Source organism: Salvia splendens, chromosome 1, assembly GCF_004379255.2.
Source record: "Salvia splendens isolate huo1 chromosome 1, SspV2, whole genome shotgun sequence".
NCBI lineage: Eukaryota > Viridiplantae > Streptophyta > Magnoliopsida > Lamiales > Lamiaceae > Salvia > Salvia splendens.
In genome coordinates, this window is record NC_056032.1 from 35,169,828 (window position 1) to 35,314,006 (window position 144,179).

Consider the following 144,179-nt stretch of genomic DNA (forward strand, 5'->3'; position numbering starts at 1 on the left):
AAACTGGATTGAATTTCCTCATTTTTTTGCATGATTCTTAATGTTAAAAATGTTATAGCTAGTCTTCTTGAATGAAGGTTGTAGTGATTGTATGAGTATCATCGTTTTTCCCAAAAATTTTGGATTATTTTTTCTTCCTCGATATGAGAAAATTGATCTTTATATATGAGCATATTTATCGTTTTAGTAAGCTTCATCCAAAAATGGGTCAAATCATATACTGCACTCACAAATATACATATTTCACCAATTCAACTTATACTTGTGTTAATTTTAAAATATTGTATAGCATGTGTTTTGTCAAATAACACTTCTAATGATTACGTGGAAGCTTAAAGAAGGTCAAAATGAGATCCGAATAAAATGAAACATTAAATGGTTGATTGACTCAAATAGTAGGATATGGGTAACATGGATGGTTTCTGAATTCTGAAAAGAGGTAAGGGGTAAAAATCGAATGAGGAGTATGTATATACCAAATATTTTGTATTCAATTTTTATATTGGATGGTTTGCATCAGCGAATGGGAAATTCTGTTTTCTGCTGAATGCATGCATATATGAGTATAATGTACCAGCAAAGAGATAATGGATAAAGACATTGGTAGTAAAATTGTAGTATTAAACTATAAAACCATGTACTGTACAAATTATAAAAAACTCAAGTCAATTCAAAGATATTTTCAGTCCAAACCACACAGAGCGGACGAGCCAATAATACACTTGTTGAATTAAAAGAATTGCATGTCTTAAAGTTTCATAAAGTCAAATTCGAATTAAATAAAGATGTTACAATAAGAAAGGAGTAAACTGAGTAATAATCAGGGGAAAGAGAAAAAGAATGAACAACCATAAACTCATTTTTTCTTGATCATATAGTTGTAATTATTAAGCCATAAAATAAATAATCTAAATCTTTATACAATAACATTATTATTATTATTATTATTATTACTATTATTATTATTACTATTACTATTATTATTATTATTATTATTATTATTATCATCATTATTATTATTATTTTATTATTATTAGTATTATTATTATTATAATATGGTACTCCCTTCACTCTACTAATTGGATTCAACCTGGAATTTAATTTTATAGCATCCTTACTCAAAATTCAATTATGTGTGGACAATAAACAATCAAACTTCTAAACATAGGAAAGAGAAAATATCGTGCGATAGAGAGAAGAATGTGTGGATATTTTCTAGATATTTAATCAACATATAATAGTAATAAATAATAAACTATGTGATAAATAAATTTATTTTCATAAATGTGTGGATATTAGATTTTACAACACAAGCAACGTAAAACATGTTCTTCCTTATATAGCCTATCCGTATGTATGCCATTTTTCATTTTTTCAGTTATGGAAAGTCTAAAATTTTGCCATTTATATTCGTAACTTAATTTCACCCATTCTAATACTCTCATTACATAATTAGCTTTTTATTATTCGAATTCTCTCATTACAAAATTAAAATTATAATGCTTACGCATGATTTGGATTCTCTCATTATATAATTATAGTAGTTTATTAGGAGTACATTATTCAGTTAGTGATACTCAAACTGATATTGCTTTCTTAAAATTATTTCATTTCCTTTTTCTTTCTCTTATCAAATAAATCGATATCTATTTTAACTCAAACACTGTCATCTCTGTCAGCAAACGCTAACGACATCGAAGAAAGGTAACAACCAGTGTCAATATCGCCGAAATTAAAAAATATGGGATGATTGTGAAGCTTTCAAACTTGATGATTTCGTGTTCCGTTTTGAAAATATAAGATTCAGAATTTGACTAAACTTAGTGATTTATTTGGTAATTTACTCTTATTTTGTGTAGTACAAAATACGCATCACTACAAAAAAAACTTATAATCGGGACACAATTACTTGCGTTGAATTTTGTTTCTCAAAAATAACACCAAATTTAGGACGCAAAAGAAAGCGTTCATATATTAAGGACAAATTAACTTAATCTTTTAATTTTTAAGACGCTTCCATTAGCGTCCTCTAATTTTAGTTGGGACACCAACAATAAGATATTTTTTAAAACATTAATAATATTTAGAAAGACAAATAACATCATTAATTATATTAAAAATACTATTCTTTTTAAAGTGTGTATAGCAGGGCATTAAGTTTATTCACTCTATCTAAAAAATATTTGAAATGTGCAAAAGTTCAAGTTTGACAAAATCAATTAAATGTAGATGGAGCATAGATACCAGCTAGATAATTGAAATGGGAGGGCAGGAATGGGGATGAAACGACAAAGGATATATATGCGACGACGACTGAATTGAATTAAATGTCAAATTAAATTATTTAATTTAGTGTAATACGACGTCATCTTGCAGCCTAAAGCGTGACTTTGTTTTGTATGACATCTGATAGCGCCGCGTAGGTAAGTCATCATTCATCTAGTTATGCAGCAACGAAATCTTATTACTTTCAAAATTAGGGCAAATCAATAGTTTGTTTGTAAAATTAGAAAAAATCAATATTTCAGTAGTTACAATAAGATTTTAAAACTAGTGTGCAAACTAGAATCCGACAAAATTTCAGAAATTTGTAGTTGTTCGGAACCATTAAACCATTTCAAGTAAGGAAAAATATCTTCAAATATGTTTTTCAATTCGTTTGAAATATAAGTAAAACTCAACTTTTTTTAAAAAAGAGAATCATATGATTCTCAATCTAAAATCCCATCTCATGTCATGATGAGTTGACTTATTATTAGATTAGATGTAAATTGTCTTAATAGATGAGCTCCACTTCAACTAAGTAAAACTCAAATTGAAGACCAACACGGGCGTCGATTTCCTTTTATGGTAAGTATGTTTTTATTTATTTTTGTTTCTAAATAATAATAATTCTACCAACATAGAGTTGGGAAGGGCCGCGTTGACAAGTTGGGGCCCACAATCATATGGCCCGGCCCGGCCCAAATACTCTTTATTAGTACAGGTGTACAAACTATAAAGGCCACCCAATATTAATGGGAAGCAAACGCAATAGTTTGAAAAAAAAAACAGACATTTAATTTGGCAATGCATACAAACAAATTAATAAATGGTGGGTGAGGATCACAATCTTATAAGTCGATATTCTGTCACATCAATAAATATTTGCTGACATTGTATGGTTTCATTTGAATTAAAGTAAGTTACCGAAAGTGGAGTTTATATGTGAAGTGGCCTTTTCACGCAGGCATGCAGGGAACCAATCCACACTCGATATACACTTAATTAATTAATTAATCATTGGGTGATTTTCTCCCGTTTTAGTTTAATTTAGTTCGTTTCACTGAAAATTTCGTCACTTAATTTTTTACTGCAATGAAGTAGGATATAATTATAAATTATAAGAAAATGAAATCAAATTCTTGGAATTAGAAACCCATCTTAATCATATCAGTTAATTTGTAGAAAATTTTAAGCAATGTCGTAGTATTAGAGCATCTCCAGTGGGCGGATGTCCCACTCGGACATCCACTAGGACATCTCAAAAACACCTCCTGCCACGTCACTAGGACTTCCATCCCACTGCCACGTCACTAGGACATCCCCTGCACAATCCGCCCTTCCCACTAGAGTTAAAAAAAAAAATAATTACCGGACGTCCGACCCACTCTACAATGGCGGACGTCCGCCCGCCCGTCGCCCGCACGTCCGAGGACACCCGACGTCCTCACGGGACGTCCGTATCCGACCTTTGACGCCACAATGGCGGACGTCCCGGTCGCCCGTCGCGGACGTCCGACCGGACGTCCGGAGATGCTCTTAGCTTGGATTTATGTTTTCAAACGTGTACTTTCTTTCTCTTTCAATCATATCAAGATAATTTGATTTAAATTTGTTGCAATTTTGTTGCATTAAATTGGATTGTGTACTTTGTGTGTGTTTTCATATGCACGTGCATGTATCTTCACAGAAAATATCATACTAACAGTACTCCTATTTACTAAATTTGAAATTAGAATATTTTCTTTCGTGGTGATTCAAATTTCCAACCATATAGCGTCTTACTTATTGAATTGTGCTTCATTATTAAAGTTAGATATTTTTAGAAGTAATTTATGTTAGGCAAAATTTATGTTGTAGTAGTATAAATTTTATATAGCAAACGAGAGAAACCATAAGCAAACAAAAAAGTCATGCAAGTTGCATTTCATAGTATATAGTACTCTGTACTCCCTCCGTCTCATGTTATTTGCACTGTTGCTTTTCGGTTCGTCAGAAACTCCTTACACTATTTATAGTTTAAGTTAGAATTAATGCATTTAATTAATATGTTAGTTTAAGTTAAGAGCTCATTTATTAAGTGATGTCTCATTACACTTAAATTCTAATTTAATTACACTAAAAAATCAATCCCAAATTTACGGCCTAAAATGAAAAGTGCGAGTAACATGGGACGGAGGGAGTATATGTCATAAAAAGAAAAGAATTGAAAAAATCCAAAACCAAAAAGGCCTAGAACAATAACTCAATAATTAATTTAGCTTGAACTATGAGACAACTTAGCACAATATTTCAAAAATATGTTCCTCAAAGACCAAAATCATGGAAGATGAATTTAATATCACCACCAAATCCCAATTAATAAATTGATCGACAAAAAACATACTAATAATTACAAGAAGGATCTAAACTATGTGGTGGATCCATACATAAGCATTGTTCAATCAATTCCTCAAAGATTGCTAGCTCCAGTTCAGCCGCCGTCTCCTCCACCTCCACCTCCACCTCCGCCTCCGTCCTGAACTCGACCTCCATCATCATATCTAAGGTGTCTCGCCACAAATGGCCCATAAATACCTTGCTTTTGTCGCCGCCTATTGCCCTCTTCATGCGACTCTCTTTCAGACTGGATGATGGACGTTGTTTTCTGCGCACTAACAACTGCTCGAATTCTATGTTGTGTTCTTCGTCAGAAGCTTCTAGTAACTTTTGCTCGAGGTCCACTTGGTCAAGTGCGACAAGTTTTTCGAAGCTTTCAAGTCTCTCTAGAAGTTGTTTTCTAACTCCTGCACAATAAAAGTCACAAAATTCAATTTAGTAACACCATGCATTTAAATTAATACTAACATATATTTATATTGAATTATTTTAGAATGAATATAAATGGTAATGATGAGTTCCAATTAATGATTTCAGGAAAATGAGAGTGATAGAAAGCAAATACTGCAAAGATAAGTCTTCCACCTAATATTGGGCAATGAATTAAAAACCTTATCTTTAAAAGGAGAAACTTGTTCACAATAATTGTGTTTTGTGTGTAAAATTTGTACTAACGTTCGATATTCGCATAGGCGGGCTCGAGATCATCGTACTCGTCTTCATCATCTCCAACTAGATTGCGATGCTCCTCGTCTTCGTACGGAGCATCTAACACACACACCGGACTACATTGCTCCTCCTCCTCCTCTCCCACAATGCCCTCCTGTCAAATTCGACGAATAAAAAATAATGGGAAAAAGTTTAGTTTAATCGACAACATATTCTAAAATGGTGGTTAGAATAAACACAATTAATGTTGCAATCCAAGAAAGAAATAGAATAATTAATCAAGATTTGTCCTTTTGGAATGGAATTATATGAGGAGACAAAAGTTAGAAGAAGAGAGAATTTTGGTGGAGGAATTGATCTATGTAGATATGCTGATGCAAATAAAAAAAACAAAAAGGATATGATTAATTAACCCCAAAATTATTGATTCTAGATTATTTTAACAAAAGCTTGAGGGTATAATCGACATTTAAACTCGACAACCTGAACACCAACTCATTGCACACGCCGACAGTAGAAGCAAAGTACAAACAACCCCTCAAAATGATTCTAAATGTTTAAATAATTATACTAACCTTTTTTAATAACTCATTAATCAACCTCAATAATAATTAATCACGAACTCAGACTTAAGATTTACTTAAGATCTATTGTTACGTACCAAACAAGAGAATTCGTTCAAAAAGAGTATACAAACCATATATTGAAAAGGTGAATGATGGAGTACGCACTAAACAAGCCCAACAGCAGTAAAGCCCATCAGCCTAAAGCCCAAGAAAGAGTATCAGTTCGGCATGACTAAAGAGTATCAGTCCGGCATGACTAAAGAGTTCGGCCCCAGCCTACAGCTCGGAAAAAGCCAACTAATCAAATTCTGCTCTCAGGTCGGCATCAAGCTCTACTCTCAGATCGGCAAAAGCTGCTCGGCAATAATTCAGCAGTTCGGTCTCAGTATTCGACCGAACTGGGAGATAGTGGACTCATGCAGAACCTCCACGACCTCCACTACACCCACGATCTATTTAGTGGTGTCAAGCAGTCATTAACTCATGCAGGATAGTGGACCCATGCAAGATCGCCACGATCTCCACGACATCCACTACCTAGTAAATAGCTGCATGCCACGATCTTGGTCCTTTGTATAAATAGAACCTAGATCAGATAGATAGGGTTAGACTCTCTCGCTCTCTAGAGATAAAATATAAAATAGCAAGTCTGTATTGTAAGCTGTAGAAAACAGATCAAGCAATACAACTCTGCCCCTCTTTTCTTCCCGTGGACGTAGATTTACCTCAGTAAATCGAACCACGTAAATTCATTGTGTCGTGATCTTTATTCTCTACCAGCATTCCATCACCATCAAAAATTCGCGGATTCATCACTGGCGCCGTCTTGTGGGAAACAGAGAACCAAATTGTGATAAAGCGAATTTTTGACCCTTTTTCCACCCCAAAAAAAAAAAATGCATACCAGATCACATACTACCCCGTAATACCGTTCGTGATAACCGTGAGGAAGCTAGTCCAGCTCGCAGGTCTGAAAAACGGCCTCGGGAGACATCTACCTCCGGTTCTCACGAAGAAGGAACAAGCCACTCCAGGAGTCATCGCACCGAGTCTTCCCAGCAGCCCGATTTAAATGAAGCTGTCAAGCTGTTCTTGGCCGAGAAGCAGGAGGAGTTCTTAACCTTCCTGCAGAAGAGCCAACAGCCGGAGAAGACACGGCGGATTCTCCCTCCTCATCCAGACATGAAAGTCACTACCCGCAGTAGTGACGTGTCTTCCAGGAGAAAGAATCCTCAACCCCGACATGTTCCTGTTCCTCCTCGGTACCGGAACCACAGGAGAACTCCATCTCCTCCGTACCGAAGAAATATCGGGTTCGCCATGTACGGAGCATTAAAGACTCCGTTCTCGGACGATATCACCCGGACTCCTTTGCCGCGGAACTACCGGACACCGTCAATGACTTATGACGGGCTAGTGGATCCTCATGACTTCTTGGGACGCTATCAGTATAATATGGCGAACCAGGGTCTCAATGAGGTCCATATGTGCAAGCTGTTCCCCGAGCTGCTTATCGGGAACGCGAGAAGGTGGTTCGACAGCCTTCCTCAAGGCAGCATTAGATCCTACCGAGATCTAATGGATGCTTTCCACAGGAGGTTCTTTCAGAAAGCGGAAGCCCGGATCACTTCGGCTCAGCTGCTTTCTATACGTCAAGGTCGCGACGAAAAGATCAGCGACTTCATGACGAGATTCCACAAGGAATGCTTACAAGTAGATGATCTCAACGATCTACTTGTCATTTCGGCATTCCAAAATGGAATCCTGCCCGGAGCTCTCTACAGAAAGCTCGTGGAGTGCGGTCCGCAAACAGCTCAAGAAATGTGGGACATTGCGGACCAGTTTTCCCGTGCGGATGAGGCAGACCGTCGAAAACGGTCTTTAGACAGCTCATCCCGAGAAGAGAAAGAAGCCCGATCAAAGCGGCCAGGTGCTTCCTCGCCGAACTCCTTTTGAAAGAATTCAAAGGGCAACCGGTACAAGGCAGATTGGGGCCATCGTCTCAATCCTGAGAAGCCGCCCGCTCAGTTCGTACCATTAAACAAGTCAAGAGCGGAAATTTTCGAACTACATTCCGATATGTTCGAAAAACCAAAGCGGATGACGAAATCAGCCGCGCGGCGACCTCAGGATCAATATTGCTCCTTCCATCAAGCCCACGGTCACGATACCGAGGAGTGCCGAGATTTGGCTGCAGGTATTGATGTTCTTGTGAAAACAGGAACGTTAAAAAAATACCAAAGCAAGCAGCCGAAAAAGAACAAAAGGCAGAGAGGTGCGAACTGCAATCCTCAGGATCCGAAAAGGCATGAGGATCCCGAAGACGACGACGAGCCGCAATATGATGGAGTAATCCAGACTATTGATGCTCTCCCTGCCGGGAAGACTAAGTCGTCCCTAAAAGCAGAACGCAGAGGTTCCAATCAAGAGGAGCCAACACATAAAAGGCTGAAGAAAGACGAAGTGATTACATTTTCAGATGCCGATCCCGTCCCAGCCATCTCTCCTCACCAAGACGCTATTGTCATTCAAGCCGGAGTGGCAAACAAACTGATCCACAGAGTATTTGTGGATACAGGAGCGTCAGTCAGCATTCTTTTTAAAGAATGTTTCGATAAAATGGAAGTGGATCCAGCTCGGCTCAGTCCGGCTCCACTTCCTCTGAAAAGTTTCGCCCAGGAGGACACCCGCCCTGAAGGTATTATCAGCCTTCCGATCACGGTGGGAAAAGCGCCTACAAGCTCCAATACGATGATCGAGTTCTTTGTGGTGAAAGCTCGGTCCCCCGTACAACATCATCCTGGGGAGAGACTGGCTCAACACAGTTCGGGCCGTTTGCTCTACTTATCACCTCACCATCAAGATCCCCACTAAAGGTGGGATAGCGGTCATCCGAGGTGATCAAAAGAGAGCAAAAGAATGTCTGCAGATTGCGCTTAAAAGTGCCGAGGCAATCAGTTTCGGCACCATCAAGCATAGCAATCACAGCAACCGGAGTCAGAGGCAAGCGAGATGATCAAAGTCACTTCAGAGCCGAACTCAATGACCGTTCAGTTATACGAAGATGATCCATCCAGAACGGTCAAGATCGGCTTTCGCAGGAACGCCTCTACTCCGGGAAAAGACCATTCAGCTCCTCAAGGAGTACAAAGATGTCTTTGCATGGTCTCCGTTGGACATGACCGGAGTGCCCCCCGAGGTAATCACTCATCGGTTAAATATTGATCCTTCAATCCGGCCAGTAAAACAGAAGCAAAGACTCTTTGCGGCAGAAAGAAGCCAAGTCATCCATGATGAAGTCCGCCAATTACTAAAAGCGGATGTACTATTCGAGGTGAAATATCCTTCTTGGGTGGCCAATCCTGTGATGATCAAGAAAAAAGAAGGAGGATGGCGGATGTGCATAGATTTTACCGATCTAAACAAGCACTGTCCTAAAGATTGCTATCCCCTTCCGAATATAGATAAAAAAGTAGAAGCTTTGATCGGCTTCGAAATTTTCTGTTTTCTTGATTTATACAAAGGATATCACCAAGTGTTGATGGATGAGAGTGACGCTCCGAAAACAGCTTTCATTACCGATTTCGGCATTTTCGCTTATAAAAAGATGCCATTCGGTTTAAAGAATGCCGGAGCCACTTATCAAAGGATGGTAGACAAGCTTTTTCGGCACCTAATCGGAAAACAGGTTGAAGTGTATGTCGACGACATAGTTGTCAAAAGCAAAAGCACTTCGGAGTACGAAGACAACCTCAAATCCACTCTCGACGTGCTCCGAAAAGCTAACCTCAAACTCAACCCCCAAAAATGTACCTTTTTGGTAGATTCGGGAAAATTTCTGGGTTGTTGGGTTTCAAAGGACGGACTCAAGGCAAATCCCTCAAAAGTTCAAGTTATTCAGAACATGGCGATGCCGAAGTCCATACACGATGTGCAAAGACTAACTGGATGTCTAGCCGCATTGAATAGATTCCTTTCCCAAGCAGCCGAAAAGCAACTGCCGTTCTTCAAAGTGTTAAAAAAGGCACCAAAGTTTGAGTGGGGAGCCGAGCAGAAAAAGGCCTTTGACGAGCTCAAAAGTTATCTAGCCGAGCTTCCTATTCTCTCTGCTCCAACCGAAGCCGAAGTAATATTCTTATACTTAGCGGCATCGGATCAAACCATCAGCGCGGTGCTTGTACGAGAAGAAGGCCTAAAGCAGCTTCCCATCTACTTTACAAGCCGAGCATTAAGAGGTCCAGAAACAAGGTATCAACCTCTGGAAAAAATTGCTCTGGCGTTAGTAAATGCAGCAAGGAGACTGCGGCCATACTTTTATGCTCACAAGGTATGCGTCTTAACCGATCTGCCTCTTCGGCAAGTTTTGACCAAGCCAGAAGCATCAGGCAGAATCGCCAAATGGGCCATAGAGCTGGGAGAACACTCAATCAAGTACCTACCTCGGAAAGCCATCAAGGGACAAGCCTTGGCAGATTTTCTTGCAGAGGCCAAGGTCGATCAAGCAATCCCTGTCATTGCCGAACAGAAAAATTCTGCCAATGCCGAACTAGCACAGCCCTTGGAATCCGAAGAAGAGCCGCCGGACTGCTGGAGCGGATTCGTAGATGGAGCTTCAAACAAGATGGGAAGTGGAGCTGGTATTTTACTTGTCGCTCCCGACGGACACGAGGTAACCTACTCACTTCGGTTCCTATTCCCCACTACTAATAATGAAGCCGAGTACGAAGCCCTCCTGGCCGGACTCCAGTTAGCGCAAAGTCTGCTCGTCAAATCTCTCAAAGTCCATTGTGATTCACAAGTCATAGTAAATCACATGTTGGGTACAAGTGAAGCTCGTGACGAGAGAATGAAGAAGTATTTGGACAAAGCGCAAAGCATCAGCCGAAGTTTCTCCTATTTTCGGATAATCCGCATTCCCAGAGCGGAAAATAGCCGAGCAGATACCTTAAGTAAGTTGGCCTCAGATCCGAGCTCAAAGGCGGAAGAATTAATGCATCGAAGCATTGATGAAGCCGAGGTACATTCAGTATCCAGCTCGCCGAACTGGATGACGCCGATCTTGCAGTATCTGGATCAAGGACAATTGCCCGAGGATAAGAGAGAAGCTCGGAAGATCACGTGCCGAGCACTTCGGTACGAACTTCATGAAGGAGTCCTCTTTAGAAAGTCTTACCTCCAGCCGTTATTGCGGTGCGTAGGACCAGAAGAGACGGACTACATCCTCAGAGAAGTTCATGAAGGATCGTGCGGCAGCCACATCGGAGCCAGAGCTTTAGCTAAAAAAGTTCTGAGATGGGGATATTATTGGCCAACCATGGTACAAGAGGCAGTGCAGCTCGTCAAGAAGTGTACGAAGTGCCAAATTCATGCAAATGTCCCAAGGATGCCGCAGACCGATCTATACACTATGCAAAGCCCTTGGCCTTTCATGCAATGGGGCATAGACATAGTGGGACCACTTCCTCAAGCTCCTCGGCAAATGAAATTCCTTATCGTTGCCGTGGACTACTTCACGAAGTGGGTGGAGGCTGAACCATTAGCTACGATAACGAGCTCAAAGGCATTGGACTTCGTCTGGAAGAACATAGTGTGCCGATTTGGCATACCCCACATCCTCATCTCGGATAACGGGACTCAGTTCACCGACAAGACGTTCAAGAATTGGTGCCAAGGGCTGAATATTCAACAGCGGTTCACTTCGGTCTCTCATCCACAAGCAAACGGACAAACGGAGGTAACAAATCGTATCCTGGTGAAAGGGTTAAAAGCTCGGTTAGAACAAGCCAAAGGACAATGGGTAGAAAATCTCCCTCAAGTCCTATGGTCCTACCGAACTACACCCACAACCTCCAACGGTGAAACTCCGTACAGTCTTGTGTACGGCACTGAAGCCGTGATTCCGGTGGAGATCGGCATACCCAGTCCCCGAACTCTAAATTTCTCAGCAGAAATGAATGACGACGGACTGAAAGCCGAGCTAGATCTTGCCGAAGAAAGAAGAGAATTGGCATGCATAAAAGCAGCCAAGTACAAGGAGCAAGTAGCCCGGTATTACAACCAAAGGGTGAAGAAGCTGCAATTTCAAGTGGGAGATCTCGTCTTGAGAAACAACGAAGTAAGCCGAGCAGAAAAGCTGGGCAAGCTCGAACCCACATGGGAAGGTCCGTATCGGGTGTCAGAAGTCCTCGGCAAAGGGTCTTACAAATTGGCTCACATGTCAGGAGAACAGGTACCCCGAACATGGCACATTTCCAACCTCAAGAAGTTCCATTTGTAAGAGACAGTCCGGTCAGTCAGTCTTGAGTCCTGTTCGGTCAATGTGCTTTATTTGGTTTGCTTGGTCTTTGCTTGTCTCTGTGCGTTTTGTCTATGTGTGTTTTGTCTGTCTCTGTGCGTGTCGTCTCTTACAAATGTTACTGAGGTATCTTGTTCTTCGAAGGCTGATCCCCTTCTTAGAACATATACAAGCCAACGATTGTGAGTCAAAGCTTCTAAAGAGGATACAAGACCACAATTCAGCTTAAACAAGCAGTTCGTCTAAAACGAGCTGCAATAAGCCAACGATTGTGAGTCAAAGCTTCTAAAAAGGATACAAGACCACAATTCCGCTTAAGAAACAAGCACTTCGTCTGAAACGAACTGCAATAAGCCAACGATTGTGAAGTCCAAGCTTCTAAAGAGGATACAAGACCACAATTCAGCTTAAGAATCAAGCACTTCGTCTGAAACGAACTGCAACAAAAGTCCGATTCACGCGATAAAACTTGCCTGAATTAGGACAAGGGAAAGTCCGATCCACGCGATAAAACTCGCCGAATTAGGACAAGGGAAAGTCCGATCCCCAAATTAGGACAACGGAAAGTCCGATCCGAGCGATAAAACTCGCCAAATTAGGACACAAACCAAGTCCGGTCAAAGAGGAGTTCACTTCATCAGACCGAGGACAAACATCAACTTACCCCGTACCTTTATCCAGAATGCCGAAGTGATTCACTTCGCTTTCCGGGGGGGGTAGTGATGGAGTACGTACTAAACAAGCCCAACAGCAGTAAAGCCCATCAGCCTAAAGCCCAAGAAAGAGTATCAGTCCGGCATGACTAAAGAGTTCAGTTCGGCACAACCAAAGAGTTCGGCCCCAGCCTACAGCTCGGTAAAAGCCAACCAATCAAGCTCTACTCTCAGATCGGCAAAAGCTGCTCGGCAATAATTCAGCAGTTCGGTCTCAGTATTCGACCGAACTAGGAGATAGTAGACTCATGCAGGATTTCCACCTCCACTACACCCACGATCTATTTAGTGGTGTCAAGCAGTCATTAACTCATGCAGGATAGTGGACCCATGCAAGATCGCCACGATCTCCACGACATCCACTACCTAGTAAATGGTGCTGCATGCCACGATCTTGGTCCTTTGTATAAATAGAACCTAGATCAGATAGATAGGGTTAGACTCTCTCGCTCTCTAGAGATCAAATATAAAATAGCAAGTCTGTATTGTAAGCTGTAGAAAACAGATCAAGCAATACAACTCTGCCCTCTTTTCTTCCCGTGGACGTAGATTTACCTCAGTAAATCGAACCACGTAAATTCATTGTGTCGTGATCTTTATTCTCTACCAGCATTCATCACCATCAAAAATTCGCGGATTCATCATACACATTGATTATGTAAATCTACTTATGAATATAATAAACCTAATGATTTGAAACATACCTAAATACACTAAGACTGGAAATCTAAAAAGTCAAAATGAAGTCTTCCAAACTAAATCACATATTCCCTAACAATTATCGGTATGTGAAGGATCGCTACAGAAAGTATTATCATGCTTAATACAAATTGAGGATACAAAACAGGTAATCCCTATTTGACATTACATTAAACTAGCCTTATTGTAATGAAACTAATTAGTTCCCACTAAAATCAATCCTTTCTAAAGTTAAAGTCAAGTTCTCGACAATAAAACCCTACCACTCTTGAGTAGAGTTGATTTTCATAGTTGATTTATGAAATCTGGGTAGTTGAGCCCAAAATTGTAAATGTGATCAAGAGATGCTACATTCTTTCCAATTGCAAATACAATTTAGATACACAAAGAAATTACACATGCAAAGTGAAATTATTACTTTCTAAGCAAACATCTCGCGTACGAGCTACGATAGACCTGTAATCGGCAACTCAGAGGTGAAAGTTCAATCTATCAAATTAAAGATTGCATGCAACTTCTTGGATAAGCTGAAAATCCATAGCAAAAATTACGGTCCAGTTCGAATGAATGCAATAATCTGCGCTACTTAATTCGTCGGAACAATTTGATACGTGATATATGAAATGAATAAGCGCGGGAGATGGCAACCTAAATAACGGGGTGCTTGGATACATGCAACACGAGGGAAGAGAGGAGCAAATCAGCCATGTGCGCGGAGCGTGAGGAGAATATAGTTAGTTAGATTGTTGTGATGTTGTTACTTTCATACTTGCAGCGTGTATATAAGCTGCCTTCCCATTTTGTAAGTTTCATTATTGAATTAATGCAAAATAACTCTTCCCCTTCTTCCTCTCATAGTGCATTGCGTATTGGTACTCTCTCGGTAGCCGTTCCGATCACCGGTGGCCCTGACTTCGTACCAAGTGGTATCAGTCCACGAGGTCCAGTTTCCGCGATGGTGGAGACACGCGCCAGCGACGACCGTCGTTTGGAGGAGATGCTGGCTACTGCTATGGCCGAGCTGACGGCCAAATTGTCTGACGCCGATCGGCGTCGTGAGGATCTCGATCGGCATCGCGATCTCCACTTCAAGGAGCTCCGCGATGAATTTCTAGCACTTCAAACTCAACAGAATGAATTGATGACCCGATTTCTAGCTGCGGGCGGTGTTGCTGGTGGAGGAGGTGGTGTTGCCGGCGCAGGTTTCGGCGGTGGTATTGGTGGCATGGCTGGAGGAGGTCAGCACCGTGCACCTTACTTCTCTACACGTCAGTCTAAGGTTGGATTTCCGATCTTCTCGGGTGAGGATTTGGCTGGGTGGATTTTTGTCACGACCGCACTTCCTAGGGATAGAAAGCACGGGAAATCGTGACTCGTGGGGGATTTAAGAAGCGGGGAAGAAGGGGGAAAACATACAATTCAAGGCAATACGACTTAACAAACAAGGATGAAGTTTCATTTAAACCGGTCAACGTTTCAACAAAAACCCAAGTCTCAAAGTAAACGATAGCAGAGTTCGGCAATAACGAAAATAACAGAGTTTCTTAGACATTTGATAGCGGAAGCAATTTGAGAGTATAGTTACTACTACGTATGAAGACATAATAATAACCGGACCAGTTCTTGAAATCATCACTCAACATTCTCCGCCTCCCGACCTCGCTCAACCTGCACATAGGGAAAACATATGCAGGGGCTGAGTACTTGGTGCACCCAGTGAACTCACGCCCGAAAAATATTCATCGTTAAGATATGTCAAGCCATCATCGCGTGAATCCCGGGTTTTACTTTAAGAAGAACCGGGAAGCACAAAAATATTCAATTCCATAAAAAGTGTCTGCGCGGACTAACATCATCCCCCATCATATACCATATCTGAACCATCATGTGAAACGAGACTGTGGCCACAATCTCGATCACTGGACCGGCCGACCTAGGGGACGGCTCACGATCCCCATCAGTGCACTAGTCTAAGTAGGGCGTAGCCCTAGTTAGACCCGAATTCGTTAACCATCAAAGTCTAGTAGAGTATTATTCTAGTAGACAATCAGACAGGCAGTTTCAAAGCATAAACACGGCATGACATACTTTATAGAAACATCCTTATAACACCATAAACATATCAATTCAAGAATAAACATTTAAGAATAAAGCCCACCTCAAAAGCTTAAGATTTCCGTAAAAATTCCTCGTTCCGACTTTTAGCGTGCGTGCGAACCACCTTTTCGGAAAACACATAAAATCATATCAATTCCCGATAACAACTATAATTAGAATGCATGCACTCTAATTAAATTCTTTTAAAATTCTTTTTCTCGATTTCCGCGTACTTTCGGTTATTCGGCGGCCGCCAAGGCGTCGCGTGCGACGCCGGTCGGCCGCTTACGCTCGTTCTATCCTTCGTTGGCTCCTCGCATTTTCCATAACGTCGAAAATAATTTCTAAAAATTGTTTAAGCGCTTACTTAGATTTTCCGTAATTATTTACCCTTAAAAAGAATGATCTCGAACCTCGGTAAAATATTCACTCGATAAAAAGAACTTACGGAAAATTAATTAAATAATTTCTCCCGATTAAATTTTAATTAACGGCCCAAGCGAATTAATTTCTTAGCCACTTTATTCCTCAAGATAATTAATTAGGAAGCCCATCGCTTAAAAGAAGAGTCCACGATAAAAAAAAGTCTTCCAATTTAATTATAAGGCCCTACTAAAAGATTTAAATCAAGGCCCAAATTAAAAAAAAAACACATGGCCCAAAAAGCATGGCCCAACTTTCATCATCTTCTCCAACACACTCTCTCTCTCTCTTCTTTCTCTCTCACCGTCGCCCTCTCTTTCTCTCGGCAAACACACACAGCCGACCACCACCACTGTCGTCGCCGTCGTTCTCCCTCCGGCTCGCCACCGTCGCGGCTGGAGCCGCCTGCCGCCACAGCTGGAGCAGCCGAGGAAGCCGCTGCCTTCGCTGCTCGCCGGCGGAAGCTGCTGCCGCGGAGGACACTCCACGTCGCCGCTGCCGTGCGGCTGGGGCTGCTGCCTCGCCGTCGCGTCACCAGCCGTGGTTGTCTACCGTCGCAAATGGAGATGCCAGCCGTCGGGGAGACGTCGAGCGGCTGTCCGCCGCTGCCCGTCGCCGGCGGTGGCCTCTCCTCCTCCGAAACCACCCCGAAACGTCCCGCAACACACGTTATGGTTATAAAGTTTCGTTCTTTCCTAGATTCGATTATGCGCGGCGATCGTTCGATTATTTCTACGTCGGTTTCTACTTAGTTGATTATGGAAGAAGGTCAAGCTATATGCATACAAAGCTAATAATAACTCATGCATTGAGATGGAGATGGATTATACCTCCTAAAAGAAAAGGTTGGACTTGATGGTGAATGAACAAAGATGTGAAATTTCCTCCTCTTGCTTCCTCTCTCGGCTTCTCTCTCTCGCCACTTTTCCTTCTCTCTTCTTCTTCTCCCTTTTTTTCTTTGCAAAGTGAAAGTGAGAGGGTGGCTTAGAGGGTGGATATTGATGGGGAAGTGGGGAAAACCGATCGATCATGGGGAAAAATGAAAACCGTCGGCCATGAAGCAAGAAGGAAGAAGAAAAGAAAGAAAAAGGAAAAGAAAAGGAAAAAGACTTGGGCTTGGTCCAATAAAAAAAAAATACTTGGGCTTCCACAATTAAATTCCAATTGGGCTAAAGAAATAGAATACGAGCCTAAATTAGTGAAACCACTACTTGGTGGATTTAAAGAGTATTTAGACTCCAAGATTAATTTATTTTTTTAATTGGACTTCGAATTTATTTTGAAAAGTCCAAAATAAATTCATACATTATAATTTTATATTTTTCCTTCGTTCATTAAAAATTCACGGGTCTTCATTATATTAGATTTTGCTATCTCGTTCCCCATAAATACCAATTAAAGTACGAGAAATCGTACAAAATTTATATTTGGTGTTGTTCCAAATATAATATCCATTCATCCGTTCCTCGCTTACGCGCGTCGTTGCCCATACATTTCCTTCCATTTAATACATTCGTCTTGCTAATGAATAGCAATTTCATCATCGATCTTTCAACGAGACCTTAAACGAGTCTCCATCGTTCATACTTAAAATAACATAAACACATTCTTTTTCCACGTTAAACACATAAACCATATTCTTTTCATATCACACCTATCGAGAGGCATAACATTTTGAAATAATTTTATCCATTATTTCATTACATAAGATAAATTTCTAACTTAAGGTACGGGTGTTACAATTTTGCGATGCGATCACTTTTTCACGGTGGATCTGACACCGGAGGAATCTAAGGTGAGGCTCGCGGTGATCAATTTTGAAGGTCGAGCTCTTCAGTGGTTCCAAAACTGGTCCAAATACCAGGACCTTGCGATGGCGACCCCTTGGCCTCTGTTTTTGCAAGCTTTGGAGGGGCGCTTTGGCGATCACTTACTTGGTGATCCGATGACTGAACTGCTCTCCTTGAAGCACACAGGTTCGTTTTCCGATTATCATGATCGATTTGAACTTCTTTTGGGTCGTGTTTCTATTCCGGAGTCATATGCCATAAGTCACTTCATTAATGGCCTACGGCCCTACGTTCAAAAGGCTGTGAGACTATTTATGCCACAGACCTTGGTTCATGCTTATGCCCTTGCTAGACTTCAGGAGATGTCTAGTCCGACGAGGGAGGGATCTTCTTCATATCCTAAGAAGTTTGGGGGGAATGACTCTAGAATCTCTGTTGCTGGGAGTAGTAACCTTCCTCTGTTACCCACACCTACTATGCCCAATTTTAAAAATAGGAGACTCCTCACTGTAGAGGAAATGGCTGAAAAAAGGGCAAAGGGGTTGTGCTATGGCTGTGATGAGATGTTCGAGAGAGGCCATAGGTGTGCAAGGAAGTTGTTATATCTGTTAGAAGTAGATGATGGTATTCAGGGGGAGGGGCCTCACATGGTGGAGGATGATGTGCCAGAAGAATCTGAGGAGGATGATAACCCCTTAATCTCCATTCATGCTATGAGTGGAGCTAACTCTAGAGCGTTCAGGACTATGAGAGTGACTGGGAAGATAAGCAAAAGAGTTGTACACATCCTGATAGATTCTGGGAGCACACACAATTTTCTGGACCTTCAACTGGCTAAGAAGTTGGGTTTACATCTTACTCCAGTCAGACCAGTTACGGTGGATGTGGCAGATGGGAACAGGCTTGAGTGTGATTCAATGTGTAAAGGGCTGAAATGGGTGCTGAGAGACACCACATTTACTACTGATGTATTGCTGTTACCTCTGGGTAACTGTGACATGGTGCTCGGTGTACAATGGCTGGAAACCTTTGGCATGATTCAATGGGATTTCAAGCATCTAATTATGGATTTTAAACTCCAGGGGAAAAGATATGTGCTACGAGGTGCACAAGCCCCAACCAAGGTTCAAACCGTATCTGAAAAGGAAATGAATAAAATCATCACTAATTGCCCTAGGGTCCAGCTTTGTTGTATCAGAGTTACTGAGAGCACTCCACCCGAGCTCCTAGCAGTGGAGGAAGTAGCGAATGAGCAGCTGCACTCTGTGGAGCTACAAGCTTTCTTGGAGAGTCAGGAGGGAGTATTTGCTGAACCCACTGACCTTCCTCCCATGAGAAACCACAACCACCAGATTGTTTTGACAAATGGTGCTTCCCCAGTCAGTGCTAGACCTTATAGACACACTGCATTCCAGAAAAATATCATTGAAAAGATGGTGGCTGACTTGTTGAAGCAAGGATTTATTCAGCCAAGCTGCAGTCCATTCTCATCCCCTGTGGTTTTAGTAAAGAAAAAGGACGGGTCATGGCGAATGTGCATTGACTATAGGAGGCTAAACAAGATTATAGTGAAGGATAAATATCCCATCCCTTTGATTGAGGAATTGTTGGAAGAGCTTCATGGAGCTGCTGTTTTTTCTAAAATCGATTTGAGGGCAGGCTATCATCAAATTCGGATGAGGACTGAGGATATACATAAAACTGCCTTCAAGACACATGATGGCCATTATGAGTTCACTGTGATGCCCTTTGGTCTCACCAATGCTCCAGCTACATTTCAGAGTTTAATGAATGATATATTCAGGCCATACTTAAGGAAATTTGTTCTTGTCTTCTTTGATGACATATTGGTGTATAGCAAGGATGAGGTTTCACATCTGGACCATTTGAGGTTGGTATTTAGCAAGCTCAAGGTGAATTCTCTATTTGCCAAGAAAAGCAAGTGTGACTTTGCTAGGGATCAGATTGAATATCTGGGACACATCATATCCAAGGCAGGAGTAGCCACAGATCCTAAGAAACTGCAGGCTATGCAAGATTGTCCAGTGCCCTCTTATGTTTCCAAACTGAGGGAATTTTGGGACTTACTGGCTATTACAGGAGGTTTATCAGAAACTATGGAATTATTTGTAGACCTCTTACTGACTTATTGAAAAAGGATGCCTTCAAGTGGAGTGAGGAAGCAGAGGCAGCTTTTCTGGAGCTCAAGAGGGTGATGATGAGCCCTCCAGTCTTGGCCTTGCCTGACTTCTCATTTCCTTTTGTTGTAGAAACTGATGCCTCCAGCTATGGCATTGGGGCTGTTTTGATGCAGAATGGGCATCCACTCGCCTTCATTAGCAAGACCTTGTCTCCAAAACACAAACAGATGTTTGTTTATGACAAGGAGCTGCTTGCTGTGGTTTTTGTTGTAACCTACTGGAGCCATTATTTGGGTAATCAACCCTTTGAAGTTTGTACAGATCACAAAACACTAGCTCATTTGATGAAACAGAAGCTCACCACCCCGGGGCAGCTGCATTGGTTATCTAAGCTGATGGCATTTGATTTTGTTATAACTTACAGGAAGGGAGTTGAGAATGTGGTAGCGGATGCCCTCTCCAGGGTCCACTCTTCTGATATATTATGCATGGCTATCACCGCGGTCTCGACTGATATCTACCCTCTGATTCAAGCTACATGGCACTCTGACCCTCAACTTAGTGCTTTGATTCTAGAGCTCCAACAGAATCCTCAAAAGAACTCTAAGTTTTCTTGGATGGGTGGTCAATTGCGAAGGAAGGGGAGGCTGGTTGTGGGGAATGATGAAGGTTTAAGGCGGCAAATCATCTATCTCTTTCATAACTCTAGCTCTGGGGGACACTCTGGTATTTTGGCTACTTATAAGAGACTCTCCTCTTTATTTTTCTGGCCTAACATGGAGAAGCAAATCAGAAACTACATCAGAGAATGCGATATCTGCCAACGTTTTAAGTATGACAACTCTGCTCTTCCTGGGTTGCTCCAGCCTCTGCCTATTCCTGATGAAGCTTGGTCTCAAGTCAGCTTGGATTTTATTGAAGGTCTTCCTCTATCTGGTGGCAAGTCAACCATTCTGGTTGTAGTGGATCGCCTCACTAAATATGCTCACTTCATGAGCTTAGGCCACCCTTACACGGCCTTGACTGTGGCTCAGGTTTTTTTAGACCATGTGTTCAAGCTTCATGGTCTTCCCACAATCTTGATTAATGATCGTGATAAGGTGTTTTTGAGCAACTTCTGGTCCGATTTCTTCAAGCTCCAAGGGGTTGAACTACACATGTCCACAGCATACCACCCTCAATCGGATGGGCAGACCGAGGTTGTTAACCGTTGCCTTGAAACTTATCTCCGGTGTATGTGTGGTGACCAGCCGACCACTTGGAGTCAGTGGCTGAGCCTTGCTGAGTTTTGGTATAACACATCTTACCACTCGGCTATTGAGACTACACCTTTTGAGGCTCTATACGGTTACCCACCGCCCCTACACATTCCTTACTTCAAGGGTGATTCCTTGGTTCATGATGTAGATGAGAGCTTGGTTGCACGTGAGGCTATGATTGAGGTTCTCAAGCATCATTTGGGGCGTGCTCAGCTGTGGATGAAATCTCAACATGACAAGCATCGTTCTGAGAGGAAGTTTGCCTTGGGAGATTGGGTTTACTTGAAGCTCCAACCGTATAGGCAAAACACTCTTCGTGATAGGCAGTTTCAGAAGCTGAGCCCTCGTTACTTTGGTCCTTTTAAGGTTGTTGATAAGTTTGGGGAGGTTGCCTACAAGCTTCAACTCCCTCCGGATAGTAAAATTCACCCGGTGTTTCATGTTTCTCAACTTAAAAGGAAGATGGGCCCTCTGGTCCAGCTTCACGGTTCTCTGCCGGCTGTGGGCAACTCCACCTTTCTGGAGCCGATACAATACTTGGAGCGTCGCCTAGTCAAGCGGGGTAACATGCCAGCTACTCAAGTTTTGGTGCATTGGGCTAACTCCTTCCCGGAGGATGCTACTTGGGAATTTCTTCACGACATGGAAGAACGTTTCCCGCATTTCAAACCTTGAGGTCAAGGTTTATCTAAAGGGGGGAGATTTGATACGTGATATATGAAATGAATAAGCGCGGGAGATGGCAACCTAAATAACAGGGTGCTTGGATACATGCAACACGAGGGAAGAGAGGAGCAAATCAGCCATGTGCGCGGAGCGTGAGGAGAATATAGTTAGTTAGATTGTTGTGATGTTGTTACTTTCATACTTGCAGCGTGTATATAAGCTGCCTTCCCATTTTGTAAGTTTCATTATTGAATTAATGCAAAATAACTCTTCCCATTCTTCCTCTCATAGTGCATTGCGTATTGGTACTCTCTCGGTCGCCGTTCCGGTCACCGGTGGCCCTGACTTCGTACCACAATTGTAGTCTTGAATGTATTTATTGATTCACAACCTTATCTCTAGTTTAGTGATTTAAATTCGATATACCCCACTCTAACCCAATAACCCTACTTTGAAACACTGCACATCTTTGCAGAATTAGACAAATACCATTATCATCTACCGATACACAACCCCACCGGCCGAACAGAAAAGGAATCTCGTGAACTAGACATTGGAATGGTAACCCAAAAAAAGTTGCAGAAATTTTTTTAAAAAAAGAAAGAAAAAAGAAACGCATTGACACGAGGGAATAATGAAGAGAAAAGCAAACTTGTTGGAAAATATCTAACCTAACTCTGTGAGTGAGTGCGTTGAGAGAGTGTAGGAAAGAGAAGGAATGTTGCATTTATTTGGCGGAATCCAAAAGGATTTCACAAAGTTGAAATGGAATATGTTGCTTAGCGTCCGTTGTGGCGACGCGCAGTTTTGTTTAGTGTGACAATGACACCTTGTTTTGCTAAACAAAATTTATTTGCTTTTGTTGAACATCAAGATTAGTGTCTATGTCAACTGGAATTTTTTTTATTTAGAGTGTTCACGCGGTTCCACGTCACAAAAATTTGTCCATAACCACAAAAATTTGTCCAACCCAATAAGAGTTATGCCACAACCACAAATCACATTATTTTATCCATTGTTGGTATATTTTATTTAGACTAGAATAAAAATAAACTATCGCGGCCTTGCATATTGAGTAAATAAATCTAGAGAGATGAAAATCTGGTTGTGGAATTGTAGTTTGGATGTGGATGGGTGAAGTAAAAATTGAGAGAAATAGGTTGTATTTATAGAAAAAAATTAAGAAAATAAAAAAAAACATTTAAAAATCCACCGGCGCCGCGGCAGCGGTCGGCGGTCAATAGGCCGCCGCCGATGCGCCCCGACCACCACCGCCATCACCCCGTCCATGCCGCATACGCGGCGCTCTCCCCCCGCTACGGCTGTCTCCCGGTCAGCAATAGCCGCCGCCGCAGCATTATTGTGGACAGTCTAATATCTACTCTATTCATCCAATAGTTACTTAAATGGTAAAAGTAAAAGAAAGAAGAAGAAAAATAGTTGGATAGTGAGGCCATGATAAAATACTCTATATCGAAGAAAATGTCCATATAAATAAATATAGACTATTTCTATATACGAGACTCAATCTATTTATATAGGACAGGAGATAGTACAACTTAGTTTCACTTTACTAGCATAGTCCATTTGTTAAAAATTAGCTAAGCTTATTGTTAGTTGTAAGTAATTAGATTTTTTTTATCATAATATAAGTGAGTGGTATTTGATTTAAGAAATTCGGTTTCAATTAATTGCGATATTCTAGGGTTTTTTTCATTAAATATTTTCTACTTTTTGTTTTTCATCTCATGTTTAAGTGCATTTCAATTTATTTATTTTTCTATATTTTCTCTACTTTCATAGTAGTATTTGCTTCATGATATCAGGACTACCTATCAAGGATTTAATTTTATTGCTTTAAGAAGATTAATATGGAAGCAGTGCCTCTGCAGAATTATAATTATTGAAAATTATGTGTGGAAACTCGAAGAATTTTGAACCGCTCTTGATTGTTCCCAGTAAATTTCACTACGGAGGAGTATTGAAAATTACTGAAAGTTGTTTCCTTTGATTCAGAATTTTATTTTTATCTTAATAAGTTAATGGTATTTTAATTAAGAAATTCAATTTTAGTTAATTGAAAGATTGTAGGATTCTCTTTCTTTAAATACCTTGTGTATTATTTATTGTTTATTCTCTCAACTTTTCTCTTCATATTTGTGGCAACATTGTCTAACTCTTCTCATAACATGCTGAGTTTATGGTAAAGAAGCCAACGTCTGGAATTGTCGAGTGTATAGACCTTATTAATTCAATTAATGCGTTATCATTTTTTTAAATCGTAAATTTCACAGCTAATGTACATATTCGTTGCAATGGTAACTCTTTGTGCAACACGTGTATATGAAGCATATATCCTCTACTTTCAGTTGCAGCGCCTAATTTATATTCAAATGCTTACTTACATTTACAAAAGAAAATATGAATCCAACTACCATACAATACAATTAATGATTTGGTGTAGTACATCAGTACATGCATGTATATTAATTTGACGTTATGTTAATACAAAAAAATACATAACGTATACGATGAAATGAATAACCTACACTTTCTGCTTCATTTTCACTGGTCTACCCTTGCTAATTAGAATATGGGGAAAATGAATAGAATGCTCATAAAAAAATTGTGACAGAAGAAGCCAAAACTCAAGGCATTGAAAAGTTAGTCATATGATACAACTAATCTTTATAAACTAAACTAGTGGACAACTTATTTCTTTCCCAACTTAAGCAAACTATAGTAAGCCATGACCCTAAAACCTATACCACTGATGATAAGGTTAAGTAGACAAATCAACCAGCGATGAACATCATACCCTAAATCGTTTAACGAGGCACATCGGGTTATCAGCCAAACTCCAGAGAATCTGCATATACAACACAACAATATTGATCACAAGATCCATGCAGTTATACAGAAGCTTGTTTAGTTTTAAGTTGAGCTACTGACCTTTGAGCATTTGCTATCAGGAAGGCTTCTAAAGCCCACGTCGGATAGCAGTACTGACGTAGTATCCTTCCAACTTTGTCACCTTTATCTTGATTCGCAATGAGAGTAAGAACAACGGGAAGAAGCACGCACCACTGTGAATGAAAACTGAATTGTCAGCCCAAGAAAGAACACCAGATGAGATAGAAGAAAAATATGTGAATTAGCTACCAGTTGGGCTTGAGCGGGCTGCAGCGCAATAGCAAACACGTATCCTATCCCAGTCACACAGTACATAAGGCAGAGCACAATAATATAGTTTTCTGGGAATGTTGACCTTGGATTGCTGAAGGAATAGAACATTGAAAGGAAAACCAAAGGCTTGATAAGGATATTGAAAAGATCGATTGTATCCTTGGACAGAAAATAAGCTAGGGTGCTCATGCCAGCGTCACACTCTCTCTTGAAGTGTAATTTGTCCATTGAGAATGATCTTATGGCAGATATCTTACACAAGAGTGCTGCAAAATAGAGACTAAAATAATAAATAATGATGAAAAAAGGTGCATAATTTTGCATAATATCAAGTGCTCAAAGATCTTCCAGAGGCAAGCGTCTACGACAAAAGATTATCAATATCTAAAAATAGAGTTAATATCATATCCAAAATAAATAACCAAGAAGAAGAAAAAATTCGGCAACTTGAAGTAAAAAAGCAAGTGGAAGTCCACACAAAAAATTCACATGGGATAACAGATGAAAAATCTACTTACAGACTGCAATCACCGAGTACATATAGCCGTAATAGCCAAATGTGTCACCCTTCGTTTTTGAAAGACATCCTAAGCATGCTCCGGCCAGCAAGAGGATAAAAAAATCAGCTGCTTGTAACTGAGCTTCTCGCAGCCGCTGCTTGCAAATTCTGAAGAAATTGAAAGTGATTCAAGGATGAGCTGAAACGAAAACATTGTATACTAGTATATCACCAGGACAACAATTGCATAACATTTCTCAAGTTTTATGCAATCTACTAATGAAGGTTGTAGCATTTTGGTCCCAATAAATGCAAGAGTGAATGAGTGATATGGTGAATAAATTCTCAGAGGTATGGGCCTCTTGGACGTCGGCTGAATTAATGAAGATGCAAAAAGGAATAATAACAGGAACATTTTTACTCAAAATTGGAAGAAAAGAAGTAACCCCACTATAGTAGTATTAGATTTTCACAGAAACAGAAAAGAAACATTGACCAATTAACTGCTAATATCACATAAATATATTGTTTCAAGGTAACAGAACAAACAACAGGTATGGGGGTGAGTTGTTAAGTACCCCAATCAGAAACAAAATTGTCAACCCTCATGCCACTTCTTTAAAAACTTATGCTCCCTTTGTCCCATTAAAAATGAAACCTTTTCCTTTTTTGGTTGTCCCATTAAAATTGAAACGTTTCCTAAAATGGAAACAACTCTATCTCTACTTTTTCATCTCTCTTACTTTTCTCTCTCTTTATTAACTCACAAAACAACACTACATAAATCTCGTGTCGATTCCCAAATGTTTCATTTTAAGTGGGACTGAGGGAGTACATTGTAGATCAGAACACCTCCGTACTTGGTTACCTCGAAGGATTGGCAATTCTATCCTAGGATTCAGTATCAAAAAATGATGAAATGGAAACCTGCAAGAGGAGAAAGCTTACATACCTGCCAAGAAAATATTTATACTGCCGCATGAAACCAGGTGTTTGGCGATTAGATAAATCATGTATTTTAAGGAATTTAATCGAGGGCTCCTGTTCTTCCTCCTTCCATTCACTTCCCGGAGTAGATGGCTCTGGGGTTTCTTGAGCACCAATACTACTTCCACCTTTAGAGGCTGATGCAATTTCATCACAGTAATGTAGCATATCTGGAGGAACAGAGTAGCCGTTGTGAAGCATCCACCGGACAGGTAGCTGTTCAGCAGTCACACCAGCACATGGTTTTACGATACCCTCAAGTATATCAATGAAATGATCTGGAGGATTGACACGATCAGGTACATGGATTCCAAAGCTTCCAAAGTATTCTTCTACTTTCTTCACCGATCCATGATATACAGTAAGACCACCTTTGGCCAAAAGTACTAAATCATCGAACATTTGGTACAATGTGTAGCTGAAGCAGGAAAAGAAAGTTATCTTACTTTACTCTCTCTTTACTTTAACTATTTATTATCATTTTTTCAAAACGAGTGCTCAAAACGAAACGCCTCTACTACAGTGGGACGGAGGGAGTAACACTTAATAGCATAAATATGCTGAACACAAAATGCGTGTGAGAGCTCCAAGGATTTTAAATATTTAACCATAAGAGATTCTTCACTTGGTGTGCATGCATTATGTCATAATGAGATTTCAGGTTGAAATGTGGGTGAACTCAATGAATTTGGAATCCCAGGTTTCATATTTAGCTCATCTTGCACTCTTGTCAATTGATGGTATAATTTATGTCTTTTCAAACCGCATTTTCTAATGACTCTCTAGTAAAATTTCCCAGATTCTTGTTAGCCTTTCTAATTTAGTGTCTTTCTCTCATAGCCTTCGAACAATTTTAAAAACTCGAGTTACCCCAAGTTTACCCACGACAAAGACAGCACCTAGTGCAGTTGAAAGATGATAGGGCATTGGCAATCATGTATCTATAAACTAAGAAACACGCAGACATTAAAAATAATTCAATGATATGATACTTCACTATAGATAAGTTAAATTAGTGTATTTGGTCCATATATTTTGCAACACATCAGACTTGAGCTAGTTGCCATTTAGTCAAAAGATACTGAAATTTAATGCAGTTAGGATTCTATCACCAAGGTAAAACTTGCATGATATATAACTTTTTTGTTGTAATGCATCCAGGGAGGGAAGCAGTAAATAACCATTAGGAGTTACCTGGGCTGGTGAAGAACCATGCAGATGTTTACTCCTTCAGTAGCCTCGCGTTTAAGGGCTCTAATGAGTAAGTTGGAAGACGAACTGTCTAAACCAGATGTCGGCTCATCCAAGATTAGCAGAGAAGGTTCCATGACCATTTCTAGACCTACATTTACTCGTTTTCTCTGTCCTCCAGATATACCTCGCTTCTCAACAGTTCCAACTAGAGAATCTCTTATTGCCTGTAGTCCAAGGGCCTCGATCACTCTCTCAATAACAAGAACCTTATCAGGCTTCGGCATGTGCGCAGAAAGCCTTCATTGTGTTCAAATCCAGCAATGAGTTCAATAACATCAATGCACCAGAAATGGCATTAAAAGAATGTTAAGAGCCCCAAAGCAGAAACAATTTGCATAACAAGTCAACTAGGACTTAAAATAAATAAAATTTTACTTATTTGAATACAATTAGCATAAGTTATTAGTTACAGTCTGGAAAAATTCAAGAACCAGAGCATGTTAAATACTTAAAAAAATTATTTTATACATAGTCCATCGATAACCAACTACGGACTACATACAGTTAGCATGAATTCATTCATGTGTAGTTTCCTGCCATAAGATGAGAAAGACAACGAAAAATAGAATGCAAATAAAGGACTTTAGATATCCAACTCAATTCATGATGAGCAACACATACAGTTTACAATCGTATCCCTAGAGCATCACAAGACAAAATCATAGCCAAATTAGACCGTCTTAACAATCACCTTGAAAAGCTTACGACATAAATAGACCGAAAAACAAATTATAGGAGTCAGCTCAGTGAGAAATCTTGAATTTGTGAAGAAAATTTCTTTAATCTCATATATTAGGCTATGGAATGATGGTAATTGCTCCACGTGAATTATAACTAACAAACCTGCACCGAGCACTGAACCCGAGATTTTCTTCTACTGTCAAATTCCCATGAACAATGTCATCTTGTGGGACAAAGCCCACAATTTTCTTGTAGCAATGAATGGAATCAGGCTTTCCATTTATGAGAATCGAACCAGAAATATGGCATCCCCTTATTTTTCCTGCCACAGCAGAAAGAAATGTTGTTTTCCCTGCTCCTGATGGACCCATAACAGCAGATATTCGTCCTGGTAAAATTTTTCCAGTCACACGCCTCATCAGATGTTTGTGCTTGTTTCTCAGAGTTATAGTAAGATCTTTAAAAGCAAGCTCAATGGTAGGCCTCGTCTTCATATCTGTCTCAGTTGCCATTGAAATCACACCAGAGAAGGTTAAGTTTTGTTGCATTTGTTCCATAGCTTTCTCCTTTTCAAGCTGACCATATGCATACTTAAATATTTGGCTCTTAGTGTGAAACTGTTTGGCCTTTGGCTCTTGCTTCTTAATGTTCCTATCTCCGATAGCCATGTCAAAGCCAGAGTTAGAATCTAGATCGCTATCAATTGACTGTACCATCTTAGTGAGATTGCCTGCTTCCTTTTTTGCATTATGAACACCAGTTGTTGGTTTATTTGAGCTAGCTGGAACTGGTGCATCGTCTTTATTGCGTGAAAATGTACGTGACAGCTGTTTCTGCAAGCCTATAGCTCCCTTTCTTGCCACATCTTTTGCAACTTGCCACTTTTCTCTTGCATGTGCAGTTTCCCGGGCACTTTTAATTGCTCTCTCTCTGGATTTGGCCATTCTTTCATAACGAGTTGTAAGGATTTGATCGGAGCAATTGTAGAACACTATTAACACCAAGCTCAATGCACCCTGAATGTGGATATCAGATAAAACTTTAGCAAGGAAATTAGATCGATTGTCATCTCCTTTTAATGATTTTTCTAGGAAGGGGCAGGGACACAAACATAAATATGAGTGGTCAATCAAGATCTAATGCTAAATAATCCACTTACAATTAGCATAAATCCATAGGCATGCAAGTTCTGTGTGTTAGAATTCGGGTTGCAGGTACTCAACTTGAAGCAAACTGCAAATAATTAAGACAATATTAGAGGGAGGAACAAATTCAGCTACAGACTATATGAGCCAGCATTAATGGTACAAAGGAGAAATGTCAATCTGGACAAACCTAATAATATGAAATTCTAGTAAGCCTAAAAATTACCCTAAGTGGAAACTGTACATCTTGTCAAAGTATAATCTCAATCATCTAAGAGTCAGCAATTTATCCAGGGAGAGGATTACATGCAAATGAACAAACTATCCATTTTTATGATGAGTTAGTTACTCAGTACAAGCACCACATGCCATATATGAAAGAGGGTGGATGTGGTAATGCCTGAGGTCAAACTAGATAATAACAATCTATTAACATAATAATCTGGACACTAAGATAGATATGAACAAATTAAATATTTAGCTATTCTAAAAATATCTACACTTTTAAATATAAAAGATCGAGGTCAGTTCTTCTAGGAAACCACTAATGAGTGTTTGAAGATTACCTGTTTCTTCAGTAGAGCCTTGCATGCAGTAATGTCTGGAGTTTAAAAAAAAATGAATGTTACTACAGTGATGCGTATTTTCAAGTATAACGAATAACTGCCTGCTAAAAGGTGCAAGAAAACTTCTTCTTGATGGTGCACATACCCTCTGCTACAATGGATCACTTGGATTGTACTTGGACAATAAGATCCTGCTGAACAAAATATGTCATCACTACCTCCTACACCTGCCCATACATCAGCTCCACCGCATGAATGAGTTGTGCTACCAGGAGGTAACTGATATGTATATCTGCAATTGCTTACCACCTAAAATGTCAAGACTGATTATAGAAATAACAACATTGATGGTGAGATCAAAATGAACTTACGGTTCACATACACCAGTTGATTGGTTGAGCTGCGCACGCGGGCAATATGAGCCTAGTGGACAAGCTTCAATATGAGGAAAGCAAAGTAAAATATGAGTTAGTTGCAAGAACTTCACTCATTGAACAACTTTATATGACTCATTAATCAAAGAAACTCGAGGACTCTTTATCAGGGTACAACATATATTACCCACAAAAGCTTTCGCAGCATACTATAACCAAAATCTATAAAGAACTGAACTTGAATTAGTACTTGAAGTGCATCAGAGTGGAGAAAAATGAAAAGTCCTCTTCAAAAGTACTAATTCAACCAGTTTTAAGCCCTACAAACTCTACCATACAATAAAAATGGTTAATATGAGGATAAGAGCTCCATTGGGTGCAATGTATAACAATCTGTAATAGTATGCCAATCACAGTTACTATTAGTAAGGTGAAAGAAATCTGATAAATCGTTTCTTCTCTCATTACTGAAACATAAACTTATAATATGCATTTCACCTTTGTCCCCAGCTCATCACTGGAGTTGTACCACAACCACACTACTCTTGAACTAGTTAAACTATTGTGTCCATCTGTATTTACCATATGGGTCATATGCTTCTTTTTTTATTTTGTCTGCAAAAGAGCCAACCTTCTAAGGTTGATTTGGTGTAAGTTCAAGGTCCCAACATGCAAATCCAACAATCTATCATTGGAAAAATCATATAGAAAATCAATAAAAAAGGCAAGAGCAACTTTAACTTCAAATACACTGCTTAAACTTTTATTATGCGGTGAAGACCTTGCATTCTATTCATAAGCCAAAAATTGAGTCAGATGTGGTCTTATAATTTGAAGAGGCACTTACGAATCATGCAGGTGAGACCTCTGGGACAGAAGAAACCCGCACAACAAGGTTGACTATCAAACACCCTATCTGGAATTTCTATGTTTTTCAGGTCAGCCTGTTCGGTCTCTGGAACAGAACAAGCCCAACCGGGCTCACATCCAGGAACCCACGAGTTTAGATTACAGTTCCTATTGAGTTTTAAGACTTGTGCATCTGCATCTGCATCAGTTTTCGTAAAACTGGAGAAGTAGAACTTTATTTCTGCTGCTGTACAGATCCTCTTGGTCACATCTGTTGAATTGGGCAATTCAATGCCAGAAAATAATTACAGTACTACATATATTAGTGAAGTATTCAAGTACTATGCATCATTTTATAGATTATGCAGTAAGAATAGGTCATACTAACATCATAGAAAACCTCATTTTCTTACAATCAACTTCTATGACAATTGTAATATATAACAATCGATTTGCATAAGCCTTCCGTTCACATACACATTACAATATTAGAGCATTAAATTATGGATACCTTTGGTCTCTTTAACACAATTACTAAGAAAGTCCAAATTGTTCTCGAACTCAAACGCCCCATCCAGATCATGATCTCTGGGATAACAAAAACACCATGAGGCAATAACCACATTAACAATGACGTAAACAAAACAGGTTGTCGAAATTGAACTCACACGTCCCGCGTGCAAAATCCTAATGTGGAAGTAATCTCCTTGTTGAATATCTTGGTGAGGTCGCGAATTTGGTTGTAGATCATATACTCGTCCTCACCCTGGCACCACACGCCCCGCAGAGAAGAAGCTGCGATTAGAACCGAAATCCACACCAGCAGCGATGCAACTCGAGAGGAATTTCCCCTAATTCCACTCATTTCAATCGTGTGAATCTTTAAAGCACTGGCACATAAGGATAATCATCAAAATGATTGCGTAGAAATTTCCGAATTTTGTTTGTAGATTTTTCCAGCGTAATGGCCCTCGGTTAAGGTCGTAGCTGCGAGACTGTACATTTTAGAGCACGGGCTCCAACAATTGATGGATGAAGAAATGAACGAGTGTTTTTCCAAATTGTTTGGGAGGAAATTGGGGATAGAGAAAAAGCTTTTCTGGTTGATTTTTTTTGGTTGAAGTTGAGGTTCGAGAACGATGCTTCCATGGAGATAGGAGGAAGAGTTGGCGGGGAGAGATTGATGGCGCTAATTTTGGACTCAAGCAAAGCGGAAGATTCCTATTTTTAGTCAACATAGGATAGGATAGCATATGATGGGATAGCATACGATGGGATTTTTAATTATACGTAAATATGTAAAATATAGTACTTGTCTCACTTTTCTTTTTAGTTTGTCCCACTAAAAAGGTCATATTTTCATTTTTAGAAAAAATTTCTTCTTACAACAATAGAAATATTATATTTTCTCTTTCCACCTAACACACAAAATAAATCCTCCTAAAATCCCGTGTCATCCCATAAGTGTGACATTTTTTGTGCGACGGAGGTAGCAGTACTTAATTTCCTTTCATGGAGTTTGTATTTCTATGTTTCTAGGATAGGCGAATGTATCATAGAAATATTCCATCCATCCTTTATTATTGGAATGACTCTTAAAAGATATAAAGTGAAATAAATATGAATTTGTTTACTAAAAATAACAAAAAACAAGCCAAGATTTCTACATATCCCTAGAAAAAAAATTCATGGTCAATTTCTGGTATTTACATTATTTAGGTTTGAGGGATTTTAGGATGAAAACGCCCCTGAGCCCATAAAGGGAAGTTTGTGGCATTCATATCATATTTGCAAACTTGTCGTCTTGACACCATACATACTTGCATTAATTTGATATATATAAAGCACATATGTTTGGTATTTCTTTCATGTGTGATTTCATTCTGATGATTACTTACATGTGATTTTCAAATGTGATAGTATTAGTTTTGCTGTGTACAGTGTATCATTGATGTGTGGTCATTAATGTCAATAATCATCTTCCAATCATAACAACTAAACGGTCATCTTCCCAACTACCTCCCTTTATATAGACAATGTATTGCTCACGTATTTTCATCTTCTTCTTCAACTATTTACTACAAATGTTATAGATGGGATGTTTTGAAAATATCCAACTTTGATTGTTCACACAGTTTGTTGGAGTTGTCAAAATCGTGAGCTCGCTGACAGTCTTCCTTTCCTATGGCTAGGAAACTATTTAGAAATGGATGGTGCGTCCAAACGAGATATTAAAGAGTGTTCAGATTCCATGTTTTTAGTTCCAAATGAGAAATTCAAAGTATTTATGCAATAATAAAGCGACCAAACGAGAAGCCCAAAACATTCGCACTCATTTTGAGGTGACTAACAACAAAGACACATCAGCTTGCATTGCAATACAAGCATGAAAGAAAGCAACATGGACTCAACCAACACAAAAATGGTCGTTGAAAATTGTGACACACAGCAGAGGAATGAATAGAATAAGAGGTAGAAGATCCATTCTTCTAAATTCAGAGTTGCAACTCTTTATCAGATTTTAAAATCGAATTTTTTTTCTAAATTGTTGAAATGAAAAAAAAATCGAACTACCTCAAGTACTTTCATTACAACCTTCTACTTTCCCGCATCATATATGATGATGGTGGAATAAAATGCAGGTAGTATAGTAGGGTGAAATTCTTGCTAACGGAAAAAGTTGTGGGAGTTTGGAGCGAAGGAGAACAAAAATCGGCGCCTCTCGTGTAAAAATAATCTCGTTGAGCTATCATTAGTTTTCTTGTTTACAATAGGTCCAACTGTCGATTTATTTTATACTCCATATACCTAGATCCAAAACAATCTAATTCAGCTCTCAAGTCCAAATGTATTTTAAATTCCTCATGCTTTTGTATTTAACATTTGTATTCTTTAATACTCCCTCCATTCCATAGTAGTGGGGGCATTTCTTTTCGGCACGGTGATTAAGAAAGTAGAGAGATGAAGAGAGAATAAAGTAAGAGAGAGTAAAGTAAGTGAGAAGAAATGTGTTAACTTTTACTAAAAAAGGGAAATGACTCCACTACTATGGAATGTACCAAAATGACAAAATGACTCCACTACTATGGAACGGAGGGAGTATTTAATAGTCGGTGTTATTCCAAGTACTAACATAACATCGAAATTCTTCTTGATCGACGTCCACATCCAATACTCCTTTAATCATAAAAAAACAAACGCAAAAGTTGGGGCGTTACAAATATATATAACAAAACATGCTCTCATGTGATATACTACTATCAGAAGTTATATTAAAAGTTTCACACTATCACGTGTTTTAATGAATAATTCAAATTTGTTTTTGCTCTAACTCCCCTTTTAATTAATTTATATTGGGCTAGTTCAACATATTAAACCCGTACTGGCATTGTTAATTTTCCATGCCCCCTTAATTGATTTTGGGCCAGCCCAGCATTGGCTTACTATTTTATTTTGATTTTTCCCCATTAATCCTCCTATAGTCTTTGTCATTTCTTTCACCCCTTTTATCCAATTTCATTCCACATAAATCAAATTTCTCATTCTTTCCTCTTATTCTTCACTATGTCTTATACAACAACACCACCTACGTATATAATTCTGCATAAATCTTACAATATCTAACACCAATTATGAATTTTAATACTCCATTTGTCCCATTAAAAATGAAACGTTTTTCTTTTTGGATTGTTCCATTAAAAATAAAACGTTTCCTAAAATGGAAATAATTCTATCTGTACTATTCCATCTCTTTTACTTTACTCTCTCTTCATTAACTTACAAAACAACAATACATAAAATCTCATGCCGATTCCCAAATATTTCATATTTAATGAGATAGAGGGAGTACGTTCTAGTAATAATAATTCTTTATCTGACAAACATATTTAGTTAAACAACTCTAACGCATGCTTTATTAATTCATAATATAAGATTAAATATTTTTTGAATTTCCAATTTTTTCATAACATTCTCACCTCAAATATTCATTTAACTGAATTTCCAATTATACTTTATTCTTAAATTTCACAAATTCCGCTTATTTCTAATTTTAATTTTCCAGGGTGTTGCATCTTGCTTGAATTAAACACAAGTAATTAACAATAATATATTAAGTAGTATATAGTACTAGCACCCATTAGTTACTAAAAAATAATATTAAAAATTTTAATAGCAACACAATCTTGAGTCTTGCATAGGAATTAATAAAAGTCAATTCAAATATTGTGCTACATGCCTTTTAATTTAAGTAAGCCATTATACAGCAGTGGGTTTACATGCATGATGCAATACGTATAAAGAATGGCTGAACTGATAAATATTAACACTCTAGTTTTTTAAAAACATAAATATTAGTATATAAATAAAAAATCGCAGTCAAGACAAAGACAACTGTTATTGATAAGCGTTTAGAAAACCATAGGAACTCAAAAGGAAATAAAACAAGAAATAAAAAATAAACCTGAATTTTTTTCGTCCTTTCACCTCCTAAACGACGTCAGATGGCCAAAATCCACCGTCCATCATCGCGACAATGTCGCAAATACCGTGCGAATTTCAAGTCATTCTGACACAGAACATTTTATAGAAAAAGCTTTCTCCAGACGCTAGTGTAAGAATTTCCACTGAAAATTCTGGAGTGATTTCTTAGTTATTAAAGACATTTATAGAAAAAGCGTTTTTCAGTTTAGCCATGAATCTATTCTAAAATAATTTCTTGTATGAAACATGCCCTTATATGTTTATATGCGTGCATGTCTAGATGGCATTCCCTTTCATTTATCGACGGCGACGAGAAATCATGCCCATGCCTTAATCAGGTTTCGTATACTCTGGTTGATCTGTTGGAGTTTCACCTTTGACATGATGACGATGCTCCGCAAACCCCTGAATAAGACATGGAACAGAAGCTGAACTTCTTGAGAGAGATAGCCGCGAAGTCCAAGTCCATGATAGACGCGAGAGTCAACAAAGACCTCCGCAACATGCTTTGTGGGCGTGTTGCAGTGGTTGCTAGTAGAGCCTTGACGGGCATACACGCCCACCAAGCCAACATCGGCCTCATGTCATCCGACTCCGTGGGATGCTTGATTTTGTAAAAAATCAAGATCCGATGACATCTTAGGAGAGCTCAAGAGAGAGAAGAAGCTTCTATTCTATTCGAGGTGGGAATTTTATTTATTTGCATCCGCGATCTTAGGTGTTTACGTACCTAATGATCTTGATTCGATGCTTCCTACATATGAATATTTGGGAAACGTTTTGACAAAAGTCCTATGGAAAGTTGTACCCTTCATTAGTATGGTAATGTGGGGGGAGTGCGGAAGGAAAAAAAGGAAAAGTTGGACAATATTGAAAAAACGACGACATGGATTAAGAAGGCGGCAAACCTAGTGTACAAAATCCTAGATGAAGACGGGCTGAAACGTTTTGTGTCAGGATGACTTGAAATTCGCACCGTGCTTGCAACATCGTCGCGATGATGGAAGATGGATTTTAGCCATCTGACATCGTTTAAGGAGCGAAAAAAGATAATTTACTATTTTTCAGATTTATTTTTAATTTCCTGGTTTTTGTTTTATTTCCTTTTAAGTTACTAGAGTTTTCTGAACGATTACAAATAATGGTTGTCTTTGTTTTGACTATGTTTATTTATTTATAATAATATTTCATATTCAAGAAACTCTAACCCTTAAGGTTGGGGTTTCGGGCTAACTCAACATGATAATCGAGCTTTTACCGGTAAACTTAACAAGTGGATAGTACAATACATATTGATAATAGTTAGTCATATCTAGAGGAAGTAAAATATTTAATTATGATAATTTTGAGATATTGTTTATACTTATCTCAAACATGATTGAACACCAATTAAATATTTGTATAAATAAGATAAGTGAAACATAAACATATTTCAAGAAATTTTAAATCATATTTTAAAAATTAAAATATTTCTGATAATGAATTCAATTTTATAAGTTATTAATCTAATTATATTAATAAAACATCGAATTATATGTCAAATATACGGAACAAAAAGACAATAGTTACTTTACACCTAGGTCCAACCCACTGGGTAGCCCCACTTTTGGCTTGTTTCCTCATTTTTTATACAATAATGCTCATTATGATGTAGCAACCTATTTTTTTAAAAGGTGGCTAAAAAATGAGATGACCATGAATAGTAGAGTCTTGGCTTCCAAAATTTAAATTTTGATTTGCTGTTACTTGCTTATATAATATAGTCAAGATGTAATAGGCAGTTTGAAAATGATAATCCCCCGGTTTCATAAAAATAAGGATAATTTTTCATTTTGGGTCATCCATAAAAATAATCACTTTCTATTTTTAGTAACTTATTTTTCTTTAATAATGTAGATTTCATTCTCCACTAATAATATTCCCTCCGTCCCAAGGAAGATGACCCCTTCCTTGGGCGGCACGAGATTTTATGCAATTTTATTTTGAGGGAACATCTTTTATGGTGTACGAGCTTTGTCAAACTATCATTTTAGGTCCGTAAACTTTGAAAATATCATTTGAGGTCTGTCAACTATGAGTTAATATCAATCGAAGTACTTTTTTACTATTTTCAAGTTTTTTCGGATGAAAATACTCTCAATACCTTGAAGGATAAATATTTTTAATATACTTATCACATACTCATATTTTTTAGTATAAATATTTTTACTATATATTTTTGACTAATTTTCTAAATATAATATGATATTCAATATTATCACTTAAATTTGTTACATGCAAGAGAAGTTCCTTCTTTAACTTTTTATAATTAAAGAATTTTAAAATATTTTTTAGGTATGGATACTCGTAAAAATTAATGTCACGGTCAATAGACGATACTTGAATATTGATATATTGTCAAAATTATACGATGAAAATATATAGTAAAATATTTATCAATATTCAATTATCGTCTATTGACTATGACATTAATTTTTATGAGTGTCCATACCTAAAAAATATTTTAAAATTCTTTAATTATAAAAAGTTGAAGAAGGAACTTCTCTTGCATGTCACAAATTTAAGTGATAATATTTAATGTCAAATTATATTTAGAAAATTTGTGAAAAATATATAGTAAAGATATTTATACAAAAAAATATGAGTATGTGATAAGTATATTAAAAATATCTACCCTTCAAGGTATTGAGGGTATTTTCGTCCGAAAAAAACTTAGAAATAGTACAAAAGTACTTCGATTGATATTAACTCATAGTTGACGGACCTCAAATGATATTTTCAAAGTTCACGGACCTAAAATGATAGTTTGACAAAGTTCATGAACCCAAAAAGATGTTCCCTCTTTTATTTTGTGTGTCAAGTGGAGAAAATAAAGTAAGAGAAAGAGTAAAGTAGAGATAAAGGAGTTTCTACTTTTAGGAATGAGTCGTTTTGGGTGGGACACACTAAAAAGGAAAGATAAATTTAATTTTGATTGTGATTCGATTTTTTTATCTTAAAAAAATAGAATTAATTAAAAATTAAAAATTTAGGATTAATTTTTAAAAAATTAATTTTTAATATTAAAAAACTAATAAAATCACGATCAAAATTAAATTTAGCTACAATTATTTTGATATATAAATTTATAATTTTATATTTTATAATTAATATATTTAAGAATTTCATAATATTTTTTATTTTTATTTTTTACTTAATAACAGTTTAAGAGAAAGAGAATTTGACTTAAAGTGGTTGGAAAAAAGTGAAAAATATCATTTCAGATATTTAAATTATAAGAAAATATCATATCCAGTACAACTAGAGAGGGATTGAGAAAATATCATCATTAGTATCAAGATATGAAATTCAAAAATGTCTTCCATGCTTATGGAGTATCTTGTAGTACAAAAGTTGTAATGAATAGTAAAAGTACTCCTTGCATGCAAAACGCAAAAGAAATATTTGGGTAGTTAACTCTAGTTTCTAATCTTTCTTTGAAAGGTAATAATAGTCCCATTAGCAATCCAATTTCATTTCGTTGACCTTAGGCAGATATTCTCATTCTCATGGTTTACTGATACACTATAGCGTATCAGAATGGATGACCGGCGGCGGAGAGCTCGGCGATCGGTGGTTTCTTCACGCGAGAGAGGTTCTCGTCGGACAGTTTAAGGCAGTTATGTAAAACTTTTTGCAAGAGACGTGGGATTGGGAAATAAACTTATCACTCATTAAAGCATATGTTGACAAGTCTCCCTTTCTATATAAGGGCGAAGTAAACTAACATGAAAAAAGTTGTGGATGCGACTACCTTCCTGCAGCTTAAGACGGTAAGCCACTGGCCCAATTCCCTCGAGAACATCAAAAGGACCGTAATATCTACGAGACAACTTTGCCGACTGTGGTTTTGCAACGGAATGTTGGCGATACTGTTGAAGTTCAAGAAGCACTCTATCACCAACACCAAACTCCACATGACGCATGTGACGATTTGCATTGTCACGCATTCTTTGTTGCGCCTTTTCCAGATTTTTGCACAAATCGACCAACAATAGACCCCGTTGACGAATTAGAGCTGCTACCGCCGCATGAGTGCGGGAAGATGGTTCAGCTGCCACCAAAGATGGTGGCTCACGTCCATATAGGGTCTGAAATGGCAATACACCTAGAGCTTCATGATGGAAACAATTTAAAGCCAAATTGGCACATGGCAAAAAAATTGGACCATTTTGACGGACGATCTGCAGTGGAGGCCCGAAGATATTGCTCCAACCCCCTGTTCCGGACCTCCGTCCGTCCATCTGATTGAGGATGATAAGCAGTAGAAAAGTGCAATTTTGTACCGCTCAAACCCATCAACTCTTCCCACACAGCATTTATTTAAGAATATAGAATCCCTATCTGATACCAAGGTTTACGGAAAACCATGGTGTTTGACAACATTATTCACAAACAAATGGGCAACACGTAGAGCATCAAATCTGGTAGGGAGCGGAGCAAAGTGGGCATACTTCAGAAGACGATCTACCACAACCATAATGGTGGTGTAGCCTCGAGAAGGTGGAAGGCCTGTAATAAAATCCATGGAAACGTCCTCCCAAACTTGGGACGGAATATTTTGTCGTTTGACAAATCAAACAAGCAGCAACGAACTTCTTGACGTCGGTACGCATGTGTGGCCAATAGAAAGTTAAAGCAAGACGCCGATATGTACAATCGACACCCGGATGACCCACAGAGGGGGTATTATGGTGTTCATGTAATAACACTGTCTTTCAAGGGGACTGGGCAGGTACATAAATACGATGCTTGAAATATACACGCTCCCCATCAAACGTGTAGGTAGAGGATGCAACACCGGCTGAAATCTGGTGGATCAGCTCCTGAAGCTCGGGAGAAGAAGTTGTTTCAGCCTTCAAGTAAGTGAGTACAGTAGGAACCGGTTGGGTCATGGCTGTAAGTAAGTTGGCATCGGCATTAGCTGAACTGTCCGAAGGGTCATCCCGTCTAGACAAAGCATCTGCTACTTTCTTACTGCTGACCTTTTTGTATTCAATGACAAATTTAAAACCCATCACTTTGCGGATATAAAGTTGTTGATCCGGAGTTTGTACTACTTGTTGCAACAATTCCTTCAAACTTTTCTGATCCGTACGGATGATAAATTCCCGGTCCAATAGGTATTATCTCCAGTTTTGGACGGCCTCCACAATAGCATACAACTCTTTGTGATAAGTAGAAGTTGTTCGGCGACGAGTGGGGGTGAGCAAAAAAATTGAAAACTGAATATCCGAACTGAACCAAATCAAAAATTTAAAATTCAATTCGGTTTTTTCAGTTTTTCAGTTCGGTTTGGTTTTGAAATTTTGAAATTTTTGGTTTTTCGGTTCGGTTCGGAGGGAAAAAACCGAAAAACCAAATATATTATATCATATATATATATATATAGGAGAGTGTTATTCTCCTATTCATCCCTTAGATCCTTTATTCTTCGAAATATGGGTCGTTGGATCTGATTCATCAACGGTCAAGATGGATGCTTGTTTTTATAACCCCCATTGCATTATAAGGCTGATTTTGTGCATTATGAGGGTAATTTAGACAAAAAATGAAAATTGGAACCGCCAGAATACGGAAGGTCCGAATTTTAAGCAACCTGATGAATTCAACCGTTCCATCGACTAATTCTCTCTCATTCAACACTCTCTAACTTCCTCCCCACTCTTTCCCCTTTCCCTCTCCCCATCTTCCATTAATCACCAAACCCTAGCCGCCGCCGTTTTCTGAGACGAAAGCCGACGAAAAATTTGTCATCACTCTCCTAGATCCCGTCACCCACCGTCCACCAATGCAAACATCGAACCCAAACCGGCAACACCAAGTCAACAAGGTATGTGTGAAAAAGGCCGACTAGAATCCGAATTCATGATTTTTTAGACACGAAAAGTATAGATTTGAACATCCACTAGGTTGCGACTTTCGAAATTCATAATTTAGTAGTTGGTTTGGTCAGGGTTTTCTCTGTATCCGAAGCGCATACATTGTTGTGGGTTCAGAATGATGGATTCGGGTATCTTATTTTGTTTTGTTATGACAGATTCACAATGACTAAACGAGGTCGTCCGTCGCGCTCTCAACCTTCACAAGCTGCAGGTATAACTGGGTGTATAATTGCGTCAGTTGATTGAGTGTATAAAGTGAGTGTATAATTGCTTCACAAGCTGCAGGTATATCTTATTTATGTTCTGGGATGCATTATTTGACAAGTATTTTGCATTATGTGTCTGCTTCCTGACGGTTGTGAGAAAATTGGTGAATGGAATATAAATATGTGCATTATTTACCCGAGTCTGTGCATTATGTATCAAGTAGTTGTCATTGTTTGCAATCTAGTAGGCATTATGAGAATTATTATGTACATGGGTGAATTGCTGCTTACCACAACTCTAAAGTTTGCTTGTACATTATTTGTTTGAAACTGTACATTATTTATGTGGTACTGTACATTAATTGTCATTTATTATGCAATATTTGACTGACTCTGTACATTTTGTTTGTTGTAGTAAATATTATTTACCTGGTATTATGCATTATAAGATTTCATGTGTACATGGTTGAAAGGGTATTAACGAGAGTTCAAAAAAATGTTTAGTATTACTCATTTGTACATTATTTTAAAGAATCTGTGCATTCTGTAACCAGTGGTATGCATTATATAGCATATATTATGCATTATTGTGTTTTGTAATAATAAAAGTCTGATGTTTTATTTTGATGATTCCATATCTACGACTGGAAATCGACAAAGCAGTCGATGATGTTATTCCAGTAGCCCTAGCACAAAAATTTAGGGAACGATTGGCCGAGGCAGGCCAAAGCACGGCTCCAGAACAGGGTGATCAGAAGAAATCCAGGGGGAGAAAGGTCAACCATCTCTATTGTCGACGAACCCCGTCTGAGTTTCTAAACTGTAGTATATTATTATTGTACATTCCATTGAGTGCGTGTGCATAATAATGAATACCTTCAAGGCTAACAATGTACATTATCAGTTTCGTAATGCAATGTATAATGTACCTAATCTGTCTAATAATGAACTGTAATGGAATAACCTTGTAGAGTGAGTGAAGTGTTAATATCCAATAATGTAAAACTTCATTAACGATAATGAATGAGAGCTGATTACTAATGCAAAAATATTATGTACACTCCATTAAGTGCGTTTGGATAATAATGGTAAACTTCAAGGCCAACAATGTACATTATCAGTTTCGTAATGCTATATATAATGTACATACTGTGTCCAATAATGAAATGTAATGGAACAACTATGTAGAGTAAGTGAAGTGCTAGTATCCAATAATGTACAACTTCATTAACGATAATGAACGAAAACAGATTAATAATTCAATAATAATATGTATTAAATATTGACAGTGGGAATACTATTAATACTAATATAACCAAGTGAAGCACAAGACTAATCCGAAAACAAAACCAATAATGATGTGTGGAACAAAATACATCAAGCTGGCCCCTTGCCCCTCCGCGTCTCTTTCTCCATCGCCATCTCTTTAAGCATTTCTAGAGTCGTGATGGCCCATCTTATCGCACGCCTTACACCGTCTAAGAGGCCTAGTAGCATGGCCAAACTTAAATTAAACTTATCAGTAAACATTTACATTACAGATCACAATTCGTGCATTATAGAAGCTAAAATAACCATTACAGAATATTATATGTACATTATGTGTATCAGTTAAAAACTACTACCTAGCCGATATGATTTGTAAACCATAGCTGAATGACTGAAACTCGTGTACTTTGACGATGATATTATTACTTACTACATACTACACCCTAGCCCCAAGGATTGCTAAACCCTTTGGGAAAACAAGAAACGTGCGCTGAACAATCAAACACGGCCAAACTTAAATTAAACTAGTCAGTAAAAATGTACATTACAGGTCACAAATCATGCATTATAGAACCTAAAACAACCATTATATAATGTAATATGTACATTATGTGTGTCAGTTAAAAACTACTACCTAGTCGATATGATTTCTAAACCCTTGATGAATGAGTGAAACTCATGTACTTTGACGACGGTTTGAAGACTTACTACATACTACACCCCACCCCCAAGGATTATTAAACCCCTGGGGAAAACAAGAAACGTACACCGATCTATCAAAAACGGCCAAATTTAAATTAAACTGATCAGTAAAAATGTACATTACAGGTCACAAATCATGCACTATAGAACCTACAACAACCATTATACAATGTAATATGTACATGATGTGTGTCAATTAAAAACTATTACCTAGCCGATAAGCTTTCTAAACCATAGTTGAATGACTGAAACGTGTGGACTCTGGTAATGATTTTGATACTTCGTACATACTACACCCTAGCCCCAAGGATTGCTAAACCTTTTGGGAAACAAGAAACGTGCGCCGAACAATCAAACACGGCCAAACTTAAATTAAACTGGTCAGTAAAAATGTACATTACAGATCACAAATCATGCGTTATAGAACCTAAAACAACCATTATATGATATAATATATACATTATGTGTATCAGTAAAAAACTACAACCTAGCCGATATGATTTCTAAACCCTAGATGAATGACTGAAACTCGTGTACTTTGACGACGGCTTGAAGACTTAGTACATACTACACCCTACCCCCAAGGATTGTTAAACCCTTAGGAAAAACAAGAAACGTATGCCGATCTATCAAACACGGCCAAATTTAAATTAAACTGGTCAGTAAAAATGTACATTACAGGTCACAAATCATGCATTACAGAACCTAAAACAACCATTATATAATATAATATGTACATTATACAGTACATACACCAAGAAGATCTAATGTATTAAGACCCTTTGATCACTCTCACAAATTCAAATAGTAATATAGTGTGTCACAAATAATGGGGCAGAGGGAGTACATCTTAATCGAGGTAGATCCTCATCGAATCAGCAATACAATCACCATTCAGTTTTTCAACAATATGAAGATTGAAGAACGTGATGATTCGCACTAGACAACTCCTTGTCATTCTAATTTCATCAGAAACAGGACCGCATGAACATGTTAACAATTAAACAAACAGTTAGAGGGAAAATGAACCCCCAATGTGAAAATGAGAAATCGAAATAATTAAGAGGAAAAGAGCGTACTGAATCCCTTTTCGACGTGGTAATTGAAGCTACGGCCATCGCGGTTGTAAGTGAATTTGTTACTGGAAGAGGGGAGCCTCTGCAGACACTGGGAAGCGACGGTGGTAAAATTCCATTGAATTCAGTGTACTCAGCCAAAATGGTGGTGCCTCTAGCGACGAAGCTGTAGATCAATTGCTGCTGGCCCATGATTGATTAGGTCTGTAGATTGAAACGCGGAAGCGCAAACAATGATGAGAAAACGGGGAAATTGAGATGAGAGAAAGGGGGAGGAATGGTGAGGTGGCCATGAATTGAGATGAGAAACGTTGGGAGAGGTTGCGGAGACATGGAATTTTTCAAATGTTGAAAATCAAATTATCACGGAAGGATTTGTGCAAGAGGGGAGGAGGAATAGTGTTGAGACGGCGTTGGAGAGTTGAGCAGAAAAATAGAGCGTAAAATATGGGAAGGGAATAACTGGCGTGAAATTGATCTTCCATTCTTGCCCTTTTCAGTTTTTTTAATAATTAAACTAATTACAAGTGGCATCAAAATCAACCATCGGGTCTTGAAATTGAATGGCCGAGATTAAGAAGAACAATAGAACAAAAGATGCAAAAAGGAAATGAATACATCCATATATATATATATATATATATATATATGGATATATAAATACTTAAAATTCTAACCCTAATAGAATGAAATCCCTTCCGCCTCCATCTATATCTTCACACTCTAACCCTAAAACTCTCCACCTCCAAAGTCCAAATCGAAGGCTATCTCTTTACCAGTCCAGGTCGTCGCCTCTAGCCTGTCGTCTCTGCCCTACAGCTGTGCTCCAGCCCGTCGCCTCCAGTCTCCACACCGTCGCCCCTCCACCCGACCACCCGTCATCTCCAGCCATCCAACAGTTGCCTCAGCCCTTCAGCCATCCACACCGCTTCCAAGAAGGTACAAATTCAAACTCATATATGTGATTCCTATTCAATATGTTATAGTTTTTTATATTAAGTGTTGTAATTCAGAATTTTGTTTAGGCATTAATGTGTAAGATGTCCATGCCTAGATTTAAAACTTTTTTGATATTGAGCGTTTGCAAGTATATTTTTAGATGGTGAAATTGACTAATTGAGTGTTGTAATTTTCAATAATTGAGGGTAATTTTCTCCAATATACTGAATTCATATGGACATATGATGGAATTGAGAATTTTCCCTGACTACTTTTCATTAGCATTTTTAGTAATTTACAATTCAATGTTCTAATTTTCTTAATCTTTCTTCTTGTAGTTGTTGAATAATATGAAAGTGAAATAGTTGGAGATGTCCTTGGTACTTGGAAATTTGAGCAAGATGAAGCTTAAGTTTGATGAAGGGGAGTGTTTTCAACACTTTTCCATCTAGAAAGGAACTTGCCCAACAAAATATGATGAAAAGATAGAACAATGTATTTGAGACTTGAAGATATTGAAGAGTGAACATTTGTGGTGAAATCTGAAATCTCTATTAGTTGATCATGTCGTGGCCTAATTATGTACTCGTATGAAACTTTATTTTGGTCGATATTGATGTTGTAGAATAAATATTGATTTTTGTTGGTTGATGGATGTTAATCATGTTATGGTTTTATGATTTCTTTTTTTTTTCCAGTTTTTTAGTTTTTCAGTTTTAGGGTTTTTAGTTTTTTGAAATTTTATATAATTTCGGTTTTTTGGTTTGATTCGGTTTTAATAGTTTGGTTTTTGAATTTTCAGTTTTTCAGTTCGGTTTCAATTATCACCTAAATTCGATTTTTCGGGTTCAGTTCGGTTTGGGTAAAAAATCAAACTGAAACCCGAATGCTCACCTCTAGCGACGAGGGCCTAGTTTTTTGCTTAAAAAAACTAAGGGACGATTATCCTGCAGCAAAACTGCGCCCACTCCAAAGTCACAAGCATCGGTCTCCATACAAAATTGGCGAGAGAAATCCGGTAGATGGAGGATTGAAGCTGATGTCATGGCACTTTTGAGATCTGTGAAACTTCTCCGAGGAAGAAGACCAACTAAACGAATCTTTCTTAAGTAAATTCGTTAGAGGCGCCGCAATAATGGCATAATTGGCGATTAAACACCGATAATAACCCGTGAAGCCCAAGAAACCCCTAATCTGCTTAATTGTCGAGGGTACAGGCCACATAACCATGATATCAATTTTGCAAGAATCCGCTTTAAGCTGACCATCGGTAATGATGAGACCCAAATATTCCAACGTATAACTACAAAATGAACACTTCGAAAGCTTAACAAAAAATTGATTATCATCCAAGATAGAAAGTACCTCCGCAAGGTGAGTAGCGTGAAGTGCCAAGGTAGAGTTGTAAATCAATATGTCATCGAAAATACAATGACCGACTTTCGAAGCAATGGTTGAAAAATTGTGTTCATGGCTGCCTGGAATGTGGATGGAGCGTTCGTCAAGCCAAAAGGCATGACTAAAAACTCAAAGTGGCCATCGTGAGTCTAAAATGCTATCTTAAACACATCCTCCTCATGCATTCGAATTTGATGATAGCCCAAACGCAAATCTTGCTTTGTGAAATATTTGGCAGACCCTAGCTCATCAAAAAGTTCATCTGTCGTGGGGAACGGAAAATGATCAGGGACCGTAGTTGTGTTAAGAGTGCGATAATCAATGCAAAACCGAAACGACCCATTTTTTTGCGAATGAGAAGCACCGGAGAAGAGAACGGGCTCTGACTGCGCTGAATGATGCCCTGATCAAGCATTTTGCGGACTTTCCTTTCAATTTCATTTTTTTGGAAATAAGGATACCGATAAGGTCTGACATTCGCTGGACGAGAATGTGGAAGCAAGTGGATCTTGTGATCAAATGGACGATGCGGGGGCATTTCGAAAGGCATAGAACAGACCTGTATTTGTTGCTTCAACGGTGCATGATGATATCAAGCAAGTCTACCGGTAGAGACATAGGTTGTCCATCAGGCAGAATCTGGCCCGTGGGTTCGACGACGATCAGCTCGTAAAGGTCGTGTTCTGTAGTACGGGCTAACATAACTGAAAGCATACAAACAGAAATCTGACGTGGATTCGGAGTAATACCTTGTAATAAAACAGGACTGTCATCTTTAATGAATTCCATCGTTCGCTCAGGGTAATCATGTGTGACCTTACCCAGCGATTCTAACCATTCCATCCCCAATATTATATCCGGACCATAAGCTGCAAGAACATGTAAATCCAAGACGAAAGTAGTGTTTTGCATCACCAAAGTTATCCGTTTAGAAACATGTGTGCATAATAAATATTCGCCGCTTCCAACATACACACAAAACGGTTTAATAGGGGATAGAGGTAATTGCAATTTTTCGGGGATTCGTGGATGAAAGAAGTCGTGGGAAGCCCTTGTATCAATCAAGACACTGACTTCCATAGAACCAATTGTGCCGATGATGCTCAAGGATTTAGCACGCTTCCTTCCATCACGTGATTGCAAATGAGATAAATCTGTGGTGACTAGATCCTCATCATGTTCCACCTCCGGCTCCTCATCTTCGTCGATACCCATAAAAGCAAGAAAGTTCTGTTTACACACATGACCCAGTGCCCACTTCTCGTTCCAATACCAGCGTTGGCCTCGTTTAGAGTGCTCAGCCTTTTCTGTGTTGGACACACACACTACATGCAACTTAGAGAAATCCCGAGGTCTTATAGAAGAAGTGTGTTCTATCATATTTGTTGAAGCTGACTGTTTGTCCGGATTGACCGATGGTCAGGGAAGATGCGATTGACCCCGCGAGTCCCTAGAGTGCCACGTACGTTTGTGAAAACCAGAAGTAGGTGGGATAGACTCCACGTGACTAGCTGCTAGTTCCTGCGATAAAGCAAAAGCTGATGCCAATGTCGTCGGTCTATGGAGCTTCACCTATCGCTGAATTGGTTGTTTCAAACCCGTAATATAAATAGACAAGAGTGTGGATTCCGGAACTCTTGATATTTTGTTCATCATCTTCTCAAAGGCCAATTGATAGTCTGATACGGATCCTGTTTGACATAATTTGGAAATAAGACCAATGTAATTTTCATAGCATTGCAGATCAAACCTGTGCTGAACATCCTCCAAGAAATTCGTCCAAGTCACAAATTGTGTGTTAGCACGATAACTGAAGATCCAATCATCGACTGGGGGATCGAAAAGCATGACTGTGTAGTACAATCGGTGCTCCTCAGGCTTCATAATATGATCGAAATAATATTGCACTCGCGAAATCCAATTGGATACGTCAGACCCATCAAAGTGCGGTGGGTCCATCTTGACCCTCGGTGAGTAATCAGAGTGTGAAAATCCGTTCTAATGTCTGCTCATAGGAGGATTCCAACATGAATGCGGTTGGGGCTGAGAAGTTTCCCACGTACAGGACTGTGGATAGCGGTTATTAGGCGGTTCCCACACTGATCGTGTGCGAAATTGATCTGCCGATGAATCTGGTAACTGACCCACATGATTGTAATGTGAACGCGACTGTCTCTATTACCGGAAACGAGTGCTGGAGCAGTAACCAGGGTCGTGCGGAGGGCGGGGCAATGGATTTTCTGAAAAACGAGTGGGATACCCTGATCGATGATTACGATAGGGATCGCCGTGCAAGTAGGAGTGTACGACCCATTGTGAGGATACGACCCATTGCGAGGGTGGTGATCGAAATCACCCTCATCATACTTAACATCATAATGGGGATTCTCCCCGTTCAGAGAGATTTCGGAATAAGGGGTTAATTCGCTGACCTTTCGAAATTTAGGATTAATTTTGCTGACCTTTCGTAATTTGGGATCGTGGCATGCGTATTTTTCAGAATACGAGATTTCTGATTTTTTCTCTTTTTTCTATTCTTTTTAATATTATTTCCCTCCAACCATTTATCAATTACCTAAATCACCACCCTCAAACATTTTACCTAATTTCTACAAAATCAGCGCCGTCTCTACAACGATTTGTCCAGCATTTTTTTATCTTTCTCCTATATAATAATATTTATAATATTTTAAAATTGATTACTTACATATGTCTGTACATGGAGTACATCTCTGTACGTGAACTTTAGTCCCTTTGAATAATAATTTTATTCAAGACAATTAGCAATCACCATATACCATCCTTATAGAATCACGACTGTTTTGAGTTGGAGAGACGGAGGCGGAGGCGCCGTGAAGGAGGGTGGAGACAGGTCTGGAGTAGGGAAAAGAGGCAAAGAAGGCGGTAAAGAGCAGAGGCGCCGTGGAGGGGAGAGGAGAAGCAGGCTTGGAAAATGTGATTTAGGCAATTGATAAATGGTTGGAGGAAAATAATATTAAAAAAGAATAGAAAAGGAGAAAAAATCAGAAATCCCTTATTCTGAAAAATATGCATGCTACTATCCCAAATTACGAAAGGTCAGCAAAATGAATCCTAAATTTCGAAATGTCAGCGAAATTAACCACTTATTCCTAAATCTCTCAGGTTCAGGTTTTTGCGGTTGATTCAAATTGGAGATACGTCTTTCAGTAGCGTCAAGACGAGAATCCAAATGAGAGAAACCGCATAACAACCTGTCCAGTTTTGCATTGACGGGATCCATAGTTTGGACGTTGCGAAGTTCTGGTGACTCATTACCATCGGGTATATCATGAATGCGAGAAGGACCTGCAGTCTCCTTGCGACCCACTCCCTGTTGGAATAAGGAAATCAATTAATTGGAGAACAAGAAGGAAATCAATTAAAGATTATGGAAAATCAAATACAAAGGATATTATTATAATTAGAATATATTTTCCATGTATACCTAGAATTAGAGCCTATAAAAGGTTGTGTAACCATTGAGATAATCAATTCAAGTCATTCACAATGTAGTCTTTGAAGTTCTCCCGTATTTTACTTTCTGCAATAGTCTTTTATTTTCCGCATTGTATTTTCTAACATGGTATCAGAGCAGCTAACGATCCGTCGTTAGTTTGTTAAAAAAAAAGGAACGGTTCAATCGGATTCTTGTACCCAAAAAATCCCAAAAAAGAAAAAGGGTTGCACCAAATATCAATAGGCTATTCTGCTTTGTGAAGGAATTAATGTTACATTCCCATAATTTACAAAGTTCTCCGCCCCATATTTTTGTTCAAGAAACACTTGAAGAGGTGCTTCGAGACATAGGAAAGAGACTACTGATCTGCAAAACAAGGAAGTTGCAATGAAAAAGGCGGCTGCTAAAGGTAGCAAGGCTGAGCAAAAAACTAAGAAGAAACAAGTTGATGAAAAGATAGCTAGACTCTCAACAAAGCTTAAAGAAAGACATGCCGATGAACTGGCTTCTTTAGGCTTTAATAGCAGTAGCAGCAGTAAAAAAGGAAAGCTTGATGACTTGGTGTTGAAGGCTATTGCTGGGGTTTCAATCACAAATAAAGCTGAGCAGCCAAAACTCAGTAAGAGTGCCAAAAAGCATAAGAAAAGAGCCGAACAGGATGCAACCAGGGAGCAAAGAATACAAGAGGAGCAGAGCCAAATTGTGAGTGATCGAATGATTGAAGATGAGAAGTTAGAGAAAAAGCTCGAGCCTCTTGGATTTACCATCAATGAAATAAAGTCAGATGGGCATTGTCTCTACCGAGTTGTTGAGAATCAGTTGGCCCTCCAATCTAGAGGCTCTTCTCCTTATAACTACCAAGAGCTTCGGAAAATGGTGGCTGCTTGTATGCGGGAACATGAAACAGATTTTCGGCCATTTTTTCTGTCTAAGAATATGGCAGATGGAGAATCCGAAGAGTCCCTTACAGAAAGTTTTAAAGATGAAAGGCCAGTGACCAACCTCGAGAAATCACGCCCGGAGAAGAAGGCTGATGTCAAGATAAGAAGAAGTTCACGGTTTGTCCGGCCGAGGGGGAGAGGAAGAATGCGACCGAACAACTCCTCTCCAAATCTATAATGGTCGTGAAGGCCAAAGATGATGAAAAGGCGAGAAAGCTACAAAGCCGCAACCCACACACCGATGGAGCGTCAATAGTATGACGCAAAAAGACCGATGATGGAGGCCAAAAATGGGTGCCTTGAAGGATGCCGAGAAGATAGCCACATAGAATGAAGGGTAGAGACTGCCACCGGAAAGTTGAGGACCAACGATGGTGGATAATCAGTTAGCTGTAGAAGAGAACAACCAGGAAATGAGTCGAAGCAGTCGAAGAATTATCCAGTAGAGGGGGAGAGAAAGTACACTACCGGAAGATTCGTCTCCAATTCTGCCGGCCATAGTGGTGCGTGCAGCCAGTTAACCGGAGAAGAAAGCAACTGCGAAGGAGGCGCGGTGACCGGAGCACAATGCTAAAGGAGACTGATGGTTTCACGTCTTCATTTTGAGAGAAATAAATTTGGGCCCAATGGTTATTAGGCTCAAGAAGAAAAAAAATAAAATGAAAATAATGGGCTCATAGTTTGAGTTATAATGGACAGAGAATGGTCTTAAGATGGCTCCTAGATACGAGCAAAAACTGTCTAAATTAGCTCCTCGACAAGAGTCAAACTGTCAGAATGAGCTCCTCGACAAGAGTCAAAACTGTCAGAATGAGCTCCTCGACAAGAGTCAAAACTGTCTGAATAAGCTCCTCGACAAGAGTCAAAACTGTCTGGATGAGCTCCTTGACACGAGTAAAAACTGTCAGTCAGAAAAAAATGAAATGGCTCCTGGATAAGAGCTAAAACTATCTAAGATGACTCCTTGACACGAGTTAAATCTGTCAACCAAAAATTGAAGCTCCTTGACACAAGTTAAAACCGTCAACAAAAATTGAAGAGCTCCTTGATAAGAGCCTAAACTTTCAATGAAGAAAAATTGAAGAACTCCTTGAAACGAGTCTAAACTTTCAATAACTCTTTGATACGAGTATAAATTATCAATGATGAATTGAAGAAGCTCTATGATACGAGCATAAACTGTCAATGGAAATTGAAGAACTCTTAAATACGAGTATAAACTATTTATCAAACTAAAGATCGTGCAAGTTAATTGTCGAAAAACTCGATACTTAACTTGATGGGGAGTGTTGGAATAAGGAAATCAATTAATTGGAGAACAAGAAGACAAGGGATGAAGTTATGGCAAGAATAAAGAAGGAAAGCAATTAAAGATTATGGAAAATCAAATACAAAGGATATTAGTATAATTAGAATACATTTTCCATGTATAGCTAGAATTAGAGCTATAAAAGGTTGTGTAACCATTGAGATAATCAATTCATTGCAGCAATTCAAGTAATTCACAATGTAGTCTTTGAAGTTCTCCCCCTCTTTTACTTTCTGCAATAGTCTTTTATTTTCCGCATTGTATTTTCTAACACACCCGAGTGCCGCCGCGATGTACCCACTAAAGAGTCGGATGGATTGAAATCAGGGGGATGCCCCAGTGAGAACTTTGTTGTTCGATGTTGGACATGAGTTCAGCAATGAAAGCGCCAGATGATGTACTATAGCATATTAGAATGGATGACCGGCGGCGGAGAGCTCGGCGATCGGTGGTTTCTGCACACGAGAGAGGTTCTCGTCGGACAGTTTAAGGCAGTTATGTAAAGCTTTTTGCAAGAGACGTGGGATTGGGAAATAAACTTATCACTCATTAAAGCATATGTTGACAACTCTCCCTTTTTATATTCTAGGACCCTAGGGTGTTCGACCTCCTACCTCCCGAGAAAGAACCACAAAGAAAACCTGAGATGGGGCTTATAGATACGCCCGACACTGACAACGTATTAAACACGAAAATAAAGAAACATAATATTCAAATACAATAACTATCAAGCTATATCATTTCGGCACACAATCGATGAGGCGATTGGGTGGCCGAGTCTTCCTCTTCGGTCGACCCTTGCTCTTCTTTCCAGCGATGGGTTGAAGTCCTTCTTGAAGCTCACAAGTGTCGATGGTGTCCTCCTGTTGATGATCAGTGATGGCCATTGGATGTCGAGTTGCGTTGTTCCTGTATCATTCACACATCTCTCTCTAACTGTGCACTTTCCTCTTAACATCGTCTTCACGCCTAATTTCCCGTTTTGTGCGTTTTTCAACTCTAGCGGTGTTTTATATGGAGGGTTAATTTGGCGTGTTTAAGACATTCTCTATTGATTTCCGCATTTCAACATCAAATTTTTGTGGCTATTTGTGAAGATCGAATAGGAATTATACAGGTCCTAGGGAAAGGTAAATTAGCTCGAAGATCTGTTTTGTGAGTTGTTAGGCCACCCGCAACGCGTTATGCGGGTGGCCCGTATTCCGTCACTAAGGTACGAGACGGCGGCGTGACGCGTTGCAGCGCCTCGTCTCGTCCCCAGCCCGCTCCGCATTCTGTCCCGCCGTGACGAATGGCGAGACGTCTCGCCACGCGCCGAGGCGACGTGGCGCGCTCCGGGGCCATGCGTGACGCCCACTCGCCGCCCGCGAGTGGGCATCGTCACGCTGACTCAATAAATCATTTTTTTTAAAAAAATTCGAATTTAAAAAATAAAATAAAAAATGAAAAGCGGTAATATTACCGTTATATTACCGTTTTTTCCTCTTTTTTATTTATTTTTTATTTTTTTTACTCTATAAATACTCCTAATTCATCCTCATTTCACACACAAATACACATCTATTCTTCCCAAATCATTTCCATTTCCTCTCCAATTTTCATCTAACCTCTCATCACAAAATGTCCGGCGACGGAAACTCTAGCGGTGGCGGCTCAACCGGGTTCGACATCAACGCGTTCGGCGACTGGGGGGCATGTAAAATGTCCTTGGTGGTGGATCTGGTTCGTCGACGCCGGGGGGTACCAACCACCCCATTTTGATGTGGATGCATACGCCCGTCCCTCCGCCCTGAGGTATTCGCAGGGATTATCCTAGATTCGGGAGGATTATTCCGTTGAACCCACTCCGGAAGAAGGCCGAGGCGGAGGAGGAAGCCGAGGCGGTGGAGGAGGCCGAGGCAGGGGAGGAGTCCGAGGCGGTGGAAGCTCCAGGGCGAAGGCGGACGAGGAGGAGGAGGATCTAGGCCGGCATCCGTACAGCCCCAAAGAAACGCTGGCGGTGTACAACGCCTGGATCAACGTCTCGTACGATTACATCGTCGGGAATCAACAACCCCGGAAGTGCTTCTGGGAAAAGGTCACTGAGGCCTACCACGAGATTAAGCCGAAGGGGTCCCGCCGCCGCCGCCGCATATATAAAATGCTCCGCGCTCACTTTGGCCGAGTTGACAGAGAGGTCAAAAAATTCTGCGCCATCTACAAGAGTGAAGCGGCTCATTATCAAAGTGGAGCGAGTCTACTACGACGACACCGCCAAACAATTTAAATATGTCGATGTTTGGGAGGTCGTCAAAGTCGAGGAAAGGAGGGTCGGCGGTGTCCGGTCCAGCTCGGGCTCAACCTCGAAGTGCACGAAGCACACGACGGGTGGCCAATACTCGTCTAGTGAGGGCGGTTCGGGCAGCGCCGCACAAGAGTTTGCCTCGCAGAAGGTTGAGGGCACGGCAGACGATGCCGGGGGGTCCTCCCGTGGGCGCCGTCGGCCGCAAGGGAGAAATGCGGCGAAGGCGGCTAGAGGGAGGAGGGGCCGAGCCGAATCAAGCCAGGCGGGCTCGGGCTCGGGAGCACCCTCGAACTCCCTAATGTCCATGTACATGACCGCCACAATGGCGGATACTTCCCGCATGACGCCTCCCCAATACTAAGCCTACCTTGCCGGAATTGGGTTTATGGCAAGACAACTTGGTATTCCGCCTCCAGGTGGCTTCAGTGCACCTCCACCACCTTCCGGGGATGATTCGCCGGCGGAGTAGTTTTTAAGTGTGTAATTTTTAATTTCTAGTATTTTAAGTTATGTCTTTTTTCTTTATTTTTTTAGATTTTAATTATGTGTTTTTTTTTGTTTTTTAGGATTTTAAATTGTAATTTTATTATATTTAATGAAGTGTGTTTTTAATAATTGAATTTGTTGGAAATAAAAATAAAAAATGAAATTGAATAAATAGTTAAGGGATGAGATGGTTAAGAGACGGAGGGATGCAGGTGCTGTCTCTTAGTTAAGAGATGGGGTGAAAAGTACAGTGGGACCCATGAATAATGAAGAGATGAGACGATTAACAGACGGATAAGAGACATGAATGCGGATGGCCTCAGCATTCCTCACTATTGATAATGCATTTTAAACACGTCTCTTTTCAGTATTGGTGCCCCGAAATGTTAAAAATTACTTCCTTCGTCCCGTTATAATTGAAACATTTCTTTTGATCACAAGAATTAAATGATGTTTAGAGAGTTAAGTGGAGAGATAAAATAATATACCATATAGAAGGTAAAGTTTGTGATATTTTAGACATTTTTAAAGTTTATGGAAAAAAATCAAAATTAGGCTAAGATTCAATAATTATATACTAAGAAAATATGAAGGTAAATATGTAACGATTTAACAGTGTAAAAAAAGAATAAAATCTTAAATCATGGAAATCTTGAAATAGTAAAATGAGGTATTAGTTCATGGAAAAGGAGTAATTATATGATTTGAATTGATTATCTCCTTCCTTCAAAAATAGAAACTATTTTTATTTTGGATCGTCTATTTTAGAACGTAAATCCCTTAATCCAATAACCATACTTCTATTACTTTACTCTTTCTTATTTTACATATTTTTCTTTTCCTTTCTCTTACTCTACTAATTCTTCTATCTTACTTTATCAGTATACATTAAAACAAATACCATTTTAAAAGTTTATGTTTTTCAAATATAGAGGTAGTATTATTAAATAAAAGTATTTAAACAGAATGTATTCCCTCCGTCCCGCTACAAGTGAGGCGCTTCAAATCGGAGTTGTTTTGCAAAAATGATAATAAATAGTTAGAGTAGAGATAAAGTAAAGTAAGGAAGATAATAATGAATATACTAGTTATTATCATCTTCGCAAAATAACGACAAAAAAACGTCTCACTTGTAGTGGATAGAGGGAGTACATACTGTAAATAAAGGGTTGCGGACTTAACTACGGAAAATTCATATAGATGAATAAAATTGGTATGATTTTATCACGCCATAATTCATAAAGCGTTTCCAAAGGCAAATTGTTCATCTTTACCAACCGAATTGTCCTTTCCCTTCTCTCACTAAACATTTTACTCATTCATTGTCGCAAATACATTAGTATTCCTGCACTCACAGGTATTATATTTATAACCAAGGTGAGTTCTGAATTCGCTTTGGTTCCTATTGGATTGCAACTGCGATTTGGAATTACTTTTAGTCCAAGTTTTCTTTTCTGTTGTGTTGGGATGCATATGTTTCTGCATCGAAATTTGCGAATAATGGAATTTGTGAATATATTGTGGTGAACTTCTAATCGAATTTTATTTGGAAAAAAGATTTAAGAGTTTTTTGATACTCCAGTGTTGAGGGCTCTACTTTGCATCGAAATTAACAACAAAAACTACTCTTAGTGACCAACGGAATACGACAATCATGTTCTTTTAGGTCTTGAGAATTACTAATGCCTTATGGAAACAGGTTTGTAGAAGTAAATCCAAAAGGAAAGTCAAAACTTACAGACTTTCATTTGTTGTATTGCTTTTGGATATGATCAATAAACTAATACAGTTGTTTTGATAGTTTGGTAGAAGTTACTTAGATTTCTCATCGATAGAGCCATAGTGTCGATTTCTCAAGAATAATCCGTGGAGCTCTTTTGCACGTAAAGTTAGGGGAATTTTGTCAGTGTATCAGATGATTAAAAGCGTAGATAGTAATCTTGGGTTATACTGTTTATAAATATGTAGCCATAGGACTTTTCAAGAAAGTGTATCTTATTGGGTATGTAGTTGAAAGAATGTGCATGATGTGGTTAGCTGGAAGTATACACAATCTGACTAGCTAGGCACTGTAGCAGCTGTTATTGGATGAATGCCTGTTTGTTTCTGTGAGTATTCACCAGAAGAAGCGATGCATGAACCAGATCCTGATTCTGCTCCATGGGGTATTATTAACATTGACAGAATTTTCACTAACAGTTACTATGGAGACAGCACCCAACATGATGTGAAGATTTGCCACGAACAATACATTAGAGATGATCGATGAACAATACATTAGAGATGAGCAATGCGTCTAAACTGACAACGATGAGGTTGTTGCACATGCTCTTCTACAAGAAGTCACAATTTTCAATTCAAGAACATCCCCAATGATCACATTCTGGGGAGGAATACTTGCAAGATTCCTTTGTCGCCTCAGATTGGCATTCTTCTTCAAATAAGTATTACGCAGGTGCGTGCTTCTTTTCCTGTTTATCTTCTCTAGAACCTACTTCAATTAAATTTCCAAGAAATCTATAAAAAGTGAAGCTGAGGGGGTAGCGCATATGAGAGTGGTGATTCAGGGAGCCCATGATTTAGCCTGGAGATAGATCATGTGAGGGAGATGACTACTCCTGTACTCTGGACACAACAGACGAGTCTGAACTTGATGGAGAAGTTGAGAAGAGGTTATACCAAATGATTCCTGTTCCTGAAAGCATTAACGCCATGAACTTTATAGAATTTAACTCACTTGGAAGTCATTGCACTGTACATAGTTCACTAACATATATTTTCACACCCATGAGATGCCTTGTCAAACATCAAGATATTGATTTCCTCATGTTAGTTTATTTCCTTAATGCTTCTCTTCTGATAAATTTAGCTCTGATATGCCCTTTTCACCTTGTCCTTACATCCCTGAATCTGTTTATTGGCAAAGTTATATACTCCCGATTAACCAAACTTCTGACAAATTGAAGCAGTTCAACTTATAAATAGGACATGATTTTGTATGCTCAACTTGATTAAGATTTACTTTTGGAATGATCATTTGAAGGATATTTAAGTTTTATGTTGGTACCACTGGCTGCATGTTCCGAGGATTAACGGGGACATACCTTCAGTAGATGAAGCAACTTATGACCATCAAAGGCTATTGGATAGATACTTTTGGTCTTATTATGTTGTTTGTGTAGTGTAAGATTGGAATAAGCGAATCAGATGTATAACGGTTATTCTGATTTGTTTCTTTCCAGTTTCTGTCTAAGGATTTCTTTAATGCATCCATGCTTGGAATTTGTCTTTGTCAATGCCACCATCTTCGTTAACTCTCTTCACCTGACATTAGTTTTACACTTGGATCAAATATTCAATAATTTATGAGCTTAAACCTCTTATGCTCAATGGTAGAAGCCAAATATTTTCGGATGTCATAAGCTTTATTGGTGTAGCCAAGTGAATAATAGTTAACGGACTGGTTGTAATGCCTATAAGGAAGCTTGGAACTTCAAATCAGCCTCTAGCAATAGAGGATGGTATACCATTGATGATACTTAATATTCTGCTCTGAGTTTTGATTGCATTTGATATTCTTCCCCAGTATTTCATTGTTAGTGAATTGGTTCAACTCATTTGGGATAGTTGATCTGCTTCATTTCAGATTATTGTTGTATGACTTGATTGAGAACAAATCAAGGAGATGGAAATTGGCAGGTAAGTTTGTGAGTCTTTGCCGTTGTTTGTTTGTCTCATCATGTACTGCACTCTGCTTTTATTGCAGATAATAGGTTGGCCAAAATGTTTTAGTACCATTTGATATAAATTTTTTAGAATATAGTTAAAACATTTAGCTCTTAGTATGCATTGAAAACTAAAACCTACAATTTTTTTCCATTTTATTTCTTGTTGGAGTATTCTTATATTGTTGTATTGTACTTTCGGAGATTAAAATAGTTCCACTTTTTCATTATGGTTTTTCTGCAGTTTCGCGTTTTATCTGGTCAGTGCTATCGGGGCCGAGAATACCACAAATTTGTTCGACAGCAAGTTGTCCGCGAGGTTGGTTTAGAGACAAAAGGATATCATTTTATTGTCTTTCCCTTATTTTCATACGTCTTGGAGGTTTAAGTTTGTAAGCGTAAGCTCAAGTGCTCCTGTTTGTTGAATTTGCCGTCTACTTGAATAGGATATCCATGTATACTTCATTTATCTCAATAATTTTATTACCTTCTATTTTGACCACATGAACACCCAAGTTGCTTACACAATTACTGGTGTCAAGATTGATTCTTATACTAACTTTTATCTTTTGTTTGTGAAATCTTGTGCAGTTGTGCATTTGAGTTTGTAGGCTGAGGCAAAACACCATCATTTTTGCATCAAAATACACAAAAGGCCTAACTCTCAACGAGTTGAAGGCATTTTCACCTAAGTTGTGAACTGATTATTTCTAAACTAATGTTCTAGTAGTAACTAATAGACAATTAATGGGTAATTACTTCCGTAGACATACTAGTAGTCACGGCCTAACTCGGTGGGATTTTCTTTTTCCTCCGTGGGCGGCTCCAGTAGCAGTGCCGTGAATGGCATGTGTCCGTACCCTTGTGGTATAAATTTGAACTCCATCGGCGGCGGCGGCTGGCAGAGGTCCAGGCCGCAGCTAGGCGGAGGTGGGGGTACACGTAGAGTGAGCACGCCACTTCCGGCCATGGCCGCATCGTGGGACGGAAGGAGGGGGCCGGAGGAGGTGGAGACGGCCTCGGCGGGGACGGTTCCGGTGCCCGTGGCGGAGACGATGGAAGGCTCGGCCTGGCGGAGGAGCCACTCGATGGTCTCTCCGTCGGTGCGGTGGCCGAGTTCTCGAGTGAGCTGGAACACGCGGGCGGCGCAGAGGGCGGGCATCCGCACGCGGCGGCCGCGGCCGTTAACCTTGGTGTGACGATCTTTAGTGTTGGTGGAGGCGGCGCGTGGCTTGAGTGCGGTGATAGGTTTGGGATTAAGGTCAGTAGGAAGCATATCTGAAGAGGAAGGAGACATGTTGTTGACTGGTGATTGGTTAGGGTTACCCCACACAAATATTCAAAGACGAGAATCACAACCCTGTCCCTAACCATTATGACAGCTGTGTCTTGGAATTTGACATGGATTGGGTTGGGCCCAAGCCCCATCTTTCTCTCTTAATTGTTCTCTTGTATGCTTTTCTTCAAAATTAATCTACTTCAAATTATTTTTTTATTTACCCATCTTAAATTAATACTAGTATAATGCACTTAATTAGAACAGTTTCTCTTTTTGCATATTTGTGTATCTCTATTGTTTCTTCATCAAACCAGATTTATATTATTCTTGCTTGTTGTCGTTGATATGATCTTAATGAAGTTGTAAAGTAATTAAGCTGAGTGACTCAAGAATTGTTCATCACATTGACTGATTTCCAAATTTACGAGACATGAAAAACTCTAAGGAAGCATTGGCTGGTGTTGAAAAGTGCAATTGGTTTCTCACAGTCAACATTTTCATTTCAAGAAATAAACAAACACTGTAAATTTTGCTCCTCTAGATACAACATTTTTGTTTCCAGTTTCCTGCTACCTATTAGATTCAGCCGATGCCCATTTGTTGGGAGCATGCTTGGTTAATATGGATGATGACTCTATAATTGTAATAGTAATACTCTTTCAAGTCCAATATGTATATGTTACTCCTTCATATTTATGCGTAATTAAATTAAATAAGGTGTGATATATTATGTGTTGAATTATGATGATGGTGTTTTATTGTTTTGAGTATAGGAAGTTGATTTATTGAACATTGTGATGTAGGGTTACACTAAAATGACAATAGCCTACCACGTGGCAGACTTGTTTGCCTATGTATTGTATATTGCTTGATTATCTCTGATTTCGTATTGCAGATTGCTTGGAAATTGGAACCATATGTCGAGTTGCTTGCCTATGTATTCGAAATTATTTGTCTAGGTTGTCATTTTAACTATATATATAATTATTGCGGTATACCGTATCAAAATCCCATATCCCATAAAATTTCAGCGCATTGAGATGGCCGTAAGGTAACAATTGGTCATATCGAAAACGCGGTGTACTAAAACTTTCAATATAGTAGATCATTCACCATATGTCCATATCTGACTAACTTACGTGCATTTTTATTCTACTTGACACTACTAAATCAACATGACTTTCTATGTATCTTTTTATCTTACTTACCACTAACTTAAGAAGTTGTCTAAAATATCATAAACATTTCACAGTTACCCACATAGAATAAGTTTTTCGCCGAAGATATCTTATTTGGGTTGAGTTGGAAAATAACAAACATAATATAAAGTTTGTGACATTGTAGACCAATTTTTAAGTCCGTGTTGCCCAACTTGATGGTCTTAGAGCATCTCCAACCATTACCCTATACTCAAAAGTCAAACCCATCTTAGTGTAAATGACACACTAAATATTGATTTTACTCCAACCATTTACACTAAACTCAAACCCAAAAGAATATTCCCCATTCACTCACTTGTTTATACTTTTCCATTAATCCTATATATTTTATCTAAATTACACACTAACCCAATGACACTTATTAAATTAAATTAAATTAAATAATATGATAAGATTTATTAATTAATATAACTGTATATGAAATCAATTATTTATTAAATCAAAAAAATTACATAATTTAGAAAATTTAAATGCAATAAAAATACTACAAAAGTTATCACAAGGTATAAATATGTTAACTAAAATTAAAAATTAAAATTCATTTAAAAATACCACAAGTATACAAATTAGGTATCGTTTTAATTATTAATGTTTAACTGTTGTTTGTTATACATCATAGCGTATATAATATGATATTATGCATTAGGCATAATATTAGTTTAAAATTAAATATTTTTTTGTCAATTTTTAAACTAAAATAAATCAATTCTTAATATTAAAATTTAAAAGCTATCAAATTATGTAGAAATTTACTAAAGCTTAACTAATCAATATTAATAGGCATAAGTAATTAATATTTCTATTTGTTAATTTAGAAAAAAAAACGTGTGTAGCTTTTAACTAACCAATAAAATGTGTACTATATACTAATATGGGCCAGCCCACTAATTAATTACCAACCAAATATTAATAGAATGAATTAGGTCAATTTAATCTTCTCCCAGCCGCTGGAACCAATGTTTTAAAACCGGACCGGTCGGCGAACCGGCAAAGCTATTGGTTCATAGTTTAACCGGTCCAACCGGTTCAATCACTGGTCGAACCGTTTTACTATTACAAATACATATAATTAAGTATACAATATACAAAATATATTAAATTTACATATAATTAATAATATATAAAAAAATATTAACTTTATATTTTAGTTGTAATATAAATATTAAAATTTAGTAGTAAATGAATAAATTTCATAAATATTTTTGTTGGTAAATAAAAATAAATATATGATTCATTAGTTATTGTAGATAAAAAATTTAATATTTTATATATAAACAGATAAATTTCATTGTAACTAAAAAAGTGTATTGAACAAAATAATATTATACTATTAAGTAATAATTAAACATGAATAATTAGTTATTTTATGTAAAAATATTAATAACATGTATATAAATTAAATATATAGTACAAGAAAAATATTAATATTAAGTAATAATAAATTATATTTACATATAAAACATATTAAATTTATGTGTAATTACAAACTCATATATTGTAAAAATCTAGTGATTATTAAAACATAATTAAAAAATATATTATAATTAATAATTTCTTAAAATAATATAAAATCAAAATGAATTATTATTTTATGTGGATTAAAAATATCATTTTTAGTGTATAAGAATAATTAATGTTCATATTATTTCAAAATGGTCATATGGTGGAGTGATAAAAGTGTTGGTATATAGAGAAGAGGTCATGAGTTCAAGTCTTGCTAACAACAAATTTTGAAAGAGTATTTAGTAAAGTAAAAAACCAGTTTCCGGTTCACGGTTGAACCGGTTTGACCGTCCGGTTTCGCCGGTCAGCAGCGGTTTAACATGTTGGCGGTTTCTAGGGGTGAACCGGACCGGATTGCTTGCCGGTTCGCGGTTGGACTGGTCGAACAGTGCTGGTAAGTTTTTGTTTCTGTGTATTTTTACTTCCCTCCCTTCCCCTCTTTCTTCCCTTTTCCCATGTTGATAAATATAAAATGATTTGGACTTGAAAGTAATAAAATAAAATCTGAAAAGTTTTTTGGTATAGTTTTAGTACAAACCTAAAGATAGATATTTTTTCATAAAAAACCTATAATGGGATTGGTTTTGCAGGAATATTATTCTATTGCAAATAAAACTAAAATTTTGCTATGCAGAAATTAATGGACTGGATGTTTCCAAGCCCAACCCAAGCCCAAGCCCAAGCCCAGAAAATAACAAAATAAATATAGTGAGTGCTTAACAGAGATGAAGGCCCCTTTCCAAAAAAGAATCCAAAAAATAAAAATAACTCCCGTAATCTCGCCCCTCTTTTGGCGGGAATACTGAGGCTTCTCTCCCCCAGTTGCTAGTTTTTTCTGTCAAACCGCCGTCCGTAATCTTCTACAATCAAATTTCCATTTCCTAAGGTAATCATCACTCCAAGTTCTGGGCTATTTTTTTTTCCTTTTTCAGAGATGTGTTTACCTATCTTGTTGTGCATGCTAGGAAAGTCATCACTACATATGTTGATATTGTCGATTACTTTGGAAGATAAATGTCGGTTTCGGAATTGTAAATTTTAAATTGGAGCTTCTTCTTCATGGAATGCTGAAATTTATTTGGACAACGAAAACTACGATGCCTAATCTTTCAATTAGGGCACGTCAGTACCATTTAATTTGTTTGTCTTGAACTGAAATTTGTCTCCTCTCTTCACATCTCTAGTATGGAGTCGAATGACCTCGAGGAAGAGGAGTTCGGGTTCTCAAGGAACTACTTTTTAGCAAAAGAATTGTGCAGTTCTAGCAAGAAATCTGCGCGCAAAGTTTCTGACATCAATCTCGTCGATGAGCAGGTATGCTTTGGGGTTTCTAAAGTAGAATTGTGTAAACTTCTATGACATTATGGAAAAATAATGTCTTTTAATGCCGATCCTGTAGGAATTAAGAGAAGCATATGCTAAACTTGAGTTCAAGCACGAGAAAGAGATCAATAATCTGGTAAATAGTTACCGGAAATCATATGCAGAATGGGTTTTTATGTTAAGGTAAATTTATATCTTCTTCTTTGCTTGTGTGTGTTGGACAATATTAGACATTTTTGGTTCAAACTGTAATTTTGGTTCATTATCCATGTGAAAGGTGTGGATTTGGGCTTTTGATGTATGGTTTTGGGTCAAAGAAGGGGCTGATAGAAGACTTTGCTTCAACGGCGTTAACAGATTATTCTGTTGTTGTGATCAATGGATATCTTCAGTCAATCAATCTTAAACAGGTAAAGCCAATGATAATGTGATTTGCAACCTTACTTTAGAGTATACTGGTTTCTGTTCCTTCCTTTTGTTATTAGTCATGGGTGATCATTCCCTTCTTCTTTCCTATCTGCAGTCTGCAGACATTCTTTATTTAATTTGATATAAATATGTTTGATGTGCTGTGAAGATTACTTACACATGATTCTGTTGTAACATGTATTTCTGGGTGACAACTTGTTAGCATTTTGTTGTCATCTTCTCATCCTTTGGGGAAAAAAGTGGATGTTGCAATGTGTCACCTCATTCTCGATCTTGGAAGTGTATTGCTGAAATAAGTGCAAAATATGCAGATTAGTCATCATTTTGCTGTTATCTTTGTTGTTAGTGTGATCTACTACTTATATATTGGAACACCTAATTAGACATATGACAAATGATAGTATGTGTTACAAATTGATTTTTTTTGTGGTCAAGGTGCAGGGTTTCGTATCCCCCACAAGTAATTCAATTGGCATGAAACTTTTTTCTAAGTCTTTTTTAGGACATCACAATAGGGTGCTCTTTGACTTATCTTCCCAATCAGCTTCTCATTTAATAACCCGGTGAAAAATTTGGTAGCAGTTGCTGATAACATCAATTTTCTGAGCTACTTAATTTTGCTATATTCGTTATTGTTACTTGAATATTCATCTCTTTCACAGAGTTACAATATCTCATTAAATGAGTGTAATATTTGGTATTTATAAATGTTCTATGCATACATAAATAGGCTTGGATGCTATTAATTATCCCTGCGGAACTTCTTGAAAGTGTTGAAGACATTCACCCACTGCCTTGGCCAGCATGATTTAAGGGTATGGTTAGCTTAATGTGGCCATTACCCTTACAAATAACATGACCACCAAGAAAATTTCTAGATGCGACAAGATATATAATACAATGTATTCCCAGCTTTGCCTAAATATCTACCCCAGGAGTGGAAACATAATATCAAGTCAGGAATACCAGATTTTGGGTAGTCTAAATCAAAACCGAACTTGTCATCCTTTTCTTGTAACTTCTCTTTGGAGATTGCCCCTTTACAATTAACTGATTTCAATTTATGCTCTTTGTGTTTTGCTTTAAAAAGATATTCACCTTTTATATTAACTGGTTATGTAGAGTATCTCTGATGATGCTATTAGAATAATGGATTATTGGATCCTCTATGGCCCTGTGTATGTTTTCTTGCTACTTTTGTATTGTTGTCCCCATACTGATGCTTTTTATGGATGAGTTGAAGATAAATTGTCAGAATCCTCAAAATGCTAAATACCTCATGGATGTGAAATTTGTAGGTTACAGTTACATTAGCTGAACTTCTGATGGAGCAATTGAAACCCCAAAGGAAATTGGAAAATCATCCTAAGAACCAGCAACCATTTCATACCCAATCCATGGATGACCTTATTTCATTTCTCGATGGCCCACATTTGGACGATGGTGAATCTTTTGTTTGTGTTGTAGTGAACAACATTGATGGGCCTGCTTTGCGTGATTCAGAGTCTCAGCAATATCTCGCCAGACTCGCAGCTTGTTCTCATATTCTCATGGTGGCTTCCACTGATCATGTGAATGCACCTCTATGTAAGTTTGTTCTCACATTATAGTTTTACTGGGAAAATGTTGTTTTTGAATAAGTTTCATTGCTTCTATCAGTATGGAACAAGAAGATGGTACACACTGAATTCAATTGGTATTGGTACCATGTTCCTACCTATGTACCATACAAGGTGGAAGGAATATTCTTTCCTCCAATCCTGGCACACAGTGGCAGCGCACAAACTGTGAAGACAGCTTCAATAGTTTTGCAGAGTTTGACACCAAATGCTCAAAATGTGTTCAAAGTTGTTGCCGACCATCAGCTAGCCAATCCTGATGGAGAAGGCAAGTGGCTAAGTCTTACGGTGGAACAATTTACCTGCTTTGCAATTGTATAACAAATGTGTTGGTTCTGTTTCTTGCAGGAATGCCATTGAACAATTTATACACAGTATGCCGAGAGTGTTTCCTAGTGAGTAGCCAAATTACTCTAAATGCTCACCTCACAGAATTCAAGGATCACGAATTGGTGAAGACGAGAAGAAACTCAGATGGCGAAGACTGCTTGTACATTCCTCTTACAAGCGATGCCCTTCAGAAGCTTATACATGAGATCAGCCAATAGAAGATGGATCAATAATTACTGTGAATGTCATAATTGTCATTTGCTGAAATCTGTAGCTTCTGGCATTTGAGCCTGTTTCATATTTTTATCACCTTATCTGTTAGGCTTTGTATTATTATATGCTACTCTCGATTCTTCATTAATATATATGCAAACATCAAATAGTGCATATCTGAGGGATGATCGAAAAATACAATGTGGTGAGAAGCAATGATCAAAAGCCTAACTTCGTAATGATTGATCGCATGTACTTTAAAATATCATACATTTATGTGGTTGAAAGTTTCAAATTAAATTGAACTCCAATCATAAACTGAATTAAAGTAACTCAGTCAATTTGTTATTTGTGAATTTAAATTGCTGTACATTGATCCACATCCACCTAAGCTTTTAACATTTTTACTTTTGAAAAAAAGCGCGTATTTTTAACATTTAATTAGTAGAACCTAATTCAGTGTAACACATCTACTAGTAGAAAGCTGGGTCCAAGGAACAATTCATTATTTTGAAGTAAAATTCGTGTGTAACAGTACATTGTAAAAATATGATGGCATTAATTTATTTATCCTTTGTAAAACAACATTTGCAAAGATGAGATGAACAACAAGGTAAATAAAGTAGTTACATTTTATATCAAATCTATGTTGTACACAGAAAATTCAGGCCAACTATCTTCACTGAGAAAACCAACAAGAGTCTGCCTTTCTCTAAAAATCTATTAAATCAGCAAACATTATGCTATATTGCTATGGGATCAAGTCCAACATGTTCATTCCCATAGAAGGAAATGCCTGGGCATAAATTGTGAAAAAAAACTAACATGAAATTTCCCCACATAAAGCCTCACAGGGCAAAGAAACAAGACCAGTATCACCAACCCTTTTGGCACATCTTGCAAGTTGCAGAAGACCAAGGCAGTGACTCGAGATCGATGGGAGAAATTTCCTTATTACACATCCAGAAGCAGAAAAGAAACTCAAGAATGTCGTTCAGCAGTATAGTCAGAAAATCAAAGCATAAATTACTTAGGAACACGTCTATACTTCTACATTGTCACCGCTCGAATCAGCTAAGATCGTTAACCTCCGAGTAGTTTTGATAAAGTTACTGCAAGGCAATAAAGAAATGATACATGCTTTTATTAGTGTATGTTAAGACATGATGAGATGGCATGCAACTAAATTAGCCAAACAAATTAGTCTCACCTAAACGGTTGGTCGCCAACTGGCTTGAGTCTGCCTGCAGCATCTCTGCAGAGAACTCTATTCAGTATTTCTGAGACACCAATGCCAAACATATCCGCAAGTTTTTTGTACAGTTGTTCATAAGAACCTAGTAGAGAAAGATCTAGTGTACGCCCTACATCCTCAGATTCCATAAAAACCTTGCAGTGACCAGTTTCCATAATATCTGGTTGAATTCCTTCACATGATGAGTGCTCTGGTACTTCATTTTGATTAATGCCGCAACCAGATCCATCAGAAGTATTTCCCGTTTTCTCTACATTCCCATCAGAGGAACTATTGCCAGTTCGAGTGGGAGAAACTGTATCACTAGAGCAACTTAGAGAAATCTGGTTCTCTGGAAGTATTGGCTTACCAAAAAGCACAAATGGGGCTGCCTTGCCGTGATCAGGTTTAGCTGATCCTTGAGTTGGATTTCCCATGGTAAGTAGACATGAAATGTTCTCATTGCTGGCAGTCGTCGGAAGGAGGGGACTGGACGGTCCAGTAGGATATCGGTCATGAGGCAGAAAACCTACGGGAAACAAACCCAACTGCAGTTGCTTATTTACGTGGAGACTTGATAATGATAAACCATATTGAGCATGCCTGGCTCCCTGCATGCCAGCAGGAGTGGTATTAGGAAGAAACCCGAAGGGATTGCTAGACCCGACAAGCTGGTGGCTGATTGGTGGCATAGGAATTTGTCCATCGAAAGGGTGATCTGAATGCTGTGGTAATCTCATTTTCTTTCTTGGTGGTGAGAAAGGGGAAAGGTGAATGGCAGGCATGTTTGATACGAGTTCAACGAGCCAAGGGCTTACTCGTTTCACATTTTGAAGCAGATCAGGCTCATCCCAGGCCACCTGTGATCATTTTCATACTGAAACCTTGTAACAGCTGGTTTGGACACTATCAAGCAAGCTTTGCATATTTAACATTAAAAATTAAGAGATCCAAAATAATATCTCACATATTAAAGACAATATATTGAACATCATCAATCCAATGCAATGAAGAGGATCAAATATTAAGGATTGAACCTAAAATTTCATGACTTGTCAATCCATAGACTATTTAAAAGAAAGTACACTAAACAAGATTTAGGAAAACACATGAAGAGTAAATTAAGAGTGAATGAAATAAACTGAATAATAGTGCTATAAAACATTTAACAAACTGAAATAAGATCAATTCATATTAAACCCAAAATTACCTGAAGTAGTCTCCAAGGTGAATCAGGCCACCAAATAGGATCAACAACCTGAACTGATGATATAGTTCCCATGAACCAGCTTATGCGCGAGGAATCCTCGGTCTCAAATGCCATTTTAAACCTCATCCCCAAGCACCAACGTATTTGCATTGCTACCTTCACCAGAGAGGCCTTCACACAGAACTCAGGAGTGCCGGCTCTGGGATAGTACACCACCTCAAAGGGGTGCCCACTGGCAGCAAGACTTGCAGCTTCGACTACATCTTCCGCCTTCACTCTCCCCCTTCCTATCCAATTCACATTATTGTTCTTCTCATCATCCCTCAGAGACGATGAAAAACCCCCATAAGGCACAATGGAGTTCCCTCCAGCCAGATTCCACGTATCAGTTCCACCACCAACCCCCCTCTTCGCCCGCCTGATACCAACGCAAAGATCACCATTCTCCGCCCTCATGAACACTATCGAGTCCCCCGCCAGGAGCTTCTTATGGTTCACAAAAGTACTCCACCCGGTTGTGAGAAGATGCCGCCTTGGTGTCCCCCTGTAGATATGCCTAAACTTCCAGGTCTCGCCATGAACATCCTTAGCAAGAATGGTCTGCACGGGAGGGTCTGCAGAGTAGTCCAGCCGGGGAAATATGGTCTCCGCACAGTACCTAGGCACTGAAAATCCCCCACCATTGTTGGCATCAGACTGTGTCAGAGTCTTTGCAAACGAAGCGGGCGTTTCTTGATTCTCAGAGCCAACAGCCCCTCCTTCATCATGATCAACCTCGGTGGCATCACTCCCACTAGTCGGAGACAATCTCATCTTGGCAAAGACCTCATCCGTATCAGGATCCGCCATGAAACTAATCGAAGAAACTCGACATGGTATGTAAGCAGGAATTCTTGGAAAATTCCTAAAATCAACATTCCCACAGCTGTGCTCAGAGTGGCCCTGTGGGAAGTAAAACACCTTGGAATTCTTCAATGGCATCTGCACCATGCTGCCGGCGCAGGCATGCCATAATTGAGAATCCAAACATCTCTCTGTTTCTCTCATTTTCTCTTTCGATTCCATAAAGCTAATCATTTCAATCAACAAATTTTAATTCATGGCACAAATTTTCTCTCACAGAAATTGAAAGCTAGAAGCAGAAAAATCCAATTAAAGTTAATAACCTCAAACTCTTGTAAACTCTAACCTCCTTATTTGAAGCAAACAGATTATATGGCACAATCAAAATCTTATCTTCACAAAATCAAAACACTGACTGATGAATCCGCGAATTTCTGATGTTAGTGAATGCAGAAAAATACAGATCACGACACAAAGAATTTACGTGGTTCGATTTACTGAAGTAAATCTACGTCCACGGGAAGAAGGGAGGGCAAGATTGTATTGCTTGATCTGTTTTCTACAGCTTACAAATACAAACTTGCTATCTGCTATTTTATCTCTAGAGAGCTTAACCTCCTTCTATCTGATCTAAGTTCTCTATTTATACATTGAACTAAGATCGTGGCTTGCATCACCACTAATGATGGTTGTGGATGTCGTGGAGGTCATGCATGTAGCGTAGGTCATGGCCTACGATCGTGGCCTGAGTTGACACCACGTGGTAGTGGGTGTGCTGGAAGTCGTGGAAATCCTGTATGGGTCCACTAACTCCTTGTTCGGTCGAATACTGTGACCGAACTGCTTTGGCTGCCGATCTGAGAGTAGAGCTTGATTGGTTGGCTTTTACCGAGCTGTAGGCTGAGGCCGAACTCTTACTGAGACCGAACTGCTTTGGTTGCCGATCTGAGAGTAGAGCTTGATGCCGACCTGAGAGCGTGATGGTTGGTTGGCTTTTACCGAGCTGTAGGCTGAGGCCGAACTCTTTGATAATGCCGAACTCATACTCTTCCTTGGGCTTTGGGCTGATGGGCCGTCACTGCTGTTGGGCTTGTTTAGTCCGTACCCCATCACTACCCCCCCCGAAAGACGAAGTGAATCACTTCGGCGAAGCGAGTCACTTCGGCATTCTGGATAAAGGTACGGGGGGAGGCTGACGTCAGGGGACGTGCCTTGCACGTGACTGCATTAAATGCGACAGTAAAATCCGGCCGTTGAATCCTGAAAAGGTGGGATTCGAAACGGTGCGACGATTTTGAAATCTTCGCCGAACCTGATAAATACCTCCTTTCTTCATCATTGAAGCACTTTTGCGACTGCTTCTTCTGCACTCTATCTCCTTTGCGTAAAAATTTCCTTCCGCTTTCAACAATTTCTTCAGAATTTGCAAAGAGTAAGAACCATGTCTTCTTCTTCTTCTTCCGAGTTAGGTAGCGGTAGGAAAGGCGGTAAGGGGTCTTCTGGCCGGAAAGAGTCCGGGGAGAAGACCGTAGAGTATTTCCATAGTATTTTGAGTAAGGATACTGTGATATCCCTACCCGAACAATACTTTTTTCCTGGGGGGAAGGCGGTGGTACCTGACGGTGATCATAGGGCTGACTCTCCGCCGGAGGGTTACGCCACCGTGTACGAGGCCTGCTTAGAATGCGGGCTTCGTTTCCCTCTTCCCCCTGCCTTTGTAGAGCTGCTAGATTTTTTTCAACTCCCTTTAGGTCAGGTGACTCCGAACTCTTGGAGGCACTTATCGGCTTTTGCTGCCGAACTGCGTAGTCTAGATAAGGATCTGTCTCTGAGGGCAATCCTTAATTTTTTCCAGTTTAAGAGGAAGGGATCTTGGTTTTACTTGGTCCCTTTACAGCCTTTTAGGGCCTTTTGTAAAACCAAATGGCCGAAATGGCAAAATCGCTTCTTTTTTTATAATAGGACCGCGGCTCCTAGTTTTCCCTGGAGAGGGCCGAAGTCCGTTATCCGTCATCCTCGGCCTGAACCGTTGGACGAGCTCGATGGCGAGCTCAACAAGATTCCCATAGTTAGGAAACAATACACGGAGTCTGAGCTCGTCAAGGGCGACGTCGTGTTCGACATCTCGTCTTCGGACGAAGAGGCCGAGGGTGAGGATTTCTCTTTATCTTTATGCTCTACTGCTTTAACGAAGAAAACTAACCTTGTTTTCTTGCTTTTTGGCAGTGTTCATGCTGAATAAGGTTAGCCGCAAATCCTCCGAGCTTAAGGAGCCGGAGAAAGAGAAGGCTACCAGCTCGGCGCCTGATGCCGAGAAGAATCCGAAGAGGCAAAAGACCTCTTCGGGTCCAAAGAAGCCGGAGTCGACTTCGGCAAGTAGGAAGGGGAAGACCCAGAAGCCCCCGAGAGCGCCAGAGAAAGACGTGGTCTTGGCGCCTCCTTCGGAGCATATCTGTGAGCCATTTTTATGGCCCACGGACTTTGCCGAGGTGAATTGTCTTCTTGATTCTTTGGCTTGGCTTCTGTCCTGTATTTTTGGTGCCCTCTGTTGACTTTTTTCCTTATCCATTTTCAGAGGAACGATATGCTCTCCAAGCTCGTCGCCGTCGAGCTCTCCAAAGCGTCCAACGACTATGCTGAGATGCAGAGGAAATTGGCGGCTGCTTGTCACCGGGCCGAGCAGGCTGAGGCAAACTTTGAGAAAGCCAGAGCTGCTAGGATTTCGGCCCAGGATGAAGCTCAGTTTGCCAAAAACCAGCTCGTCATCCAGCGAGAGCAGACGAAACGGAGTGATGCTGCCGCCGTGGTTGCCCAAGGAGAGGGTCTCCGTGCTTTCGTGGAGAAACTCTTTCTGAGCCACCAATTCTCGGCCTTTGTCGGTGATCTGGTAAGGCTAATTACCGATAAGGGCGAGCAGGGGGCCGACGTCGTGCTGCCTCTGTACAGCCGAGAGATAGCAGCTCGGCTTCAGAATCTGCCGCTCCTTGAGGAGCTCGCTTCATCCTCGGTCCTGCTTTCTGCAGACCGAGTCCGGAGTTGTCGAGCTGATCGGGACGAGAACCTGGAGGCTATCTTTGCCTCCGTGGGACCCGTTTCACCCGCTTCGACTTACAACGGAGAGGGTGAGGCCGAGCCGCTGGAGCAGGAGGTCGGCGATAAGCAGGCCGATCAGGAGGCGCAGCAGATCGGCTACGGTGGCGCCGAGCAGGCTGGGGAGAGCAAGGAGGCAGAGGCTGAAGCTGAAGCAGATAAGGAGAAGGAAGCTGAACCTCACCGAGAAGGCGGAGACGAAGCTAGCGAAGTATGATTTCGCCCCCCTTCTCTTAGTTTAGTTTCTTCCTTTATGTAAAATGGCCTTGAAGCCCTCCTTGTATAGAAAGAATTTTTTCTTATGAATGAAAAAAATTCTTCTTTCTGCTCTTGTGTCTTCGTATAGCCTTTCGTACTCTCTTACTCCTGTTGTGGTTTACTACCTGCTCGGTAAGCTGAAATGCCGAACTAACATAGCTGCTTTGTATTCTTAACTCTCAAGGAGCTGGAGGTACTTCACTGGAAGCGGCTGTACTCTTCGGCTTTAGACGAAGCTGAGAAAAGAGCTATAGCTGACCAGATGAAGAATGACGAACTCTTGGCTCGTTCAATGAAGCTGGAGGCCGATAATAGGGACTTAGAGTCCGAAAAGAAGGATCTGGAGGCCGAGCTGAATACCGCCGTGGCTGAGAGGACTGCGTATGAGGATTTCATCAGCAGGCGTGGAGGAATGACCATCTCAGAAGTTCAGGAACGAGTTGACGAACTGTGGGAGGAATATCATGTACTCCGGAGGAACAATGCGCTGGAGAGCTCGGCTTGCCAACAAGTTGTGAAATCATTGCGGCGCTGGGCTTCTCGGTACGACATCGTTCTTTCCCGGCGTCCTCCAATCGAGAGATTCCTTAGGCATTTCTCGCCAACAGATGTTCATACTCCAGCTCAAACCCTTGATTCTCTTGCTCAAAACCGTACTCCAAGTCAGCAACGAACTCTGGAACAGCCGGAAACATCAAGACGAGAACAGGCTGAAGTTCGTAGAGGAGCTGTGATTATGAGTGAGCAAGATCAACAAATGCTTCGTGAAGAGACTCTTCGCCGCCGAGGTGCTAGGGCTTCCCGGGCTCAGAGAAGAGGTGGCAGGTCGATTAGAGCATCTCGTCGACCTGCTTATTCTGCAGCTGCCTGGAACGCCCGAACTCAGCTTCACGAGGATTTTGTGAATAGATGGCTCAACTTTAGCAACCCTGGACAGTAGAATAGTCCTTTGTAATAGCGTAACGCCATCTTGTAGGGTAGCGGAGTTGTGTGCCGAACAAGATTTGAAAATGAAATTTTGTTTTCGCTTCTAACACTGTGTATTTACAGCTTAGCGAAAAAATTTCATCGTACTTGTCCTCGGTCTTATGAAGTAAACTTCTTTGACCGGACTTGTCTTTGGTCTGATGAAATAAACATCTTTGACCGGACTCGTCTTTGGTCTGATGAAATAAACATCTTTGACCGGACTCGTCTTCGGTCTGATGAAATAAGCATCTTTGACCGGACTCGTCTTTGGTCTGATGAAATAAACATCTTTGACCGGACTCGTCTTTGGTCTGATGAAATAAACATCTTTGACCGGACTCGTCTTTGGTCTGATGAAATAAACATCTTTGACCGGACTCGTCTTTGGTCTGATGAAATAAACATCTTTGACCGGACTCGTCTTTGTGTTCTAATTTGGCGATTTTTGTCGCCGGGATCGAACTTTCCCTTGTCCTAATTCGGCGAGTTTTATCGCATGGATCGGACTTTCCCAGTTAACCGAAGTGGTCTTATGCAGTAAACCTCTTTGACTAGACATGGTCGTCCTCGGTCTTATGAGGTAAACTTCTTTGACCTAACTTGGTCGTCCTAATTCGGCGAGGTTTATCGCGTGGATCGGACTTTCCCTTATTGCAGTTCGTTTCAGACGAAGTGCTTATTAAGCTGAATTGTGGTCTTGTATCCTCCTTGGAAGCTTGGACCCACAGTCGTTGGCTTGTTGCAGTCCGTTTCAGACGGACTGCTTGTTAAGCTGAATTGTGGTCTTGTATCCTCCTTGGAAGCTTTGACTCACAATCGTGGGCTTATATATGTTCTAAGAAGGGGATCAGCCTTCGAAGAACAAGATACCTCAGTAACATTTGTAAGAGACGACACGCACATAGACAGACAAAACGCACAGAGACAAACAAAGACCAAGCAAACCAAAGAAAACACATTGACCGAACAGAACTCAAGACTGACTGACCGGACTGTCTCTTACAAATGAAACTTTTTGAGGTTGGAAACGTACCATGTTCGGGGTACTTGTGCTCCTGACACGTTAGTCAATTTGTAAGACCCTTTGCCGAGGACTTCTGACACCCGATATGGACCTTCCCATGTGGGTTCGAGTTCGCCCAGCTTTTCTGCTCGGCTTACTTCGTTGTTTCCCAAGACGAGATCTCCCACTTGAAATTGCAGCTTCTTCACCCTTTGGTTGTAATACCGGGCTACTTGCTCCTGGTACTTGGCTGCTTTTATGCAGGCCAATTCTCTTCTTTCTTCGGCAAGATCTAGTTCGGCTCTCAGTCCGTCACCATTCATTTCTGAGGAGAAATTGAGTTCGGGGACTGGGTATGCCGATCTAAACCGGAATCACGGCTTCAGTGCCGTACGCCATTGAGTTCGGCTCTGGTGTGACTTCGGTCATTTCGCCTGCCTCTGACTCCGGTTGCTGTGATCGCTATGCTTGATGGTGCCGAGCTGATTGCTCGGCACTTTTAAGCGCAATCTGCACTCTTGCTCTTTTTTGATCACCTCGGATGACCGCTATCCCTCCTTTAGTGGGGAAGGTGTTTGGCGAGGATGCCTCTGATCGCTATGATCGGGCTTCTTTTCGTCTCCTCTAGATGAGCTGTCTAAAGACCGTTTTCGACGGTCTGCCTCATCGGCTCGGGAGAACTGGTCCGCAATGTCCCACATCTCTTGAGCTGTTTGCGGACTGCATTCCACGAGCTTTCTGTAGAGAGCTCCGGGCAGGATTCCATTTTGGAATGCCGAAATGACAAGTAGATCATTGAGATTATCTACTTGTAGGCATTCCTTATGGAATCTCGTCAGGAAGTCGCTGATCTTTTCGTCGCGACCTTGACGTATAGAAAGCAGCTGAGCCGAAGTAATCCGGGCTTCCGCTTTCTGAAAGAACCTCCTGTGGAAAGCATCCATTAGATCTCGGTAGGATCTAATGCTGCCTTGAGGAAGGCTGTCGAACCACCTTCTGGCGTTCCCGATGAGCAGCTCGGGGAACAGCTTGCACATATGGACCTCATTGAGACCCTGGTTCGCCATATTATACTGATAGCGTCCCAGGAAGTCATGAGGATCCACCAACCCGTCATAAGTCATTGACGGAGTTCGGTAGTTCTGTGGCAAGGAAGTTCGGGTGATATCGTCCGAGAACGGAGTCTTCAATGCTCCGTACATGGCGAACCCGACACCTCTTCGGTATGGAGGAGATGGAGTTCTCCTGTGATTCCGGTACCGAGGAGGAACAGGAACATGTCGGGGTTGAGGATTCTTCTTCCTGGAAGACACGGTACTACTGCGGTAGTGACTTTCATGTCTGGACGAGGAAGGAGAATCTACCGTTTTCGTCTTCGGCTGTTGGCTCTTTTGCAGGAAGGCTAAGAACTCATCCTGCTTCTCAGCCAAGAACAGCTTGACAGCCTCATTCAAATCAGGCTGCTGGGAAGACTCGGTGTGTGGACCTTTCGAGCGGCTTGTTCCTTCATCGTGAAAACTGGAAGTAGATGTCTCCCGAGGCTGTTTTCCGGACCTGCGGGCTGGATTAGCTTCCTTATGGTTTTCACGAACGGTATTACGGGTAGTACGTGATCTGGTATGCATTTTTTTTTTTTTTTTTTTTTTGGGGTGGAAAAAGGGTCAAAAATTCGCTTTATCACAAATTTGGTTCTCTGTTTCCCACAGACGGCGCCAGTGATGAATCCGCGAATTTCTGATGTTAGTGAATGCAGAAAAATACAGATCACGACACAAAGAATTTACGTGGTTCGATTTACTGAAGTAAATCTACGTCCACGGGAAGAAGGGAGGGCAAGATTGTATTGCTTGATCTGTTTTCTACAGCTTACAAATACAAACTTGCTATCTGCTATTTTATCTCTAGAGAGCTTAACCTCCTTCTATCTGATCTAAGTTCTCTATTTATACATTGAACTAAGATCGTGGCTTGCATCACCACTAATGATGGTTGTGGATGTCGTGGAGGTCATGCATGTAGCGTAGGTCATGGCCTACGATCGTGGCCTGAGTTGACACCACGTGGTAGTGGGTGTGCTGGAAGTCGTGGAAATCCTGTATGGGTCCACTAACTCCTTGTTCGGTCGAATACTGTGACCGAACTGCTTTGGCTGCCGATCTGAGAGTAGAGCTTGATTGGTTGGCTTTTACCGAGCTGTAGGCTGAGGCCGAACTCTTACTGAGACCGAACTGCTTTGGTTGCCGATCTGAGAGTAGAGCTTGATGCCGACCTGAGAGCGTGATGGTTGGTTGGCTTTTACCGAGCTGTAGGCTGAGGCCGAACTCTTTGGTAATGCCGAACTCATACTCTTCCTTGGGCTTTGGGCTGATGGGCCGTCACTGCTGTTGGGCTTGTTTAGTCCGTACCCCATCACTGACAATAGTCAAAAAGTAAGTTTAATATCTTCGATCAAATATCACACTTTCTTCAATTTGACAGCACAAGGAGCCCATGACCTTGGACCAGATAAAAAACCTTTTCGAAGAAAAGAGTAAATAATGAATGAATCAAATTGAACTCATCCACTTCAATCACAAAAAAAAAATTAAAATCACGGCAAACTAAAGTAAACAATCAAAAAATCAAAAGCACAATTTTACGAGAAAAACAAAAAAACATGAAGCGTAAAGCGAAAACGGCAAAGGTCGAGGCAGAAAATAGAATAGACAAGAAGCGGAACTTTTTTCCTGTTACTTAAATAAAGCCCTCTTCCATTCTCCCTCACTTCATACTCTAACTCCATTCACACGTCTCTCTCTACAACCTATATATATGTCGTCTTCACGTAATTTATTTCCTGTTCCTTTTTTTTTTATTTTTTTTCTTTTTCCCCTGATGAATTCGTTACTGTAATATACTAGTATTAATTCTTAAAAGGGATAGTATTATACTTCCTGCCTCGGATCTGATGAACTTACTCTGATGTACCTTCATACACCAGAAAGTGAAATATCCTCCATGTTGAATATAAAATAAGATTATATTTATTCTGCTGCTTACGATAAGTTGGTATTGTTTTTTTTTTTTTTTTAAATTTTATATTGGGGTGAATCGGGTGATTAACATGTATTTGGGTGGTGGGGCTTAATTGATATTGAAAGGACCAATGTATAGTAATCAGTGTAACAGTCTTAATTTAAAAAAGTCTAATCTTCACTTTAATTGAGCTAAGTCTATAGTAGGTGTAAAAGCAACGTAATTCTTCTTTCTTTTCGAATATTCCATTCTTATTTAATTTATACATGCGATGTAAGAATTGATAAAATCGAATTGAAATTCTGAAGCTTCAATTTCCTCTCCAATATAAAAGAGCAATTAACCTCTATTTGAGGAATCGAGCAGGAATGGTATGTTGGCCCATATTAATGGTTGAATTAGTATTAAAATTCGTTAATTGAATCGAATTCTAACCCTTCCCATTTCAAATCAACTTTTGTGGAGTAATATTGAATCAAGATTAATAAGTTTAACTTCGCACAGTCGGTAAATATATCCGAAGGTTACCCTTGGTACGATGAAATGGAAATAAAATTTAACAATGATTCCGAAAGTTATCATCCTCAATGCATACATATATCCTTTTTTTTCTTAAGAATTAAGTATAAATTTTATTTGAAATCAACATGTAATAATGAAAACACCCCTTAATGTTTAACTAAAACCGAACAGCAGCCATTGGATGATGTTCATCAATACTATCATCCTACTGTCATTAGTGCATCCTGAGTTAAATTTGGATGAAAATTTTCATGAAAGTTATTCTTAGTAATGATGGTGAATAATCTGGATTTGTTATAAAATATTTTGTGATTGTATTTGGTAAAATCATAATATAGTTCAAATTGTACATATATTAGTGCAAACTTAATTTATATATGATGTTGGTTGTTTCGCACGTCATTTTATTAATATTATGTATACATATAATGAATTACTACTAAATTACAAAAATTACTAAAGAAGAATAAAATGAAAAGAATGTAATGATTTTACTCTCAAATATTGAAAATGGAACACTAAAAGAACGGAGTGTGCACATATGATTTGATTTTGAAATGAATAAACATTTTATTTGTTTGAGTGGTACAATAGCTTTTTTTTAGGATGTGAATATATGTTACGGATATTCCTATTACACTTTTGCACATGTGATATTGAGATCAACTTCACGATTTGAGTGTCTAGACTACTAACCATTCTGTTTTTGTTTAAATGATGTAAGACTATATTACACAAACTCAAACAAAATTACTAATGATCAAAAGTTGACGTTTCTTCGCTAGTAGTGCCATGTTTCTAGTATAATATATTCACCCTTTTGATACTAATCTATTAATACTAGAGTAAATTATATAAATGGTACCCGATCTTTCACTTTCGCACATAAAATGGTACCTGGTCTTTATTTTATATCGTTTTTGGTACCCCGTGACAAAAATAAACTCAGGTACCAAACATGTGATTTATTTGTTATGGGGGATATTTTTGGAAATTTCAATCAAATAGTACCAAATATGTGATTTTTTTTCTTCCTTTCTTCTTCTTCTTCTTCTTCTTCTTCTTCTTCTTCTTCTTCTTCTTCTTCTTCTTCTTCTTCTTCTTCTTCTTTCTTTTTTCTCCATTTTCTTTTTTCTTTTTAGTATTTTATCTTCCCTTCTTATTTCTTTTTTCTTCTTTCTTTTTAGTGTTTTATACATACATTTAATTGCATTTATAATATAAACCAAGAACAAAACATAAAATTAAATTAATTATTTAAAGAAATTAAATCAATTGGATATTTTTTATTAAATTATTTTATACTCATTTAGGTTGAAACACCTAACTAAAAATATTCAACTCTTTATATCATTATGAATACATTTCAAATTTTAATTTTTTATTAAGACTATATTAATTAGCTATTAATTTAATGTAAAATAATAATAATAATAATAATTATTATTATTATTATTATTATTATATTATAAGATTCATAATTTAAATAATTATACTATAACCATTGATTAGTTACTACTAGTTTTTAGTATTACAATAATAATATTATTATATTAATTAAATATAATTATAATTAAGTACATTGAACGATATTAAAAATAAATTAATTATTAATTTATAACTTCAAATATAATATTAATATTGATTAATAATAATAGTATAAAGGGTGAGGAGAATGAGATAAGATATTATAATATCAGTTTTGGTACTAGTTTTGTGTATACCTAAAATATCCTCCAAGACGCAAATGACAAAATGTATTTATTTAGGAGGCATTTTGGGGTGAAAATCTCAAAAGGTACCAAAAATGTGATTTATAGGTAAAAAAACGATATAAAATAAAGATCAGATATCATTTATGCGCGAAAGTGAAAGATCAAGTACCAGTAGTTCACTCTTAATACTACTACAATAGATTGCATGCAGCCTCAGAATTCGGAATCCTTAATATTGTCTAATGTGAGTAATATTATGATGGTACTTTATGATAAATCAAATTAATATATATACCCTTTAATTATACCATTGCATTATATAAAGTGTGTGATATCAAAATGCACTTGCTCATCTCAATATAATTTCTTTAATATTATTACGCATGATATTCATCATAAAGAATATACTACTATGTAATATGAAACTTAATAAATGTCCACAAATATATTCAGAGCAGAATTATTACTTGAAAACAACTTGCACACATATGACTTCATTAACATTATAACTTCAAAGATGGGTATAGACGTATAGTAATGTGAAAGTCTAATCAATCCTACGTTAGAGTCATCTTCTTTTACTTTGTGTATGTCGCCTATTTTGACATTCAACTTATTCAACGTTTTCGGACTCCAATTATTTTAAGTTATGTAACCTCGTAAAAGGCTTATTTAATCAATTCATTAATTAGTTAGTGAAATTTGCTTCCAAAGAATTTTTTTTTGTTGGAAATTTGAGATTTTTTTATTATTCAATTAAAATGATCCATTAAAGATTAAAATTTAGACTAAGGTGTATTTAAATTGTAATAGAATTAAGTGTAGATATCATAAAAGATTTTCTATTTGTTGAGGGACCAAATAGAAAATAAATTATCTTATAATTTATATAAATATAAGTTAGGTTATGGTCCCCAGATATCAGAAGAACGATTCAATATCCTTGTATTATGTACAAACTATTGTGAAGAACGTCACTTACCGTCAGAAGATCCATAATCATTATAAAGCAATTCTTCATTTCAATTCAATATAGATCAAGGTATACTTTCGCTCTATGGTTTCTGCTGCTCCTCCATTGTTCTTGATTAATCATTATAGAGAGGTTTATGCAATTGTTCATCAATTATTCCAATAATTTTCAAATAGTTTTCACAATGCCGTGTAATTTTGGTGGATGAGAGAGAGTGGTTGACTGAAATTTGGGAATAGGCATAATAGTTATTTACGTAGGAATGTAATCAAATACAAACTCTAAATATTGTACAAACTCCAAACTATGATCCGGACCGTTAGAAAATGTCAACAGATGGCAAAATAGTAGCAACATAAAATGTCAATATAGTGTCAACGGTTGATGCTGTGTTGATATTATGTTGACACTGTGTTGACATTTTCTGTTGCTACTATTTTGTCATCTGTTGAAATTTTTAAACGGTCCAGATCATAGTTTGTACAATATATAAGTTTGTATTTTATCACTATGTACGTGATATTGTTCTCTAAAATTACAATCTTTGAATGAAATTTGGTATTACTCGCGAATTTACAATTTGGCCGGAAAAACCATTAACTTAGGTAGTGTAATAAATTTCTCAGGTTGGAATTTCAGTGAAATTTGAGTGAGATTTTAAAACCTTAATAACGTCGCTTATGTTGATTGTTTTGTTCAACTATATAATCTTATGTATCATGTTTCATTTAATTTAGAAAAATTGAATTTGTTGAAAATTCACTGCATAAGTTAATGATACTAGCAATCAAGTTTCATGTTCATATTATCCCAAATTTCGATTAAAGTTGATAATTTTATGATCAAAGTTAATAATTGCAGGAATATGCTTCCCGGCCCACCTAAAATAACTCTGGTTGTGAATTTAATTTTCATTAATTTGTGAGAGAAAAGATAAATGTGCATAAATTGTACATGTACATAATATTTTTAAAATTTAATTAAATTTAATTTTTTTTTATTATTTATTGTATTATATGTAGCAATAAAAAAGAAGTGATATATAAAATTTATGTCAAACCGTAACATGATTTCGAGTTTTATTCAAATTAATTTACAATATTTAGTAAAAAAAAATTCTTCTTAAATTTACAAATATTTAAGTTCAAATTTTAATTTTTTTTGAAGTGTTGCAAAATGATTAGTATGAAATTTATTTTAAATCAATTAATGTTTATAAATCAATTTTTAATGTAAAATGTTAAAATAAGTTCGATCATGTACGCACAATTCCCAATTTGTAAAACTGAATTAAATGGAGTAGATTACTAGGATTAGCGTAGAGCACGCGACTATAAAATCTCCATGACTTAATAATCAAACCGACAAACTAATAAACCGGGAACTTTGTACTAAGCATGATTCATACCAATGGGAATACACATAAAATAAAACATAGTAAACTCTTAAACACAAAAAATAAATTTCATTAACTATGTAGAAGTTTAATGACAATGAAAAACAACTTAATTTTGATAAAACAATTCCTTTCAATTAATATATCAAAGGTTAATTTGAATTACTATGATAATAAAATTAAGAATCATTATCAATATTAGTAAAAGAAAACGAAAAGAAGACAAAAAAGCATCTTCTGTTCTTGTAATCAATATTTTAAAAAAATGGAAATAAATATTGCAAGAGTTGTGTGATGATAAAATAATAGTTTAGACTGAGACATGAGGAAAAGGTCAGGAGCTGGGTCTTGACATTATTATGTCATAAAATGCAACCATATATTGTCTGAGTAGTACCGATAACGACCCTTGAACCATACATTACTTATCCACACCTCACAAAGCACAAAGCACAGGCGATCGATGTAATAGCTTGTTTCTATACACACACACACGATGACACGAACATACATGATGCTGAACCTACATTTACAATTTACAAATGCAAGATAAAAAAACAATACTCCATAGTAGAATAAGTGAGTGAGCTGGTGAATGAAGCAGAGAGCCCACTTCCCTGATAACATTTCCTCCTACCCTCCTTACAACTTCCGCATACAATCCAATTTTTATTAAAGAAATCAATATTTGGCTGTAATCAGCATTTAAAACTTGTCAGAGAGTAGTGACTTATCTTGTGAAATCGAATCTTAGTGTTTTTTTATAGAATAAAAGTAGGGGTGAGCGTTCGGGTTTCAGTTCGGTTTTTTTTCAAACCGAACCAAAACCGAAAAACCGAATTTAGTTCAAAACTCAAACCGAACCGAATCCGAAAAACTGAAACCGTAAACCGAACTTAAAAAACCAAACAAAACCAAAAAAACCGAAATTATACGAAAAAACCAAAAAACCGAACAAAAAACATATATATATATATATAATATTTTATTTTATATAATAGAATATATATCTATAAAATATAAAATATAAAAATAATAGAATATATATAATACATATTATATAGTATATATTAAAAGAATATATATTATATAATAAAATCAATAGAATATTTATATATATATATATATTATAATTAAAATATAATTCGGTTATTTGGTTTATCGATTTTTTTTTCGCCCGAACCGAACCGAAAAATTGAATTTTTTGTATTTTCAACACCGAACCGAACCGAATTTCAAAATTACGGTTCGGATATTCGGTTTTCAAGTTTTTTGCTCACCCCTAAATTAAAGTCAATTTTGGTCCTAAACATATGACTAAAATCCGAATTTGATCTAAAACATTCACTTTTTGAAAAACAGGTTTATAACAAATGAAATCCTTGTCGGAGTGGTCATTTTTTACGGTTCCGTAAAAAAACTAACGGTCATGCCACTGTGCAATTAGCGTTGACCGTTAGTTTCTTTATGGAGCTATCAAAAAAGGACTACTTTTGTGATATTTTCATGTGTTATGGACCTGTTTTTCAAAAAGTGAATGTTTTTTGTCAAATTCGTATTTTAGTCATGTGTTTATAACAAAAAATGACATTTACTCTTTTTCATAAAGGGAAAATGGAGAATATATATCGATAAGTTTTCCAATTTGTACTTTGTTATTGGGACATAGAAAATAGTATCAAATCATGTCATTGTACAATTAGCGTTGACTGTTAGTTTTTTAATGGAACTGTAAAAAAAAGGACTACTTTTGTGACATTTTCATTTGTTATGGACTTATTTTTCAAAAAGTTAATATTTTGGGTCAAATTCGTACCTTATATTTATGACAAAAATTGACATTTACTCTTTTATAAATGGAAAATGGAGAACATATATCGATAAGTTTTCCAATTTGTACTTTGTTATTGGGACATAGAAAATAGTATCAAATCCGCTACAAGTGATAATTTCTTTTAAATACAAAATTGAAGAAAATAATACTATTTATTAAATTAATTGAAAAGAAAATTAATAAAAGATAAAATTTTAGTAGGAAGAAAGAGAATAAATTTGCTAAAATGAAAGACAACCACCTATAATAAACAGAAAAAAAAAGAATGCGCAATCTCAGAGAGGAGCGTACCTCACAAGAAGGTATTCACTTCAATTCTTTTATTCAGTTAGTTAGAGCATCCGCAATGGATGCCCGATCTGGAGCCTGATTCGGCGAGATCGGGCTTGGTCGTCCTCGGGCATCCATTGCAAGCGCCCGATGGATCGGGCTATCGGACACCCATTGCAATGTCGAGCCCGATCTTGCCTGAGCCCGACCACGCGTTTTCAATTTTTTTTCTTTTAAATTTTCTATCTATAAATATACCTATTTTCACTTATTTCTCACACAACTCTCGCACATCTCTCAACCCTCACACAACATATCTTCAATCCAATATCTCTCTTTCACTCACTTTTCCAAAATGTTTCCCGGAGAAGATATAAGTCGGGCTATGGAACGCGCAATGTTTGCTTTCGGTAACCAGATTCTCGCAGGTATTCGTGCAATACAAGAGCAAGAGCAGGCCGAAGAGCAGGTCCCGAGGCCCATCCACCACCGGACATCCGTCCGTCGAGAGCATAGCCTAGCTCATCAACGTCTGTTCGAGGACTACTTCGCCGATGAGCCCCAATGGGGACCGATGGTTTAGGATGCGGTGAGAACTTCCATAAGCGACGGAGGCCAGCGATGGAGGCGCGCGGCGAGGACTTCCAGCAGCAGCCGGCAAGATGCGGCCCACAGAATCGGTCTATCCCCGCTTACGAAGTGCACGGTTGCGCTTCGTCAGTTGGCCTACGGCACCACGACAGACATGTTCGACGAGTATCTTCACGTCGGAGAGACAACTGGCCGGGAGTGTCTAACAAAATTTTGTGAGGGCGTGATTGACGCATTCGGCGCCACATATTTGCGCAAGCCGAATGCCGAAGATTGCCAGTTCCTGATGGGGATGTACAATAGGGTGCACGACTTTGTTGGAATGTTAGGGAGCATTGATTGTATGAACTGGGAGTGGAAGAATTGTCCGGCAGCGTGGAGAGGCCAATTCACTAGTGGGTATAAGGGTACTGATGGGGTTGGCAGCGGAAGCATGAATAAATCAGAGAACTAGATCTATTTAGCAGATTATTTAAACAAAATATATTCGCGCATTATCACATGTATCATGCTCATAACTTGAATTAAAAAATACTTTTGATTAATTGAAATCTAAAACATGCTTTTCTACGGAGCAGAAGCTGTACCTTCTTGATTCTCCAAAGAATCGTTGATGGTTTGCTACTTCTCCACGTATCAATCTTCAATACTCGACCACGGATCTTCTGACTGGTTCCTGAACCGTATTCCGATATCAGTGTGGGCTGATCTCACCAGAACACTAGGACTCGAATAAAGAAGACAGAAATTCTTACAGAGGAGAGCTGAAAAAATTGCCCAGTCCTAAATACAGGGGGACGAAAATTTCAATAATTAATTATGTGTCATTATGTCTCTCCTTTATTCTCCTATTTATATTTAGTTCATATTGGGCCCAGACAGGGATCTATGCAAGGTTTTGGATATGGTATCCCCCAATTAGCTTAGGACTAATTAAATTGAGCCCACAATTTAATACAAACTTATATTGGAATATTATTTGCAGCCACTATAGAAATAATATTGCACTGATTATCCAAATCTGAAATTACGAGTAATCTGGGTTTCTATTTTAAATTAAATGTTTATTTCTCGCATTTGAGATAGAAATGTCCATTAATTGATAATTGTCTGCTATGGACGAAAATTAATTAACTTCTTTTTAATTCCAAGAGTGGACTTAGCACGAAAACCTTATTTATTATTCATAAAGTAATCAAACTACAACTAGCTAGGTTCCAAATAATAAAACCTTGTTTCACGCTCCTCTTGAGGACATTATCAAACGAGACTTCCCTCGCGTGCGTTTCTACATAATAGCAATCCTAGCACCGCATAATATTAATCACCACCACCCAATATATCAGGCTTATTGGGTTACGAAAAACCCGCACCATTTGATAAGTCACAGTAGTGCATAATCAATATCGTATGCTCAATTCTAACGTATATAGATTAAGAAATACTTATTTATCAAGACCTCTTCTTTCATTAGATAGCATAAAGACACGTCTTGCTGTTAGACCCGTTCAGTGCTATACCACACCCATGTCATCTTATTTCACTAAGGCTTAGAAACAATCGGAGTGACATTGCAACCTTTCTCGATAGGTAGTCAAAGTCTATCTAGGTTGTGAAATTCTTCTTTTTCTTTGTTCAGAACTGACCGTGTTATCTTAAAGTGGACGACGCCCACAACCTGTCTACTAAAACAAAGACTTAGACTTTGTTAAGTTTCTTATACATTTAAACATGTAATGAAACAATCATTAAATGTAAAACATAACAACATCATGACAAAAATAATCTGTTTTATTCATTGGAAAATAAAATATGAGTTATTACAGTATCCAATCACTCGAAATGTGATTTCTAGTATATAAAATTCTAACAGGTACCCACCCGACGATAATCCTTGAAGCCATCGTTGACCACCGTCTTTGGATCTAGCATGCTCACTTTGACGTGGTGGGGTCAAACAACGACATCAACGTGCTGAACACGTCGAGTCTCTTCACCGAGCAATGCAATGGCAACGGTCCGGTTATCGAGTTCACTGCCAACGGACGACAACATCATATGGGGTACTACTTAGCCGATGGCATATACCCGAGGTGGCCAGTTTTCTTGAAGACGATTTCCTGCCCAACGGATCCGAAGAGAGCCTTTTTTGCACAGTGGCAAGAGTCTGCACGGAAGGACGTGGAGCGAGGATTCAGTGTGCTTCAAGCGTGTTGGGCAATAGTGAAAGGCCCGACTCGTTCCTGGTACATGCATCATATCGCCAATGTCATGTACCCGTGCATCATCTTGCACAACATGATTATTCACGATGAAGGTCCAAGAGCTAGCGATTGGTCCGACGATGAAGCCGAATCGAGCGCAGGTCATGCAACCCCGCCGGTCGTTCGAGGTTTGCCCTATGGAGTCAGTGAGAGATTACAAGCTCGGCAGAACATGCGCAACCAGCAAGCTCATCTTCAACTCATGAACGACATGACTGAAGAAGTTTGGGCATGTAGGGGTAGGGGTCATTGAAATTGTACCTTTTTTTAAGTATTTCCGTTGTAATTTTTTTTAATTAAGTAATGTATGTTTTGCTACTTCTTTAATTTAATATCTAATTTTACCATTTATAATGTATAAAAATATAAAAAAATCAATATTAAAATTGAAATGAAAATGGATAGTTGATAGGGCGGACACTAGGGCGCAACTATTGCAGAAAGAAGAAGCACCCTAAAAATTGCTGATGTGGCGCCCACTAGGGCGCCCACTGAGGCATCCATTGCTGATGCTCTTACACTTATCTACATTTCTAGTACTTTATTATACTCTACTATATAAAATCTGTACATTCGTTTATTTTTTTTGGGTTATATATACACAGGTTGATGAGTGTTTGAATAGAAATTTTGTCAATTCCTTTGCGGTAGCCGACATCGGAACTACATGAAGTCAATAAGGGCATAGTTAAATTTTTTATATAATATCATCGAATTTTTAATATTTTTTAGTATTAATTATTTTTTTTATATAATATCATCGAATTTTTTTATATTTTGTATTAATTAATCATTGTGTAAAGCTTCTACTATTATAATATTCCTTCCGTCCACCAATACGTGGCGCAAGTTGACTTGGCTCGACTTTTAAAAAATGTATAGGAAAGTATTTGGAAAAAGTAAGTGAGATATGAGTCCTACTTTTATATATGTATTAGTGTTATACTCCCACCGTCCTACAATAACAGTCCTATTTCACTTTTATCATAAATGGTAAGTAGCCCCGCATTTCACCAACTTATTTCACTCACATTTTATTATGAACTAGTAATATATATATGTAGAATTCACATTCCACCAACTTATTCAACCAACTTTTCTTTATACTCCGTATTTCTTAAAATTTGTGTCCAAGTCAAAGAGGACTCCTATTATGGGATGGAAATAGTAATAAAATGTGATTGGAATATATTAGTGGAATGTGAGATTCATTACCAAAAGTAGTAAAATGTAAATATGACAAGTATTGGTGAACGGATTTGTGACAAACCATGACGACGGAAGAAGTAAAATATAGGATGACTATTTTCTAAAAATTTCAAACTGAATTTTTGCCCGTAACAAAACAAATTTTGCATCCATTCATAGCAAGAGAGACGGTATGAGGAAGAGAGCGTGATTTGTCTGAATAATGTTTTGTGAGTATTTTTCAACTTTCTTTGTTCTTTTTTCTCTAAAGAGGCAAAGATAGAGAGTAGAGTCATAAACTTTAATATGAGGCTGAGTCATATACATATTTCATCATCTAAACATGGGAGTGATCAATTGCTAATTCATCATTTTGCTAACTATAACTAATTTAAGATCATAGAATTTTAAAAATCTTGTGGTCTAAAATTTGTCACGTGTATTTTTCGTTTTTATTAATTAAATCGAAAAAGATAAAAAAACTACCAAATTAGGGTTTTGGTTGAAAATGTCAATATAGTATTTCGAAAATATCAACACAATGCTTTGAGAATGTTAACACATTGCTTATATTGACATATTTTATATATTATGTTGACATTTGTTGCTGTACGAAAAAATTGAAAATTTTCGATTTTTTTTAAATTTTGACATCGGAACATATGCAAGTTAGATCTCGTTAGAATACTTATAAAATTATCTTTAATTTGATATATTTTATGCGAAAACATAATTTAAATCGAGAAAGTTATATGCATTTTAAAGTTATTGGATATTTTTCAAAAGTTAGTTATAACTAATTTATTGTAAATTAACCTTAATACCCCTATTGACGTTTTTTTTATCGTATTGACATTTCGGGGCTGATGATCTAGATCCTTAATTTGAATATCTAATGGCTATTATTTAATTGTAGTTAGTAATTAAGTATTAAGTTAGCAATATAACACTTCACGTCTAAACATTTATAATTATTGTTTTTTTAGGGGAGGTTATATAATTTTTCGTTTAAATTACTCATACATATATGTTGTAATCAAATTAATGATTCACATAAATCACACATGTCGAATACGATTGATAAACATAAAGCTGAAGCATACATGGATTTGGATTCATGATGTTGTTGATGATTCTGAAGTATGGAAATTAGTCTTCCAAGTGGCAACGCTCTCTCACAGATTCTCTGTAATCTGTGAAGTCTTGAAATTATACGTCTGATCAATAGGAATGAGAATCTATTGACCTATTTATAGGTTGCACTTGGGGACCATAACCATGTATTTAGAGAATAAGTCCCTAACTTTATTATAACTTTAATTTCACTCATAACAAAATTAAAGTTATCCAAAGTAGTATCTGCACAATAGTCCTCATACTTTCATAGATAATCGTTTGACCTTATAAATTGTATAAACTTAGTAGATCACGTAATCGAGTTCATCAATAAATAGCCATAAATATTATACAATCTTTAGACTATTATGTTGGACCATATTAAAATGTTCCAACAATATATATATATATATATATATATATATATATGGGAGCATTATTCTCCTATTCATCCCTAAGATCCTTTGTTCTTCTTAATAAGGGTCGTTAGATCTTACGCATCAACGACCCAGATTGTTGGTACCAGTTTTGTATCTGCGTTGCATTATAGAGCTTGTCTTTATGCATTATAAGGGTATTATAGACTTTCTGCGGAAAAATGAACCGCCAGAATTTGGTAGGTCCGAAAATTTTGGTGATTTCAATCTTCAGTCGGTTCATTCTCTCTCATTCAACACTCCCTAATTCCTCTCCACTCTCTCCACTCTCTAAACCCTAGATTTCGTGCGTCGTTCCTCTTCGTTGGTAGACTGAGAGAAAATTGTCATCAATCATCCCAGATACCGGTACCCACCCTCCACCTGTGCTAACATCGAACCCTAACCGGCGAAACGTCGAAGATCCCGACACGGGTCCTGTTATATTCAACCATTCGCGTAGGTATGTGTGGACATGGATTTCTGGAATTTGTATTCATGATTTTGTAGATACGAAAACTTCAAAATTTGGAACTTCCTATATGTCTCGACTTTTTGAATTTCAGCAATAACTATATGTTTGTACAGGGATTTCTCTGTATCGGAAGGGTAGGCATTGTTTTGAGTTTAAAAGCATGGATTCGTGTTTCTTATACGTTTTCGGTTTGACAGATCAAAAATGCATAAACGAGGTCGTCCGCGCTCACAGCCATCACAAGCTGCAGGTATATTTGCGTCGCTACTTGTGCAATTCATAATCGTATTTGTTGATTGTGTGGAATGGTAATTGCATGTCTGTGTAGTGCTCATTAGGCAATCTAAAATTTACAGTGTTGATGAACTTCGATGAATTATTGGTTTAAAAATATGATTAATGTACCTGGTTATGTTTTTGTTGTGCGGAAAAGTCGTTCTTGAAAGATTTGTGTGTGCATTATTTTGTTTATGTAGTGCATTATTGTGTTTATGTAGTGCATTAAGCAGATGTTTATTGTCAAAATCTGCAGTTTAGCATGCAGTGTTAGGGGTATTGTGTGAATTGTTTACGAAACGCATTCAATAGAACATATATGTATTATTTTCGTTGAGTAGTGCATTATGTATATATATAAGTTCTCATTATGTGTAGTAAATTATGCATTACGTAGGGTATTGTGTGTTTTAGGTGATAGTTATGGAAGATTACATATGTGCATTATGTACCATGATATTTGCATTATGTTGAGTATATTATGCATTCATCTGGGTATTGTCTGTGGTGGTTAAGCAACAAATGCATTATTAACTATGTTTATTATTCGGTGTGGGCAGTGCAGTATGAATTTGTAATTGTTCATTTGTTGGAGTATATTGTGCATTTTGAGTGGTATTCTTTATATGATTTAATAAACTTTGTGTGTAATACATGTGCATTTTTTGGTTTAGACAATGCATTATATACCATTATATTTGCATTATGTGAGGTATATTGTGCAATATCAAATGTAACTTGTATCTGTAATTAGATTTTGAAGCGGGTTTAGGTCAATATTAGGAGTATATTAAGCGGGTTTAAGTGTCCATTTATTGATTAAATTGCTAATTATTAAATGGTCTCTGCATTAGTTGATTTGTCTTACGCATCATGTTCATTACATAGTTATTTTAGTGCATTAATTATCATGGTTTATGCTTTATGTGACTGTTGTTGGACATGGGACAATGGGTGGTTGCAATATTCATGGTGCATTTGTTGATTTATTCTGAACATTATTTGTTTATTAAAATGCATTATGTATCAGTTTTTAGGCATTATTTGGATGCTTCTGTACAAGAGTGTATAAGTGAATGCAGTATAAATGTCCACATTATTTTATTCAGTTTGTACATTATGTAACTAATTGTATGTTATTATTCTGTATGTTGTACAATATCAAAACAGCTAAGATTGGACATCGACGAGGCGGTCGATGATATACTGCCAGTAGGAATTGCCCAGAAATTCCGGGAGCGAGTATTAGAGGCCGGGACTAGTACAACTTCGGAAGAGACGGAGGATAGGAAACCAAGGGGTAGAAACGTCGACCATCTGTATTGCCGACGAACCCCTACCGAGTTTCTGAATGGTATAAAGAGTTTAACTCCACGGCAGAAGGAAGCCGTCACGGAAATTGTACATGAGTCTAAGAGTGAATGCAATATTTGTACATTATTTAGCTATTTCTATGCATTATTTATCATGTTTTATGCATCATTAGATTGCGCTGTACATACTAGACCCTAGCCCTAGGCTTGTTAAACCCTTAGGGAAAACAAGAAACGTGCGTCAAACATCGAAACACGGCACAACTTAAATTAAACGCGTCAATATAAATGTTCGTTACATATCACAAATAATGCATTACAGAAACTAAACTACGCTTTATACTATACTAAAATGTACATTATGTATGTCTGTTTTAAAAAATACCTACGCGCTATGCATGTACAACCTGAGATGAATTACTGCAGCTCGTGTATTTGGACACCGTAGCCTCTGGGCTTGTTAAACCCTTAGGGAAATAAGAAACGTGCTCCAAACATCGAAACACGGCACACCTTAAATGAAACGGGGCAGGATAAATATTCATTACATATCACAAATAATGCATTACAGAAACTAAAACTACGCATTACACTACATAATATGTACATTATGTATATCTGTTTTAAAAAATGCCTACGCGTTATGCATGTGTAACCCATACGAATTACTGCAGCTCGTGTATTTGGACAACGTTTTTTAGACTTAGAACATACTACACCCTAGCCCCTAGGCTTGTCAAACCCTTAGGGAAAGCAAGAAACGTTCGCCAAACAACGACACACGGCACAACTTAAATTAAACGGGTCAGGATAAATGTTCAATACATATCACAAATAATGCATTATAGAATCTAAACTGCACATTATACTATACAAAATATACATTATGTGCAACCCCAGACGAATTACTGTAGCTCGTGTATTTGGACAATGTTTTTTAGCCTTAGAACATACTACACCCTAGCCCCTAGGCTTGTTAAACCCTTAGGGAAAACAAGAAACGTGCGCCAAACATCGAAACACGATACAACTTAAATTAAACGCGTCAGAATAAATGTGCATTACATATCTCAAATAATGCATTACAGAAACTAAACTACGCATTATACTCCCTCCGTCCCGGACTACTCGAACGTTTACTTTTCGGCACGGAGATTAAGGAATGAGTAATTAGTGTTTTAAGTAGAATGACTAATAAAGTAGGTGAAGTAGAATCTGCGTATACTCCCTTCTCTCTCCCTCATCTTTCTTCCCCAAAATTTGCAGTTACTGTTTTTAAGAAGCAAAACCCAAAACCCATTACTCTCTCTCTCCCGAATTCTCTTCCACTCTACACAAATTGAACACCAATTAGGAAATTCATGAAATCAGACAAAACATATTCCAACCCAAAATTAAAACTGAAACCCTAAATCTGGGCCTGAATAATCGTTCTTCTCTTGTTCATATTGTCCCCCGTCTCTTCTCTCAACGGTGTCCGAGACGGACACCATCGTTCCTGAAACGTGAATCGATATCTTTTCAGAAGAGCTATTGCAGTCCCAATTTCTGATTGAGGTCCGATCCAGTTGTTTCAGTGAATGAATCAGAAACGGTGGTGCAGGAGACTGTGTTTGACGACTCTGAGACGCCGGTGCCAGAGGCAGTTCTTCTGTTCGACGACTCGAACGCGGTAGTGCCGGAGATGATTCGTCCGTGTGACGAATCTGACATGGGTGCCAGAGATACTTCGACTGGTGGAGGGAGAAGAATGGAGGATTTACAGAGAGAGATAGTTGGAGACGTTTTTCTAGGATCGTGTCGGACGGAAAAGAATGGAGGATTTACAGAAGAATTGAGGAGTTTCTAGGATTTGCAGAGAGGAGAGAGAAACAGAAACGTAAATTAGAAATGAATTGGGGTTGGTGGGGTTGGTTGTTAATTAATGTAAATGTCATTAAATTAGCTTAATTAAGTGTAATAAGGGAACTCTAATTTTTACTAAAAATGGAAAGAGTGCAAGTAACTTGGGACACCCAAAAAGGAAAATAGTGCAAGTAACGCGGGACGGAGGGAGTACTATACAATATGTACATTATGTGTACATTATGTGGATCGACGACCGAGTTCACGTTCACCAGCACTTCAAAGTCCCCGAGTTGAACCATTCAACTCACCAGCGCAACCTCTTCTACCGCCTCGTTTCACTCTACCTCACCTCCCTCCCGTCGCTCGAGGACTCCGATTTCACCAACCTCTCCTCTGGCAAAAAATCAAACGACATCGTTTTATCGCTCGACGACAATCAGATGATCCACGACGATTTCCTCAGCGCAAGAGTCTCGTGGCTGAATCGCTGCAACCCCAGACGAATTTCCTGCTAAACAAAGTTTGGGATCGGCGACTGATCGGATGAATGATTATTCCAAAAATAGGTAATTGTAATAACAAATCAATTTAATAATCAATATAGGAACAAATAAAAATACCTTCTTCCATTGTTGAATAAATCGAAAACAAAACACAAATGCTACAAGAACAACGCTTTTTACGAGAAAAAAAATCGTAAGAATTTTCTTTCTAATGTCTTCAACCGAGAATGTTTTCAACGGAGAAGAATGAATTAAAGTTTTGGAGAGGGAAGAAAGATTCGATTAATTCCTCCATTATTGAGAGAAAAACGATTGCTAGTACGCCGGCAAGACACGATTGTAATACCGAGGATGCGGCAATGGAGAGGCGATAATCGAAACGTGTGAAATAGCAAAAGAAAAAATGCAGAGATGGATTACAGGGAGAATCCCGTCTGGAACGTGTGAGAATAAAAAAAAGTAGTAAGATCTTCAATGGAGGAAATTATGGAAGTTTCCATAACCACCATTTTAGTGATTACCTATTTTAGCCTTTTTCGGATTTTAATGGAGTAAAATGTAATGGTTAAAGACAATATTTGCCAATATTTTAGGCTATAGGATGGAGAAAATAAACGGCTGCGATCAAGAAGGAAAAAGAAGGAAATATGAAAGAAGAAAATGAATACATCTATATATAATATATATAGAAGACGTTTAGATTTCTGAAATAAATGACACAAACTCTATAATATAGTACTGCTATCTAAAAGGGAAAATTGAATTTGTGGATTCAGGCATTAGTTTTACTGATTGGTCACTTCAATTTCTTAATATGTAAGAAAAATTGTAAATTATGGATATATGAATACTAGAATAATGTTGGTGGGTGTTGTCCGATCAGTGCTTGATGGATAAGGCGACTAATTTATGTAACACGCATACGTAGTGCACCCACTCCCACATGGAGGGGGTCACGCGCTCTCTTCACTCATTATTATTTTGTTCCCTTTTTCGGTGTCTATGTATTTATTTTTTAGACTAAAGTCCTAATTTGGTACTTAACATATTGCATTTTTTATTTTGGTCTAAAACATTATCTTTTGAATTATTCGGTCCCTCACATTTGAAATCGGATCACATTTGGTCCATTTTGGACGGTTCCGTCAAATTTTTGACGGTTTTATTTACCGGGTCACAAATCCGTCACTAACTGGGAGAAACTGATCCGTCACAAATCTGTCACTAATCCGTCACAAATTTGGTGAAATATTTTAATATAATCACAAATTATTTGACTGAAAATTCATTTTTTTGAGTGTTGTCTGGAACATTCAAAGAATATTAAATTTGGTGAAATAATTTAATATAATCACAAATTAATTGCCCGATCTTTCGCCCTCTCTTCGGCATCAACAACCTTTATCCACCATATGCACCTCCGTAGGGCGCCGGCGGCGAAGAACCGTCAAAATAACCACCTCCGTCGCCATAATTGAAATAGCCATTATTGTAATTATACATAGGATAAGAAGTGTTTGAGTTGTGATTGATGGAATAATTAAGATTGGGATAGTATGAGGAAGAAGATTCACCCATATACATACTTTCCGGATTCATCGGGCGCTGCGTGTACACCACAGACGGGGCCGTTTGCTTCTTCATGTAATTCACATTCATAAAGCCACCGCCGCCGTTGGGGATATTCAGATTGAGATGCTCATAGCCCGGGAAATAGCCTCTGGCGCCGTAGGGGAGCTGCTCCTGCTGCTGGTGGAGGTGGTGCGGCGGCGAGATGACGTCATGGTGATGCAGCGAGTCCAAGTCGGAGTCGCGGTGGCCTCCGCCGCCGCCGTCTTCGTCCTCCGAATCGTCGGAATGGAAGTGCAGATGGGAGCCGGAGTCGGAGCGGGAAGGGAGGTGGTGGTGAATTTTATCCGGTGGTGAGGCGGAGGGAGAATCCCCCTTTCTGTGCGCCGGGAGGTTGAGAACCGGCGAGAGCGGGGAGTGGAAGTAGGCGTCGAGATCCTGACTGAAGAAGCGGTCGAGAGAGACGCCCTCCTCCTTGAGGGAGTGGAGATAAGCTATGTGAGCCTCGGCGAAGGCGAAACGCTGCCATACGGCTTCGTCGAGGAAGCTGCAGCGCTCCCGGCATAGAAGCACCGCCGGAGAATCGTCGGGCTTGGAGGTGGCGCAACCCATGGATTGGTGAGTGGATTTGAGACTAAAAGAAGAAGAAATTGGAGGTAAAAGCAGGTGATTTTGATTAAAGCATGGTTGATGAGGGAGAAATTTAGGGTTGGGGGGAAAGGGGAAAGGGAAGGAATCTTTTCTCCCAGTGGCGGATTTTGTGACGGATTTGTGACGGATCAGTTTCTCCCAATTAGTGACGGATTTGTGACCCGGTAATTAAAACCGTCAAATATTTGACGGAACCGTCTAAAATGGACCAAATGTGATCCGATTTCAAATGTGAGAGACCGAATAATTCAAAAGATAATGTTTTGTACCAAAATAAAAAAAACGCAATATGTTAAGGACCATTTTGGGACTTTAGTCTATTTTTTATTTCCACTATGCATGTAAATAATGTAATATTACAAATTCTTTGTCCATCAAACCGTTACATATCTTGATTACTAATACAGACATACGATCAGACCAAACAGTTTTTTTTGAGTCATAGGGGGGGGGGGGTGCAATAAAACACTTTATGATGAGTCCGATTTTTAGGACTTGTTTCTTTTTTGAAGGGGTTGTAGAACATGATTTGGATTTCTTAATAAAATTACTTTCAAAAAACTGATTCTGTTTTATTTAGAACACTCAAATTTAAGTTAATCGGATTAAGTTTGGTTTGGAAATTGAACATAACTAACCAAATGCAGATGATGGGAGGGATTTGCATAATTCTGTAAGTGAGTGGGAACAGTTTCACATGCTAGTGTTTTACTAATTTATATGGTCAATTTTGGGTTAATTATATTATGTGCAACTATTTTTAAATTTGAGTAAAACATTGATCGGTAATATATTGACCTTTTCAGGAAGAAGTTAATTTTGTTGCGTGCTTCTTGTGTGTCGTTTATATATTAAAAATTTCGTGTACCATTAATTTTGAGTTCGACAACCAAGTTCCACGTCACCATAGTATAATGTACATAGGCGATACGAAATCGATGTATTTATGAAATGAGGGCACGAGTTGCAGAAGCTAGAACTTATGTTTAAATTTAATACTCCCTCCGTCCTCCACTATTCGCACTTATTTCCTTTTTGGGCGTCCCAAGTTACTTGCACTATTTCCATTTTTAGTAAAAAATTTCACCTACAGCCGTCATTTTTGACTTTCCTATACACTCATTCGTTAATCTCCGAGCCGAAAAGGAAATGAGCGAGTAGCCCGGGACGGAGGGAATATTAAGTTTAGGGTATATAGGTTAGAAAGGCATTGGCATGGTTTTTCCCAAATTTATAAGTATTTCCAAAGAGTTGAACACAACGACATGACATTCTAGATTCATCACCTTTTACACTCCATATCATTAATTTTATATTGACTTGATGCTAAAAACATCCGATGCTAAAATAAGACACATCAGCAAACTCCTCAACACGAAAGACTATCACACTAGAGCTCCGTCATACCGTAAGAAATAAACATCGAACCAAAAACAAAACAAACGCACGACAACTCCAACCAAACAAAAAAGAACCAACAATCATACATGTGACATAATCTTTAAGTGCATGTCCTCTTTGTATTCAATCCACACCAAGCCATCATCTTATGTCGCTGAATTTAAATTTAAATTACAATTATATTTTATGATTAATCATCATATATACTCGTATTACTATTACTTATTTAAATTAAAATAAATCTAATCTAATTTATCTCACTATTGTTTTAAAGTGGACATTTGACTCAATCTTATTATAGTTGTCATTTTCTTATAAATTCCACAAATGTCGTTAAGAGAGAGCAACACCCCGAATCCGATACACCATCAAAATAGGGCAAAATAGGGGTTGGATCCCCTGTAGTGCATTCAGTCACAACAGGGACACAAAACATTATTTTATAAAAAATTTTAATATTTTAATAATATAATTTATCAAATATTAATAGTGTGTATGTAACAACGCCCTTGTTGTGGGTGAATGCAAACCCATCAAAATAGGCGTTTAATTTGCGTGGATGACAATGAATCATGACTTCAACGTAAGAGCTAGAGAAGTCTTCAGAATCTTGATTTACCTGTCCTCACTTCTGGAATATATGTCCATTTCTCGGAGGCGAATGAAATCGCATCATTGTCCGAATTTCCTTCTAGTTATATTAAATAAATAAATTATAGTACTAGGATTGAAAAATAAGTGGCGGAACCTGACATGAATGGTTCATTTCAAACGTCCTAACTGGGCCTCCTAGTGTGAATTATTTTTCACAGAATTTCCTCTAATCAAGCCCATCTTAACAACTCAAGTCCAGGGCCCAGTTAAATATCTCTATGGTCTACAGAAATCTTCGGCAGCAATATTATTTCTGCATTTACATAGACCATTCTTTTTAAGTCAATTTGATTGAGTATACTTTGACACTTAAAACCTTATTTTCTTTAACGAGAAATTTCATAATATGAGTCTCAATTCGTTGAGCTTTCAGAATTTGAGATTAAATTCGCTTACCTTTTAGAATATGAGTTCAAGGTATGCAAATTTTTTAGAATAAGAGTTTTTCAACATTTTCTCTTATTTTTCTTATTATTTAGCTTATAAAATATATGAATGGACTAAATTACCTCACATTTTAAAACCCCAATTCTGATTCTACAAAAAGGTAGAAGGCTGCAAAAATTATGCATTAATACCCGTCCACTTGGATCAGCAGCAGCATCATCGTCAAGGCATTCTAACTTCTCCAACAGTTTCCAATTGCTCTTTGTGGCACATAAAGAACTACTAATTTCTACTGAACTGAACATATATTATTATTATAAAGGATATTGGCCTCTAATATTATGAAATTTTTAAAAAGTTGAGTTTTTACCACAAACTTTTAATTTGACAAATAATATCACAAACTTTATCCGGTTTATTATTTTCCACCAACAGAAAAAATCCGGCTTTATTAATGAATTGAAGAACAATTTTGGAGGTCGTGCTTCAATTTTTAGTTCGGGATAAATTTATTAACTTAATTTGCCAAATTGAAAATTTATAGGAAAAACTTAATTTTTCAAAAGTTCCATAATATTAGGGGGCGAATATCCCTTATTATAATTTGTAGTACTATCTAAAACAATAAAAGCTCCATTATAATGCCTCATTTGTAAAAGATCAACCAAGTATTCCAGCTATTTCTAGAACTAATTCCAGTAACCAAAGTGGGTCATCAGTTTCTCAACTCATATAAATGCCTCATTTGAGAAAGATCATAACTACTTCTAAATTATCAGAAATTCAACAAAGTATTCCAACTATTTCTAAGTTTAATAGGCACATGATAATCGAATAAAAAAACACGTTACGCAAGTATGCTAAGGAATTTTGCATTTTCATAGTAAAACGGAAGATTCTAAAATATTCAGAATTTGGAATAATTTGGTCTATTCATATATTTTGTGAGGCAAGTAATATGAATAAAGAAGGAAAAAACCAAAAAACACTTATTTTGAAAAATTCACATGACTCGATCTCATATTCTGAAAGGTAAGCGAATTCAATCACAAATTCTGAAAGGTCAACGAATTGAGACTGAAATTTCTCCTTAACTTAATACCCTGCAAAAACGCAATAGACTCTGTTAATATTGGTGAACCAAATTAAAAGAGAAAAACTCCATTGAAGGAGGAAGAAGAAATGACAATGAAAAAGGAGAAATCGTTGATTATGAGAGACGGAAAAAAAGAAGGGAATTTTCTCATTGACTACATTTTGGAAAGGGTTAACTACAAACAATAATATGGCTTATATATAGGTTGTATTAATGCTAGACTAACTAATTAAAAGCTACTACTAATTGTTCCATCCGTCCCATTAAAGATGACTCACTTTCTTTTTTGATTTGTCATAACAAAGATGACTCATTACTAAAAATGAAAATACTTTTCTTTCTACTTTATTCCATCTCTCTTATTTTACTCTCTCCACTTCACACACAAAATAGAGTTGCATAAATTCTCGTGCCCCCAAGGAAAGGATCATCTTCTTTGGGACGGAGGGAGTACATTTTTATTTTTCTATTTCAATAGACATCAAATCAATTTTGACGGATAAAATAATCCTTAATGCATGCATAGCAAAAAATGCCATTTTCTAGTTGAACTAAAAAATCTTTTAAAAACAACAGAAGGGAATGATACTTTTCCATTAGTGAGGAAATTACATAATGCAATTCAGTAGTTACAGCTTGCAAATCAAAACTATTCTCCCAAACATAATGGGATCATATCAATTCCCACATTTACAAAAATAAAAGATTTTCCTAAAATCCCAAGTTAGATTTCTTGAAATGATAGATCTGTAATTTTCACCTCAACAGATCATAATCTTGAGAGTAGCCCAACTGCTCCGTTTCCCAGCTGAGCTTTGAAGCAACTCGTTCGTGACGAGGCACGTACTCCTGCAACCACAATTCACCATTTCAAACCACAAATTTATTGTTTTACAACTTGTGATGCATATGCATATGCAGACACAAATAAATATTACCTCCAATTTCTTGACCAGCTCCTTTGCGGTTGGAGCAGATACAATGATGTGGCGAGCAGTCGGACTAATGAACCCTTCCTCTACGGCCTTGTCGATGAATGACAACAGAGAGTCATAATATTCATCCACATTAAGCAATCCTACCTGAAAAATACCAATACATAACTACTTCTTCATCTCCAAAACTTCCAAGTCTTATTTTCAATTAACTATACTATTTCTAGTATATGTATACCGGCTTATCATGGATGCCGAGTTGAGCCCAAGTTATAACTTCAAGCAATTCCTCCAAAGTTCCATAACCACCTGCACACAACAACTCAAAGTTAAAACAAGGAATGTGTATACTAATTCAATCATGCATACAAAAGTGTCTGCAAATTAAGGGCACTATGTTTTTAGTGCAACTGAAATGGGCCTAGTCAAATCAAAGTTGGGGACACTCCATCACAACTGTGGGAACACTAACTTTTTGTGTTTCAACTTGAAGAATAAGAAGAAAGTGATAAGAAAATAGGGGTGTCATGATTTGAGATTGTACTAGTAATTTGATGGAGAGAGTGGAAACCTGGTAAGGCAATAAAAGCATCAGAATGCTTGGCCATCTCAGCTTTTCTTTGGTGCATATCTGCAACAGCTTTCACTTCCCCTACTGTTTCCCCAGTCAGCTGAAAACAAAAAAAGGAAAGAAATTAAAAGCATGATCAGTGTTACAGTCAAGCAATCATGATTATTTTTCTTTGCAGTGAAAAATAAATTAATGTCAGAACCAGTGGTGCTAGATAAGGAGATTAATTAATTTAGTTAAAAAGAGAAAACGCCAGAATAGTACCCCATAAGCTGGGGGCAGAGCAAAGTGATGGTGAAACAGAGAGGGAAAAATCAGGACAACATGCATTGTACTCAAACAAAACAACCCCAACCTCAATCTCTCTGGATAAGGAACCAACCAAGAAACAACAACTTTTAATGTTGTAGAACATGTACTACAGTACATATTAAAAAGGGATGGAGTTTGATTTTTGTGATTATAATAAGATAAAAAAGGGTCAAGATTTTTTTTGAAGCACAGTAGAACAAACCTCTCGGGGCATGAGAGTCTTGGGAATCACTCTGCAGGGGAAACAATAACATGACAAAAAGTAATCAGTTTCTATTTCATGCTTACTCAAGAATTTAAAATAAAGACACAAACTTTAATAAACAGATTAAATTCATCTAATCATTTGAGGCAAGTGGTGAATGGATAAGAGTAGAATGCAAGGAAAAAAGAAAGGATTTTTCACTCACCCAATGACATGCCGACCGCCATCATGAACTGCTTGTGAGACCAAACCCATCAGGCCTATGCTGCCGCCCCCATAGACCAAATCAATGTTCCTTGAAACCTTATTAAACACACCAAACCCATTACTTTAAAAATACATTAAATGAAAAAGATTCAATCTTTTTTCAGTATGAACTAAGAGAGGATATTGGGCAACGTTTTTCTTGGTTTGTAGTGAGCTAGGAATGTTAATTGGTTAACAATTTCATGAGTGAGAGAAATAGAGTTACATTGTTTTTTACAGAGTGGGGTAAAATATAAAGGGTTTCTACCATAGTTAAGTGCAGATTACTTGTTATAGTACACACACAAATATCATGCTCTTATCCATTTGAGGGAGAGTTGGGAGAGACCCTGTAGATGAAAGTAACAGGACTTGTGGATAACAGAAAATACCAAGTGAAAAACATGTAAAGATTGCAACTTTCTTACCTCCATGGTGCAGGAAACGAATCTGAAACTGTAAAGAGAGTGGGACAGTACTTTTGAGAGAAGGATTGAGCATGCAAAATTCGTGCTTTACAAGACTATTTGCATGAGAATATGAAGGGGAAAAAATCAATGGAATGAAGTAGAAGAGAGAGAGAGAGATGTATTTTACCAGAACTTGGCCAAGTTGAATAGCAGCTTCTTGGTAGCTAGGTTTCCTACCTTGGCTACTGCCACAGAAAACGCAAACCCTCTTGAATCTTGATGATTTCATTTCGCTATCTCTCTCCATTTCTTTTTTCCTTATGCTTTCCTTTCTTCTCTCACTACTCACAAGTCACTGCACCCTCTGCCTTTTTATCTCCTAACGTAAAAGTGACAACTTGGAATAAAATAAGAATCTTACTTCTAATAGTCTCCCCTGTTTATGGAGCTTACTAGTTAGTTTGTGGGCACAATCAAACTATATAATACCTATACTGCTGCTTTTTGTGTGTGCGCGAGATAGAGATAGAGATAGAGTGAGAGAGAATGCTAGCACCACTTGGCATCAACCGGAGTACTAATATTGGCTCTTCTCCAATATAGTTTGGGGAAGGATTTTATTTATAATGCCTTTTACACGTGCGAAAAGTACTGCGTGCCTGTCACGTGTGGACCATTTGGGGTGATTTTATTTTTTATTTATGCAATATACTGTACTGGTTTTTATTTTATATTTTGAAAATACTATATAACTCAGCACATGTTGTGCATATGTTATTGCGAGGAAACCAAACATAGTCAAAACCATTTTTGAGTGTCATTGTGGAAAGTGCTATTAGTAGTAGCAGTTTAATTTTCAACGAAGTTAAACAATGCTTTCTTTTCTAATTTTGTTTAGAGGAAGTTGCATATTGGAACACAATTATAGTTTCAGTATTTCAAAGAGTATGTTTCAAAACAGGATTTTTGGTATGAGAAATCCCAGGAGAGAAAGGAGCTTCTGCCATTTCTGCTAGTGGACATTGGGATTATGCTTAAAGATGAACACCTTTTAAACATAGTTAAATAAATTTAAAAGCTTAGGAATCGGACAGTGTGAGATGGGCAGGGTGTGCATGCGCATTAAAATGGCAGCAGACAGTTGATATTTTATATGGGTAAATTAGATGTGATTATACCATGGAGCACTGTGTAAAAAAATAATGATTGAATTAAAAAAAATGATATGGGTAATGAAGGGATATAAAGGAAATTATTGAGAGACAAGTGTGCTGTATACATAGGAAACAACGTATGTATTTTTATTACATGCTCCCACCCCTTTTCCCATAACATTTGTTTTGTGCAAGCATGCTGTCCCCAACTCTCACCCTTCACTAATTTCCCCCAAATTTAATTAACTAAAATTATTATGCATACCCGCATAGGTAAGTTGATACGGAGAAACCCGTATCAATGATAATTGGCGAGAATTCGTCGGATATTGAAGGTCCGTTCGCGGAGGAGTCTCCGTCGAACAACCGATGAACAAAGACGGAAAAGTAAATTGCAGAAAAATAAAAGACGGAACGATAAAGATAATTAATATATGGAATAATAGAGATATGGAGATATTATGTAGATATACTCGTATCATAAGTACATTTTGTTCATTAGTATAATACCAGGAACTAAAACTAAGATACTACTAAATGAGGGGGTGAATTCAAACCATATACATAATCTTATCCGTCCACCAATAAATGTCTTCTTTTTTAGGTAAATGAAGAAATAAATATTAGTTACATGTAACAAGAGAGGATGGGTAAATTTGTAGGTAACATTGAAACAACGAGAAATGTAGTAATAATACTATATGGGACAGCACATACAGCAGTATTGCAGAAAATGCCATGCTCCGTCTACACAATTAAGAGCTGAGACAATTTTATAATGGGATCCATTGATGTGTTTTTATGTGCATAAGTATGTAGTGCTATAATACTATATATCACCACACATACGTTATTTTATAAGTACTATAGTATGACATTCAAGGAAAAAATATTGCACACCATGGAAGCACCAAGCATACTCGATGTGGAGATACTTTTAACAAATTACAGTACTTGACATTTGTGTCACTATTAAAATCAACTAATTATCAAATATAATTAAGATGTATTATACAAGTGTATAAAGTTCACAAACTCTTTCGCTTTTAGGATATTTAAAAGTATAAAGTGTGAATAATTAGTTTTAATAAGGTGTAGGATGACGTGAGATTCATTAATATTGTACTAGAAGGTGAAGGAACCATTCATAAAGTGACCTTTTTTCTTTGGTCAAACTATAAAAAGAGATTGCTACTCCTATGTTTATTTACTTTTTTCTCCGAACACTTTTGAAAAGAGAAAAATAAATTACTTTATAGTTTTTGTGATTTCAAGATTGTTAAATTTAATTTTAATTAATGTTCAAATAATTAACTACGTATAAGATTTTTAAACCATTAAATACTTTATTCCAAAAATGTAAATTTATTGTAAATAAGTTAATCTGAAAGAAGTTTTTCAATATTAAAAAGGTTTTTAGTCTAATACAAAATTTATATCTATATGTATGCAAATTTATTGGTATGTTACTGTTGAAACATGGAAGAAATTTGGAAATCTACTGATCCTAACAATTGATTGTTCGGACTTTTCAATTGGGAAGCTCAAATAGAAAAATATTGGAAGGCAAAAATAGTTGGAAGATAAACCCACAATGATCTTAGTATAGCTACTACACCACCCACAAAATTTAAAAAGCATAAAGGAGCATGCTTCATATACTATTGTGTACATTACTTGACATGTATACGCCACAGTTTTGTTAGTATATTTAATCTATTAGATGCAGTAGACACAATTTATTAAATGTCATAATTAAAGAGATTGCTACATTAGAATTGGCGGGGAAGTGAAGCAAAATGTGTGTGGCCACTCAAATAAAATAAGCTAGCATAGGACTGCAGGAACTAAGTTAATCAACCAATTAATGCCCTTCAACTTATGTGTTAATAAATCAACTATTCCTAATCCCTAAGTTGCCTACTTTCTGTCCCTTTGTCTTTTACAATCTGTTTTTGTGACTCTGTCTGCTTTCTTTAATTAATTACTTAGACTAAAGTCCTAAAATGGTCCCTAACATTTGACCATTTTATCTTTTTGGTCTTAAACTTTATCTTTTTGATTTTTTGGTCCTGCACATATGAAAATTTGATCATTTTGGTCCTAAACTAACAGATCCGTCAAATATTTAATGGTCAACATGTTTAAGTCTGATTTTGACCCATTTCATTTAGTTTAGAATTTTTTATTTTTCCTAAAATAATAAATTATTATTCTAAAAAGTAAATTAAAAAAAACTCTTTTTTTTCAGATTCTTCTTCTTTCTCGTTCATCTTTGACCGAAGAACCCTAGTAGATCTGGGAGAAACGGGCTCCGGGAAGACGACGCGGATACCGCAATTTCTTAACGAGGCGGGATACACGCACGAAGAATGATCGGATGCACGCAGTTGCGGCGATTGGCGGCCATGAGCGTTGCCGCTAGAGTTGCTCGAGAGAAGGGGGTGAAGCTAGGGCACGAAGTCGAGTTGCTCGAGAGAAGGGGGTGAAGCTAGGGCACGAAGTCGGCTACTCGATTCGATTCGAAGACCGCACATCGAAGAATACGGTTCTGAAATACATGACGGATGAAAGATTACTCCACGAATTCCGTCAACAGTTTTCTCAAGGATGTTGCTCGAGCTCGTCCCAATTTCAAATTGCTCATGTCCAGCGCAACTCTTGATGCAGTCAAGTTCAGTGATTACTTCGATTGTGCCCTAATTTTCAACATTTCTTGAAGAAAATTTTCGGTTGAAATACTTTACACCAGGGCACCAGTGCCAGATTACTTGGTTGTTGTTGTTACTACTGCTCTTCAAATTCATGCAACGAAGGAGATTGAAGAGAAAAGATTAGAAATTTCAGAGCAAAAGATTAGAGATTGAGGCTACGGATGTTATTTTTATTTCATTTTGTGTTTTAATATATTTGTTTTGTATTTTAAAATGATAATGTCTAATATAATAATTAAAGATATAATTTGAGAGTTAATAATCATACTTAAAGATGGTAAATGGGTCAAAATCAGACTTAAACATGTTGACCGTTAAATATTTGACGGATCTGTTAGTTTAGGACCAAAATGATCAAATTTTCATATGTGCAGGACCAAAAAATAAAAAAAAAAAGTTTAGGACCAAAAAGATAAAATGGCCAAATGTTAGGGACCATTTTGGGACTTTAGTCAATTACTTATACCACCATTCACATAGGAATGTTAAATGGTCATATTATGGCCGGTCATAAAGAGTTAATTTAGTCCATTTACATATATATATAAAAAAAGAATTACCGATATAACCTTATAACCGATATAACCTTATATGCGTGTGAATGAACTTGTGAGTTGATACTTATCTTTGAATTCCATTATGTAAAACACATTAATATCACGAATTACTGTATACGTTGAGCAACAATCAAGAAATGACAGTAGTAATAAGTTGAACAAAAACTACGAAAGAGCAGCAGTAACATGTTGAGCAACAAATAATGAAAATGATATAAAAGTAAAATCAAGTAGTATTAAACCAAAAATTTGAAAAAAAAATCAATTTTTTTTCAAATTTAATCAATTTATGGCTGGCCATAATATGGCCACATAACTTTATTCTTCACATAGTATACCATTAAATAAAAAACTAAATTGTATTGTTCATTTTGAGATAGTAGTAAATAAAACCAGTTGCTGTTTATTGGGATGCCAGCTATATATTTTTGAATAAAAATGTGTGTTATAATTCTTGCACGCGTTTACTGCATGTATTTGTGTGTTAGTGACTATGTTCATACGTGCTACCTCTTATGATATGATGGCTTGAGTTCTTCAATGGAATAACATTGTTAGTGTATTTGTTTTCTTCTCCTTTCTATTTTTTTTAAAATTTTTTATAGTACTATATGACTATCGATTCAGCTTCCCTTAGAACAAATACTCACTCCGTTCAAAAAAAATAGTACTACTAGTTTCTACAACTTAGTTCATCCCACAAAATTAATTTACTTTTCATTTTTAAAAACATTTCACCACACATTATATTACTATGGATCTCACTATCTATTAGCATTACTGTAATTACTTTTTTTCTTTTTTTTTTATAGTATTGTTTTATTTATTAATTTTATATTAAAACTTGTATCCCCTGAATTCCTGATTCTTTTAAGGAATGGAGAATACATTGTTGTAGTAGGTAAAATTTATTGTTGTGGAAAATTTATATTGGCAATGCGCATGCGTGTTTAATCGCTCATACAACCAAAGTCAAATGTAGAGTTGTGGAAGAATCCTTCCCATTTTGTAGGATCGGCAATGTTATCCATTTTTATGGACAAATGGGAAACAAACCTAGATGGACAGATTGCAAATTCCAATGATAGCTATTGCATTAGAGAGTAAGAATTGCGTTTTCTAAGTGTGTATGTGTGTGAGAATTTTGACTGAGCATTTGAGTGCTTTTTTGCATGCTCATTCACTCCACATACTATTTTATTTGTTGATCAGACTAATACTAGTATAATTATCTATGTGGATTCTAACATATATATTCCACTATACCAATTTCTTCATCATTAACCTACTTCCAAACCATAATTACTCTTTCATATTCTTCAAAACCAACTAATTAATTACTGCTCTGCCCATATCTACCAAAGGAATCCGATGCGCCACACTATTGTTGAAAATTCTCATTCTTGTCCTACGTCTATACGCGAAGCCAACTTAGTGCCTCAAGTATTCCATCTAAATACATAAAATCAATTAATTTACTTATTTATATATTCTTGAATAACTCTTCTTCAGTATAAGCCCTTGTGAGGAGAGTAGAGTGAGTGGTCCATTTCTATATGGCATCAGAGTAGAGCTAAATTGATGTGTATCTCTTTGTTTATGTGCATGGAAACATTATACTCCTATTATGGTTGCTATTTTCATAATTGTTCACAACCATTGATAATCGCCCCATCGCACAGAGAAGAGGCCGACGACAAGCCCAACCGTCTTGCCGTATTTACGACTTATTAGAGTCGGGCAAGAATTATAAACTGTATTTTTTTCAGTTCTTTTCTAGAATGCAGTCGAACCACATAGGGTCTAAATAAGTATATATAGATAGGACTATTGTTTTCCTCAAAAATGGAGTACAATATTTGGATATATATTTTGTTCTCCTGTCCGCAGCACCTCCACCGCTTCGCCGCTCCGGCTGGTCTTTCATCGTATCAACCGACACCGATGCTTTTTTATCTGGAACTCATGGCTCCATCTTGACCACTCTAATTTTAACCATTAGGCTATAGCATGACATGTGCCTCATTACCCCACCTAAAATATGTGTTCGACTTTTCCAAAGTTCTTCTTTTTTTACAACAACTGGTCTCATAAAGTGTAGCACAAGTATGACTTTTTTGTCATTCCCTCCGAAATTTTCATTTTAAACCAATATACTTATTAACCTATCATTTGGCTACTCTCTCTTTCTATGATTACAAGTCTCGCTTTACCATTTTAGCCTGCAAGGAATTTCAGTTCATTTTTTTACAATAAATGTTAACTACATTCAACATTCTATTCACTCATTGCACTCACATCTCTTTATTAATTATAGATTAAAATCTATTTTTATTGGACCGATGGAGTATTAGCTAAATATATACTCCATATATTAAAAAAAAGTAAGAGCACTGTATCTACCTATCTATTCTAAATTTATAATTAAATAGGTATGCTACATTCAAATTTCACTTCAAACAGGTATTAGTGCAACTATGGAATTACAATTGATATGAGTAGTTTGGTTGGCTTACAGTTAATGCTTGAACAAGTAGTTAGTGCTTCAACTCTCAGATTCATATCTATTGTGATGCGGATTTAAATTTAATATAATTACATTTCATATACATTTAAATACGCAAGCACATATGTCATATTGCTAAATAAGATACTATCTCGATCTGCAAAATAATATTTTATTTTACCATTTTAGTATGTCCGCGAATTAAAGTCTTATTTATTTATTTTTCCATTTTGGACAAGTGGAACTCACACTCATATTCAATTATAAAATAAACATAATATAACTTGTTTCTTCATTTCACAAAAGCTAAATAATTTCTTAAAACTCGCGCAGAGTTAAAATAAGACTTTAAATGGCGGACGAAGAGAGTATCTAATACTTAGTCAAACGCAGTGAATTTAATTGAAATACCATAAATTATGGTGTTCCAAAATTGCAAGAAAGACATAAGAGGATAACATTCAAATTTGAACTGGGTCCAAATCTTCACCTGAAATCAATGAGATCGATTCATTACATGTCAAAAACAGTGATTTTCTAGCTAGGTAGCTACTTTGATGCATGGAAAGATATCACATGCTGTTTACAAATTAGAAACATATTGTTCTTTGGTGTTCAACCGAAAGTGACACAAATGGAAAAGATTTTATTTCCCAGTGTGGACAAAATTTACCATGATTAAGTAGGTGCTCTTATTAAAAACAATCATCATATTTAGGAGAATATTCGAATAGAAGGATTGATACTTAATTGAGAATAGTGTTGTGTAATCTATTCTTTTTTTTGCTTTGAGGAATATTTTGTGCTGAAGTATTTATTGAAAATATTTTGGAATTTCACAAAAGAATTCCTATTTCAACGGTCCTATAAATACATTATTGCAAAGTTTTTTCCACTCTTATGTGTTTATTTTTGCATTCTTTAATTTCTACTACTACATGAAATCGTCGTTCACAAAATAAAAAATGTGAGAAAATGACAAAAAGTGGGAAGTGTAGTATAATATATGGAGTTGAGTGTTAATTAAAAGCCTAATGTTAAGGGATTGGAGGAAAAGATGGGATTTCATTAGAGATGGAAAAGGAAGAGCTTTTTGTGAGATTTTGAGCAGTTGGGTCAGAGGGCGGTGGTTTTATTTGGATGGATCTCTTTGGATTCAGAATTTTCCTAATCACCCGACACACGCATTCATCTTCTCTTAACCTCATTTAATTTTAAAGAATATTTAACCATTCTTTTATTAGGTTGGGTGAAACATATATATAGATCTTGCATCTGCTAGTTTGATCACTGTGTTTATAATTGGATGCTAATATTATTAAGTAATTTAGATGATACGTATATAATTCATATGCTAGTAGTAGAGTGATATCCTGAAAACTTAAGTCGAATATTTGAATCCTATTAACATCTTTGTAGGTTAAGTTTGTCTCTGTAAAATATTAGTAAAAGATGCTTTTTTCTTGACAGAATTACTTCAAAAGGTTGGGAGAAATTATTATTATTAACAAGTAATGACGTCGCATCAATAGCTATATTAATATATGATTAAGTCCTAATCAAAGTTAAAGCTTGAAAAAAGATTGGATGCCCCACCTATCAATTCCAGCAAATGGTAGTTAATACAGTTGCAAACACAAAGTCAATGTAGCATCCATCTACTGTGTTCCGCTTTAAAAATTACTAACTTACAAAAGCAAAAAGAATTATGATATAATAAGGTTATGCCGACAGTATAAGGCTAGAACAGTCTTCTTATTCTCTATACTGCCCACAAATTTAAATTGATTTTTGTATAGTAGTATAACATTGTTGTGACACTTTTGGAATTATGAATTATCCATTTCTTCTACCAGTGCCACTACTTCTTTATTATTAATTAATATCTTTATTTGTAAATTGGGTTAATCGAATTTAGTCAAAAATAAAGTACTGCCAAAATGATGCCATTCTGTGTAAGTATGGATTTATGTAAATGCAACCTTTTTTTTTGTATGACAGTCTAAATTGACGGCCATGCATGCGCATTCATGAAAAATAGCTCTAATCAGACTGCATGCCTATTCATCTTTTCTTCATTAAAAAATTACTATAACATATCTAGATTTATCCACGTCCAAGGATTTAAGTATGTTTTTGGTGAAAATGATGAAATAGGAGATGTGACAACTGAAACTGTATAGCCAGCAATGTATTCGGTATCGCCTTAATCACACCTCCACACAAGTCAATTATCAATTCTCACATCCATGTATGTATACATACTAATATCTGAAACAATTAGAACACAAAGGTAAGGCAGATTACAAATGGGGGCCCACAAACGGTTGCTGATGCTTTCTGGTTTTACAAAATATAAGGAATATGTGTGGTGGCCCTTTCTTGATTAAATTGTCCAACTTTGGGATGGGATGGCTCTACTTTAGCAACTTGTCGTTCACAAGTTTACTATGTTACCCCTTCAATTGATCAAACAATCTCCCAATTCTCAACCCCATTTCTTCTTGTGCATTAGGTCATCCGCAATGAGATCTCTCTAGCCATCCCTCACATCCGTCACGTTACCATTTCAATCTTTTTTTTGTGTGTGTGTTAGGCCACAACTTCTAGAATGAGTCATCTTTCTAGTTTCTGGCAACGCTACGCCAAAAATTACTCTTAATTTGACCCTAAACATCAAAATCTTAGCTCCGTCAATGCTCGAGGCAAATCTTGACAGTGAGAAAATCATGCGACTTATTTTTCCGGTGTTAGTTTATTTTGTTTTGGTTGAAAGTCAAAAGTGAAGTGAAAATCATTTCTAATAATGAACACTTTCAACATGTTTATGAGTCATGACTCACCATTCGCTATAAATTGATTCAATTCTCTTTTCTTTTTGTTGAAGTTGTTGATTCAAGATTCTCAATCCACACCAATGTGAAAAAAATTAGAGCTGTCCAAAATTTCAAGCTCCTACTTACTTTCATTTAGTGAAGTTTGACTTATTAATTTATTTTATGTTTAAAGAAAGAAGAGGTCTCTTAATTAAGCGCTCCAACCAGATAACTAATCATCACCTGGCCTTTAGAACTTATTCAATTAGCACATACATGATCAACACAATTAATAGTTAATACTATCATATTGCGCAATAAATGTGCACATGAAACGCCCACGTACCAAAGTATTTGTCGAGTTTAAATTGTTTAAAAATATCGAGTTAGATATATTGTCCAAATAAGGCATACATAAAAATCAAGAAAATGTAAAAAGCAGTAAATTAACAAAAATAAGGACTAAAGACCACTTTCATATATAAACTTGCCGAAAACTTTTTGTCCATAACTATTTTTTCCTGTTTTCTGCCAAAAGCACGTTACAAAATCACTTCTACGGATGCATAATAGTTTATGAACAAACCAAAAATAATATACCACTCCTCAAGTATATGTAATTATTTTTATGCGTATTTGTCGCGTGCTTGTAGATTTCCAATTGGTTAGTTGGGTCATAAGTATAAGTTCGTACTCTATCGTAAATGGCCGGGGCTTCAACTTTTCTTTTGGTTTTTAGGTTAGCTTAAGCTAGGAGGTAGTGTAAAATTTGGAATCAATTGAATAAAAAAGAAAAGGCAAATTATGAAGGACCCAATTTATGGGTGGGGGACTTGCTTAACTGTCGTTCTAACCTCCTTAATAATCATTAATCAATCAAGGTTCAGAAAAAGAAATCCGGTGTCTAAATTGTCAAACTATACTATCTGTAAATTCCAGATGATCATATCCACCAAACTCTATATCATCATTAGGTCATCTGCAATGGCGCCTAGCGCACCGCCTAGCCGAGCGCCGGCTCTAGGCGGTCCATTGCAACCGCCTAGCCAATTTCGGAATAAAAAACCGTCTAGCGCTAGGCGATTTCGGGGCGCTGGGCGATCCGCTCGGCACTATTGCAGCGTTCGGATCGCCTAGCGCATCGCCTAGCCGATTTTTTAATTTTTTTTATTTTCGAAACACTATATATATGTGTTTTGCACGTCATTTTCATTCGCACCACTTGCTTTAACGAGTACTCTCTCTATCTTAATTTCTGTACAAGATCAACACCGAGAAATGAGTAACGCCGGTGGTAGTAGTGGTGGTAGTGGTGGGGATGCTGAGGAGTACGATCGTATAATGAACGAAGCGCTAGAGGCCTATACGAACGTGAGATTGATCGATGGATGCAGAGGGCCTTGCAGCCGGCGGTACCTCGACCTCGCCCAGTGGTCCACCACCGAGAAGTGATTGATCGTGATCACGTAGCTGCACATCAGCGCCTATACGAAGACTACTTCGCACAGGAGCCGCGGTTCAACGCCAACCATTTCAGGCGCCGTTTTAGGATGAGCAGGGCCCTGTTTATGCGTATTGTTAACGCTTTGGAGCATCGATATCTGTATTTCCGCTTCAGGCACGATGCGACTGGCAGACCCGGCCACACACCTATTCAAAAGTGTACTGCGGCAATCCGGCAGTTGGCCTACGGAGGCGCGGCAAACATGTGGGACGAGTACCTCCACATCGGTGAGAAGACTGCCTTTGAATGTATGAAGTATTTTTGTCTGGGCGTGATTGAAATATTCAGTGATCAGTACCTTCGAAGCCCTACCCCGAAGACTGCCAGGATCTTTAGCGGATGCACGGGGAACAGCATGGGTTCCCGGGGATGTTAGGCAGCATAGATTGAATGCATTGGGAGTGGAAGAACTGTCCCTCTTCCTGGAAGGGGTTCTACACGACCGACTACTAGAGAAAGAATCCCACGATGATCCTCGAGGTCGTAGCTGATTACCGGCTGTGGATTTGGCATGCGTAATTTGGGATATCCGGTTCGAACAACGACCTCAACGTCCTCAACTCGTCGCCACTTTTCAACGAGCAGTGCCAGGGTGTCGGTCCGGCCATCAGTTTTGTCGCCAACGGCAACCGGCAAGATATGGGCTATTACTTGGCGGATGTGATATACCCTAGGTGGTCCGTCTTTGTGAAGACGATCCGATGCGCATCAGATGAGAGGAAGGCCTACTTTGCAGCACGACAGGAGTCGGCGCGCAAGGACATGGAACGCGCATTTGGTGTGCTTCAGTCTCGATGGGCGGCAGTTAGGGGTGCAACGCGTTTGTGGCATGTCGACTGCATTGCTGATATAATGTACGCTTGTATTATCATGCACAACATGATTGTCGAAGATGAAGGTGTACAACTGACTAGTTGGACCAACGACGATAATGAAGCCGGTCCAAGCCACGGCGTGGCCGCCCCCAACGTACGGAGTGGGGTACCTCACGATGAAGCCGACCGCCTCAAAGCACATGCCGACATGCGCCAAACGGAGGCTAATATTCAACTCCGAAATGATTTAATTGAAGAGTTATGTGCGCGGAGGACTGCACGGCGTTAGTTTTTTTTTTTAATTATGTATTTTTTTAATTAATGTACTTTTTTAAATTTTAATAATATTATTGAATTTTCTCGTATCTGTGTCGTAAATTTAATTCCGTTTTTTGTTTGATTGTTAATTATTTGTTTTATATAATTTTGAGTGATGTGGCTAGGCTATGACTGGGCTATTTGCTTGTTTTGATGATGTGGCAGGAGGATTTTTAGTGTTGATAATGTGGCAGGAGGAGTTTGTGGCTAGGCTATTGCTGGGCTGTTCCTATTGTGGATGGCCTTATGCATAGTACGTTGTGGGTTTGTTCTATTTGCCTTTCTTCCTTAGTGACCAAATTAGAAACTTAAACAATTCGAAGCTTAAATTTAAAAACGTAGTAATAATATTAAATTTTGCATACAATGTTTTCCTAATTCTTACGAAATGCTAGATGAATAGAAGATAATTGTTTTCGACAAATCGTCATGTCTTGAAAACGTCGATGAATAGACTCATTTTCAAACAAAAAATATTACACTTTTCTTACTATATACTCCATTTGTCCCATAATAAGAGTCACATTTCACTTTTACCATAAATAGTAAATAGGTCATACATTCAACTAACTCACTCTACTCACATTTTATTATAAAATCAGACTTCATATTCCATTAACTTTTTCAACCCACTATTTTTTACATTTCTTAAAACTTGTGCCTACACCAAATGTGACTCCTATTGCGGAACGGATGTGGTACAAGTAAGATTTCATCCGATCATCCCCCATTTTACTGTGCAAGTTTGTCTTAATAAGTTTTATCCAAGAAATAATCTATCGACATTGTTATATACTTAAATTCAACACTTTCAGAACCTTCAACATAAGTTTTCAGACCATGGGCATAATACCTAAGTTCTGCCACGGTGATCGCAAAGTTTATTCTTCTTAGGTTCATAATCGGATTCAATTTGAAATACTTTTATTTGAAGCGCTTAAAAGTATATCGTTTCTTAATTTATGAGAAAACACGGATACATAGTTGTAATCTACTTGCATAATAGTATAACAGTTCAGTCGAGTTCAGGTCACCTAGTTTGCTACTGTTCATATGTTTATAATCTCAAATCTCAAGTTGTAATGTTTTTCAAAAGTTAAAGCATAATTTTATAATTTCAGTTGAAATATTATCAAATAGGAATACTTGATCCTTCGAAATTCTAGCCAGAATGACGCAGGACACGGCGGTCCAGGGTAGGAGCGTCGGCTGCGGCGTGGCATCAGTGGAAACTTTCGGGCAAGCCCAACCCAGGGCATTTGGTTCTATACAAACCAAAAAATATAATGGCCCAAGGCCCCAATCCTGTCAATAAAATTAATGACAACCCAACTCAATACTAGTACTAGACATACAAATTAGTACAAAGTAAAAACAACAATAAATCAAACTCAACTTTTGAAGTGATTGATACCCATTGAAGCAGCGAGACAGAGGCAAGCGTGGACACAATTAGCGTCGAGCTGGGACTGAGGTGGCAGACCTCGTTGTGGGTCAAGCCAAAACAAGCATCATCAAAAGTACAGGGAGCAAGACTGGGATGAGTCAGCGGCACTGACTATATGATGATTTAGGGTGTGAGATGTGATAATGTGTGAGGTGAGGATAACTTGAACCTAGAATCTAATAAAAGTTAATATATTAAATACAAAATTATACTTTTTCACCCCACCACTAGATTGGATAACACAGCAGAACAACAGCGCTATACAAATGAGCAAGTCAGCAGACCATATTCAAACCCACAAAATGGAATGTAACAATAAAACAAGTACACTAAAGCCGATGTATATGGTTTCACAAAGAAGGTGCGTGAGGGGTGGTGATTAATGCTCACAGCTCACCTGCTATTTCTTTCCAACCAAATGCCATGTGCCAAAAACCGTCATTGTTAAAACAAAATAACTAGTGGATTACATACTTTCAATCACACTCGGAACGAACATACATTCACACTAGTTGCAACGATGCAGAAGCTGAATACTCGGTTGCAACTTGAGTGTAGTCACCAGTAGTTCCACTTCATATCACCACATCACCTTGGGCCACCGACCTCGCTATATCTTGTACACAAATTACACAAGTAGTAAGCTTCCATGCATTCCCTTACAAGACAAGACGCTGGTTTTTTTCTTTAAACTAGCATAAGATATGGACTCGATAACTATGAAGAAAGCTATATAAATTGAGTACATTTTAATATATAAGGATTTAAAAGCACATCAATACATGAGACCGTAGCAAAAGTAAAATTAGGTTAGATATATACCATGACCAATAGTTCGCAGGATCAAAATTGTTTTCAGTTTTAAATTTTAACGACGGTCTTCAGCAGGACTGACTCGAATAGGTCGACCCTCCAGCTCCTGCCAGGAACAAATTTTGCAGATTTGTCAATTGACCAAAATAATTACTGTAGTTCATAAGAACTAATAAAAACACAAATATGTCATGCTCATTTGATGAAATTAAGTAATTGAAACTACTGATAACAAATGAAGAATATTGCAATACTGTATGTGGCATGTAGACTCTTATACTAAAAAAATATATGTAAGTCATAAAAATTTCAAGCCTCAAGGAATCAATATTGGGAATGCACAAAAGAAAGAAGACAGACAACCCAGCCACGAAAGCTTGCATCCATAAAGCCATTAAATTCTCTACTCAATACTTACTGTGCCATCCAATGACTCAACGGCTTTGTTGACCTCTTCAGCCGAGCTGTAGGTTACAAATCCGAATCCCCTTGATCTACCATTATCTCTATCACAAATCACTCTTGCATCCTGAACATTTCCGTGTTCACTAAACACAGACTCGAGAGCAAAGTCGTCCACATCAAATGAAAGGTTACCCACAAAAACCTTGTTGGTATTACCATAACTTGATCGTTCGCGGCCCGCCCTAGGTCCTTCGAATGAAGAGTTTCCATAGCTTGATCGCTCCCGCCCCCTGGATCCTCCAAAGGAGTTATCCCTTCTTCCAAAAGAGCTTCTTTCCCTTTTAGGTGGTGGTGGTCCAGAGTTTACACGCAAAGCTCTGCCCTCAATTTCCTGAAACAGATTCATAAATTTCACAAAAATGATGAAACAAGAGTTAACCAAGACATCACAAAATTATCAACAAAACAATGTGAGGAATAGAATGTTGAAGTAGGCTATACATGTTAGGTATAGAAGATAAAACTTACATATCCATTAAATTGCTCAACTGCAGCTTCAGCTTCCTCAACCGAAGACATCACCACGAAACCAAAACCCCGACTTCTGCTCGTGGCTTTGTCGAGGATAACCTGAAAAACTTGGTAACTCAGTTAACAAATTACAATAGCCCTGATATCAATACCTATAATTACAATATAAACCCTAATTTCAATTATAATCAACAATACATACATCTTTAGAATTAGAGTCTTTTAGAAGTAACCGCCAAGAAACAGAGCATTCGAGAATGAAATACATGAAATTGAATAGCAAAATAACACATCGAATGCAAATATACTCACATCAACCGCCTCCACAGTTCCGGCTTGTTGAAACAAGCCGGCAAGCACAGCACTATCAACAGAAAACGGCAAATTGCCCACAAACAGCTTCAAACCGGGAATCTCATCGGCCTCAGTGCCACGGAAGTAGGGGGTTCCCTCCTCCTCCTCCTCCTCCACGTCCGATAAGAAGGCGACGTTCGGTACAAAGTTGGAAGAGCGGGTAGTGACGGAAGAGAGCGCGAGAACGAGTTTGGGGAGGGTTTTGATGGAAGAGAGTGTGAAAAGAGAAGGGGAGGCCGCAGCCGCGGAGGAGTTGAAATGGTGAAGAGAGAGGGTGCGTGGGGCTAAGGATAGGAAATTGGCAGAGGCAGCCATTGATAGTGCGTGTTGTATGTGTATAGGTAGAGACTGAGATATTTGGAAACAGGGTTTTGGGTAGTGAAGAGGGAGGGTTTTGGAGTACAAAAAATGTAGGTTAACCACGGCAGCATATTCATCTTTACGGCACTAAGTCCCTCTATTTTATATAATTGCATAATAGTACTCTTTTTGTTCTAATTTAAAAATGTCACTTAGTAGAGTATTATTCTAAAAATAAAATACCACTATTTTTATTTCATTTTTTATTTATTTAATAAGTGGATTATTACATACTATTAATAAATCTTGCGTTTAAAAAAAGAAATACTACTCATTATGAATGGGATTAATGGAATATTAGTAATTGGTTTGTTATGATAAAAATTTATAAATATTACTCCCTTATTTCATTTTAACATAGGTATACCTTTCAACACGGGGATTAAGAAATAGGTACACTATTTATACTTCCTCCGCTCACAAAAATATAGACAAATTTTATCATTTTGGTTCGTCCACAAAAAATAGACTAAGTTCAAAAAGAAAAGTTTTCAATCAATACTAAGCTTACACATCATTTTAGATGTGTACCCCACAATCCACTAGTACTCATTTCACTATCTTTTTCCCTCCCTCTCTCTTACTTTTCTTATCTCTCTCTTACTTTTCCAATCTATACATATATAAAAGGCGAATTTTGGGAGGGTTTGAATAATTATTTTGTGCAATGTAAATGTAATAAATAAAAACTATTAAATTCTTTAACTAATTTTTAGAGCACTTCAATGAGTAAGCAGTTACAAATCTTTAAATAAGATAATGAGCATTTAACAAAATTTGTAACTTCTATTCTCTTAATTTTATAATTTATGATGTTTTAATTCCATGATCTCTCATATCCTAATTTTGTGACTATAAAAGGCATAGAGTTGGATGAATTACACACCAACAAAAGCATTGTCCATTCTCTCTCAAGCTCTCAACATTGTATTGTATATTTTAGGAACATTGTATTGCTCAATTTTTGGAGCTCCATCAAGTTCATCGGTGTCTTGCGGGTTTGAGATTTTATATGCGTTAGGAGGAAGTCGTTTCATCTTCGGGGATAATACGCCAATTTGAGAGCACTAACCATGATGTAATTTATCTTGCGAAAGAGGGTTTTTCTCGACTAGATTTATAGTTCGGTTTATTTTATAATTTTGATTGTAATTTCCGTTTCATTTGTTGTTGTTATTTTTTATTACAATAGTTAGATCGCGTGTATATGGTTCAAGAATGTTATCCTAATATTTTTTACAATTCTTAGAGATGGAAGAATTGTAACATCCTTAACTTGAAACATGCATAATATTTATCTTTATCTTTACACAATTTATTATTTTTGTATATTTATAGTGTCACTGGCGCTATAATTATATTAAGTGGTGTCACAAATATTTTATCACTTATGATGAATTAATAAGTGGTGCATAATATGTATATTTGCAGTGAGATAATTAAACCTATCAAAATCGAGTTGATCAAATAATTAGTTGTTCAAACAAAATAAAATAGTCTGCTACCAAATTTTGGTTTACTAATAATACTACTATTGTTGAAGTTAGGATTTAGCACTTAATTGTTAATGGATACAACTGATTTTATATTGAGAATCTAATTATCTTATCTATAGGTGATCATGCTGAGTAAAATATATAGTATTATATTAAGTATATTTTACAAAAAGAAAATTTGCAGTATTGAGAATTGTAAAATAGCATAAAAAATAGTATAGATGTTTCATGTTCCAACAAGCCACGTTTAAAAGTGCAATAAATATATACAAACGTTCCAATGTTCAAAATGCCTATCATTATTCATTAATATAATAGTGTTAATTCAACCAATTAATGTCATGTTTTTGTGTAGTTTATCATTTAAATTTTTTTATGGTCATAATTTTGACGTTTTGAATATTATGAGTTATCGATTTATTATTTTGTTAAAAGTGTGATTTACATTATTTTTAGTAGAGAAATATGAAGGATTGTTTTAAACATATTTCTCAAAAGTGTCAACACTTAATATAGTCTATTTATCGTTGTCCAAATAATTGTGTTTGTCTTGATTCCATTTCAAATATGTTTAACACTAGTTATATATTAAAATCCGTGTCATTCACAATCTTGTCTATTTTTCGTGGACGGATGGAGTATATGAAGTGGAAAGAATAAAGTAGAGATGAAGATGAAGATGAAGATGAAGATGGAATAGAGTAGGAGACATAAAAAAAAGTGTATGAGAGAGAGTGTGTATTGCTTTTTAACAAATATAGAAATCAATTTATTATGTCGGAACGTCTCAGTAAGGAATAAGACTCTATTAATATGGAATGGATAACTTATTCTTTTTTATGCTTAGTTGTACTTCTCCCGTCCCATAAAAATATGGACATATGACACAGGAATTAAGACAAAATTGGTAAAGTAAGAAAGAAGAAGAGAAAGGTAGTTAAAGTAGTGTTAGTAGATAATGACCCCATTATTATTAGTGTTTCAATGCTGGTAAAAGTTGTAAATAAGTTTAGTTTTAAATATAACTAATGTTTTAGATTGGGAATGTTATATTGCTAACTCAATATTTAATTGATAACTATAATTAAATAATAGTCATTAGATATTCAAATCAAGGGCCTAGATCATCAACCCTGGAAGGTCAATATGATCAACAAAAAAAAGTCAATAAGGGTATTAATGTCAATTTACAACAAATTAGTTATAACTAACTTTTGAAAAATATCGCATAACTTTAAAACGCATATAACTTTCTCGATTTAAATTATGTTTTCGCACAACATATATCAAATTAAAGATAATTTCATAAGGATTATAACGAGATCTCACTTGCATATGTTCTGATGTCAAAATTTGAAAAAAAATTGAAAATTTTCAGTTTTTTTATACAGCAATAAATGTCAATATAGTTTATAAAATATGCTAATACAATACATGTAGAGTGTCAATATAAGCAATGTGTTAACATTCTCAAAGCATTGTGTTGACATTCCCAAAGTATTGTGTTGATATTTTTGAAACACTATATTAACATTTTCATCCAAAACCCTAATTTGGTAGTTTTTTTTATCTTTTCGATTTAATTAATAAAAATAAAAATTAAACGTGGAAAATTGTAGACCACAAGATTTCTAAAATCCTATGGTCTTAAATTAATTGTAGTTAGCAATTAAATGATGAGTTAGCAAAGTTAGCAATTGATCACTCTCATGTTTTAGATATAGTAGGCAATTAAATAGACTACATGCCCCAGGACGATTCCCTGGGTACCATGAAGTGACATTTTTCAAAGTTGAGGACTAAATTCTTCTCCCGACATCTCCTCAATACTACGTCCAAACTTGCTAAACAGGAATCGAAAGAGTTCCCATATACGGTGAAATCATCCATGAAAATATCGATACAATCCTCCAGCAGATCCGAGAAGATGCTCATCATGCACCATTGAAAAGTGCATGGTGCATTGCACAGTCCAAACGGCATCCTTCTATAAGCGTACGTGTCAAAAGGGCAAGTAAAAGTAGTCTTCTCTTAATCTTCGAGATCTACATAAATCTGGAAGTATCCACTATATCCGTCAAGGAAACAAAAATATTATTTTCCAGCCAACCTCTCTAGCATCTGATCAATGAAAGGTAAAGGAAAATGATCTTTCTTGGTTGCTTCATTCAGTTTCCTATAATCGATGCACATCCTCCACCCAGTGACAAGTCGAGTCGGCGCCAATTCATTCTTAACTACATGTATCCCTGACTTCTTAGGCACCATATGAACCGGGCTGACCCATTCACTATCTGGGATAGAGTAAATGATACCCAGCGAAAGCAGCTTCAAAACTTCCTTCAGAACTTCATCCCTCATGTTGGGATTTAGCTTGCGTTGGGGATCTCTGTAGGCCCTAACACCTTCCTCCAACCTGATGTGATGCATGCAAAGATCTGGACTGATCCCTACTAGGTTTGAGAGAGTCCATCCTATTGTCTTCTTGTTTCTTCTGATAACCTCGAGTAGATCTCTTTCCTGTTCCTCGGTCAAGTTGCTGTTGACGATGATCGGGAAAGTCTCATTTTCTTCCAGATAAGCATACTTGAGTCCTGGTGGAAGCGTCTTCAATTCTTTCGTGGGAGTGCTTGTTTCCTGGGGCAAGGGATCATTTCCTTCATCAGTTTTCATTCCCTTCCCAGACCTGGGAGTATTTTCCATACTAGCCACATGAGCTGATCCTCTTGACCTAGCTGACTCTGGATTCGTGCAGAACTCCGAAATAGCTTCGGCCAGCTCTTCATCCGATAATTCCCTTCTGTGCATTGCCTCGCACCATCCAGCTACCTCTCTGTCAATAGAGTGACTTAATTCTGAATTAACCACCTGCTCCTGCATCAGCTCAGTCTTAAGATATTCCTGGACCAGGGGGTTAATAACATCGATAGCATGCAAATTTTCAACATCTAGCGGTTTCCTCAGTGCCTCATCTATGCTAAACGTATATTTCTCCCCATTATAGTCCAGGCATATGGTCCCATCAAAAATATCAATTATGATCTTAGCGGTACGGAGGAAAGGTCTTCCTAGAAACACACCGCTAGACTCAGCAGATTCATTATCACTCATTTTAATAACATGGAAATCGATCGGATATAGAAAATCATGCACTTTGACGATAACATTTTCTAAAACTCCTTCCGGACAAATGCACGACCTATCCGCCAGTTGGATTACCACCTTTGTGTCTACCATCCCTACTCCTACCAACTTTTTATAAATGGAAAGCGGTGAAACATTTATCGATGCCCCTAGATCACACATGGCATGCTCAATTTTTACATCACCGATGGAAATATGTAAGGTAAACATACCTGGATCAGTGCATTTCGAGGGCATTCTTCGCTTTTGGATCACTGCCGACACATTCTCTCCAATCAGAATCTTCCCACTGGGTCTGGTCTTCCCAGCTATGAATTCCTTGATGAACTTACTGAATACCGACAATTTCAAAGCTTGCAGAAATGGTAAGTTGATCTCCAATTTCCCAAAAATGTCCATAAAATCCACAGACTCATCCCTCTTTTTCTTAGCCACTCCTCGGTGCGGGAACGGTTTCACTTGTTTCGCTGCACCCGTAGAATCTTCAGCTGGAAGTTTGCCTGATTCATTTCCCAGTACTTCATTTTCTACTTCCGGCTCTGGGTCTAGGAAAAATGGTTCAGCCATACTTGGTAAAGGTCTCCCCAGATCACCTGCCTGAAGGTCATCTCTATTCCTAGAACCCTCTGCTTCCGAATTCTTGGACTCAGGAATTAGATCCTTCTTTTCATTGCCTTTCACAGAAGGCGTTTCTTCCTCCTTCCTCATCGCTGGACCTTCATAACCTCGCCCAGATCTTAAAGTGATTTGACTGATGTTAGCTCTGTCTGGCGGCCTTACTGAGGCAGGAATCTTCTCTTCGTTTCCTCGCATCTCGCTCAAGGATGTTGCGATCTGGGACATTTGTTTTGCTAACATATCCATTGCTGCCTTCTGCTCCAATTGAGCATCATGGAGCTTATGCGCCACGTCATTGTTGGACTGCAAGTTGTTCTGCATATGCTGTTGAGAACTGACTAAATCATGTACCATATCTATTAGGGTTTTGTATACTAGAATCACCTTTCGAGTGATTGGATACTGTAAAACTCTAATTGTTATTTTCCAATAAATGCAACAGATTATTTTTTGTCATAATGTTGTTATGTTTTACATTTAATGGTTGTTTATTGCATGTTTAAATGTATAAGCAAACGTAACAAAGTCTAAGTCTTTGTTTTAGCAGACCGGTTGTGGGCGTCGTCCAATTTAAGGTAACACGGTCAGTTCTAAACAAAGAAAAATAAGAATTTCACAACCTAGATAGGCCTAGACTACCTATCGTGAAAGGTTGCAATGTCAGTCCGATTATTTCTAAGCCTTATTGAAATAAGATGACGTTGGTGTGGTATAGCACTGAATGGATCTAACAGCAATACGAGTCTTTATGCTATCTACTGAAAGACGAGGTCTTGATAATTAATTTCTTAATCAATGTACGTTAGCATTGAGCATACGATATTGAGTATCTACTACTTTGACTCACCAAAGGTGCGGGTTTTTCGTCATCCAACGATCCAGGTATATTGGGTAGTGGCGATCATTATCTAGCGGTGCTAGGATTGCTATTACGTTGAATCGTGCGCGAGGGGAGTCCCGTTTGATAACATCCACAAGAGGAGCTCGAAACAAGGTTTTATTATTCGGAACCTAGTTAGTTGGAGTTTAATTACTCCATGAATAATAAATAAGAGTTTCTAGCTAAGTCCACTCTTGGAGATTAAAATATGTTAATTAATTAAGTCCATAACATACAATAATTAATTAATGGATGTTTCTATCTTAAGCGCGGGAAATAAATTAAATGCAATTAAAGGAAACCCGGAATACTTGTAATTTCGGATTTGGAAGGCAGTGCAATATTACTTCTGTAGTGGCTGCTTGTAATATTCCAATATAAGCTTATATTAAATTGTGGGTTCAATTTAATTGGTAAAAAGCTAATTGGGTGAGGCCTGTTCCAAATTCTTCCTTAGATCCCTGACTGGGCCCAATATGTGACTTAATATAAATAGGAGAATAAAGGAGACAGAAAATACACATTATTACTCTATCAAATTTTCGTCCCCCTCTAAGAAAGAGAGAGCTCGAAATTTTACCTCCTCCGTGAGCTGAGTTCTGTCTTCGTTATTCAAGTCCTAGTACGTTGGTGAGATTTGCCCACAAAATATCAGCGTATAGTCCGGGACACCAGTCAGAAGATCCAAGGTCGAGTATTGAAGATCTTCACATGGAGACGGAGCAAGCCATCATCGATTCTTCATTGAATCAATGAGGTAAATTGGCTAATTCCGTAGTAAGCATGTTTTAGGGATTTTATATGCTAAAGCATATTTTAATTCAAGTTATGAGCATGATACATGTGATAATTACGCGAATAGAATTTGTCTAAATAATCTGCTAAATAGATCAAATTTATGTGATCGTTAGATGTTGCACGCATCCGCTGCCAACCCCTTCAATATCATCTAGATTCCTTGGTGGTTTAGAACTAGACTGGTCAGAACTTGGTCCTGGACCCAGATGTGGACCACTTCCTTGATTCTGGCGAAAGTTTCCTTGACCTCCTGAACTGTTGTTATACTGATTTCCCGGCCCTTGATTCCCCTAGTAAGTAGGTTGGGGATTCTGATAATTTCCGGTGTAGTTCCTTTGGTGTGGCGGCACATAAGAGTAGGGGTGGGTAGGTACGGTATACCTTACCGAAACCACCATACCGTATACCTTACCATAAATACGGTATGTGAAAAAATCATACCTTTACCTTACCAAAGTTTTCGGTATACCGAACTTCGGTATACCTCATTTTCGGTATACCATACCGAAGTTCGGTATACCTTACTTTCAACATCAATTAAAATAGAAATTTAGATTTTTTAGAATATTATTTATATTTTATAATTTTAAAAATAAATTAAATATAATTTATTCATAATTATATTTATATTTCACAATAGATTTTATAATTTAAAAATATATAAAATATATTTTATATATAATTGTGTTTATATTTTTGTGGTATATACCTTAGTTTACGGTATATACCTTAATTTACGGTATATACTGAATTTCGGTATGTAGCGGTATACCGCGGTATTTGAAAATCCATACCGTTACCTTACCGAAATTTTTCGGTAAGGTATCATACCGTACCAAAAGTCACGGTATACCAAAAATTTGGTATTTTCGGTATTTTTTCGGTACGATAAGGCCGGTATTTCGGTATTTCCCAGCCCTACATAAGAGTTCCCCTGATTCTGATTCATGTTCCCCCAATTAGAGTGATCTCACTGGTTCCGGTTGTTCCAGCTGTTCTGCCCCTCCTGATTTCTCCCAGACCAATTAGTCTGTCTTTCTGGTTGATGTGTCAACTGGGTGTTCTGTTGCGGGGGTGGCTGGTTCGGATCGTTGTCAGACCATCTAAAATTGGGATGGTTCCTCCAAGGTGCGTCCCTCTGTTTTCCGGGGTTCCAACTCCCATCTGGATTCCAACTTCCCATTGCATTCACCTGGGCCTGATAATCTCCTTCTTGAGGACCATAGTACTGTTGGGGTAGGATTCCTCCTTGACCCGGAGATTTCTTTTTCTCTTGTGAGGTTGGTGCAGTGGTTTTCTCGATTGCACACAAGAGTGCTTTCTCAAGCCTATCTATTCTTGCCTCGACTCTTTCGTCATCTTGTTCTCTCAGCGCATTTGCTGACCCTCTCCTCATAACAATCTCCGGGCTGTCGTACGCCTTCTTGGCCTCTATCAACTTCCCCAAGATCTCTCTCGCTTCACTTCCCTTTTTCTTCGTAAAATTTCCCCCGCTCGAGTAGTTCATCAAATCCTTCGACTCGGGGTTTGCTCCTTCATAGAATAGATAATAAATCTCTGCTTCGATCATTCTGTGATTTGGGCAAGCGTCCAGCAACCCCTTGAATCGCGACCAATATTGACTCAGAGACTCATCATACTCCTGCTTACACTCCACTATCTTCTTCTTGAGGGCGTTCGTCTTGTTTGACGGGAAAAAGTAATCCAGAAATTCCAGCTTGAAATCTCTTGTAGCACCCTGAAAAATTGTGACTTATTTTGTATTATTATAATTATTTTTATTTGATGGCTTATTTTATTTTAATTAATGTGGATGTTGAATGAGAATTTCTTTTGTGCAAATTGAGTCTCTATGTGTTTGAGTTAATTATGTGAAATTAGTTGTTGTGAGTTATGTGAGTTAATGTGATTAAGCTTCCAATGTGTGAATTAAGTTAAGTAGGATCATGCATATATTTCTAGCCATATTATTTGGAATTTTCGGCCCTCCTATCCATTGGGAATAATACTTTCTTTCTTGGATTTAATTATTTGCTTTGGGATATTTATCTAAACTAAATCCAAACCAAATTATCCCTATGATATTCTACATAATTTTCGCTCATATGCCTTTCAATTACTTGTGGGATTAATTTATTTGTTACCTATTTTATGGGAGTCTTTTCCTACAAGAAATTACCAATTTAAATCCTATTCCTATTTAATTGAGGATTTAAATATATTTTTTTTAAATACTCCCCTAGTACACGTCCCTTTTCCCTATTTTTACAATTTGTTTTATTTTTTATTTTTGTTTATTTAAGTGGGGAATTAATCCTAGAATATAAAAAGGGAGAAACCCAAACCCTAGCCTCATTATTTCAACTCCTTTTTCTCTCCCTCTCCTCTCTCCGACACGTTTTTTCCTCTCTTCCTCTCCTTCTCCACCAATTCTTCACCAATCATTTGTTCTTGCATCAATTTGGAGTTGGAAATTCAAGATTCATCGAAGAATCGCATCAATTATCTTTCCTACCGATTGTTTTTGAACAAAAAAGGTATATTTGAATTCTCTTTCTCATCTTTTCCATTGAATCCTTGTTCTTGATTCCCTCATGCATATAATGAGTGTAGGAATCATAGATCGCATAATTAATCGGTGGGAATTTGTGTTTTGTACGAGGAGATTTGTGAATATGCAATTTTGAATGAATATGTGTGAAGTTTGAATGATTCATTGGTGAATGATGTGTGATTATATGAGAACATGATTGTGAAAACCTTTTGAAGAATGTTTGTGTGTGGGGAACATGAAAAATTGTGTTTGGATGAATGAGGAAGAAACCCTAATTTCGAAATTATGAAACCTGAAAACTGTGGTGTTTGGACAGTGGATTCCGACGTGTATTTGACTGACCAAACGATCTTATTTTGGTACGAAATTTTAACTGAGTAAACTTCAAGGTGTTTTCTGTGTTGTGTGTAAATTTCAGCCCCTCTTGATGAAATATGAAATTTTAATAAATTTTTGAAGTCGACTGCGCAATTTTGCCAGAAACTTGTATTCTCGCCCAGAAAGTTTCGTGTTCTATTTGACCAACCAAATGACATCTTTTTTATGTGAATTTTGAACTGGATAGAATTTGAGGTGTCTTCTGTGTTGTTTAAAAATTTTAGCCTCATTGGACATCGGATGAAATTTTGGTAAATTTTTCAATGGAACTGCACAGTGCTGCCAGAATTTTTGTGTTCCGACCAGAGAGTTACATTATTGTTTTGACTGACCAAATGACGTGCTTTTGGTGTGTAATTTTAACTGGATGAACTTGAATGTGTCTTTTGTGTTGTGACCAAATCTTAGTTTCATATGAGGTCATATGGATTTTTGGTGATTTTTACAAACCAACCGCGCAGTTCTGCCAGATTTGTTGTTATGTTGAAATATCACTTGTTGCCAAGTTTGGGTGAATTATATGATGCATGTATGATTAAGGAATGTATCCTATGACGTGATTATGTGTGACACATTGAGAAATATTATGGCATGTTTTCCTTATATTGGTGAATGTTTGGGATGGGTAATTAAGAGAACGATGAAAGGAATGATAGGGCATGCATGTTAAATTGTATTGATGGAAGGCTGATTTGTATTGTGGTTTGGCAAGGGTTATTGTGAGTACGTGAGCACAAGGAACGAGGGTTGCCTTAAGTGGATATTGAATTGTTTAAGCAAACGAGGTGGGCTTTCTTTTACAAATCTTTTATTTTCCGAAAATATGATGTGGTGTTATAAGGGTGGTTTAACTTGTTATGTCATGCCATGATGTTTTGTTTATGAGATTGTTGCCTGATGCCTAGTTCGTTTGAGCTTGCTCCGTTAGGCTATAGGGCTATGTTGAGATTGTGCTTGATGCCTAGTTCGTTTGAGCTTGCTCCGTAAGGCTATAGAGCTATGTTGAGATTGTGCTTGATGCCTAGTTTGTGAGTTCGCTCCATTAGGCTATAGGGCTATGATAAACGAATTCGGGTCTGAGTAAGGCCGCAAACCCTATCAGGCTGTGTACACAGATGGGATCGGGAGCCGTCCTTGCAAGTCGGCCGGTCTCGTGGGCGAATAGTGTGGCCACACTTTCGTCGCACTATGGTAAGATGATGTGAATGATTGATTGATTGATGAGAAAGTGGGGAGATTGTTTTGTCTGACCAGACTATGAAAATGTTTTTGTGTTCTCGATGATATTTCTTAACTACATGTAAAACTCGAGTTCACTGGTTTGGATGACATAACTGTTATAAAATGTTTTCGGCATGAGCCCATTGAGTACAACAAGTACTCAGCCCTGCATATGTTTTCCCTATGTGCAGGTTGAGCGGGATGTTGCAGCGGATGTTGAGTGAGCTTTAGAAATTCCCGGATGCGTCGTGTCTTCATACATGGGCGTCATCCTATGACTCTCCTTTGATACTTGTTTTTCCGCTGTCGTGTTTGGAATCAATCGTGTTAAAGTCTTTCGTTTTGCTTTACACTAATTTTTGACATTAATTACCTTGAGATATTAACCCGATGCTTAATTTTTTAATCGATTAAAACTTTTCTTTTGAAGCTTTGTTTAAGATGTTGTCTTTCATTGCTTTCTCCTTCTTCTTCCCTGCTCCTTAGTCCCTTCCCTAGTCACGATTTCCCCGTCTTTACTATCCTTAGTGAGGGCGGTCATGACATCTCTCCATGTACGAATCGAATCTGGAGGTAGCCTCAGTAGCCATGTGTTAGCTTCTAGCTTCAAGGCGAACGGAATCGCACGTAGGCGGTAATCCTCCTCTGTTGTGTCGTTAGGCCTTTTCTGAATACTGCACAGCTTGCTGAACTCATTTAAGAACTCATACGGACACTCATTCCTCCGTCCAGAGAATGTCGGTAGAATGCCTAACACATTCGTTTTGATATCTATGGCTCTCTGACGCGGGTTCATCACTATAGCCTGGGTCGGCTCACCATCTAGATGGGCAGTGAGCGAACCGATCTCCGGATCTGGATCGACTACGTGTGTCATGCCCCCGATTTCTGCCTCCTCTGTACTTGTTTCTGAAAATGACTCAGGATCCTCCCTTCCCGACGAACTCCAACTTTCGTCGCTTCCTGAATCAAATGGAAATGGATCTCCCGTAGATAATCCCGATCCGGTGGTGATCGTAGATGCTGTGTCCTTGACTTGCCAAATAAACTGATCGTTCATCCACTCAGATGAGTTACCCCAGTATCCAAACCGTGAGCTGTCGCTCATAAACCGAATCTGAAAAGAAAGAAAAGAACAAATCAAAACTATGTACGCCAAAATCTCTAAAAACAATCACAAATTACGCCATCCATCCCCGGCAACGGCGCCATTTGAAACTCGCTTTGGAAACGTGTGTGCTTTCAATGCTAAGTCAAGCTTCTCAGATCCAGAGAATCCGCTAGATCACGAGGTCTAGGAACTCAGAGGATATCAGAAATCTCAGTCGTTGGACACAATGATTCCGCGTTCAAAACCCTCAACCCGCTATACTATGAATTAGTACAGGGAAGCAGGGATCGATCCCACGAAGATGGACGCATAAGAAAGCATTTAGAAGACCTTGGAAATGGTGAATGGCTGCTGCCACACAAATTTTGGTTGAGGTGTAACTACTACTAGACCTAGGAACGAATCAAACTCTGGACCTAGGAAATTGAAAACATCATGCTGACATTGAACTTTCGCATAACTGTGAGATATTAAACTAACTTCTTAGACCGAGCAAATAGCTTCCTAATTTAGCTAGACAGAAAGTGAGTAAACAGCGGGGACCATCGTCCAGAAACAGCAAGTACGGAATAAAAGCTGCAAATAACAAACTAAGGATTTAACTAACAACTACTTGCATTTCATTACCTGAATCACACGCGAACATGAAGAAAACATAGCACATTTCCAGATTCAAACAGAATGTAAAAGTGCAGACGTCGGAAACTTGTTATTAGCCGGAAATAAAACAGATCTACATGTACTAGACGGAATGAAATGAAAACACGAAAACTAGGCATCAACTCCGATCACTCTGTTTCAGATCCAAACGTCGGATGCTTAATCCACTCCGGATCCAAGCATTCCGAACCCAACAACCAACAAAATCAACTCCATAACTTTCGATTCAACAGATCTGCTCCGATCAAAACAAACTTCCAATACTTCCACTCAAACTCAGTAAACCAACGCAGAAATCAAACATCCAGTTCAGTAACTATGATAAATTCAAAACCAATTGCATCCATAATCGAAATCAACAGCAGCAAGGTAAATTCAGAAACAGAAAATTGCATAGATAACGAAAATTCAACAGAAAACAGAGCCGAGCTTCGAACGGCGAAGCTCGGTGAAATTCACGATAACAAACAAAAACGAAAGCAATAAATTGTATCTTCGCCCTTCACGAGGACGGTGTTACCCAACTACTTAACCCCTCCAGTTCCGGATAAAACAAGTGTGTAGAGTATGACGAGTGAGCTAAGAGAGCCAAAAGTGCTGAGAGATGAGAGCTCCCTGTCTAAAGTCCCCCAGCCAGAAGATCCTCGATAACTCCCTTTTAAAATGCATGTTCTCCTCCTTATATAGGTGCGGGTTTGATCTTCTAGAAGCTTCCGCAGAAATCTACATTCTGCCTTTCACGAGGACGGTGTTACCCAATTACTTAACAGCAAAATGAAAATGAACCTGAAAACCCCTCAAGTTCCCGATAAAACAAGTGTAGAGTATGGCGAGTGAGCTAAAAGAGCCAAAAGTGCTGAGAGACGAGAGCTCCCTGTCTAAAGTCCCCCAGCCAGAAGATCCTCGATAACTCTCTCCTTTTAAAATGCATGCTCTCCTCCTTATATAGGTGCGGGTTTGATCTTCTAGAAGCTTTCGCAGAAATCTACGTTCTGCCCTTCAGCTTCTTGATCTCCTTCGTCCGGTCATTTTTCCACAATGCTCATTTTTATCGCCATTTCCTTGCGCTATGCAAACGTCCTTCTCTTTTCCTGGACCTGGCGAATTCTCTACACACCTGGCTTAAAAAGACGTGTTAGACCCCGTAAATGCATGAATTTAACCCCTTAATCAATGCATGAAATTAGACTTATCAAGTTAGCAAAGTTAGCAATTGATCACTCCCATGTTTTAGATATAGTAAAAATTGGGATTGAATTTAAGATTTTTGGTAGTTTTTAATTGAAAATGTGATTTTTTAAATATTGGATACTAAAAAGATCCGAATCTCATTTTATAGGTACTACTTACTAGTTTTATAAGTCACTCTTATTATTATTATTATTATTATTATTATTATTATTATTATTATTATTATTATTATTATTATTATTATTATTATTATTAAATTATTATTATTATTATTATTATTATTTCTCTGTGTGGCGGGCTATAATACAAGTTACGACTGCATAATATGGACGGAGAGTAGTTGTCTTTAAATTCAATAAATAAATTAGGTACTCGAATTTTGGATTTTCTTAATACAAATAGTCGAATTTTGGAAATACTATTACTTAAATAATCTAGAAAATTGAATATTCTTTTAATAGTTACATATACTGAATTTGAAATAGAGGGAACATCTTTTTAGGTCCACAAACTTTGTCGAAGTATCATTTTAGGTCCGTGAACTTTGAAAATATCATTTTAGGTACGTCAACTATAAGTTAATATCATTTGAGGTATTTTGAACTTTTTCAGACGAAAATGCCCTTAAGGCCTTCAAATGGCAATTTCAACAATTCTTTCGTCACTCATCTTGCGTCAAACACCTCGAGTCTAACAATTTTTATATTTAAATTTAATTTGGATGATAATTGATCTCATTTTGAAATTCATATAAATAATACTCCGAATGACAATCCAAATTAATAGCTATCCAATTTCAAAACAAATAAACTAAATATAATTCACAAATCACCTATAGTAAGTTCTTAAAATGCAGTTTAGATTAAAAAAAAATAAAGTATCTAAGTCCCAATTCACTATCTCTATATAATTGGTCATCTAATAATTGAAAAATGTATTATTTTTTACAGAAAATTTTAATTATATTTAAATTCAATTTGGATGGTAATTGAATTAAACAGTAGTAAAAAAAATTATTGGACTCTAGGTGTTTGACGCAAGATGAGTGCCGAAAGAATTGTTCAAATTGCCCTTTTGAAGGATTTAAGGGCATTTAAGGGCATCTCCCTTCCTTCACCCAATTCCCCATCAACCATTTCAATAGTTATCATCAATCAATCACATTCATTAATTTCCGAACATAAGCAAAAATGTCTCTTATTCCGAGCTTCTTCGGCCGTCGCAGCAGCAACGTGTTCGACCCATTTTCCCTGGATTTATGGGATCCTTTCGAGGGCTTTCCTCTCTCCACCAACTTCCCCTCCTCCGCCCGTGAAACCAGCGCGGTGGCCAACGCCTGCATCGACTGGAAAGAGACGCCGGAGGCCCATCTCTTCAAAGTTGATGTTCCCGGGCTGAAGAAAGAAGAAGTTAAGGTTGAGGTTGAAGATGGTGGCATTCTTCAAATCAGTGGAGAGAGGAGCAAGGAGCAGGAGGAGAAGAATGACAAGTGGCACCGTGTGGAGAGGAGCAGTGGCAAATTCTGCCGCCGCTTCAGCCTGCCAGAGAATGCCAAGCTGGAGCAGGTGAAGGCGGCGATGGAGAACGGGGTGCTGACTGTGACTGTGCCAAAGGAGGAAGTGAAGAAGCCAGAAGTGAAGGCGATTGATATTTATGGTTAAGTGGAACTTTGGTGGCAAAGTTGTTCTTGCTTTTCAGTCTGTGAAGATTGATGTTTGATAGTTTACACTGTAATGTAAACTATCTATCATCAAAAAGTTGTGTGAGGTCGTTTCATAATTTGAACCTTTTATCTGCAGCAACACCAAATACATATATATTCTAAGTTCACAACAAGTGTCTTCTTCTAATTTAATCGCTTTCTTCATGTAGCATCATAAAAAGTTTGTTTGCTCAATTTCTGAAAGTGCGCATCAAGGATCGACGATCGAGTAAGATGAGATTATTTTATTTTTTGGGACAGTTTAAGAATACTAGTCGAATCATAATTTTTCTAGTTAAATAGGGCTCCCTCGATTGATAATCCAACCTTTCTCAATTAGGAGGAATCCGACCTTACAATCTATATTCAATAATAATCCAACATGGAGAATAATACAATACTCCACTTAACCACTAAACAAGATTTATTAATTTAGAAAGATCAGAGCATCCACAACCATGCTCTTGTCAGCGGCATGGTTGTGGGCCCGACCCCACTTTTTCCGACCCCACTTTTTCTGCCTGCTCTCTGGTAAGAGCACAACACCCACAGCTGTGCTCTTCCACAAGGACGGGCACGATTAATTTAAAATTCAATTAAACAAAAACATTTCAATAATACTAAAATTCATTAAAAAAACCTAAATAATATTACAAATGACAAATAAAATAAAAACGACATAATTAAAATCCTAAAAATTAAAAATTACATAATTAAAATACTAAAAATTAAAAAAACCACTAAGCGTTGCCGAATTTCGCCCACATGTATTTGATTAGATCTTCTTGTAGTTGATTGTGGATTCGGGTATCGCGCATTGTGCGCCTTGTCTCGATTCTTTGTCCAACCGTCGTATGCTCGCCTCGGCGTGGGGGAGACCTCGCTGTTGAGCTTCCGGCTTCGTCCTCGTCGTAGAAGCTAGCCGCCATCGGCCCTTCGTCGGCTATAATCATATTGTGTAAGATAATACACGTGAACATGATGTCGGCGATATTATTCACGTACCATAGCCGAGCCGGGGACTTAACAATGTTGAATCGGGCTTGAAGGACCCCAAAAGCTCTTTCGACGTCTTTCCGTGCGGACTCTTGACGCTGCGCAAAAAGAACCCGTCTCGGGTTGTGCGGGTTGTTGAACGTCTTCACGAAAGTCGACCACTTTGGGTAGATACCATCGGCGAGATAGTAACCCATGTGGTATCTATTTCCGTTGATGGTGAAGTCGATCGCCGGTGCTACACCATTCATCACATCATTGAAGAGTGGTGAAGAATATAGCACATTCAAGTCGTTGTTGGATCCAGCAACGCCGAAATATGCATGCCAAATCCATAGGCGGTAGTCGGCGGCCGCCTCAAGGATAAGCGTTGGGCCGCCGCCTTTGTGACCGCTCAAGTGTTGCCCCCTCCAAGCAGTCGGGCAATTCTTCCACCTCCAATGCATGCAGTCAATGCTGCCAAGCATTCCGGGAAAGCCATGGACTGATTCATGAAGACGAAGCAACCGTTGGCAATCATCGGTGGTGGGTGCCCGAAGGAATTCATCCCCGAAAGCTGAACGAACGCCCTCGCAAAAATTCTTTAGACAAAGGATTCCAGTGGACTCACTGATATGCAAATACTCGTCGAAGATGTCGGCCGTTTGCCCAGTAGCGAGTTGTCGGATGGCACACGTACACTTCTACAACGGCGTGATACTTTGCCGGCCGGCTGCATCTGGACCTGTTTGGAATAATTCAACACGTGCGGACAATGTGTTGACAATTCGCATGAACAAGCGCTTTGACATGCGAAAACGGCGCCTGAAGTAATCTGCCGGAAACCGCGGCTGGTCGGCAAAGTAGTCGGCAACGAGCCTTTCGTGGGCTCCCTCCCGGTCACGATGGATGTAGCGGCGATTTGATCTGGTTCGTTGAGGAGGAGGAGCGGGGGTATTCGCCGCGACGTATGCTTCGTAAGCGGCACGATGTTGTTCGTAGTATTCTTGTTCTTCGCGCTCCGCTTCAGCCATAATATGGGTGAAATCCATTTGAGGTTTTGAGTGAGGGATGAATGTGTTGATAGTTTGTATGAGAATTATGAATGAGAGATGAATGAGAGATGATTTGATGTGATAAATGGATGATGAATGTGTGTATTTATAGATGATTTTGGGGGAAAAAAAATAAAAAAAAATAAAAAAAAATTCAGAAAAAACGGGAAAAAAGCGGCCATATTTTTGGGATTTGGAAAATAAATTTTTTTTATTTTTTTTTATCATTTTATATAATTAAAAATCGAATTTTAAAATAAAAAAAATAATTCAAAGGCAACGGCTATGCCGTTGCCCAATCGTAACCCGCCACGTCGCCTGCTCGCTGGTACGGAGCGAGCGCAGCGGCGACGGTATGCGTCCTCGCCGCTAGCACGGACGGACGCGGGGCTGCCGTCCACCGTTGTGGATGCTCTCAGGGCAGATTCATTTTAGATCAAACAAGATTAGTAAACGGCAATGGATATTAGAAATTTTTTGTAAAATCCTTTACTCGATTAAATAAAATAAGTGATGTCATGTTAATGAGACACTTTCTATTTATTTAAAAGATAAATAACTAAAAAATCATAAAGTTTGATCAAATTGTGGTCTATCTCGCAACTTAAAAAATTATCAATTATATTATTACTTTGATATTTTTCTCAATTGTCTCGTAACAAAAAATTTCACTATGCTACATTTCTAAATTTATCAACATAATGCATATATATATCTAGAATTGTAGACGACATGATTTTAATGAGAAATTAATAAAATAAAAGAGAGAAGCGGAAAAAAGAGATAAGATAAGAGAGATGAGAGAAAAAGTGGGTATAGTAAAAAAAACTTTTTATTTTCAGAAATAAGATTATTTTTTTGACATCTTAAAATGACAAAATAGAATTATTATTTTTTTTGAGGGAGAGAGGATGTGAAGACCTCAAAGGAATGTAAGAGAAAGATAATACCCTTTATTTTGGATGCTCCATGCATTTTAGTATACAATCATTTTAGTAAATGCCAAAATTGGTTCTGAACATATAGTCATTTTACGTTTTTTTATCATAAACATTATCTTTTGGATTTTTTGGTCCAACACATATGGAAATTTGATCATTTTGGTCCCCCATCAATATTTCCGTTAAAAACTAACGGTCAACGGATTTAATCACAATTTTGACCAAATTAAACTTTTAATTCAAATTTTTTACTCCCTAATTAATTCCCTAATTATTTTTACATTTCAATTTCATCTTCTTTCCTTCCACTTATCATCATCCAAAAATCAAAAAAATAAAGATGGGGTTTTTAAAGGAAAGATCCAAATTTGGAACTAAAAAAAGTGAAATACGAGAAGGAAAACTTAGATCCAACAATTAAGTGATATCACCCATCTAGAGAAGAAAGATGGAACTACTGAATTGCACAACAAAAAAATCCATGGTCATCTCCCTCATCCTCTCTCTCTCTCTCTCTCTCTCATAATCTAACCCCATTCAGTCATGTTAAAGGGGTAAAGCTGAAACACACCCTCTCATTTCATCATCAAACAATAGAAAGGCAGAGAGAGAGAAGGGAAATCCACTGTGGGCAGTAACCAAGCATAGTTGAAGTTTGACTAAGGTAAGGTAAATCAACGGCTGACATCGATGAAAGAAGGAATCTTGACCGTAGAAGGGCAATGTGTCTCTTTTTCTCTAGTTTCGATGTGGGCAATCAGCTCTGCGAGGCGAACTCCGCCCCCTTCCTCGACACCCTCCTCTCCGACTACGCCGTCCTCATCGGAAAATTCCGCGACGTCCACGTCTCCACGGATCGGGCCTCCATCGGCCTCATCGTCGACGGTGTCCGGGTCGCCCACCCCGATCTCTTCGTCGGATCTAGAATGGCGGTTCACGAAATTGACGGAATTCATATAACTAGGGTTTGAGGGGAACAGGAAGGAAGAAGATGAAAGATGAGAGGAAGGAAGAAGATGAAATTGAAGTGTAAAAATAATTATGGAGTAAAAAATCAGAATTAAAAGTTTAATTTGGTCAAAATCGGCCGTTGGCCGTTAGTTTTTAACGGAAATGTTGATGGAGGACCAAAATGATCAAATTTCCATGTGTAGGACCAAAAAATCCAAAAGATAATGTTTATGACCAAAAATATAAAATGACTATATGTTCAGGACCAATTTTGGTCTTTACTCTAAAATGTTAAGTTTGGGCTTAATACGTATGTTTTTTTGATAAATAGCTACAGTTTGGTCTGTTTCATTATGGGCTATTAATTTATTCACAAGCCCAAATATTTAATGTGTTCCTCCTCGTAATAGAGAAACCAGAGAAGTGTAGAATGTGGCAGCTAAATCTAGAATCTACCATTTCCATTCAGATACAGAGAAGTCCAGAATCCACACGAAACCGACCGATTTCTCCCCTGATTACTATAAATTCTCCTCCTCCATCCCGATTCATCATCAAACATCTCAAGTCATAATCATAAGCTCTCATCAATCAAACAACGACGCACATTAATTCTCTGAATTGAAGCTAAAATGTCTCTGATTCCGACCCTTTCTCCCTGGATGTATGGGATCCCTTTGGGGGATTTCCTCTCTCCACCAACTTCCCCTCCTCTGCCCGTGAAACCAGCGCGGTGGCAAACGCCCGCATCGACTGGAAAGAGACGCCGGAGGCCCATCTCTTCAAACTTGATGTTCCCGGGCTGAAGAAAGAAGAAGTTAAGGTTGAGATTGAGGATGGTGGCATTCTACAAATTAGTGGAGAGAGAAGCAAGGAGCAGGAAGAGAAGAACGACAAGTGGCACCGTGTGGAGAGGAGCAGTAGCAAGTTCTGCCGCCGCTTCAGGCTGCCGGAGAATGCCAAGTTGGAGCAGGTGAAGGCGGCGATGGAGAATGGAGTGCTCACGGTGACGGTGCCCAAGAAACCGGAAGTTAAGGCTATTGATATATCTGGTTAAGTGGAAAAATTGGTGGTCGGATTGTTCTTGATTTCCATTTGTGAAGATTGTGTTATTATTTTCGGACACTTTGTAATGTAATCAAAAACCCGTTTAATAAGATTGTGTTTTTATTTTCTGACACTGCCTAATGTGAAGTATCATAAAAAAAATTTGTGTAAAATCCGTTTAATAAGCAGAGTGTTTTAATTTAGCAGTTGAACTTTTTATCGCTGCGCTGCAACACAGATTACATTCCTCACTTGTTATCTGCCTCAACACAAAATACATTCAGCAATGAAGTGAACTCAGGTGGAGTCTGGAGGTTCCATAAATATCTGCTTTGGACTTTGGTAGTTCATGTGCAAGAAAGCATTAGTCACATCATGGAGAGATCACTCCTTGTTTTGCGGCTATAGAGAATATTGCCCTTCGGTGTTAATTTATGCTATCGCTGAGAAAGTCTCAGCATAGTCAAACTTATAGGTCTGTAAGAAAGTTTTAGTATAGTTCATCCCAAGCATAGTATTGATTTGGGAGAAAGTCTCTAACATACTCCACTTTATAAGTTTGGGTATACATGTCTTTTTTTTAGTGAAAACATCCGTACGCATCCTACAAACTTCCTTTAGACACTTTGTTTTTCACCCCAGTGTTCATTAATAGGGATTTCATTTCAATAAACATAGCATCCCTCAAATGCTTATGTTTCATAGCTTCTTAATTTCTTTCTTCTCCTATAGGGCCGCTTCAAAGGCTAGTGCCATTTTGGTTAGATTTCCTTGCACAAAACTTGTAATTCCATATTGACTCTTTCTTCTGATATTCTCAGACATACTGCATTTTCATTAGGACTTGGTTTAGAAGTTACATCGGATATCGGTGATAAACTCATTATTTTGTAGTTTTTGATTGTATCTTGACGTGTTAGTTATTAAGTTTCATAGCTTGAATTATGCATTTGAGTCGATTATATACCAATTGGTTATTTTGACATCTTTAATTGAGCTTTGAAAGGAAAATGGACTACAGTTCTGATTCCTAAATAATCTCTAATGGATGTCTCCCTAATATTACCTAGTTAACGGAGTACTCCACTAATTTTTACGTAATTTGGTTAGAATGTTAGTATCAGACTGGGCTACATTTAGCAAAACTTAGGCCCAACTAAGCTAAATTTAATTTGCTTTGATCTTTAAATTATTATTATAAGATAAAAGCACTAGTCCAGAAATAGGCCCGGCCAATCCGCTTTAATCAAGAAGTAGTAGTAATACTAATAATAAAGGTTATGGATGACTTAAACAAATTATATAAATTTCACGTATATTTAGAAGATGAGATGCAATGAACACTAATCAAAGTGGTACCCATAGTTATATGATTTTTTACGAAACCCCAAATATCACAATCTAGTTAACTAATAATAACAGGAACTAGATTCTTGGTGCAGTCATATGGTGGTTTTCACTTCCCACAAAATTCATTAGCTTCAATTCAATCAAAACAGAAAGAAGAAATTAGGAAATTATTAATCTTCAATTAGTGGGGACCGACCGGCTACATTGCTTAGTCATGTCTGCTGCACCAATACGCTAAGTGCAATGTATTTGTGCATCAGAGCTGATATTAATTACTACTCTTACAAAATTTATATACAAATATTTATTATGAAACATTTGCTTTGATTCAATGAATAACCTATATGCTGATTCAACCATGTGCCCAACTTAGAATAATAATTGCAGCTGCTTTAGAATAATATAATAAAATGTTTTTATCTTTGCATTAAGCATCAGCAATGGCGCGGAATTCCCAAAAACACCTCCTGTCACGTCATACAAACTTCTCACTGCACTGCCACGTTATTAGGAATTCCCACTGCACAGTGGCGGACATCCCCAAGGACATCCCAAAGGACTTCCCACAATTAAAAAAATTCACAAATTCACAAGTTAAACAATTTTCCGAAGTAAGAAATTTACGGAATTAAATAGTCGACACGAATACGGAGAAAATGCAACCACTTTATTTAAAAAAAACATACTTCATTATACAAAAAATACATAATTACTAAAAAAATTACATTATTAAAATAAAAACCGACACCGACTACTGTACTCTGCCTCGGTGGGGGGGTGAGTTCTGCGGAACTGGCACTGCTACTGTACTCTCCGGAGTCGCTGATCTTCGTCCGCTTCGGCTAGCCAGATTCAACACCCGCAGTGAACTTGGCCGAAGACTGCACCACAAGAAACACCGGCCAATATTTGAATTCCCCGAAGCCCAACTGAGTGTCGGGGAACTGCTGATGAGACAGGAGCTTCACATCCTCGGTAGACATGCCGCTGGTTGCCGAGCGGAGGTTGTTTGTGTAAATGTCGGCAAATCGGCTGAGCTGCCTCTTCAGCCGATCCCTCTGTTTCCGGCATTGCTCTCCGTTGTGAGCCTTCCCCCCTGGCGGTTTGAACTGGAGGTAGTTTTGGCTAATGCGCCACCACATCTGGTCGATGTGCTGGTTCGCCCCGACGTAAGGATCCTCAACTACACTGATCCACACCTTTCGCCAGCGCGACGCACTCGTCCATGATCCAGACTGTCCTCTTGTTCCCGCTGGATCCCTCCCCCACCTCAGCGCCCCCTCCTCACCACCGTACATCGGGGCGCCCCGTCCCCTGCCCCTCATTCACCCTGGCCTCCCCCCCTCACTGTCGTCGGTGGTGCGTCGTGGGAGAATCCCGGATCGGAGAAAGCCCCAACTCGTCGAGCGAGAACGTGTC

The 144,179-nt window shown here is 37.8% G+C and overlaps 9 protein-coding genes and 3 long non-coding RNA genes across 13 annotated transcripts; 6 read left to right on the forward strand and 6 right to left on the reverse strand.

Annotated features, from left to right (window-relative positions):
• Window positions 1–4,572: 4,572 nt before the first annotated feature.
• LOC121804588 lies at window positions 4,573–5,576 on the reverse strand. The gene is made up of 2 exons (XR_006051178.1): window positions 5,317–5,576; window positions 4,573–5,048 (listed from the first exon to the last, which is right to left on the reverse strand). It is a non-coding gene; the product is annotated as an uncharacterized LOC121804588 (long non-coding RNA).
• An 18,975-nt stretch (window positions 5,577–24,551) lies between these two features.
• LOC121748250 (putative white-brown complex homolog protein 30) lies at window positions 24,552–32,718 on the reverse strand. Its single transcript, XM_042142489.1, has 14 exons — window positions 32,169–32,718; window positions 32,012–32,088; window positions 31,499–31,771; window positions 30,649–30,712; window positions 30,423–30,569; window positions 30,278–30,312; window positions 29,726–29,799; window positions 28,729–29,582; window positions 27,826–28,122; window positions 26,597–27,049; window positions 25,664–25,812; window positions 25,122–25,411; window positions 24,912–25,045; window positions 24,552–24,828 (listed from the first exon to the last, which is right to left on the reverse strand). The coding sequence occupies exons 1-14, from the start codon at window positions 32,363–32,365 to the stop codon at window positions 24,672–24,674; spliced, it is 3,201 nt and encodes a 1,066-aa protein (XP_041998423.1). The 5' UTR covers window positions 32,366–32,718; the 3' UTR covers window positions 24,552–24,671.
• A 13,127-nt stretch (window positions 32,719–45,845) lies between these two features.
• On the forward strand, window positions 45,846–46,759 carry LOC121802791. The gene is made up of 2 exons (XR_006050847.1): window positions 45,846–46,098; window positions 46,437–46,759. It is a non-coding gene; the product is annotated as an uncharacterized LOC121802791 (long non-coding RNA).
• A 2,863-nt stretch (window positions 46,760–49,622) lies between these two features.
• LOC121779809 (OVARIAN TUMOR DOMAIN-containing deubiquitinating enzyme 5-like) lies at window positions 49,623–52,093 on the forward strand. The gene is made up of 2 exons (XM_042177284.1): window positions 49,623–49,914; window positions 51,309–52,093. Exons 1-2 carry the CDS (start codon window positions 49,623–49,625, stop codon window positions 52,091–52,093), a joined length of 1,077 nt encoding a protein of 358 aa, XP_042033218.1.
• A 5,124-nt stretch (window positions 52,094–57,217) lies between these two features.
• LOC121748266 lies at window positions 57,218–60,227 on the forward strand. Its single transcript, XR_006039424.1, has 4 exons — window positions 57,218–57,371; window positions 58,194–58,449; window positions 59,641–59,693; window positions 59,964–60,227. It is a non-coding gene; the product is annotated as an uncharacterized LOC121748266 (long non-coding RNA).
• Window positions 60,228–60,332: 105 nt separating this feature from the next.
• LOC121748256 (transcription factor TCP11-like) lies at window positions 60,333–61,222 on the reverse strand. Its single transcript, XM_042142501.1, has one exon. It carries the CDS (start codon window positions 61,014–61,016, stop codon window positions 60,492–60,494), a length of 525 nt encoding a protein of 174 aa, XP_041998435.1. The 5' UTR covers window positions 61,017–61,222; the 3' UTR covers window positions 60,333–60,491.
• A 3,243-nt stretch (window positions 61,223–64,465) lies between these two features.
• On the forward strand, window positions 64,466–67,809 carry LOC121799033 (origin of replication complex subunit 2-like). The gene is made up of 7 exons (XM_042198355.1): window positions 64,466–64,607; window positions 64,906–65,035; window positions 65,121–65,227; window positions 65,322–65,454; window positions 66,772–67,060; window positions 67,133–67,360; window positions 67,441–67,809. Exons 2-7 carry the CDS (start codon window positions 64,907–64,909, stop codon window positions 67,638–67,640), a joined length of 1,086 nt encoding a protein of 361 aa, XP_042054289.1. The 5' UTR covers window positions 64,466–64,607; window position 64,906; the 3' UTR covers window positions 67,641–67,809.
• Window positions 67,810–68,249: 440 nt separating this feature from the next.
• LOC121799041 (auxin response factor 18-like) lies at window positions 68,250–71,231 on the reverse strand. Its single transcript, XM_042198366.1, has 3 exons — window positions 70,080–71,231; window positions 68,846–69,729; window positions 68,250–68,747 (listed from the first exon to the last, which is right to left on the reverse strand). Exons 1-3 carry the CDS (start codon window positions 71,154–71,156, stop codon window positions 68,678–68,680), a joined length of 2,031 nt encoding a protein of 676 aa, XP_042054300.1. The 5' UTR covers window positions 71,157–71,231; the 3' UTR covers window positions 68,250–68,677.
• Window positions 71,232–102,299: 31,068 nt separating this feature from the next.
• On the reverse strand, window positions 102,300–104,969 carry LOC121799053 (cytokinin riboside 5'-monophosphate phosphoribohydrolase LOG3). Of its 2 annotated transcripts, XM_042198382.1 has the most exons (8): window positions 104,413–104,969; window positions 104,253–104,334; window positions 103,944–104,041; window positions 103,736–103,766; window positions 103,222–103,321; window positions 102,889–102,959; window positions 102,654–102,797; window positions 102,300–102,564 (listed from the first exon to the last, which is right to left on the reverse strand). In XM_042198382.1, exons 2-8 carry the CDS (start codon window positions 104,253–104,255, stop codon window positions 102,472–102,474), a joined length of 540 nt encoding a protein of 179 aa, XP_042054316.1. In that variant the 5' UTR covers window positions 104,256–104,334; window positions 104,413–104,969; the 3' UTR covers window positions 102,300–102,471. The 2 variants fall into 2 exon arrangements, with proteins under 2 accessions (XP_042054316.1, XP_042054310.1); XM_042198376.1 differs by lacking the exon at window positions 104,253–104,334 and having other exon boundaries at window positions 104,582–104,969.
• Window positions 104,970–118,492: 13,523 nt separating this feature from the next.
• On the reverse strand, window positions 118,493–120,743 carry LOC121799067 (29 kDa ribonucleoprotein A, chloroplastic-like). The gene is made up of 5 exons (XM_042198394.1): window positions 120,287–120,743; window positions 119,972–120,073; window positions 119,457–119,834; window positions 119,048–119,144; window positions 118,493–118,841 (listed from the first exon to the last, which is right to left on the reverse strand). The coding sequence occupies exons 1-4, from the start codon at window positions 120,641–120,643 to the stop codon at window positions 119,094–119,096; spliced, it is 888 nt and encodes a 295-aa protein (XP_042054328.1). The 5' UTR covers window positions 120,644–120,743; the 3' UTR covers window positions 118,493–118,841; window positions 119,048–119,093.
• Window positions 120,744–135,893: 15,150 nt separating this feature from the next.
• Window positions 135,894–136,625, forward strand: LOC121799080 (17.8 kDa class I heat shock protein-like). Its single transcript, XM_042198421.1, has one exon. It carries the CDS (start codon window positions 135,930–135,932, stop codon window positions 136,398–136,400), a length of 471 nt encoding a protein of 156 aa, XP_042054355.1. The 5' UTR covers window positions 135,894–135,929; the 3' UTR covers window positions 136,401–136,625.
• Window positions 136,626–140,994: 4,369 nt separating this feature from the next.
• Window positions 140,995–141,538, forward strand: LOC121779895 (18.1 kDa class I heat shock protein-like; the record flags this gene model as incomplete). The annotated part of the gene is made up of 1 exon (XM_042177382.1): window positions 140,995–141,538. A coding segment is annotated over one exon (426 nt), but the record flags the coding sequence as incomplete, so codon positions are not given.
• Between the last annotated feature and the right edge of the window lie 2,641 nt (window positions 141,539–144,179).

Coding starts and splice junctions, on each gene's coding strand:
- LOC121748250 (XM_042142489.1), bottom strand. CDS start 32,365: ATGAGTGGAATTAGGGGAAATTCCTCTCGAGTTGCATCGCTGCTGGTG. Junction 27,050..27,825: donor ATGGTTCTTCACCAGCCCAG/GTAACTCCTAAT, acceptor TTCCTGCTTCAG/CTACACATTGTACCAAATGT. Junction 25,412..25,663: donor GTACTCGGTGATTGCAGTCT/GTAAGTAGATTT, acceptor TCTATTTTGCAG/CACTCTTGTGTAAGATATCT.
- LOC121779809 (XM_042177284.1), top strand. CDS start 49,623: ATGAATCTGGTAACTGACCCACATGATTGTAATGTGAACGCGACTGTC. Junction 49,915..51,308: donor GAGAGATTTCGGAATAAGGG/GTTAATTCGCTG, acceptor ACACTTGAAGAG/GTGCTTCGAGACATAGGAAA.
- LOC121748256 (XM_042142501.1), bottom strand. CDS start 61,016: ATGTCTCCTTCCTCTTCAGATATGCTTCCTACTGACCTTAATCCCAAA.
- LOC121799033 (XM_042198355.1), top strand. CDS start 64,907: ATGGAGTCGAATGACCTCGAGGAAGAGGAGTTCGGGTTCTCAAGGAAC. Junction 65,036..65,120: donor TCAATCTCGTCGATGAGCAG/GTATGCTTTGGG, acceptor CCGATCCTGTAG/GAATTAAGAGAAGCATATGC. Junction 65,228..65,321: donor GAATGGGTTTTTATGTTAAG/GTAAATTTATAT, acceptor TCCATGTGAAAG/GTGTGGATTTGGGCTTTTGA.
- LOC121799041 (XM_042198366.1), bottom strand. CDS start 71,156: ATGATTAGCTTTATGGAATCGAAAGAGAAAATGAGAGAAACAGAGAGA. Junction 69,730..70,079: donor CACCTTGGAGACTACTTCAG/GTAATTTTGGGT, acceptor AAATGATCACAG/GTGGCCTGGGATGAGCCTGA. Junction 68,748..68,845: donor GTTGGCGACCAACCGTTTAG/GTGAGACTAATT, acceptor ATTGCCTTGCAG/TAACTTTATCAAAACTACTC.
- LOC121799053 (XM_042198376.1), bottom strand. CDS start 104,701: ATGGAGAGAGATAGCGAAATGAAATCATCAAGATTCAAGAGGGTTTGC. Junction 103,767..103,943: donor GGCGGTCGGCATGTCATTGG/GTGAGTGAAAAA, acceptor TTTCCCCTGCAG/AGTGATTCCCAAGACTCTCA. Junction 102,565..102,653: donor AGCTGGTCAAGAAATTGGAG/GTAATATTTATT, acceptor TTGTGGTTGCAG/GAGTACGTGCCTCGTCACGA.
- LOC121799067 (XM_042198394.1), bottom strand. CDS start 120,643: ATGGCTGCCTCTGCCAATTTCCTATCCTTAGCCCCACGCACCCTCTCT. Junction 119,835..119,971: donor TTGAGCAATTTAATGGATAT/GTAAGTTTTATC, acceptor AATCTGTTTCAG/GAAATTGAGGGCAGAGCTTT. Junction 119,145..119,456: donor TTGAGTCATTGGATGGCACA/GTAAGTATTGAG, acceptor TGTTCCTGGCAG/GAGCTGGAGGGTCGACCTAT.
- LOC121799080 (XM_042198421.1), top strand. CDS start 135,930: ATGTCTCTTATTCCGAGCTTCTTCGGCCGTCGCAGCAGCAACGTGTTC.